Here is a 144,179-nt window from a genome sequence, read left to right on the forward strand (position 1 = left end):
ACTAAAGATTTATGTTTTGTAGCTTTTTAAATAGCTTATATAGCATTAAAATCATTAGCAGAAAATGACAATCTTATGTATCATTTAAGCACTTATTAACGTTTACTTGCAAAGATTTCAAATTTTGACTAATTTACCAATTTAATGGTCTTTTTTCTGTGTTGAAGCAGAAATGTAAACTATATCAATACCATAGATTAAGCTTCACCTGATTCTCCATATTTTGTCTTCATCATAAATGATGTAGCTGGAAACAAATCACAACAGCTTTAGTAAGATTTGACAAATTCAAGCATTAGGCTGGATTTTACAGATTTCAAATTATTGCTTATTACTGCCTGATTATCGAATGATGTATATAAGTTGACTTCGCATGGGAAGTTATTGCAATTCCAAACTCTAGAGACTTCCATGAGGAGATAAAGAAAAATAAACCTCAAAACAGTAGCCAATCAATTCCACTGGTTCCATGATACTTTCCCAAATGTTTAGTGAACATCATGATAAATATTTTACTGCTAATGTCAAGTGTCCTTAATCAAGGCTTACAGAAAAATGTATTAATAAAAAGATGATGTTAAATCACCTTAGAAATCTGTTAAGTGTCCTGAATCCCAGATTTCCATGTTTTAGGTACTTATAGTTATATATTACTTATTTTTTACAGGATCAGTTTATAAATGTTTACAAACTTTTCCATAAAGGGAAAATTTAATCTGTGTAAATAGTAGTTTTACAGTCCTTATGGATCATTGTGATGACTACTCAGATTTGTCACTATAACGCAAAAATAGCCAAGGAAAGTGCATATGCAAATGCAAATGATCTGGGTCCCAATAACAGTTTATTTTTATACATTGAATCTTAGAAATACATGTGATTTTTACTTTTTAATTTAAAATGTTATTCATTAAATTTTTTAGAAACATTTACAAAATTTGAAAACTAATTTAGCTCATGGGCCATACAAACAGGCAAGAGGTAGAATTTGGCTTACAGGCCATAGTTTATCAATCCTTTAAAGCATTAATTTTCTAGAACTCACAATAAGATGTACTAGCATGTACAACTATAAAAAGTAAAAAATTATTTACTTGGATTTTATGGATTTTTTTCCTTGTGAAGCAACAAAAATATTTTTAAAAACTATATAAACAACCAAACTTATGTGTATGTTTGTATGTGTTTACATTTTTGTGGTGTTATAGAATGAACCCAAGAATTGAGCTTCATCCATCTCTTTTTAATTTTCAATTTTGAGATAAAACCTCACTAAATTTCCTAGACTGGGCTTGAACTGGGAACCCTCCTGCTTTAGTTTTCCAGAGTGCTGGGATATAGACATGTGGCCATTATACTTGACAGTGTACAATCAAACTTTGAAAGAATGCTGCTAAGCCTCAAGAACAGCAAAGTTAACATTAGAATGACAGGATAACTTTGTTGTTTCTATTACTATAAATATGGAAAATCCAGATGTTGAATATTGGGTATTAGTTTGGATATGGGGTATTTGTTTGGTTAAAGACAGTTCAAAATAAATGAAAATGGCAATGATTTTGTTTGTAAAATTAAGTTTTTCTATAAAATGAGGCTAACTTGAACCTTTCCCTATAATTATTATGGCCATTAAATATGAAGTTGCATTGTTTAAAACAGAAAGAAGGAAAAAAGATCACTTATTGTCATACTTCAGATTGAAAGTATGATATTTGTTCTGATGTGTTTATCTGAGAAATAACCAGAGTTCATATAATTATACTATCTCTAAGTAGAATACACCATCATTACACTACAGTATATAAATCTTTACATTACCTGAACTGTACTTTTAAATTAGATCATTTTACTTTAATAAGAAATGTTATGGAGATGGAAATATTTCATGGCCAAATTTTCTACTTCAAATGTAATTTATTAAAATTAGGATATAATAAGTTAAAATAATTGCATAATTTAATCTTTTATATAAACTAATCTTTTTAACATTACTATTCATAGAATATACATGTTTTAAAAAATACACATTTCTCTTTTATGTGGATTTGTGCTCATGTATTTAAATCTTAATACAGCAAGTCTAATTAGAGATTCACTTTGAATAAACATTTAAAATTAATGTACAGAAATATATTTCTGGATTCTAAAAATTCCTTGCTCTATGAATTCTATCAGAATGTGTACTATCACTAGTAATGCAATGAAAGAAAACTTAACAAGGGATTTTACTGCTCAAGTTTGACTTTTTTTAGATTATAAAAATTGAAATTATTTGGAGAATATAAAAAGCACTAGTTGATTAACTTTTAAAGACTGAGCCAATAATTAAAACTATTTATAGAACATAAAATATTTGTAAAATATTTTTAATGTAACTGAACCAATTAGGTAACCAAATTCCAGTCACATTCAATTCATGAGTTTTGCATATAGGGATATAATTTTAAATCAATGCCTTGACCATAAGTCTCTTTTTATTTTGTGTTAAAATATATAAAAATTAATATAAATTATTTTTAAGGATGGTTGAACCGATTTGATTATAATATGATGTTTAGATTCAATTTAAATGTGTAATTTATTAGTGATATATCTAAATAGTAAAGCATTATTTGGATTAAGACTAAATGATTGATCTTACATCTCTTGACAGTATGTAATATCCCTCTAGTAACAAGATAAAGATTCATTAACAAACCTTTTTAAAGAATCTATCATGAAAATGGCACTCTGCTTCATATTTAAGTATAAAGGCATACTTTTTTTTTATTGTTTATTGGTACATTTTAGGCATACAATACAGTTACATTCATCACTGGGATCTTTTTTTTTTGTTTTTTTTTTGGTACCAGGGAATCGAAATTGGGTCCTTGTGCTTGTGAGGCAGGCTCCAGAACCACTGAGCTAAATCCCCGGCTCGATCATCGGAATCTTGTACCTTTACACGTTGTATTGTGATTCTTATTTTTCCCCGCATTCCCCTGCCCTCCTTTCACCCCCTCCTACCCTTCCCTATTTACAAAGACTTTTTTCTAATTTTTTCCTTTTCTCATTTTTTTTTGTTTTCTCTTTTTCCTTTCCCCTATCCTACACACTTCCCCTATACCTTTAGCCCTTTTCTTCCTATTTCATTTATCAAGTATACATTTTGATCCTTATTTACACTTTTAGTTTTTCACAACAGAGAAACTATTTGATATTTACATGTTTTTCCTATTCATTTTAACAGTATGGTCTCAATGTGCATCCATTTAGCTATAAATGTCTCTCATTTTTTGTTCTTTATGGCTAAGTGTTACTCCATTTTATAGAAAAACATCTTTATCCAGTGTCCAGTTGATGGGTGATTGAGCTGTTTCCAAGTTTTAGCTATTACAAACTGTGCTGCTATAAACATGGGTGAACATATATCTCTGTGGTATGATTCTTTTAATTCTTTTGGAAAGATACCCAGTAGAGGAATAGCTGGGTCAAATGGGACCTCTAATCCTAGTTGTTTGAGGTATCTCCATATTTATTTCCATAGTGGTTGCACCAGTCTGCACTCCCACCAACAATGGGAAGGGTTCCTTTCTCCCCCCAACTCCACAAGCATTTGTTATTGGTTGATTTCATGATAGCAGCCATTCTTACTGTGGTGAGGTGGAATCTCAGTGTCGGTTTCATCTGCATCTCTCTGATAACCAGTGATGTTGAACATTTTTTCATATGTTTATTTGCTGCTCTTCTTTTTCTGAGAAATGTCTGTTCATTTCAGATTCCCATTTTTTGACTGAGTCATTATATTTTGGAGGTCTGATTTTTTTGAGATCTCTATATATTCTAGAGAGTAGAATTTTTCTGATGAACAGGTGTTAATTTTTTCCCACATTGTAGGTTGTCTCTTAGCTCGCTTGGTAATTTCTCTTGCAGTGCAGAAGCTTTTAAAATTCATTTGGAACCAGAAGAGACCTATACTAGCAAAAACAATTTTAGTCAACACAGACATGACAGGACGTATCCCCATCCCCAACTTGAAACTATAATACAAAGCCACTGTGATAAACATAGCATGGTACTAGCAAAGAAACATAACCAAAGATCAGTGGAATAGGTCACAAGATGCAGAAACAACTCTAGACATACTCAGCTACCTCATCTTTGACAAAGGAGCCAACCAACCTCACTGAAGGAAAGATACCTTCTTTAATAAACGGTGTTGGAAAAGCTGGATTTCAACCAGCCAAAGATTAAAACTAGACCCCTTACCTTTCACTATGCACTACAGTAAAATCAAGTTGGATTAAAGATTTAAATATTAAGACAGAAACACTAAACTTGCTGGAAGATAAATTAGGTAGAACTCTTGAAGACATTGGCATAGGAAAATATTTTATGAACATATACTCAGTAGCATGGGAACTAGCACAAAGAATCAATAACTTGGATTTCATTAAATGCATACTTTTATTCTCATGATATTTAGAGACTTACTAGCAGTGGACAAGGCTGTATATCCACGTCAATAGGTATGATTTTGTCATCCAAAAGACATTTGGCAATGTCCAGAGATATTTTTGAGGTTCATGGCTTGCAGGAAAATATCTCTGGAAAATTAATTATCTATTGCTAGGTGACATTGTGTAAATCTTTTAGGAGAGTTTTTTTTTGTCTCAATGAGACTTGCTTTTCATACTGTTTTTGATAAAATGTAAGCCAAAATATTGTGAAATAAGCTGTCCTGAAGAGCTGGGATCTCCACACCTATAAGGATTTATATTTAAATTTACCAAAGCTCCTGATTTGCTACTTATAATGCAACATTATCTACAGCTTTATCCATAATAAAGCAACCCTGTGCTCCCTTCTTTTCAATTCACATGGTATGGATTTTTATCTTTGACAGAAATCCACTATTTTGATGCTTATTTGCCCACACCATTTCTAGATCCTTCCAAGTGCTTTAGAGGAGATCAGACACATTCAGGGTGGTATGGCACTAGACTCAAGTGCTTCAGAAGCCAGAGACTATTTTGGTTAATGACACAAGAGCTGAAAGTTCTGTTTAGAGTTATGTCTTATATTTCCAATTCTGGCTATTACAGACCTACAGTTTTAAGAGAATCATGCACATTTCATCCTGGCTCAAAGTTACTAAATTCTCCTTTCAAGAATAGTAACTTCCTTTTCTTTCAGGGCTCTTTTTCTCCCATAACTTCATACAATTGACTTTGTTAAATGAAATTCTCTGATTTATGCATCTTTGCCTAATCCAAAAATGAAATATTCTTTTATTTGTTTGAAAAGTTTTGTAATCTAGTTATTTAGATCATGTAGATACTTACTTATCCTTACTTTATAGATAACAAGAGAGTTTTAGAAAAGAAACATAAGCTATTTAAGATACTATATAATGTAACTATAGATCTAGGTCACTTGGTTTTGAATTTTTTAATTCATCAAATCTATTGGATGTATAATAGATAATGTGAAATAGGAAGAAAGATTCAAAAGGAAAGGAGAAAGGGAAATGGGAGGGTTAGAGGAAAAGAAAGAAGGGAAGGGAAAATACAAGAAAAGGAGAAAACCTGTTTTTGAAATTTTAGTATAAGAAATTCAAATATACAAAAATTCTGATAGTCTAATTTTTAATATTTTCACATATTTTTATGTACACATATTTTTGATGGGTTTTTTGAAAATAGAAATACTCTTTCTACTTAATAATCAAGAGTAATTCTTCATTTTTTCCTTTTTTATTTTTTTTTCATTTTTTCCTTTTAATCACTGACTTTCAGAGTAAGGATTTGATGAAATGATTTTCTCCAGTGATCTGTAAATAGTTTTTAAAAATTCATAGAAAACCATATGGTACTAATTGAAGGGCTTAAATGTAAGGATCTGAGTCTTTGGTTCTCTGATTTCGACAATGATTTGTATGTATGTAAGTTATTTGATCTAACCAGCTAAAACTGTGAATTTTATTTTATCATGCTCAAAGCATTTTGTGGTTGTAATTTTGTTAGTAATATTAAGACATTAAAATTGTTTTAGAAACAATTTTTAGTTGTTTTCTTTTATATTTTCTATTGTAGGTACGTAAGTACCCAAGAAAAACATCTAGTTACTTGGCATCAATTTCTATAACTAAAAACAAAGGTGGCTCTGTGTGTTTCAATATATTCTGAGAGTGATGTCATGAAAGTTAACATTCCATTTCCCAAAAGAGCACAACAAATAGTTTCAAAAATTATTAATGAGGTCCATGTTGAAATTATATTTTAGGCAAAATAAAATATTATTATAAGTTATTAGTTGTTTATTTTGTTTTGTGATTATTGTTTCCTAAGGCTTTTGATAAAAAAATCAAAATGTAGTTGCAAAAAGAAATAAATAAAAGTGTAAATCCAATAGCAACTTCTTTCCACATAATTTAAGTTTTATCAACTTTGCGGAAGGAAGGAGCAAACCATTCAAAAGCAGAAGGGCTAATGCTTTTCTTTATCAAAACTGAGTTTAGGTGCTTAACCTCTTGCTGATATTATGCCTTATCATGAGAATAGGATATGAGGATATTCTAAATATACCATCTGCCATCATATTAATTCTCATCCATAGACCAAGAAGGCAGTAGACAGTTTTTATGACTGCCTCATACAAGAAAACTTTACTTCTAATATGGGAGGCATAATAGTCAACTTTTCTGTGGCTTGGATACAATACCTAACAATTTAAAGGATTAACGATTTAATTTAACTTATGGCTCAGGGAATTCAGTCCATGGTCAGCAGGCTCCAAGGAAGGAACATCATGGTGGAAGGTCCTGGAGAGGGAAAGCTGCTCACCTCATGGTATCCAGGAAGCAGAGAGAATGCAGAGAGGATCCCGGGATAAGAACCCACCCTTCTAGGTCATGCCCCCAATGATCTAACTCCTCTGACCAGGCTCCAGTGATGAGTATGATGCCCTTAAGTTTCAATTCCCTTCTAAACACATGATACTTCTGGAGATAGTTTAGAATTAAACTACAAATGGTCATGGTTTTTAAAAGAAGATGCCAGATAATTTATCAATATTTTTTCCTGACAGTTATTAAGGCATCATAGTTTCATAGACTTGTTATAGTTGGACATCATGTCAGTCATCCTGTAGTCCAAAGTATCATTACACACATGAGTTAACGGACTGTGAGGCCCGTTATATGACTTCCTCAAGACCATACTGATAATTATAGACAGAATGAAAACCAGAGGTCAAGCCTATTACTACATTTGTACAACTTCTGGATGCTTTGATGATGTTAATACAACTACGATGAAGCTAGTGTTTTCTTTTGACTGAAAATGTTTTGAAGGCAAAAACACTGTGCATTTAGTGAAGTTATACAAAACTGACATCTATTATTCATATATTGAACTACATTTTCTTGAGGGGGAAAAAAGAGTTTAAATTTTAATTAATATAAGCAGTATGTTTAATTTTCCTGGATGGATGGAGTAAAACAAAAAGATGAGAAAAAAAATGTCTGATTAGACACTTCATTTCTTTTTTTAATTAAATTTTGCAAACTTACATGATAACAAGAAATGAAGGTACTAAATAAAAATTTCAAATATACATATAAATGACAGCAAAAAATGATATGAAATAAATAAAATTGATGTAACACAGACTAATAATCGAAATACATTATTAGTTTGATATGATCTTCAAACATTATGTTCTTTCTCATTTTCTTATCATATAATATTTTTGAAATAATGTAATTACAAATAAAACAAAGTTACATATTATAGTTGAGAAACTGTCATCAAAATTTTATGATTTATAAACTCCTTGGTTTTATTAATTGATAAATGTCATATGCTTCATTTCTTAAGGCTTTAACTTTGGTGTTTCCTGCTTCTTGAGATTGTAGCACTGTTAATATTGATCCCATTTCCAGAGATGTAACTAACCTCCTTGTGGGATGAAAAACTGGCTGCAAAAATTTCATAGAGAATCTCTGAGTTTCTATACAAGAATTTTTACATAAAATCAATTTGTATGTTAAATATACTGTATTGGTCCATTGCTGGAACAAAATACCTTACACCCACACTTGAAGGAAAAGACTTTTATTTTGGCTCATAGTTTCAGATATTTCAATCTATGTCTGGCTGTCTCCAAGGCAGAAATATCTTGGCCAAAAGGAATGGTGGAAGATATATGCTCATTTGTTCATTTCATGGGATAAAAGAATCAGAGAGCAGGGAAAGAGCCAAGGAATAAGGGGTCAAGGATCAGACCTCAGGCTTTGGGTCAGCAAAGCCACAAGTGACTCACTTTATCTAACTAGGCCCCACCCCTTAACAGACCATTTAACTGTGTTCTCATCATTGAGTTAACTCAGTGATGAGGTTAGTGCCTTCTCAATATAATCACCTCTTCTGCAGTCTCCCAATCCACTTAAATGGAGAATAAAAATGAACTGACACATATAACTAAGTGAAGCTTTTTATTTATACAGGAACTCATATAACACGAATCTACTTTTCTGCACATGGAAAGAAACATCTAATATCACTGAAATAATTTTGATTTAAATTTGCTTTGGGGGACTAACTATTCAGTGAAAGTCAACCATGTTATCGCCATTCTAAGAATCTCATATTTTACATACGAAAAGGGAGGCTAGGGAGGTTGTAGAGTGCAGATTTAAGGTTATAGACTCTGTATCAGGTAACCTGGGCTCCAATGTCATCTCTACTACTTCCTAGATTAGAGACCTAACATAAAATTACTTGACACTTCGGTGCTTCAATGTTGTCACCTGTAAAACAAGGACAGTTACCTATGTCATAAGATAGTATTGCTAAATCTGTTAGAATTAGTGTCTTATGCATAGTAATTATTGCATATTATAGTTATTTGTTTGAAAAAAATCCTTGTTGTTCTGACACTGGTGATATTATTTAGCCTATTTACCATGGTGTCTTTCTTTCTTTCTTTTTTTTTGTACTGGGGATTGAACTCAGGTCCTTGCGCTTGTGAAGCAGTGGCCAGAACCACTGAGCTAAACCCCTGGCCCTACCATGGTGTGTTTCTAATTGACCTCAGTGGGGAATCCCCATTTTGCTGGTCTTTGAGTATTGGCACTGTGTCTATTGTGTACACTATTGCTGACATAACTTGTAATCTCTTTTCTCAAAATGGGCCCGTACAGTGATTTATTCCACTTCCTACCATAATTTATACCTCCAGTCACTGATTGTACACCTGACCTCTCACCCTTGCTTCTGGTCTTTATAGCTTCTAGCACACTTCCCAGCTGTTCCTTGACTTTAGGCCATCCATCTTGCAGCTATTACCTCCTGGCTTCTCAGAAAGATACAAAACAACTCAATTTTCAGTTATCTTTGCCATTCCCTGTGTGTGTGTGTGTGTGTGTGTGTGTGTGTGTGTGTGTTTAAAGACACTTTCTATGTCATTAGACAAACTGTTTAGATTTGTCCTATCAATATCACCACTCAACTTTGAATTTTCTGTGCTGGTATAGGCACTTGGACAGATATTTTTTATTATTTTTCAGAAGAAAAAGAAAATGGGTATGTTTCTTTTGCTTCAAGATTTCACATACTTGACTGGATATATGTATCTATCTCTATCTCTCTATCTATCTTTCTATCTATCCATCCATCTATCTATCTAATCTATATGTTTATCTAAAGTGAGGGCCAGAAAGAATACCTCTATCAGAGTCTCAATAATCTTGCTTTTGCATTTTTCCCAGGTTCCTCCATGGCAGGTAGAATACTGTATTCATGACATATCCTATGTTGCATATTTTCTGTGGATTTTACTTCTAATTACATGCTCAATTCTCATAGTTAAAGCTTGGATGTCAGAGAACCAAATCTCTTTTCATCTCTACCAGTCAAAACCATGATTTTTTTCTTACTATTTTTCCTCTGCTTTAAATTTAAAGTGAGATTTTTTGAAAATAAAAAATAATCCTTTTTATATAGTTTCTGGTCCTCAGAAGGCAGAGAATTGCCAGGCAGCAGAAATGATCAGGAGGAAACTCCTTCAAAATATGGTTCCTTCTAGGGATTTAACTCAGTGATTCTGCCACCTGCCTCAAAAGTGCAAGGTCCTGAGTTCAATCCCTGGTACAAAAAAAACCCTAAAAAACAAAACAAAACAAAAAAAACACCAAAAAGTTTCCGTTATTCATGAATTGTACACAAGGGTGGATAAGAAACTTCAAGGTTAATTTTGACTACATGGGATAGTCATAAAACATAGTCATAAACCAGAGAGGGTATCTATCTGAATCAGTAACATTTTTCTGTCGGTATGTATATTTACATCAGACCCTAGGGGAGCCTAGATTCTTGCAAATTAAAACTGTTGCTTAATGTGTGTTTCATCTTTTATTTTCAGCAAAAAAGATTTTAATGTATATGGGTCTAATTCACTGATATCTTGGCCCCTTCTCCATCCCTGCTCCTGTTCCGTTAAGGGCATTGATCAATTTTCTATTATTTATATGGCTGACCAAGACATGAACTTGAGAATTATTCTTGACTACTTTCTTGCACTCACTCTGAAAAAAATCAATACTATTTCCTGTTATTTCCTACTTAAAATAGTATCTTAAATTTGTTTATTTCACTTGATTCCTTGTATTACAATCCTAGTTCTTACTCAAAAGCCTTCAGTGGTTGATTTCTAATTCCAATTAGGAAAATAATGCACTTTTACTTCCACACATATGTCCTGTTCATGTCATCCTTTCCCAGGACCATAGGCTTTTTCAAATTTTACAATGTATTGAATGTTTTTATATTTGGGGCCTATAGTTATGCAGTGAGCTCTATCTACAATGACCTTGTCCAATTTTTATCTGACTAACTCCAATCAACTCCAGTTTTTACCAACTGTGTCGCTACTCAGAACATCTCATTCTGACAATTCCCATCTAAATTAGGTTATAATGTTAACCTTTTTTGAAGTCCTCTTTACTTTATTTCATTGAATTACCAAATACATTTGTTAGTATATTTTTATGTGCATGACTACTAGTCTAAGGACTATCTCCCCAATGAAGTATGCAAACTCTCTGAAGATAAGATTCTTCTTTGGACCCCAAGCACCCTGAGACTGACACTTAAAATGCTCAACAAAAATATGTAGGATAAATGAATTAACCAATGAATTGATGCAGGAACTTTAAATAGAGGAGTAGTACTTGAAAAAGGCCCGTCTACTCTTGGGCAAGGGTTGACCAAGTTATGAAGGTATGTTTCCATTATTTATTGTTACCCAAGAATATACCATTGCTTACTGGAAAGTGAGTTTATATTCAGCCAGAATATGTCAGCATGGAATCCTTTGTGACTAGCTGACTCTTGTGTTGTGCCTTCTCATAAATATTTTGTGATTCATCTCTATAAGAAATAAATATTTTAATTCTAAAATAATCATTTAATAGTCAATTATCTAATTAGAAGGAAGTGAGCATTTCAGATAACTAGTTATATTATCATTTTATTAATTTGTTATGATTACACTTCATAGAGGATGGAGGAAATCAGTATCTTGAAAACCCCTTTAGAATAATAAAATGTACAAATACCCTGGAAAGGAACCTGGTGAATTATTATGAAAAAGCCTTTATAATGACTGACGTCAATTTGTCATTTTTCCTGTTTACCTCCCCCAAAAGGTACTGGAATAAATGTTCTAAACTGAACATTGCAGATCATTTAATCTTTCAATTACTTGAGGAAACCCTCAATAGAAAGACATGTGAGGAAGGTGGGTAAAGGGAAATAAATGCATATTTACATTGTGTCAGAGAAAATGGTAGTAGGCTTTTAGGAGAAGCCTTTAGCATTCATATTTCCTTATGGTATAAATCAGCATCTTTATAGCCATAAAATTTCTGAATGTGTTCTTGATGACTAAATACATTTCCTTATTTGTTTGAAACATTTTTCTGAATTTATGTGGTATGTTTTATTTTTTGTTTAGCAAGACAATATATTATACCTTAATAAATATAAGTACATAATAATGGATATTTCAGAGGAAGGTTCTATATTTTCATTTCTATATGCTACCTGTAATGTTCTAGTGGAATATCAAAATAAAGAATATAGAACTTCAGTCTAGGCATCCCATCAAGATTCTTTATGGAAAATTTTGGTCTCCTGTGTGTTAAAACTAGTGACTTTGGAGTGAGCCAGTAAGTCCTCTTTTTCTAGACTGAAGACTGCATAACAGCATGATGTACAATGTCAGTAGCTCTTTACCTGGGTTGATGGTTGCTTCTCTGGCTAGAATAGGCCTTCATTTCTTAAAGTATGAACTCTTAAAATACACATATTTTCTTCTCCTTTTTTCTGGGATCTTTTTAAAAAGTATATCTTTTATCTTTCTCTCCCTTACTTTCCTCCCCCTCTTTTCAGAACAAGTGGACTTCAAACCAACACTGATTAAGAGAGACAAGGAAGGAAACTACATCCTTGTAAAGGGAACAATCCAAGGGGAAGAGATAGCACTCATAAATATATATGCACTGAACACTAGTGCACCCAACTATATAAAAGAAATACTAACAGACTTGAAAAATCAAATAAGCACTAACAATATAGTAATAGGGGAGGGGCTAGGGATGTGGCTCAGTGGTTCTATTGCCTGCCTCACAAGTGCAAGGGCCTGAATTCAGTCCCCTGTACCAAAAAAAAAAGTAATGGGAGACCTCAATAACACAGTGTCACTAATAGATAGATCAACTAGACAAAAAATAAACAATAAAATACTAATACACAGTCAAACTCTTGAACAAATGAACTTAACAGATGTTTACCGAGTGTTCCACCCACAAAATCAGTATATAAATTCTTTTCAGCTGCACATGGGTCATTCTCTAAAATAGACCACATACTCACTCATAGAACATGTCTAAGTAAGCACAAAGGAATTGAAGTGATCCCTGCATATTATCAGACAATAGTGTAACGAAATTGGACATCAATAGCAAAAGAAACTGCAAGAATTTCATGAACACATGGAAATTGAACAGCACACTTCTGAATAACAAATGGGCCACACAGGAAATTAAAGAAGAAATTAGACATTTTCCACAATTAAATGACAGTGACAATACAAAATATCAGAATTTATGGGAATCAATGAAAGCAGTCTTATGACTTAATAGGCATATTAGGAAAACAGAACTAGCACAATTAAACAACCTGATGCTGAACATCAAGCTTCTAGAAAAAGAAGAGCAGGACAAACCCAAACCTCATACAAGAGAAGAAATTATAAAGATCAGAGCAGAAATCAATGCAATGGAGACTAAGAGAACAATACAAAAAAATCAATAAAGCCAACAGTTGGTTCTTTGAAAGAATAAACAAAATTGACAAACCCTTAGCCAAACTTATCAAAAAAGGGGAAAGAAAAGGCACAAATCCAGGCAATTAGGAATGACAAGGGAGAAATTACAAAGGACCCAGCAAAAATCCAGAGGATCATCAATACCTACATTGAGAACCCTTATGCCAACAAGATGGAAAATTCAGAAGAAATGGACAGATTCCTAGATTTGTGTGAATTAACAAAGTCGAATGAAAATGGTATAAAAATTCTAAAGAACCCAATATCAATCAATGAAATAAAAAATGTAATTAAAAACTTACCAACTAAGAAAAGCCCAGGCCCTGGTGGCTCCACTGCTGAATTCTACAAGACATATAGAGAGGAATGACTAACAGCAATGTTTAAACTCTTCAATTAAATTGAAAGGGAAGCAGTACTCCCAAATTCATTCATCTGGTCTCTACCTCAATCCAATAAAAGCCATTTATAAAAAAACAATAGCCAATGCCATACTAAATGGTCAAAAACTGAAATCCTTAACACTAAAATCAGGAACAAGGCAAGGGTGTCCACTTTCACTACTCCTGTTCAATATAGTTTTGGAAACATTAGCAAAAGAAATTAGATAAGAGAAATAAATAAAAGGGATAAAGATAGGAAATGAAGAAGTGAAATTATCATTTTTTGCAGTGGACATAATACTCTATATAGAAATCCCCAAGAATTCCACCAGAAGTCTTCTAGACTTAATAAGCAAATTCAGCAAAGTAGCTGGATAGAAGGTCAACACACAAAAATCAGTAGCTTTCCTGTATAGGAAAATGACTCACTGAGAGAGAAATGGGGCAATCAATTCCTTTCAAAATAGCACGTAAAAATTTGAAAAAAATCTAGGAATCTGCCTAACAAAAGACATCAAAGATCTCTAATCTGAAAACCACAACACTCTAAAAAAGGAGATTGAAGAGGATATCATATTTGGAAAGGCATCACTTACTCCTGGGTAGGAAGAATCAACATAGCAAAAATGCCATACTTCAAAAGCTGCTATATAGATTCAATGCAATCCAATTAAAGTCCCAACAGCATATTTCACAGATCTTAAGAAAACAATTTAATTTTTGAGTGTTGACTTTGTATCCAACTACTCTGCTAAAGGTGTCAATTAAGCCTAGAAGTCTTTTGGTGGAATGTTTTGCATCTTCAATGTACAGTATCATATCATCAGCAAATAATGACAGTTTAACTTCTTCCTTTCCTACCTTTATTGCTTTAATTTCTTTCTATTGTCTAATTGCTGTGGCTAAAGTTTCCAGAACTATATTGCAGAGGAGTGGTGATAGTGGGTATCCTTGTCTTGTTCCTAATTTTTAATGTGAAGGTTTTCAGTTTTTGGTTATTTAATATGATGTTGGCTGTTTGTTTTTCATAGATAGCCTTTATTTAGTTGAGATATAGAAGATCTATTCCAATTTTTGCAGGGTTTTTATCATGAATGTGTATTGAATTTTGTCAAATGCTTTTTTCTGCACTATTGAGAGGATTATATGGTTTTTGTCCTTGACTCTTTTAATATAGTGTATTACATTTATTGATTTATATATGTTGACCCTCAAAGATATTTAGCCTTCTTGTACACAAGTAACAGACTCACTAAGCAAGAAATTAGGGAAACAATTCCTTTCATGATAGCATCCAAAAAAATGAAGTTGTGGGAATCACTCTAACAAAAGAAGCAAAAGACCTCTACCCTGAAAACTACAGGACTCTGAAAAAAGAGATTGAAGAGGATATAAGAAAATAGAAAGATATCCCCTGCTCCTGGGTAGGAAGAATTAACTTAGTGAAAATGGCCACACTACCAAAACTGCTATACAGATGCAATGCAATGCCAATTGAAATACCAACACTATATTTTACAGAACTAGAAAAAATAATCCAAAAATTCATTTGGAACGATAAGAGACCTAGAATAGCAAAAGCCATCCTAGGCCACAGAGGCATGGCAGTGGGTATAACAATTACCAATTTGAAACCATACTACAAAGCCACTGTGATAAAAACAGCATGGTGCTGGTAAAGAAGCAGACCTGAGGATCAGTGGAATAGATTAAAAGATACAGAAACAACTCCAGATGTACTCAGTGACCTCATCTTTGACAAAGGAGCTAAACCTCCTCACTCCAGTAAAAATAGCCTCTTTAATAAATGGTGTTGGAAAAACTGGATTTCAACCTGCCAAAGATGAAAACTACACCCTTATCTTTCACCATGCACTAAAGGAAAATCCAAGTGGATTAGAGATCTAAATATTAAAACAGAAACACTAAACTTCCTGGAAGATAAGTTATGGAGAACTTGAAAACATTGGCACAGGAAAAGAATTTATGAAAAAATCCTCAGTAGCACTGGAACTAGAAAGAATCAACAACTGGGATCTCATCTTAAAAAAAGCTTCTGTACTGCAAAGGAAACCATCAACAGAACTAAAGACAACCTACAACATGGGAAAAAATTTTATCAGCTGCTCCTTAGACAAAGGACTATTATCTAGAATATATAAAGAACTCAAATAAATGAGCCAGCCCCAAATAAAGACATGATTCAAAAATGGGCATCTGAAATGAACAGACATTTCTCAGCCAAAGAAGTAAAAGCAGCAAGTAAATATGTGAAAAAATTTTCCACATCACTGATCATTTGAGAGATGCAGATGAAACCAACATTGAGATTCCACCTCACCACAGAGAAAATGGCTGCTATCAAAAAATCAACCAATAACAAATGTTGGTGGGGTTGTGTGGAGAAAGGAATCCTTCTCTATTGTTGGTGGGAGTGCAGACTGGTGCAACCACTCTGGAAATCAATATGGAGATACCTCAAAGAGCTGGGACTAGAGGTTCCATTTGAACCAGTCACCTCTCTGCTGGGTACCTTTCCAAAAGAATTAAAAGAATCACACCTCAGTGATATACGCACACCTATCTTTATAGCAGCACAGTTTGTAATGGCTAAAACTTGAAAACAGCCCATTTGCCCATCAGTTGGAGACTGGGTAAATAAGATGTGGTTTTTCTATAAAATGGAATACTACTCAGCCATAAAAAATGAGAAATTAGATTCATTCATAGGAAAATGGATACATATTGAGGATATACTCCTAAGTGAAATAAATACTGAACATGTATAAATACCAAATAATTTCTCTGGTGTGAAAAACAATAATGGTACATAAGGTCCTAATGGTAAAATTGACAATGTGACATAGGAAGAAAAGGGCTAAAGGTGTAGGGGAAATGGGAAGGGTAGAGGAAAGGAAATAAGGAAAAAGAAAAAATATGAGAAAATGAAAAAATGGAAGTAAAGTATTTGTAAATAGGGAAGGGAGGGGGTGCAGGGACAAGGGAAAAAATGAGAACCAAGAACTGTCATGTAAAGGTACAAGATCCCAAAGATAATGTAACTATATTATATACCTAAAATGTACCAATAAACTCAATGAGAAAAAAAAACAAAGAAAACAATCTAAAAATTCACTTGGAGCATAAAGAGACCTAAACTAGGAAAAGCCATTTTAGGCAAGGCAATAAAGACAAGGTAGGGAGTATCACAACCCTCAACTTGCAACTATATTACCATAATAAAAACAGCATGGTACTGGCAAAGAAAGAGACTTGAGGACCAGCAGAACACATTAGAAGATGCAGAAACAAGTCAAAACACACTCAGTCATCTCATCTTCTAAAAAGGAGCCAAACACACTCATTGGATGAAAGATAGCCTCTTTAATTAATGGTACTGGAAAAACTGGGTTTCAATTTGCCAACAAGTAAGACTAGACCCTTGTCTTTCACCATGCACTAAACTAAAATGAGAATGGATTAAAGATCTAAATATTAAAACGGAACCACTAAATCATCTGGAAGAGAGGTTAGGTAGAACTCTTGAAGACATTGGTGTAGGAAAAGATTTTATGAACAAAAACACAGTTGCCCATTAACTAGCACAATCACAAGTGGAATGTCTTCTTATTAAAAAACTTCTACACAGTAAGAGAAACCACCAACAGTTCAGAGACAACCCACAATGTGGGAAAAAAATGTTACGAGCTCTTCTTAAGATAAAAAATTTTACCAGCTGTTCCTACCATCTAGAATATATAAAGCACTTAAAAAAAAAAAACCTGACCTCCCAAATTAAGACCCAATCCAAAAATGGGCATCTGAAATGAACAGATATTTCTCAAAGAAGTAGAAATAGCAAATAAACACATGAAAAAATGTTCACCATCACTGGTCATTAGAGAAATGCAAATGAAAACAATGCTAAGATTCTACCTTACCCCAGAAAGAATGGCCGCTATCATAAAATCAATCTGTAAGAAATTCTGGAGGGTTTTGGGGAAAGAAGAACACTGCTCCACTGCTGGTGGGAGTGTAGACTGTTGCAACTACTGTGGAAATCAATATTGAGATACCTCAAAGTATTAGGATTAAAAGTCCTATTTGACCTAGCTATTCTCCTGCTGCATATCTTCCCTAAAGAATAAAAAGAATCGTACCACAGTGACATATGTACACTCATGTTAATAGCAGCACAATTTGTAATAGCTAATATTTGGAATCAGCCCAATTGCCCATCAATGGGAGAATAAATAAAGAAAATATGTCTTTTAAAAAAATAATATGGAATATTACTCAGACATAAAAAATGAGAAATTAGAGACATTTATAGCTAAATGAATGCACATTGAGGCAATACTCTTAATTGATATAATGTACAAATACCAAATAGTTTCTTTAGAGTGAGAAAACAAAAGTGTAAATAAGGACTAAAAGATATGATAGATAATGAGAAATAGGAAGAAAAGGGACAAAGAGGAAGGACACATGGGAGGGGTAGGGTAAAGGAAAGAAGGGAATGGAATTAATATGAGAAAATGAAAAATGATGGAAACAAAGTTTTTGTAGATAGGGAGGAAGGGAGGGAGGGTGTGAAGGGAGGGGAGGGGAATGGGGAATAAGAAACAAGATTGAGTATGTTATGGTACAAATTTCCAGCAATGAATGTCATTATATTTTATACATAAAGTGTACCAATAAAATTAATTTTAAAATTATTTGATAAAACCCCCATAAACAGATGGAAATTGACCAACATTCTTCCAAACAGCAGATGGATCCCAGAGGATATTAAAGAAGAAATTATATAGTTTCTACAATTAAATGATAATGCCATTACAACACACAGAAATCTATGGGACACAATGAAAGTAGTTCCGTGAGGAAATTCATAGCGGTAAATGCCCATACTAGGAAAACAGAAGGAACTCAAATAATCTAATGCTGAACCTCAAGCTCCTAGAAAAAGAAGAGCAAAACAAACCCAAACCTGGTTTAAGGAAGGAAATTATAAAGCTCAGAGCAGAAATCAACACAGTGGACTAAGAGAACGATGAAAAACAAACAAACAAAAAAACAAAACAAAACCAACAAGTGGAAGACATGAATTTTAGAAAGAATAAATAAAATCGATAAACCCTTAGCCAACCTTATAAAAACAGGAAAGAAAAGGCTCAAATCCATAAAATTAAAAATGAAAAAGGCGAAGTCACAACAGATTCAGCAGAAATCCAGAGGATCATCAATACCTATTTTGAGAGCTCATACTCTAGTAAAATGGAAAACAGAAGAAATGGACAGATTTCTAGATAAATATGAATTATCAAAGTTGAACAAAGAATATAAAAACTTCTAAACATCCCAATTACAGTCAGTGAAATTGAAAACATAATTAAAATTTACCAACAAAGAAAAGTTCAGTTTCTGATGGCTTCACTACTGAATTCTAAAACACATTTAGTGAAGAACTATTGTGACTATTCTTTAATCTCTTAAATGAAATTGAAAGGAAAACAATCCTTCCAAATTTGTTCGTGGAAGCAAGTATTACTTTGATTCCAAAACCAGGGAAAGATCCAATCAAAAAAGAGAACTACAGGCCAATATCCCTCCTGAACATAGGTGCAAAAATCTTCAATAAGATACTGGCATGCAGAATGCAGAGAGGGTAATCAAGAAGATCATACACTCTTACCAAGTTGGATTTATTCCAGGGATGGAAGGATGGTTCAATATATGTAAATCAATAAATATAATTAACTATATTAACAGAGCCAAGGACAAAAACCATATGATCATTTCAATAGATGCAGAAAAAGCATTCCACAAAATCCAAAACTGATTAATGACAAAAATCATGCAAAACATTGGAAGGACTTTTTCTCAACCTGATTAAGGCTATCTATGAAAAACCAACAGCCAACATCATATTAAATGGTCCAACACTGAAAACCTTCATGTTAAAATCACAAACAAGACAAGGATGCCTGCTGTCACCACTCCTGTTCAATATAGCTCTGGAAACATTAGCCACAGCAATTTCACAAAAGGAAGAAATCAAAAGAATTAATATAGGAAGGGAAGAAGTTAAACTGTCATTACTTGCTGATAATATGATACTCTACACAGAAACCCTAAAACTCCATTGAAAGACTTCTGGACTTATTTGACAGATTCAGTAGAGTAGCTAGATATAAGGTGAACACCCAAAAATCAATTGTCTTCCTGTACACAAAGTAAAAGACTCACTGAGAGAGAAAATAGGGAAATAATTCCTTTCACAATAGTCCCCCCCAAAAAGAAAAATCTAGAAATACTTTCAACAAAGGAAGTAAAAGACCTCTACAGTGAAAACTGAAACACTCTAAAAAAAGAGATCGAAGAGGATATAAGAAAATGGAAAGACACTCCTTGTTCATGGGTAGGAAGAAAAAACATATTAAAAATGGCCATACTTCCAAAACTGCTATATAGATTTAATTAAATCCCAGCAGTATATTTCAAAGAACTAGAGAAAACAATCCAAAAATTCACATGGAACCAGAAAAGACCTAGAATAGAAAAAGCCATCCTAGGCAACAGAGACATGACAGTGGGTATAACAATTCCAATTTGAAGGTATAGTACAGAGCCACTGTAATAAACATAACATGGTACTGGCAAAGAAACAGGCCTGAGGATCAGTAGAATAAATTATAAGATGCAGAAACAACTCCAAATATACTCAGCCATTTCACTTTTGGCAAAGGAGCCAACTATTATCTTCACTGGAGGAAAGATAGCCTACTTACTGAAAGGTGTAGGAAAAACTAGATTTAAATCTGCCAAAGATTAAAACTAGACCCCTATCTGTGATCATGCACTAAACTAAAATCAAAGTGGATTAAAGACCTAAACATTAAAACAGAAACACTAAACCGGCTGGAAGATAAGTTAGGTAGAACTTTTGAAGACATTGGTATAGAAAAAGACTTTATGAACAAATCCTCAGTAGTACAGCAACCAGCACAAAGAATCAACAATTGGGATGTAATCTTGTTAAAAAGCTTCTGCACTGCATGAGAAACAACAGAGCTAAAAGACAACCTACATTCTGAGAAAAAAAAAAAAAAAGCTGTACCTCAGACAAGGACTACTATCTAAAATATGTAAAGAATGTAAACAATCAGACCCCCCCCCATTTAAAGACCTAATTCAGAAATGGGCATTTGAAATGAACAGGTATTTCTCAGAGAAAGAAGTAAGAGCAGCAAATAAACATATGAAAAAATGTTCCACATCACTGGTCATTTGAGAGTTGCAGATGAAAACTACACTCAGATTACTCTTCACCCTAGAAGAAATGGGGTGATAAGAGAAATCAACCAATAACAAATTTTGGAGGAGTCATGGGGAGAAAGGACCCTCTTCTTCATTTGTTGGTGGGAATGCAGACTCTCTCAACCACTGTGGAAGTCAATACCTCAAACAACTAGGATTAGAAGTACCAATTGAGCCAGCTATTCCTCTACTGGGTATCTTCCCAAAAGACTGAAAAGAATCATACCACAGTGATATATGTGCACCCATATTTTATAATGGCTTAAAGAAGATGCACTTGTTTATTTTATAAAATGGAATACTACCCAATCATAAAGAACAAGAAACTAGAGGCATTTATAGCTAAATGGATGTACATTAAGGCCATACTGTTCAGTGAAATAAGTAGGACAAATGTGTAAGTACTGAATAGTTTTCTGGTGTGAGAAACTGAAAGTGTAAATAAGGATTAAAATGAATAATTGATGATGTGAAATAGGAAGAAAAGATCCAAATGGGTAGAGAAAGTGGGAGGTGTAAGGGAAAGGAGCACGGGGAAAGAAAAAATATGAGAAAAAGGAAAAATGGAAGCAAAGTCTTTATAAATAGGGAATGGTGGAGGAATTGAAGGGAGGCCAGGAAAATGGGGAAAAAACAAGAAATAAGATACATCATGTGAAGGTAAAAGTTCCCAACGATAAATGTAAATGCATCATATACCTAAAATGTATCAATAAAAAACTTAAGAAAAAATCATTTTATAAATGAATGCAAGAATTAATTTACATTGATCAAATCTGCCATGTAAGTGGTGAATTTCAGTTGGTTTAGTTGTATATTCATCATTTTCTAGAAGGTAGCATCATATAATGGTCAATGGTGGTTTCTAGAGTTATTGGGCATTGGTATGAATCCTCCTGCCCACACTGTCTGACTGTTCACTCTTGGGCAAGTTACTTAATGTTTTCAGAGTCTTGGCTTTCTTTTTTCCCAGAATAGGAGAATATATTATCTGTCTTCTGGTTATAAAGTATAAATGACATGCTTAAAATGTTCTAGTAAACTACCAGCCCTTAATAATCACTCATGCTAGCATTAAAACAATTTGTGAGAAGAATGGACCCATTCCTTAGCTGAAATAGAGACATGACAATTATATAGATATTTTTAAATATTTTGCTTCAATTATGTGAGTCATCTAATTAGAAGTACATTTAAACTTACATTATTAATATAATTTATTTCCTGAAAATTTACAGGACATTTATTTTATTTCTTTAACAAACTCCAATGAATTCAAACATAAAAATGAAATAATTCTAAAGTAAAGCTCAGCTTTTAATTTTACTCTTTTGTTTTCTAGGTGTGTAACCCTAGTAGGCAACTAAAAACTTTAAACTTCAGCTTTCACATTTGAAATTTAAAAATTAATGTGTTAGTAGTTGAATATTAACCTGTTCCTAATACATAACAGATCTCAATAAAATGCATGTAAATTATTTTATAATAGCCTTAGAAAACAGTATTTATGAAAGAATTACATAAATTTATATAAAATGGAGTGAAAATTTAGAGTGAAAATATATTTTACTGACTTCAAATTCAATCCTAGGTAAATAAATTATATATTTATATGCTGAAGAAGTTATCATTTTAAAAGGGGTTTTAATATAAAAAATATCTACATATTTGACATGAAATCTCTTCCTACTTATATGACTTTTGTGGCACAGCACAGAGCCTGTGGGTACCAATTTAAGAGATGTAGATAAAAGCAGCACTTATGAATTTTTAAAAATTCAACAATTTATATACAATCTTCTCCTTCCTCATGTCCTCACCAAAATTTATGACAGTACTAAGTAAAAAAACATAAAACTCTCAGGCAAACATATATTCAAGGTAGTTACTATCTAAGGATATCAAAGTATTTTATTATATTGGCTTTGCTAGACATTGTTAACATCTAATTAGATATGTTGAGGTTAGATATGACATAGAAGATAGTAAATGCTTCTGTTGAGGTTCTCTAATAATGTCTAGTACCATGTTGGGGTATCAAGTAACTCATGTCATCTCAGAGTACACCACAGAAATCAGCCTACCATTAAGAATTTTTAATCAGATCAGTTCTGGAATTCATGTGTCTGGAACTGCTCCTGTCCAAAAGCTAGGGGACCTGGGCAGCTGGGACAGTAGGCTTTGATGAGTATAAAGTCTTAATATCGTTAATACAGTTTCCAAGTCCCAAGCAATTAATTGTATTTCACACACACACACACACACACACACACACACACACGCACACACAAATTAGACCTACAAAAAGGCAGGTACGATTCATTTCTTTTCAGTATGTGCAAACTGACCTGTGTTCTTTATGAGCATATGGTTTTTCAAGTCTTAATGATTGTCTTGACTTTCAGATGACAGATCTAAAGAATTGCTGAAGAAAATTTTGAATCCATATTTGCTAATATTAAAATCAGTGTATTTTATGTTAAGGCTCATTGAATTCTATTTCTACCTCTCCTTCATCTAAAAAATATTTACAGGGTTTAATGTCCTTGAAAGTAATGTAGCTTTTGTTTGATATGTGAAAGGTGCATGCCTTTTGTAGACAACTTCAGATCTGATATAAAGTTAAAAGTCTAAATACTCTTAAGTGAAATAAATAGGACACACATGTGTAAATACCAAATAATTTATCTGGAGTGAAAAACTAAAAGTGTAAATAAGGTTCAAATTGTATAAGTGATGATGTGAAATAGGAAGAAAAGTCTAAAGAAGTAGGGGAAGTAGGAAAGGAAGGGGAAAGTAAAGAAAGGAAAAGAAAACAAATGCAAGGAAAGGAAAAAATAGAAACAAAGTCTTTGTAAATAGGGAAGGGTGGAGGGGGTAAAGGGAGGATGGGGGAATGGGGAAAAAATAAGAACAGAGATATATCATGTAAAGGTACAAGATCCCAATAATGAATGTAACTGTATATATACCTAAGAAGTATCAAGAAACTTAATGAAAAAAGAGTTAAAAGTCTAAATCTGCATAACTTCTCTCAGTAAGCTGTTTTGTTAAGCTTACGTTTTTCATCAATTTTTGGCAGCATCTATAATAATAGTTTTTATTATTACCAAAAGAAGTGAGGACTTCCTGCTTTTTATAAAATTATTTTTCCCTAATAATGCCCATATTATGAGAGATACCTCTTTTTAAAATTGTATCAATGAATTTGTATTCATTGACACATGAAAAGATCTATTAAAGCATAAACAATTTAAAAAGCTAAGGAAGACAACTGATGATGACAAATGGCAACCAAAAGAACTACTATATTTATTTAATAATAGGTGATATTTAGTTAGATTATACAGGCAGTTTTATTATTAGAATGATCTGTGATTGGATTCTATTTATTTCATTTCTTTTCAATGTCACTAAAACTTCCTGAGAATCACCTTTTCCTTCTTTGCATGGAGTAATAATGCCAACATCATACAGTCATTATAGAGGATATAAATGAGAGTATAGGAAAGTGACCTGGTACACCTTGTTTGTGCAGAGTGTATACTCAATAAATCTTTTTTCTCACAAACAAATATAAAAACTAGTGTGTTTCAGTATAATAAAAATAACTCACTAATTTAAATCCCTCATTCTAAATCTTTGGGATGCCTCTCTTTGTTGGAGATAGCAGTGCTGATTTAGTCTCCAGCACTTTCTGGGAGTTAATGGGATCCATCATGAGAAGATGGTGGTACAGTCTGGAGAATGTGCATGCATGTGTGTGTATATGTGTGTGTATTCTGGGGAGCGCACCCCTCAGAACCAAGCTGTTGTTTATCCTAGCAGTCTTTCAGAGATTCCAAAAGAGCATGGCTGCTTTGTTCTATTTAAATATCTTATAGAGGTAGACAATGATGGTATAGATGTGATCAGAGTATGAGTCAGCCATCTGTATGAGATATTCTGGACTTTCCAGAAGATCAGAACTAACATGACATAGCTGTTCACTCCAAAATCACTATGCTTGTGACAGAGCAGTACATTATAATACCAAAGGAAGGAAGTTCTTGCTGAGTTGTTTTCAGTCTTCTTTTGAGTAAACATATCCCTTCCTTTCCCACATCCTCACAAAAGATTTTTTCCTCCATAAATTATTTTACAATGATGATTCCAAAATCAAGATGTATTTCCTTCCTTTTGTTAAAGACTTCATTAATCTGCTAAGAGAGTTTTTACTCCAAACCGCAAGCTTTTAAAATGCACCAAATTATTTGAGTTAAACATTTACAATTTTATTTTCTTTTTGCTTTTTATGCATAAAACAAAACCACCAACCTGAAAGACTTTATTTCAATGCACAAACTGTGCTAAGAGAAGTTGGATACTTTTGGAAGATATTTTAGCTTTACTAGGCAAGAAAAGGGCATTTGGGTAAAAATATTATTAAATATCAGACTGATATTTAAGCCTAAAACTCAATTTCTATTTATTTGACCAACCCACACTGACATTGTAGAAACAACTCTCATTGCTTTATATTAGAGTTAAGTATTCTCATACATTTGTTAGTCCTCATCATGCCTGAAGGCGCAGTGCTTCTGTTTCTGCTGTGTTGTTGTTCACACAATACTACTTTCCAGTTCTTCCTTTTGTAGAATCTGTGTGATTACTGAAAAAATGATGCACAAACCATTGACTCTGAGAAGGTGCTGCAATAGAATTCCTTTGTTGAAATAAATTTATTCTAACCATAAATGGTCATTAAGAGTATTGAAAATTCCCTCAGAATTGGATATTGAGTTTTTTAATCCCTCTGACTTAATGGGTGTTCATTTTATAAATGTATATATGTCTCTAAAATTTTGAGACAGTTTGTTTAGCTGTATTACTCAAATTGACTTGAATTGTTTCTACTTAAGATAAAGGGTTTGTTTATCTTTTGCAAACTTTATAATTTACCCCTTAGCTACTCTAGTGCAAGTTTGGCTTTCTTATCTTCCACAGACTTCTTCTTCTTTGGTATTGGGGGATTGAACTCAGGCCCTTGTGCTTTCAAGGCAAGCAACAGAACCCCTGAGCCAAATCCCCAGCCCTCTGTCTTCATTTTTTGATAATGAGTTTTGATAAACCTCAGGCTTTTAGTGAGCTTTGATGGTATGGAGATAGACTGCTTATTTAACAGTGAGCTGAGGTTGGCCTTTCCAGCAAGAATGAGTGAAGGCTGGTGATGCCCACATCATAATTCTTTTCTAGGTTTGGCAATGGATGGAATATGGTTGCTGCTGCTGCTAATAATTAGAGTGATGTCAGGGTCTGCTCAGTTCAATGGCTACAACTGTGATGCCAACCTCCACAGTAGATTTCCTGGTAAGTCTGAACCTAATCTATTCTCTAATTGCTTATAGAAGGAGTGATTACATTTGAATAGTAAATCATTTAAATACATATGGACAATAGAATCTATGCTTTTACATTAAGTGGATATTAACAAATGGCAAATGACAAGAGACATTTTTCTGGAGTTGTAATTTATATCCATATTAACATGCAAAGTGTTCATCAAAGATAATATTACTATAATGGCTGCTCACACATCTGAAAATTATTGGCTAGAGGGTAGTAAAATTGGAATAGGCTAATTTCATTCAAAGATTTGTCTAGTTGATGAATTCTTTTCATAAATTAATTCAGACTTTATACATGAATATATTTATTTAGGAATAATTCTTAAGTAAATGATTGAATAAATATGTGTTACCCAAAAAAATACTATTTCAAAGAACTATTAGTCACAATCAAATTACACAACGGCTTCAGAATTAATTTCACAAATATATATTTATATTGTGACAGATACAATGTTTGATCCTATTTATTGATATGTCTCAAAGGTTCTTAATATCTATGCTGGTGAGAAGATACTCCACATTTCATTAAAGTATTTGTCATTTTACATTGGTTAGAATTATCAAATTATGGTTCAGTATTTACAAATTGAAAATAAGAGGGTGAGAATTTACTCTTCCCAAGTCTGCCATGCAAACTGTATACTTTAGGACTTGTTTTGCATTTTATAAACTTATCAGCCTCTTGTGTTTGGAGCATGGTAGGGTTATTGCACATCTTCACAGAACAATTGGTTTATAGTGAAAGTGAGATTTCTATATCAGAATAAAGTCTAAAGTATCTGAATGGCTCCTTGGATTTGGACCTAGCATCTATAAATTCAGTGTATGAAGTAAAATATAGAGGCTGTGGTGGGGAATGCCCAAAGATAGTCTATGAAGGATGCTAGGGCCAAGTTCTTAGTGGTTTTGAATATCATATATAGGTTTCTGGGGCCAGGGATTCAGCTCAGTGGTTCTGCTGCCTGCCTTGCAAGTGCTTGGTCCTAAGTTCAATCCCTGGTACCAAAAATAAATAAATAAATTTCTGAAGCATTTTTATTAGGGGAAATTTCAAACAAAAAGTCAAGTTGGTAAAAAGGTCATTCATACTGATCTTCTACATTTATCAGTTATCAATATTTATATAAATTTTATTTTTCTCTCCAATATGCTCATCTCTGAAATGTTTTAAAGGAACTTCATTATTCATACTTCAGTATGTGTATTTAGTGGAAAATAATTTTAAACATATAGTGTATATATCTAATAAATTTAGTAATTTCTAATGTCCTCTAATATTCAGCCAAGTTGCCTTTAATAGGTCATTTATTTTATAAAATTCTGATAATCTGGGTGTGGCCAACTGCAGCTCAGAAGTGTCACTTAGCAGGCTGATCTTGGCCTGTATATCCTATAATCTAATTATTCTTAGAGATTTAAATAAATACAGGCTCAAATGTTTTGTCAAAAATGATTTTTGTGTTACATTGTGTAATTAAAGAGTTTTGTCTATATTTCCTAGGCAATAAAGAGTCAAGGAGTGTTCTTAAATATATCTTGTTGATGATTTACTGTGGTCATATTTAGTTTTAAAAAACAGACATTGGAAAAAGTGAAAGTGAGTTAATTTAGAAGAGACCAGAAACAGACAGAAATATGGAAGGCCCTGGAGTGGGAGCAATAGAAGGGGATAACTTTGTTAAGTTTTTTTTTTGTGTGTGGTGGACTCAGCAGAATTTGAGAACTAATTCAACTGGGAGGTGAGAGAACAGAAAGATCAGAGTATGTTTTGAGCATGGATAACTAGATGTTGATACTGTTAAGTGACATAAAAATATAGGGTACGTGTATGTTTTGAAAGGAAGTTTGAATTTAGAAATAGTCCGAGGAAATTTTTAGGAAAGAATGTATAGTGGCAGCTTCTGTGAGATTGTAGGAAACATAGATGTGAATCAGAGAGAGGAGGTCACAAGTGGAAATAGCTGTGTGAGAGCTGAAACCCTGTGCAGCTTGTGAGCAAAGATTAGGAGACAGAAAATGAAAGGTTTCAAAAAAGACTACCATAACTTTTGTGGTAATGGAAAAAAGAAGAGTAATTTGAACCTGAAATTGAAATAAGAAGAGATTTTGCTTTCTTCCTCTCTGTGTGTGTACATGTCGGAGTAAAGGGAAAATATTGAGAGATTGGAGATATAATAAGCAAATAAATGATGTGATGAGAAAAGAAAGTAAAGAAGGGAGGAATACAGTTAGAGGAATCAACTTTGTGAAAGTGCTAGCATTCTTTTATTTAAGAGAGAAGAGATGGACAAAGGAAGAGAATGTGAAAGACTTGTTATTCCCCCTCCTTATACCTTGGAAGAAGGTAGTCTTCATTCAAATTAGGCCAGAGGTCTGACAGAGCCTGGAAAGGGTGGTCAAAATAAGACCTTGTTACAGGTGAACAAGAAGTCTTAGCAGGATAAGATTGCTTAGCAGAGAGGCTCTGACTGATATTGTGGTTATACATACTCATAAGTGTGAATAAAGCAGGTTGATCAGCCAGAAGAGGCCAAGACAGCAAAAAAGTACATATTATATGGTAAACAATTTTAATTATGTAAAAACATTCATTTACTTGTGAATACTTGTGACAAAATCACCTTGCAAAGTGGTTAAAAATGTGGACTCCACCACTTTCCCCAAGTATGTGGTATCAGAATCTCTGAATATGGTAACAGAAGTCTATTTAAATTGTAGAGGAGTCTGACGCACACTTATGTTAAACAATAAGTGTAATATATGGGGGGCTCTTTATTCCAATTAAAGGCAGAATAATGGATTAGGGAAATATAACTGAAAACAAAATCTTTTCCCAGACCCCAAATTCTCTCCACCAAGGGAGTGGAGAAAGAAAACAATTTATCCCTAAGTAAAGATGAAGCTCAGAATGTGACATGAATTCTGTGCAATCACTAAGAGATTGCAAAAGCAGAAAGAAAAATAAATCTCACCCCATTACATAGCTAAAGTGATACAGCCTGTTCCATGTGTATTTTCAAGATAAACAAGAACAGGTCCTCAACTAAGAGGACTCCACTGTGCCATTTGTCATGCATTTTGACTTTACCAGGTAATTGGAATGACCACCTGTATGAGCTTATTTGCTTTATCCAATGGAAAAATAAATCTCTTGTAACCTTTGAACAAAAGATAGTTTTGCCATTTGAAGCAAAATTCACACCAAATTAGGCTCCCACCTTCTCCAGGAACCTGGAGATAGAGATGTAATCTGCCTGTGATGTTTACATTTCAAAGAGCTCCCAGCTCCTTAAGAAAGACATTGTGGGTCCTAAAGTTTACAAAAGTCTTATCTAGTTTTCAAAAGGATTTATATGCATTTCAAAAAGAGAAGAAAGTGCTTTCAACTTCAGGTTCTCTAAAGTAAATGCTCTAAGAAAATGGAGAAAATTTTTATTTTGAACTGGGAGAATGCAGTCTCTCATGTGTATTTTTCTTTACAAACATTAGCAGTTTTAGTATTGTGTCTTAGGAAACAAATATCCAAACTTTCCAAATGTATGTACATATATATAGACCAGTCACATAAACATAATATTGTAATTCAAAATTTATACTTTTAACAAAAACACCTAAATTCCAAATAAAGCAGAATCAAGAGAGGCTTCAAGATTTTATGGTTACTGCTTTTTTTTTTCAAGTTTTTGCAGAAGAACAGAAAGACAAAATAAGGCCTAAAGGTTAATTGTCCATTTCCCTCTTGACATTTGGCTTCTTTCCATCTCATGATCATCCTTGATGTCATCAGGAGCTCCACAGGGCTGAGGGACCTAAGCAATGAGTTAGAATGAGAATGAGTCTGGCAAAGGAGAGGGACTATCTAAATGCAAAGCAGTGTTAATAATGATGACAGTAATCATCTTGCCCTATCTGACCTTTGCTGTTTCATGACATTAGAACTATTTTCTTTAATTTTCCCGGCATTTATTATTGGGCAGAGAACTACCATGGTTTAATTCATTTAAATTTAAAGAGATATCATCTAATTTTAAGAGTAGTTAACGCTTGGATACCCAAACTAATAACAAGGTATAGACCCATGCTCCACTGATGTAATAGTTGTGTTCTTTCCAGAATAAAATTAAAAAAGAGAATTGACTTTTAGAGTACCAAAGACTTCTATTTTGCCAGAAAAAGCTTTCAAATAAATGTAGTAGTTCTCCGTGATTGATAGATCCCTCCTGGAACTAACCCATGTGTTCAAAAGAAAGGAGTGTGTGAAGGTTAGGGTAAACTTTCAGGGTTCTGAAGAAGTCCTTGCTGGTAAAGGCACAACCAAAGAGCTAAGAGGGGTATGACATCAAGAATTTTATGGACTGACATTGTTCTACTGTGAATTGATGAATTATGGGAAACGCAGTATGAGTTATATGTTTCATAAGTTGTTATTTGATATTCTACCTAAAGTAACACTAATATGGGAAGAAACAATATCTTCCGATATTGAGTACTAGACACATCACTGAATATTTTTTTATTCCTAATAACATAAAATCCTTTTGAAACCTCACTTTACAGTGGGAAAACAGAGGATTAAAAGTTTTCTAATATTATAAAGCTGGCAACTGACAGAGACATAAAGCTAGGAGGTTTTCTATCAAATATCACAGCCTAAAATGAACTTTGAATAGCAAATTTTAAAAAATAATAAAGGGATGGGGAATTGCAAAAGAAATTGAGAATTTAAAAAGGAATTGAATCTGAAAAGTCACTTGGCAGGTGAATATTTTCAGGATTTTCAAGATCTGATTAACTAAAGAAATTTTTTCTAGTAACATCTATTAATGTTTCAACAAATACAAATATGTCACAGAAAATAAAATTAAGAATCACTAATTTGCTACATGATGAGAGATATGGATTTAGTTCCAATCTTCTGCATGTGGACGGCCAGTTTTCCCAGCATCATTTGCTAAAGAGGCTGTCTTTCCTCCGGTGAATGTTTTTGGCCTCTTTGTCAAAGATCATGTGGTTGAATGTGTATGGGGTTGTTTTGGCATCTTCTATTCTGTTCCATCGATCCACATGTCTGTTTTTGTGTTAATACTATACTGTTTTTTTTTTTAAATCACAGCAGCTTTGTAGTATAGATTTAAATTAGAAATTATGATGCTTTCTGTTTTGCTCTTGTTTGCAAAGATTGCTTTTGGTTCCATATGCATTTTAAAATTGTTTTTTCTTTTTCTAGTTCTGTGAGAAGTGCTATAGCTACTGTGATTGAGACTGTGTTAAATCTATATAGCAATTTTGTAAGTATGGCCATTTTTATAGTATTGGTTTAAAGGTCTAAATATTAAAAGAGAAGCAAGCTATTGGAAGATAAAAAAGGTAAAACTTTTGAAGTCATGGGTGTAAGCAAAGTAACTTCAATTGCAAAAGAAATAACAACAAGAGTCAGCAAACAGAAAATAAAATATCAAATCAAAAGCTTCTTCACAGTAAAAGAAACAAACAACAGAGTGAAGAGGCAACAAAAAAATGAGAAAAATATTTGCCAACTACATCTTGGACAGAAGACCGATATTAAAATATATAAAGAACTAAAAATATATAAACAACTAAAAAATTATACCCTACAAAGTAAAGACCCAATAAAATCATCAGCAACTCAAGTGAGTAAACACTTCTCAGAAAAACAAGTACAAATGGCCAATAAATCCATGCAAAAGTGTTCAACATCTCTGGTCATTAGAGAAATGCAAATTAAAAACAACACTAAAATTTCATTCTACTAATCATCAAGAAATCAAAGAATAACAAAAGCTGGTAAGGCTGTGGTGAGAAAGAAACTCTCTTACATTGCTTGAGGGAATGTAAACACTAGTATTGCCATTATGGAAATTATTATGGGGATTTCTCAAAACGCTAAAGTAGAAATTCCACTCAATCCAGCTATCTTCCTTTCATATTCCCAAAAGGGTTAAAGACATCATATTATAGAGATACATGCATGCCAATGTTTATAGCAGCACAATTCATAATAGCTAAATTTAGGAAGCAGCATGCACACATACACACACACACACACACACACACACATATTTGATGAGTGAATTGATGAGTGAGTTAAAATGAACTAATTTTAGATTAGTGTTTACTTAACCATTGTATTGCTCTGAGTCCAAAGATAAAGCCAAAATGAATATGGGGTTAATTATCTCAAGGAATATGTTCTGGTTTTCTGCGTAGATAAGACAGGCCAATTAGCATATGTTTTTTGCTTTCTGCATTGTCAAGAGGATGCTTAGTTACTTCCTGTACCTGTGGCTGTAGCTGCTAACCACATGAGGCAGAAGAACTGGCTCAAGCAATGGTTACTGATCACATTTTGATTAATTGACAGTGACAAAGTACAGCGGGGAAGAAGTGATGAACAAGTTCAGTGACTAAATAATTTAAGGTATATACCCTTCTTGATTTTAATAATGGCAATATTTATTGCATCAATTTTTCACATTATCTGTACCAACCTATGTGCTTTTTTCTGCCTGAAAAAGTTAAGCAAACTCTTCTAGTTCCTAAAAACATGGAGTTGCAAGTGTGTTTAAATGTCTGCAAAATTTGCCCCAGACTGCATATGAATTTCCTATAGCACTGAAAACAACAGCTTGTGTTTGCTAACGAGAAACAGATGTTGATTTGAAAAACTAAGGTGACAAGAAACCTGTTCAATATAAAGAGGGAATGTGAATTTCTAATCCACTTAAAATTCTTCATCAGCTGTTGGTATTTTGCGTAGATGAAATATCAACATCCCTTTAGGACTTTCTGTTTTAGTACCAAAATCTCAATCTTGTATAAAAACTTGGTGAGAGGAAATATAACTTTAAAAAATGAGTTAAAACAACAAACATAACATCTCTTCTGTAGGCAGTTCATAAACTTTCATAGTGCAAAATATTACTACTCTCATTTTAGAAACAGAAGCAGAAATTTTATACAAATACTATTCAAATCCACATAGATGACATAAACTAGTATTAGGCTATTATTGGAGTACAGGTGAAATTTTCTGTGATGTTCCAAAATTCTCTTCAATGTACAGAAAATGTTCTTTCTACCATATCTACTCTATTCTATAAGTTTTGCATCAATATGACTTTCAAGTACATACAAATCAGACCATGAATACAAGATTGTGATCACATTCACATGATCATCACACATGAACTATACAATTTCCACCTGCACACTGAGGGCAACCTACCCAACCTTTTGTTTCCTCTATTTTAAAGTCCCCAAGGTGGCATCTCACACATGGTTAGGAAGTAAATATTTCTGCAGTCCTTGATTACAGTGCCACAGGCACTATTTTTGCTAGAAGTGTTTCTTATGTGAACACAGCTCCATTGGCCTTTGGAAGTGGTAATTCTGCTTTTTCTCATTAACTGCCATGGGTTGTGAATGGGGCAGAGAGGAGAGTAGGAGAAAACTGATGCTCTTCTCAATTCCATTTTTCAGGTTTCTGCCAAACCCAGTAGACATACATTAGTGTCGTCTGCCAGAATTTCCTGAGCCTTCTTTTAAGGCAATTCAAAACCAGTTAGTTCCTCAGACAAGGGAGTCAGACATGATTTTTGTCTCTCTCCTCCTGTTCTTTTTAAATTTGAACTTTTCCCATTGTAAGCATGTAAATCATATCCATAGATACTCACCTAAACCTCCCAAGTGACATCTACCTTGGAGCTTCTGTCCAGTCAAAATACATAGCTGTGACTTGGCAGCTCAGTGGACTGGGAGATTGTAACTTTGGCATCACTTGAGAAGTCTGAGAAATGCAGAAACTTCACCTCATTTCAAATCCACTGAATCAGAATTTGCATTTTGACAAGCTTTTCTGGTGATCTATTTGCGTCATAAAGTATAAGAAGTATCAATTAGAGAACAGCACTCATGATGGTCCAGCTAGCTTTCTGTTATGAAACCATAGTGTTTATGTCATCCTCAGCTGGCCCTCATATACTTGTGGCTGTTAATGATAATAAGCATCAGCAAAAGTATTGCTGTTAAGAGGAAATGGTCAAAATATTCATTATTAAAAATTAGGTAAGATAGGTAGTCACCAAGATAAATGAATTTAAAAAAGTAAAATACCTATGTAAATTACAAAGATCCTTTAAGGTCATATTGTTTAATAGATGACATTTTTTCACATTGAAATTAGAAAATATCTGATATTAAGGATGTTGATGTTCATTGAAAACTCTTAAAATAGGCATCAGCTGAGATAGTTGGCAGGGTACAGGTAAGAAATATGAGAACTAAACAATTGAGAGGAATCATATCAATCAGACATATACATTATTTGTGAGTCCAGGAACTTGATATTAAGGAGTTTGAAATCATAAATGCTATTTGTGAAAGAATTGCAGTAGATGCAATTTTAATAACTATTTTCTGAGTATTTTTTGGAACTCTGAGAAAACCCAGACTTTCAATGAGTTCATAATCTAAGGGGAAAGCAAGTTTCTGCCCTCACATATAATAGAAGTGATATAGTAGAATCACAATTAAAGTAATATGGCATAGAACACTAGAGGATGATTACACTCCACTGGAAAAACTAGGGTAAGTCTTATAAAAGACAACTTTGATACTATTTTTCTATTCCTAGCTTATCTTTCTTTTTAGCTCTGAATGCTCTTGTGGGTCATTTCAGCTATTTTATGGTTTAATATCGGTGACTTCTGATTTTCAAATTTATATTTCTTAGCCGGGTGTGGTGGTACATGCCTGTAATCCCAGCACTTGGGAGGCAGGAGGATCGCTGTGAGTTCAAGACTAGTGAGTTCTGGGGCAGCCTCAACTACACAGTGAGACCCTGTCTCTTTTTTTATCCCACAGCTATTACACTCATATTTCATTAGTTTTCTACTCTAGTACCCAATATAGTGCTCATCCTTTCAAAAAACTGAGTTCATCATCTTTGTCCAAGTGTGTAAATGATTTTTAAATTATATTAATCAGTATCCTTATTACTCAATATAATTAGAAGACATTAAACTGTCTGATGCTAGTGAAAGGAAATGTAGGCCTCCGGGTTAAAAGTATTGACATGAAATGAAATTATTCAGTCTACCAAAGATTAGGAAAATTTAGGTTCATATGTACGGTGCTGGGTTCAAACAAGTTAAGTACAAAATTTAAAAAATTTACTTTTTGAGACAGAGTCTTGCTATGTAGTTTAGGCTGTCCTTGAACTTGCAGTGATCCTCATGCCTCAGCCTCCTGAGTGCTGGGATTACTGATATGCACCACCATATCAGTATTGTTAAATGATAAACCTGGCTGGAATTGTTAAATGAATAAAATTAGAACTATCAATCAGACATATATATCTATATATAGATATATAAAATATTGCTCTAAACATACTATCAGTTAAGTGTCTAAAGGCGAAGTTGTAGATTTTCCAGAAATGGGATTTTTACTAGGGTGAATAAGTTGAGTACCTTATTCACATCTATGGAATGGGGTCCATCTACTCTTTAGACTCATTTATATGGTTATCATGTTCCATGACCCCCCAAATCATGAAACACTTTTTATACATAATAAAATTAATGGTTAGCAGTATGGCAGGATATTTAAAATTTGCAAAAGTTTAGAAACCCTGAGACAGACTAACCCATTGCCTGATTGGTAGTAAGTAGAGTACAGACATTTTTTTAAACAATTTGTTTGACTGTTATGTTTTTTAAAAATATATTTTAAAAATTCTAGGAAAAGTTTTTCTTGGTTAACAAGAGAAATTAGAGAAAAAATACTTTTCACAATAGCATGAAGAAAAATGAAGTATTTAGGAATTAGCCTAATCAAGGAAATGAAAGACCTCTACAATTAAAACTACAGTACTCTGAGGAAGGAGATTGAAAAGAATATCAGAAAATGGAAAGATATCCCCTGTTTCTGGGTATGCAGATGCAACATAGTGAAAATGCCCATTCTTCCAAAAACTGTTATGTAAATTTAATGAAATCCCAATAAAAATATCAATAGCATTCCTTACACAATGGAGAAAACAATCCTAAAATTCAAACAGAGACCAAAAATAAAGCAAGAAGAGACCAAGATTAGCAAAAGCAATTTTGTGATGTGTAGGGAGCATCACAATCTCAGAGTTCAGTTTATATTACAAAGTTACAGTGATAAAAACAGCATCGTATATCCTAGGTATCAACCTGACGAAAGAAATCAAAGACCTATACTCTGAAAACTATAGGACTATGAAAAAAGATATCAAAGAGAATATCAGAAAAGGGAAAGCCTTCACTTGCTCCTGGGTAGGAAGAACTAATATAGTGAAAATGGCCATACTTCCAAAACCACTCTATAGGAGCATACTTCACAGACCTTGAGAAAAAAATTTATTTGGAATAAGGAGAGACATAGAATAGCAAAAGCCATTCTAGGCAACAAAGGCAAGGTCACAACCCCCAATTTGAGATCATACTACAAATCTACTGTGATAAAGACAGCATGGTACTAGCAAAGAAACAGACCAGAGAAACAGTGGAACAGATTAGAAGATGCAGAAACAACTCCAGACATACTCAGCAACCTCAACTTTGACAGAAGAGGCAGCACCCTCACTGGAGGAAAGATAGCCACTTTAATAGATGGTGATGGAAAAATTGGGTTTAAACTTGCTAAAGATTAAAACTAGACCTATATCTCTCACCATACACTAAACTAAAATCAAAATGAATTCAAGATCTAAATATTAAAACAGAAACACTAAACTGTCTGGAAGATAAGTTAGGTAGAACTCTTGAAGACATTGGCATAGGAAAAGCTTTATAAACAAATCCTCAGTAGCATGGGATCCAGCACAAAGAATCAACAACTGGGATCTCTTCTTATTAAAAAGCTTCTGTACTACAAGAGAAACTACCAACAGCATGAAGAGACAATCCATAATGTTGGGAAAAAATTTTACCAGCTCTTCCTAAGACAAAGATGTACTATCTAGAATATATAAGAATTTAAAAAGATCAGACCTCTCAAATTTAAAGGCCAAATCCAAAAATGGGCATCTGAAACGAACATTTCTTAAACAAACAAGTAAAAGCAGCAAAGAAACATATGAAAAAATACTCAAATTCAATGGTCTTTTGAGAAATGCAAATGAACGAATACTGAGATTCCACCTCACCCCAGAAAAAATGACTGCTATCATGAAAACAACCAATAATAAATGCTGGAGGGGCTCTGGGGAAAAAGGAACCCTTTTCCACTGTTGGGGGGAATTCAGACTGGTGCAACCACATGGAAATCATTATGGAGATACCTCAAAAGACTAGGATTAAAGGTCTCAATTGACCCAGCTATCCATCTGCTGGGTATGTTTCCAAAAGAATTTAAAAAATCATACCACAGTGATATACGTGCACCCGTGTTTGTACTGGCACAGTTTGTAATAGCTAAAACATGGAAACATCCCAATTAACCATCAACTAGAGACTGGATAAAGAAAACATGTTTTGTTTTGTTTTTAATAAAATGGAGTACTACTCATCTGTAAAGATTGAGAAATTAGAGGCATTCATAGCTAAATTAATGCATATTGAGGTGATACTCTTAAGTGAAATAAATAGGACACACATTTGTAAATATTGAATAGTTTGATGTAAGAAACTGAAAGTGGAAATAAGAATCAAAATGTATAAGAGATAATGTAAAATAGAAAGAAAAGGTGCAAAGGGGAAGGGGAAGTAGGAAAGGTAGTGGAAAGGAAAAAGGGGAATGGAATTAGTATGAGAAAATGAAAAAATGGAAACAAAGTCTTTGTAAATAGGTAGGGGAGAAGGGGTTGAAGGAAGGTCAGGGGAAGGGGGAAAATAAGAATCAAGATATATTATGTAAAGTTATTAATCTCCAATGATGAATGTCATTATATTGTATACCTAAAATGTACCAATAAAATTAATTTTAAAAAACCCAGCATGTTATTGGCAATAGCAAAATAAAACAAAACAGAAAAACCCAGACTACAGTATCATTGGAACAGAATAGAAGATAGAGAAACAATGCCAGCCACACCAAGTTGTGTAATTTTTGACAAAGGGGCCAAATTCCTTCACTGAAGAAAAGATACCCTCTTCAACAAATAGTGCTGGTCGACTAGAAGACAAAATAGGTAAAATTCCTGATGACACATGTATAAGCAAAGATTTTTTGAACAAAATCCTAGTTGCATAAGAAATAATTTCAAGAATCAGCAAATGGAATAGAATCAAATTAAAAAGCTTCTGCACAGCAAAAGAAGTCACTAACAGAGTGAAGAGACAACCTACAGGATGGGAAAAAATATTTACCAGGTACTCCTCAGGCAGAGGACTAGTATCTAGGATTTATAAAGAACTAAATAAAATCAGACCCTCCAAATTTATAGGCCAAGTGAAAACATGCATCTGAAGTGAATAGACATTTCTCAGATGAAGACATACAATTGACAAAAAATGCATAAAAATCCATGCAGCATCACTGCTCATTCAAGAAATGCAAATTAAAAGAATATTGAGATTTCATTTCACTCCAGAAAGAATGGCTGCCATCAAGAAATCAACAATAACAAATGCTGGTGAGGCTGTGGGGAGAAAGGAATCTTTTTCCATTTTTGGTGGGACTGTAAATTCATACAACCACTATGGAAATTAGCATGGAGATTTCTAAAGAAAATTAAAAGTAGAATTCCATTTGACCCAGCTATTCCCCTTTTAGGTATCTTCCCCAAAGAGTTAATGACATCATACCACAGTGACGTATGCATACCATATTTATAGTAGCACAATTCATAATAGTAAAATCTCAGAAACAGCTTATATGCCGATCAACAGATGAATGAATAATAAAATGCAATATATAAACAATGGAATATTCTCTGCCATAAAGATAAATGAGTCATTTGTAGGAAAATGGTAGCACCTTGAGATCATAAGTTAAGCGAAGTAATACAAACATAGGAGATTAAATATACGTGGTTACTCTTATATGAAAAATTCAATAGATATATATATTATATGGACATGTATAATGTATCTGAAAGTATACTTTAGTATAATTGTCTTATATGTTTTATATATTCTTTGGCCTATTAGTCTGGTTTTCAATCTGTACATATGATAGTTAACTTTATAAGGTCTTATAATGAATCTGATGCTGGAAAAATAAGGGGGGATTGGAGGGAGGGTGGAAAAAAGGAAGAGAAATTGAAATGCATTATGTATATGTACCAACTCCCTACAGTGAATATAATCCTTGTGTACTACAAACTTGTACTAATAAAAATCAAATAAATAAATAAATTTTAAAAAGTTCATCTTGGTTAAAATGTCAAAGGAAAACATTGGCATTTTGGTAATATAATTTCACTTAACCTATAAGCAGATGTGCTACTTTTATACTTTTATACCCTCAATATCTTTAAGCACAGCATATTAAAATTATTCCTAATAATATGTATTCCTTTTAATCATTGACTTGAACTCATTAGGTTGTTTAATACTCAGGTATCATACAGAAGAATGTTGCAATCCAGGCCAGTTGTGAACACTGAAATCCTCAAAATTTAGCAGGTTAAAGTGAATGTTTTTCAGTAACTCTGAAAAAATATGTCTTCTTTTGGGAGAAATTGTTCTTAGGTATCTTGAAATACTTTTTCCCCCTTCAAAGCCTCCCAAATGGTGAACATGAGCTAAATGGATGCTTTTAGTATCTACAACCAGGAAAAAAATATGTGTCTCTGAAGGATAGTGAAAAGTCTTTAGAAGGCTGAGTTAGAATGGATTTGAACAGATCTCTCTTACACTGTGAAAAGCCTTTAATTTGTTATCATATCTTCAAGTGGGATCAGTATATAGAGAATTCAGGCAGCACCAGGGGTTACGTGTCTCCACTTGTAAAACACAAAACAGAAGACAGCTTTACGTCTGCACACAGCAATCGTTTCCATTTGTTTAGATGTTCTAACATCAATTCATCCCTTCAAACAGGGATACGTAATTAAAGTCATTGTCTGGCTAAAGCTAAAGAAAATGATGCGTCTTTTAAAAAATTTATTAATATGCATTCATTTTGGCATATTTCCAATATATCAAGTAATGCAATGATATTTGTTTGCAGGGATAAAACAAATGCTTAGTAATCTCTCTAACAGTTGAGGATTTGATTTGGCATTGATTTGATGAGACCCTTTTATATATAGAAGTTACTATGATCTTACCTGTGCCTACCTCATCCCCTTTCATTTTTTCCTTTGCATTTCAATTCCTAATGAAAATAGAATTGTCTGGCTCCCAACCCAGCCTGAGCATATTTTATTATTCACATCACCCACTCTGTGTTATAAATTTTCTAGTTCTCTACTTAGCTAATGCCTCCAAACTAAAATCAAGGCCTTCTTCCCCCATGAGGCCATCCCTGGTCAGCTGATTTGGTCTAGATTAGCTTTCTCTGCCACGTCATAGGTCTCCCCACAGCCGTTCTGTCATGTGGGCCATGTTAATATGTCTAATAAACTGTAAAATACTTGAGAACAGGACTACACTTTTTCAATCCCTAGTATATTGTTCCAGCACATCCTGTAATTATAAAGTGTAAATACAGAGTGCATCAGTGAATATAACAGCTTCCCTGCCTTCTGGGAATGTCAGTTTATTGGACAAATATACAAAAGCACGTGTGATTTCAAAATAATATGACCGCAATAGACAAAGTAGCATTCTTTAGATTTGGGATCAGAGAAGTCTTTGGTGGAAAGAAATCAAATTTCAAGCCTGAGGCATGAGTAGGAATTGCTCAGGCAAGTCTTGTGCACAGAAGGAGCATTTAAAGCAGAAGAAAGCACTGATTTGAGATCTTAAGCTTAAAGCTGTGTCATGATTTTTAAATATTTACAGTACTTTATTGAGCAATAATTTCTATATAATAAGATGTACCACCTCTCAAAATACAGTATCAAAATTTAGTATTTGTATACATTTATGTGACCTCCACTCAGATCAAGACAGAGAACACTTTTATCTCTCCTCTAAATTTTTCCTGTGGCCTTCTCTAGAAAAATTTACTTCAGAAGGTAAGCAGTATTCTGACATCTATCTCTTACTGTGATTTTAGACAGTTGAAAGACACTTGGTTTAACAAATGTAAGGGGCAAGTGTGATAGTATTATAGGCAGCTAAATTAGATAGAAATTAATATACAGAAAGGGATTGGGCCCTCAAGGAGGTAAGCAGAAAAAATCAAGGCATCAAAGATTGTGGCTAGAGGTGCAAGATGGAGATGCAATAGCCAGGCCAGCATGACTCACTGAGGTCTAAACAGCAACTTGAGATTATACTTTAAGTTAGCACCACCTGGTCTGATGAGTCCAGACAGGCATCAGATGCCCAGGTGTGTGTCCAGAATATCTGGATCCATCCATTCAAAACTACCTTTGTGCTTTCCATGAATCCCTGCTATGCTACTTATTTCCCTGTAGGATCAATATTAGCTAAGAAGCTATACTTCTAAACCTATGGGTTGATGGCAGTTTGATTCATGTACCCACACTGTGACTTTGTTGTACAAACTACCTGCCACAAAAGGATTTGGTGGCTCTCCATTTTGGAGCCTTCCTGGAAATTCTGGAGCTATTCCTCCTCCCTATTCTTCCAATAAAACTCTTCTAACTTCCTCCTTTGGCCAGTGACTTCATTCCTCAATGTTCTGGGATACAAGTTTGGCATATTTGACGCCTAACAGGTGGGAAATTATGTTTTTTCTATATTAATAGAAAAGAGAGATGAGAATACAGAGGTAGCTAGGCCACAAAGTTCAAGATAGAGACTTTGGCATAGGTGAAATTAAAAATTGTTGAAGATCTTGGTAAGAAGCTGACATGATTGGATTAATGTATTAACAAGGAGGTTAAAAGTGGAAAATAAAAAGACCAGTGAAGAGGTTAATACAATATTCCAGGGTAAAGATGATGATGGCATGGGCCAAGAAATAACATGTAAGTGGAGAAAAAGTTGATATGTTTAAAATGCATTTTGAAGTTCATAGATATTTAATTAACATTTTTAAATTAACTTTCTCATTTTATTTTATTTGTTTATTTATTTATTTTTTTGGTACTGGGGATTGAACTCGGGTCCTTGCGCTTGCAAAGCAGCCCACTGAACCACTGAGGTAAATCCCCGGCCCCTAATTTTCTTATTTTAGAACATCATTTAGAAATTATGGTTGCATTAAAACAATTAATGTTGGTGAAAGCTATAGAGATAGTCCTTTAAATTTCAAAGTTATTTGTTATGTTTTATGTTGATAAAGTATGTTTTAATTAAGTCATTTCACTGTTTTATGTACAAAAGGAATATTATTTTTAATATTCTATAACACTAAGCCTATTCCTTGACTTTTGTACAGGAAAATATTTTCCATTTTTCTTTATACATAATTTTCATGATTTTAAAAATTACTACCCATCACAGAAATTTCTTATTGATCTATTGATATCTTTAAAATATGGCTCAGTTCTTAGCAAAAAAGCTGTATAGACAATAAATATTCCAAAGAGATATGCTATTGAATACTTCTATTCTTAAATTAAGACTGGGTTATTTAAGGAAATTTATTCTATGCTAAAAATCTTGAATTCCACTTACATATTTCTTAGGTGAACATCTTATTGTTTGCCAAAAATACATTTTATTTTGTCCAGTTTTCTTTTTTATGAACAATCAAGATAATTTTTCCAGATAGTATAATTAATTCTTTTTTGTTTCTGCATTTTGCAAATCTGATTCTTGTTTCAGATTTTTTGCTTCATTGGTGAGACAGGGTTAAAAAGTGGTGAGGTATTTTATTAGTTTCCCAGCACTTTCATAACAAAGTAACACAAAGAATGTGATTTAAAATAATAGAAACTTATTATCTCCTGGGTTAATTTAGAACAATTAAAACTTACTGTCTTAGAGATTTGGAGTCCAGAAATGAAGGCAGGCAGGGCCAAGCTTCCTCTGAGAGTCTGGGAGAACTTTGTCTTACCCCTTACTGCTGGTGGTGTGCCACGACAGTCTTGGGGTTCTTTGGTTCTGGGTGCATCACTCCAATCCTGTGTCTTCACCAGTGCTCTTGTGTGCTTGTCTCTTCACAGCATATTCCTTTTATAATACATTGGTCACATTTGAGTGGTGCCCACTCTGCTCCAGTATGAATTTTTCTTTTAACTAAATCTATAACAATTTCATTTCCAAATAAAGTCTTAAAGGAGAGAAATTAGGATTTCACCATATCTTTTTTTTTTTGTAAATTACCCACACTGATAAAGGAAAATCTCTGCCACTGGGGTGTTGCCTAGCAGCCAAATTCTCCATGTTCAGCATATATTTTCTTCATTATCTCTAGAAAATAATAGACACAAGAGAAGCTTGTTTGCATGAGAGTGCTCACTTCTACAGATCTAGGAGAACCTTTATCACTGATAAATCATACAGTCATGGAAAAACCTTGCAAATGATGTTTAACATTTATGTGCCTAGTTCATTCTTTTCGTGAGGCATGGATAGTCATTTGCAAAAATTTCTTTCAGAGTCTGCTACATATGTTAGTTTATAATACCAGCACATTATTTTTCATTCCCTTTCTCTAACGTGATTTAATATGTGCTCTATAGAATGAGATTCTGCTGGATGGCTTTTTTGTATACATCATCAATGAGTTAACATATACAAAAGTGCTTAACAATTTGATTTAGGGTGAATTTTGAAAACTGCTTCTTCCTTATAGTTGTGAAAATGTATCATTTACTGAGGTTTCCTCTAGACAAATCTGAATAATTCATTTACTCTGGTTCTGAGTTTCCTCAGCAACCTGTTATTTTCTACTTAATTCTATCATTCAACAGGACTTGACTGACGTATAATCCACTGAACAGCAGACACAAAGAAATAAAGGTGAACTATAATTTCTACATTCAAAAATGTCTCTCTAAATTACTAAGTCAAAGGCTGTTTTTCCTGGCCACTTTTCCTAATAATTTACACATATGATTATCATGTATTCAAATCTAGAAAATAATTTAGGCTAAACATATGATAAATGTATCAAGGAAAGTAAAAGTTTTTCATGTACTCTCTACTGTGCTTTTTGTGACCAACATTTGTGTCTTATTTTCATTTCAGCTGAGAGAGACATCAATGTCTACTGTGGGGTGCAGACCATTACGATGAAGATTAATTTTTGCACAGTCCTCTTCTCCGGTTATTCTGAAACAGATCTGGCCCTGAACGGAAGGCATGGGGATTCCCACTGCAGGGGATTCATCAATAACAACACCTTTCCAGCAGTGGTCATTTTCATCATCAATCTGAGCACCTTGGAGGGCTGTGGAAACAACTTAGTGGTAAGATTACTGTGGAATTGTGTTTTCATCTAGAGTCATAAATATATTTCAAAATATGAAGCCCAACCTATCTTTCAAGGAAAAAATTCCAGTAAAACTGGACAAGTTTTTGTCTTTTCCTTGTTTCAGGCCATACTATCCTCTGTGCTCCTGAACAACATTCTTTGTGTGAGTCACACTGACTCGAGCTTCTCTGCAGTTTATCACTTGCCATATTCTTTGGGTTTTTTACAGAATTATCTGATCTTACACGCAGTTCTAATGAGTTTGGCTGTGAACCACTTGGCAATTTTGCTTCAGTGACTTCATTCAGAAAGGAAGGTTAAAGATAACATGGAGAACTTGGAACTTCTTTCATGTTTGCCAATGACATCCACATCAGTGTTTTATATAGAAAAAAGTTGTCCATATTTCTGCTGTGAAGTTCTTCATTGTGTAGGACTGTCCTTTGCATTTTAAAATGTTTATTATAATCAGTCTTACCTATGAAATTCTAATAGTACATTCTCTCCAGTCTTTTAAAAAATTTAAACAGAGCTGTGAACATTTCCACTCTGAATGAGAACTATTAGTGACTATTCACTTATTTATTAATTCACTGAACCAAAAATAGAATTGAATAAGGAATTGATTCTCTGGGAATTTAAAGTAAATTCACATGATTACTTCAAGAGGGATGTTATTTGCACTGAAATTCACATAGTACTATATTTTATTTTGCTTGTTTATGTACAATCTTACTAGAAAATAATAGCAAACACAAAGAGATCTATGTGCATGACCACTTAGCACAGTGAAGGAGAAATTGGCTTCTATACCATTTATTAGTTACTATTTAGGACTAAAAGAGAAGACTTGCTGATTCGAAGGACATAGTTTCTAAGATCTGTTGGGAGCTAGAAGACAGGGAACGAGATTTACTTGAATTTCTGTCTTTATTTTTTCCCCAAAGGGCAGGTAGAATATTGTGCCCATGACCATTTTCATGCCCGAAGGTTGGGTATTGTTGATTCTTTTTATTAAAAATGTTTATTTATCTCTCTGAGTTGTGTGTAGAAAAGTTATGAAGTGGGCCTAAGGGAGAGGGAGGCAAGTTGATTATTGCATGCCTTGTTTCTTTGCAGAGGGAGGGAGTCAGTGTGGATCAGAGGTATTTCTCCTCCTCCTACAGTTCCCCAAAGCATTTTCTTGATGGATTTAAGTAAGCTTGCTTTGTTGCTGAGAAAATAATCCAGGAAAAAGCCAAGAAAAAGTGATTTTTTTCTCTCTGGGTGTATGCACTTTACCTTTTTAATGAAGCTGAATTACTCTAATATAGAAATTACTCTGTGTGTGTGTGTGTGTGTGTGTGTGTGTGTGTGTGTGTGTTCACAGATAGGATTGCTGTGCTTAGCTAGCAAGTCAGGCAAACAGTAAGAGGATGGAAAAATTTTCTTGTTTTTAATGTTTTTCCTCAGATGTCACCAGCTTTGAATCTGCTCCAAGGACATTCCTGCATGAGAAAAGCAGACTACTAGGTCACTGATTTAGAATACAAGTGTGATCATTTTCAAGGATACTTGCTCTATTTGTAATTTAGCTAAATAATCGCCTCAGCTTTGCCCATGTGCTCTTAGATTCATGAGTAGTTTTTTCTGCTGTTGAAAATTAAGTATTACAGGGATCAGCAATATCTGCTGAAAGTATTTATTGAACATTATATTGTTTATTATATTTAGTATGATGGGAAAAGATACCATGTACCTTCTCCATTTCATGAGTCAGGAACATTTATTGATTATTCCTTTTATGGTAGTTCATCAATTTTAGTAGGATCAAAAAAATCCAATGAAAGCTAAACAGTTTCAAAGAAAGATAAACATAGATAACATTTTCCCCTAACTTCCAAGAGTTCATAATTCCCCTGAAACTCACCTATGAAATATTTTACCCAGGAAGAGAATGAGAACCTCCACGATTTACATAAGATGACCTGAGAAGACCAATTCTCAGGCAAATTTGTGACTCATTTTTTGTTCAAAACTCATTTTTGAAGTCATGATGCCAGCGCTGTGTTGAAGATGTGAAAGTGAACTAAGACAAGACATTCTCTGCCCATGGAGAACCCTGATGCTGGCTGAAAGAACTACCAAGGGACCAGATGGCTCCTGTGCCATACATTTTGCTTTCATATGTGAATCATTCCATGATGGAGGCCCTGGGGGAAGCTAACCAGGGAAGATGAGCTTCTATGAAAGAGTAACAGGTATTACGGTGAAATAAGGAGAGAGGTAGCTGATGAAGGATGCAAAATGTGCCTGGGGCTAGGAGCACTGATGTCAAGGGTAGTGACCCGGAGATATCGAACAGTGTGGAACAGTGGTGAGAGTAATAGGAATCTGTTAAGCCATGACAGTAATCTTGACATTATTGATAAGTATTTTGGATTTACTTATTGTAATTCTCTGAAGATATTGTCTTTCTTTTACTTGTGAAATATGTGTATGTCTTTAAAATATTGTTTCATTTAATTATAGACATATAATTACTTAAAAACAACATCATGTGTGTATAATTCCAAAACTGCCATGTTATAATGGAATCAGAACCAAAAGGTGATCTGTATAATGCTATATTTACATATAAAGTGCCTGGATTTTTATATAGCCATTTAATCATTGAGCTTGATCTATTATTCTAACAGGTATCCACAATTCCTGGAGTAAGTTCTTATGGAAATACAACTTCAGTACAAATAGGAAATATTTCAGGATACATTGATACTCCAGACCCACCAACAATCATCAGTTATTTACCTGGGCTTCTTTACAAATTTAGCTGTAGTTATCCACTGGAATACCTGGTTAATAACACCCAACTTGCTTCGTAAGTTCATGTTTTATTCTTGCTTTCTCTCATATCCTTATTTTTGAGTCCTTTTTGTTTTTAAGGCATTTATAATAATAGCAGGATTTGTTGAAAATAGCTGAACTCAAACAATGTACTAGAAACCATATTACTTTTGGCGCTATATATGTATGCATTTATGTATGTATGTATGTATGTATGCATGTCTACCCTCTATGTGTAATTCTACCTACCTATATGTCTGTGTTGGCTTTTATTTTTCCTTTGCCCTAAAATTGGGATGCTCAAGTAGTTCTGAAGGCTTTCTTTCTAGTGTGCAGGGAATTTTGATGACTACATTGCTGGCCCTGCCTATTTCTTCCTGCTTTATGCTCTCATGTTGGACTTCACTACTCCAGACTCCAGGAAGTCTCCAAGACTTCTGCAGATGTGTATGGATGGGTGCCTGATACTCTTGGAAAGTAACCCAGGAGCTCTAGACATGGACTGAGGTCATTGTTTATAGTCATATTTTCACTTACTATTTCCAAAGTACAAACATACTTCAAGACATGGCTATATCCACATCATAATACAGTCACTTGAATTTGTCAGATATTTTTCACAAAATGGGGTGAGTGTATGGAAACCTTCCCTTTCCAATGTTAGGATTCGCTATTATGAAGTCCTAGTTATTATTGAATCTTGCTTTCAAGGTAACATGGAGGATCTATTCTGTTTCTGTTCAAAAAATGGATATAGCTGATCATAACAGCAAAGCAATAACTACTTCGGTTGAAAGCAAAATGATGGGGAAAATGTGAAAATAAAATTTAATTTTTTATTATTTATCTATTTGGTGATTTTAAATAATATACCTACTATAGGTCTAGTAAAAAGTATGCCAGGTTTTTATTGCCTGAAATATAACATTTAGAAATAACTACAAATTTAACTTAAAATCTCATCAGTGCTTTCCCTCTTGTCAATCTGTTTTAGGTCCTCAGCTGCTATTTCTGTGAGAGAGAACAATGGAACATTTGTCAGCACTTTGAACCTGCTCCTGTACAATGTGAGTAGATGGGTGAAAGATGTTATTTTCCCTTTCATTGTTGTGAGGATCCATTTATGGGGATGGCTTTCATATAAAAATCTACTGAAAGTCATGTTAACCCTGTTATACTTTGGTAACATTTATCCATCTTTCCTACCACTTTCATGTATCTTAGTCATAAAGTTAACTATAGACTCCATTAAATTTTTGAAAAGTTGATACATGATTTAAATTTTATATCAGGAAAGTGATTCAGTAATAATTACTCCAAGTGTCTATTTACGTTTACTTATGTATATTTATGTATAGTTTTTGTGTACAGCTGTGGATGGGGTCAGATTTGGGGAATAACATCTTTGTGATATAAAGCTATGGAAAGTCCAAATGATACTTCATTTGGAGGTTTCCTTGGTGATGAATATGTTAATGTTTTCAATATGAGTTTGGCTAATGATAGTTTTTTTGTTGTTGTTTGTTTGATTTTTGTTTTTTGTTTTTTTGGCACCAAGGTTTGAACTTGGGACTTTGCGCTTGCAAAGCAGGCAGCAGAACCACTGAGCTAAATCCCCAGCCCTAGGCTAATGACAATTTATTCACAACTGAAATCATTTGGATTGACAGCAGAGCATTGTTTAAACTTTTGTCATGTAAATATCAACGGTGGAGCAAAATGTGAAAAATACATAGATTACTATTTATAACTGTAACATTAATCCCCCAAATGATATTTTCATGTTGATTAAAATTTTTTATTCATCCATTTTAAATGCCTCATTTAAATATCATTTTTTCAATCTATCAACCAACATTTTTGTAAATTATGAATCTGATTTTTGCATTATTATTCATGTCATCATGGCATTGAGTTATAATTCATGCAACTGATTTAAAAGTCAGTGCTTTATACTTTGAATATAATGAGCTATAAATATTGTAGTAGGACATTTTCCAAAGACATTTAAAAAATCATGTTTATAAGTTTTGTAGTCTGACACCACAGAGTTCTAAACAACAAATTAAAATATGTTGGAATGAAGATTTCCTTTCTGTCATTTCTAAACTTTCTCCTGCAAAGAGAAGCTGCCAAGTTACTTGGTTGTATAATAATCAGCAAATATGTGTGAATATTTTTCCCAAAACAGCCAGATATTTCTTATTGTTGTGAAAGTATTTAGATAAATAACTTAAAATAATAATATGTAAATAACTTAAAATTAGAAAGATTGCAAACTCTATCCATTAACTTATATTTGAAACTTTCTGAGGGAGAACTGAGGTAAACCATTTAGAGTCAGTATTATTTATGGTAATTGAGACAAAGGTGAGATTCCCATGTCAACATGGGATTTAATGATGCTTTATTTTCTGTGAAATTAAACCATTTTCTTTCTGGAAAAGAAGAAAAATGAAAATTCAAAATTGCAGCATTGAGGACATTTGTTGTTAAAGTCTTCATTTACCATTAGAAATGGGATTGTAGCCTGGTTGTTGACACTGACATACCCTCACAGAGTTCTTTGAACTCTGATGCTAAATAAAAGCTTATAATTTAATACTGATTTTAATATTTTGATTCTGTTGTAAAGGTAACCAATTTTTAAATATCAGACCCTAAGTGAAATAGGTGGTGCTAGCATTCTTCTCATTTTAATCAGTTTGCAAAAAATGTATTATTGGTGATTGAATTAAGGAGCTAAATCAAAATTTAAAAGCTCCTTACTAACAAGGCATAATAAAATTAAAAAAAAATTTGCTACAGAGTGGCTTTAAATTTTAAAAAAGTTAACATATTTAATTTTTAGAGTAATTTTAGGTTTATAAAAATCATAAAAAAGTGTAGTGTTCTTATATACCTTCTTATACCTGTGCATATTTTCATCTATTATTTGTATTGTATTTATGTGAAATAAGTGTTACAATTGATGAACCAGTGTTGATATATTATTGTTAACTAAAGAGCATAGCTTGTATTTAGTTCATTCTCTTGTACTTTCTATGAACCTAAACAATCATAATAACATACATCCATCATTATTGTGCAACACAGAATTTTGAGTGCTCCAAATTAGTTTTTAATGTGGTGCTATCATACTACTTTTCAAGACATTAAAAATTACTAATTCGCACTACAAACAATTTGGTAAAGTTTGACAAATTTATTACAAATATATTATCATTTCTTTGAACAACAACATTTAGTTACCCAAATGTAATTTTATTGTGGTATTTACAATTAAATACTATTTTACACCATTAGGGGCTACATTTTCTCTTATTTTTTCCATTAGGTTTATTGGTACATTTTAGGTATACAGTACAGTTACATTCATTAGGAGGATCTTGTACCTTTACATGATGTTATCTTGGTTCTTATTTTTCCCCATTCCCCTGCCCTCCTTTTATCCCTCCACCTATATTTTTCTCTTTTGCATGCAGAGGAGTGAAGTGAAGTTTTATTAAATTTTGCAGACTTATTTTCTGATTTGTCATTTGGAAGAGAAATGTCCTTGATTTAAATGTAGCATAATATTTTATTTTATTTATATGAGGATACAATAAATGTACTCAGAAAAATTATATTGATTAAAAACAGTAATTTTATCAATGAAAGTTTCATATATTAAAATCATTCTAAGTTGAATTGTGACCTAATTTCTGTGTAATGTAAAAATAACAGTTTCATCCTCTGTGAAAATGGAAATTGAAGGTGCCTTTGCGTTTTTGAATTATATCTAAATGCTGTGTTTAGCCTCTTCTGAGCTGGTACAGAAGTAGCAGATCTGCAAAGTGGTTGTGGAAATTATGCATATATTTTAAAAATTGGAGAAATAAAGGTGTAGGGAAGGTGGGATGGGTAGGGGAAGGTCAAAAAGGGAAAAGAAAAAAATGTGAGATAATGAAAAGATGGAAATAAAGTGTTTGTAGATCGGGAGGGGAGGAGGGGGTGAAGGGAGGGCAGGGGTAAGGGGAAAAAATGAGAATCAAGACTTGTCATGTAGAGGTACAAGATCCCAACAATGAATGTAACTGTACTGTATCCCTAAAATGTACCAATAAACTCAATTAAAGCTGAAAAATAAAAAAAAATTGGAGAAAAACTAAAATAAAATTGATCTTAGGATCTATACAGCACTGACAAGAGTAAAGGAAGCTATGCCAGAATTACCTCTTAGAAAGAATCTCAGGAGGAAAACATTGATGACTAATGATGAAACACAATTGGGTCATATATCATTTTCAAATGACTTAGCTATGTATTACTCATAAGGAAAGGAGATATTCTTCTGGGTAATATCAATACAAATATGAAAGAGCAGCTAGTTAGTAAAATTTAGTTTTCTTGGGGACATTGGGAAAAGGAACAAAGAAGACTTTAAAATATTACACATTGTTAGAATAACATCATTCATAACAGAAAAATAGAACATAGTTAGAAATACAGAAAATAATAGAAAAGGGTAAAAGTTTCTATGTATAGCATATAATCCATTATTTATCTGGTTATATTTGAAAATGAAATTCTCCACATAATATAATTTTTTTCAGAAGTAAAGTAGCCAAACTGTTATTGTTTTAATTTTAAAAATTCAAAATACTTTTATTTCTTTCCAGCCTTCTAAATAAAGTAGTCTCCAAATCTTGCCTGTGTCTTTGGTGACTTTAAAACTTCTTAATGACCATTATTAATGTTGTTTTCTTACAAAACTTTAGAGGCACAAAATTTGGGCAGTGGGGAAACAAACTTCTAGTGAGGCAAACAACTTGCCTTCTTAAATTTTGAGCATTTTTCTTTTTGTATTCTATATTATTTTCTGCATTTTTCTTCACTTTCAGATTATAACGCTCATTTAATCTTGCTAGTTTAAAGTACTGTAGATTGGGAGTGCTGTATTTAAACTCTTTAGAATTGGTCTAAATGAAGGGCCAGGAGATTAAAATGAAGCCCATTTTATAAGTGACCGCCAAGGAATTTTGTGCCAAACTCTGTGGCATGTGTTTTGGCAATTCTGAGAATGTGTTCAACTTTTTTTTTCTTAAGATTTCAATTACATTTTGGTAATTTCAAGTTACTAGATAATGACTTTGGGTGAGTGAAAAATCACTAAAAGTGTAAGACTTAACACTCCAACAGTAAAGAGTTCAAATTGAAATCAATTTTATTTAAACAATCTGAATATTAGCACTAATATAATTTAATAAATGAGATATTAATTTAAATAAACTGAACACTGGCTACTGAATATTAAGCAAACTGAATATTAGCCACTAACCATTGAAAATAAATTAAATTGTGACTATTAACAAGTATGTAAAGGAAAATATTTATCAACAAATCAATTTGCTACAAGGATATGGTTTAAGAGAAGTTAGGCTAGAAACCAGAGGATTAAATAAAATCTTTTGGGAGTTAATTATGTATATTTATGTCGATTTACCTGCTCTTTTTTTTGGTAAACACTGTAGTAGGTGGTAAATATGGTTTTTTTTTGGAAGGCAATGATAGATTAATTGTTTATTATTTCATCACTAGGATTCAACCTACAGTGAACAGTTAATTATTCCAAGTATAGGATTACCTTTGAAAACCAAAGTATTTGCAGCTGTACAAGCTACTAATCTGGATGGCAGGTATTTTCAAATTATTATATTTTGCTGACTCAGACATTTAAATCTCCTAAGTCATAAAGTTAGAGCATTCATTTTTAAATTCAATTTGAAAAACACTCTCATTACTGCACCTTTTAGGCATACTGATAAAAAGAAAAACAAAAATTTACAAAATTTAAGGGCTGGCACTCATTTTATGTCACTAATTGGAGAATAACAAGTCTTCCAATAGTGAAGACATGGGGAGATTTTTTTGAGATGCCCAGAATGTTCTATCTCTTGATCAGAAAGACGATTAATCGTATATACTAGTCATTTTTAACACTTTTGATTTGTGCATTTTTCTGTATGTATATTACTATTTAGTAAAAAAATAAATAATAGTTTTCATAAGGAAGTGGACCAAAATTATATCTATGAATATTCAGAAACGTATCTGGAAAGAACAAAATCAATTTAGTTTTCTATAATCCTTAAAAAATTTAGAGTGACCAAAACAGAAGTGAAATGCAAAAGTTGAAGGTCCAATCTTGCTTTATAAAATATGTGTAAATTGTTTTGGGGGGTCTTATATGTTACCATTAAACTTTGCATGGTGAGGAGATTTATATATTCTAGAATTTGGGTTCTGTTTTACCTTCTCTTTCTCTGTAATCAATGTTGTATGTGACTCTTTAAAAATGCCTTAGTAAACACAGGATTTTTTCATATTCTTGGCATTCACAACCAGAGCTGAAGGAAGCCATGTATAAACCTAGGTCCCGTCTGGCCTTAGGGAGGAAAGCTGTGTATTTGCCTCACGGCTTTCTTTTTCCTCACAAAGTGCCTAATGAGGACTCCCACCCTCACTGAGGCCAGTGTGTAATTTGCACACTTCCCCTGTGCTAGAGACAGCAACTTCTGGAAACAAAGGAACATCATTTATAATGAAGCATACAAGCACTTATGCAGCCTATTTTGTGGTATTTTTTTTCTTCAGACTTTGACCATTTATTTACCTTTTACACAATTTTAGTTGTGGCATTAGCCTTAGCCCCCACATGTGGGGATGAGAATTAGTTGCACATCTTTAAACATGTCCTTTTTAGGAAAAAAAAATAATAAATGAGAAGCTTCTGCAAATAAGTAATAAAAATAAACATCATGTGATAACAAGTTTGTCAACATTTACATCCTCTGGACTAATAACCAATATTCAAAAGGGGACTGAGTTTAGATTCTGTTTATCTCTCTCCGCAGATGGAATGTCTTAATGGATTATTGCTACACAACCCCATCAGGGAATCCAAATGATGATATTCGATATGATCTCTTCCTTAGGTAAGTGTCTAAATCTTGTATTGATACCAAAGACCTAGTTGTAGACAACTGAAATGGAAAATCTAGATTAGATAAATTATAAGGCATTACTGTGGGTTTCAAATTTAAAGTTTTACATTTTGAATCTTTAGTTCTTGTACAGTTAAGAAAGTTTTCAACACAAAATGCTGGTAAGGTTTTTGTTGAATGAGAGCTCTAACTCTGTTATGTTCACTAAGATGTTTTATTCATGTTTAGAAGATATCAAACTATTTCACTATCTTAGGAAAGAATAGTTAGGGCATTATTAGTAGTAAGAGAAAGGTGGTGGGAAGGCACTATTTATCTGCAGCTAGCCCATCTCATCATCTGTTCAAAGGAGAGTAAAATTAAAGTACTCGTCTCTATAATTTAGACCCCCAAATGCTTTTGATCATTTATCAGTATTTAATATGAAAGTATAATTTAGCCTCCAACTGCTTTTTTTAAAAAATCAGAGCCATAACTTCAAGTTCATTCTCCAACAGACAGTGATAGAGTGAATGTAATCTACATTTGGGGAAAGGGGACATTGATCATAAAACCATTCAATCATTCTAGTTCCCTTTCAGCATTTTTATCTGACAGTAGAAAAGACTTGAAAGCCAAGCAATGTCTAATAATCATACGTGCAAAATGTAGTTGGCTCATATCATTGCAGCTTATTGACACAGGTTGGGAACAATATAATGGGAAGCCAAAGGAATGTGTTTTATCAGCTAGTCAAAGTTAAGATGATGTTCAAAGGATGTGGTCAAAATGGAAATATATATTCTATTGCTGGAAGTGTTCATCTAGGCAAATATGGGGGGAAATGTGAGTACATATCACATTTTAAAACATTTCATATTGTTTCATCTCATTTTTATAATTTGAGAAGTATATTTTAGAATATTTATGATGTTCTAGTCTATTGGTGTTATTTAATATAGTAAAACATGGGAACACATTGTACATTCAGCAGTTAGAAAAAAAGTGAGGAACCAGTATAATGAGATTCTCACAGATGGCAGAATCCTGTAGTTATTTATTTAATGGAAAAATGGTCTATTTTTATTTTGTATTCTCTCTTTTTGTCTTTTTTGTTCTTATAGCCTTAAAAATATATATCTATTTAATATTTAAGTATATTAAACTACAAAAGGAAAGAATCAGTATATACAATTGTATATACAATGGGCCTCCATTTATATGATAGAAAAGACAGTAAGAAAAAAACACCAAAATGTTCTCGATGGTTGTCTACGTATGGTAAAATTATGTATCATTGTGTTTTGACATTTTTTTCTGTTTGACAAAATTTCTACAATGATCAAATATTGTGAATCTGTAACGTGATCTTCAGACTTCTAATATGAATATGATGGTGGCTTAATTCTGAAACTTTTCTGTTTTCTTAGAGGAAAATTTGAAAATTAGAACATAAAACAAACAAATGAAACAATGACCCCCACCCAAAGTCCTGCAAAATATCATTTTCTTTTTCTGAATCTAGGCAGAAAACATATCCAAATTATGAGACAGTGTTGATAAAAGCAATCAAGAGAAGGAAAACATGGTACAGGAGGCAGTGTGGGAAAAAATGGTAGAAATGGAAGAAAACTGGATGCTGAGAGGTCCTAGTGGTGACAGATTCCATAAGGCACAGCTGCAAGGAAAGGGTGGCTCTTTGAGTGGAAGTTGCTAGGAGCAGGGATGGGATCAGCCACCAGGGCTGGAGAATATGCAAAATGGAGGGGTAGCTTGTGTCCCAAAAGTTCAGAAAGGTAGAGAATATTGCTGTACAGTTGGTACACAGCTATCCAGTTTGTCTTTCACTGTGAAACAGAAGGAGCCCTGGATTTGAGGGAAATCTTGAGAAAGTTCATTACCATCCCCCAGTTGCCATGGGAGTTTCCTGAAATTTACAGATTTAGGGAAATTAAAAATTTTCAAATATGAATATTGAACAAATACAGTCATTCCCTGCAGTGTTTCAATTAAGTAAAGAAAAATATTGCAAATGAAAGAAAAAATAATTTTAAAGATGAACTAAATTCACCAGGAAAAGTACATTGTCATAAAACAGATGAATTTGTACTTGAATATTTCAATACTAATTTTAAGATTAAAAAAAGAAAGACATAATTAGCTACAATTGAAGAAAGTATGAACACAGCAGGAAGCACAGCATGAGACATGGAAGACAAAAATAAGAAGTACAAATATAAAGGAAAAGTTAAAAGGGATAAAAATCAAAATGATAGAGAAAGGGTAGGTGAACAAAATTTAATATATTTATAATATGCATAATTAAAATCTTAAATGAAAGCACAGTAATAAAAATTAATAAGATAATTTCCTATATTTCTTTATTTTATTATTATTATTATTTTTTGATATGGGGATTGAACATGGGTCCTTGCGCTTGCAAAGCAGGCCACTGAACTGCTGAGCTAAATCCCTGGCCCTGTAATTTCCTATATTTAAAGAAAAAAATCTTACCTTCACATGGTGAAAAGGTACTTTGGATAAAATGAAGATTTCAGAAAGTTGAAAGTAGAGGAAATTAGAAAAGACAGAAATGCAATAAAAACTGGAGAATTAACCTCTCTGGAAACTGAACTCTGGTGGTCAACCATTAAGTACACACAAGATCTAAATGATATGATCATAAAGTGCTTGTAGATGGGCAGGGAAAGAGGCGGTGAAGGGAGGGCAGGGGTAAGGGGAAAAAATGAGAATCAAGACTTGTCATGTAGAGGTACAAGATCTCAACAATGAATGTAACTGTACTGTATCCCTAAAATGTACCAATAAATTCAATTAAAGCTGAAAAAAAATAAATAAAAAAATAAATGATACGATCAATAATTTATATATTGAGAAATAGAAATTTATAATAATGTCAGAAAACAAAATGCCTTTACCACTTTGAAATTTAAAAACACCTAACATTTGTATAAAAAATTGAATATAAATCAAAACCTGTGATCAAGTAATTAACCCTACTTTCACTTAATTTGAAAAAATAGGACAATTATAAACTAATGTAATAAAGAAAAACAGATAAGCCATAAAATACAGAAAGACAAGTGGGAAATAAACATGGAAATGAGGAGGATATGATCTTTCTTTATGTCACAGAAAAAACTCTACAATTATTAAAGGAATGTGATATTGTGCAAGAATATATACATGAATAAAAGAATAGTAAGTCAAGAAATAGATCTCAAAACATGCAAAAATGTAGTATCTGATAGACTATAGAACCACGAATCAGTGGGATAAGCAGATTTTTAATTAGAGCACTGGATAATTTATAAGAGATAAAAGAGTGTGGGCTGTATATGTCACTCAATATAAAATAATAAACTCTAACTTTATTACTAATTTAAATGTAAAAAGTACAGTATTAGAAATGGAATGAAAGAATTTGAAAAATGCCTTTAAAACTTTAAAGCCAAATGACAAAGTAAAAAGACTTAGAATTGACATAGTAAAGCAGGCACTACTCTTCCTACTATATGAGAACCTGTAAGAATCAGAGAGAAGGCCAGTAGCAGAGAAGGCCTGACAGTATTTGAACCAAACACTTTTCAGGAAGGCAACAAATGGCTCCAAAGTGGAAGAAAAGAGACACAAACTCATTCACACTAAGACAAATGTAAACTGAAATATATGGTGATGGTTTCTTTTTATTATCAAATATGAAACAAACCAAAATTTTATCAATACATTTTGTTGATGAAACTCTGAAAAATAAGGATTGTTTTTACAAACTGCTGGCAAAGTCTAAAATGGCAAAATTTATAGCAAGCAATGAGGCAATTGCTATTAAACGATCTCAGAGGCATATTTTTGACATTTTGCACACATTAAAACATATATTCTGTTCAAAATTTTTCTTTTTGTTTTAAAAGACTGATTAGATAAATGAAAGTATACATAAAACAGAAAATTGACTAAATAAACCCTAGCACATTGCTCTGTAAAAAGAATGAGAAGACTGTCTAGATGTTAACATAGAGTGATAGGATATGTTGCCAACATTTTAAGAAAATATCATTTGTTTAAGGAGGAGGGAACATCTTCATATTCATATGAATTCATGATATGCATAAGAATATCTTCTTATGTTTCTATTTTCATGTGTCATGGGAAAATGAAAAAATAAGATAATCAGTTTTGAAAGATGTGGACAAAGATGGGAGGGAAACTTTTCACCGTATATATTTTATATTATTTGAGTTTGTTGAATCCTATGAGAGTTCAGTGGTACCTAGATTCGGAGTTGTGTTTGTGAACAATTTGATTCCCAAACAGAAGTACTTGGCAAAATTTTCTTTTTGTTTGTGTACTCTGCATCAGGTGACAAACATGAAGTAGGCCATCTTTTCCAGAATCATGGAATGAATTAAGTTCATGACTGAGTACCACTGTATGATTCTCCTAAATTTGATGGGGATATTTTATTCATAAACTAATCTGATAAATTGTATCATCCAGGTTACTCCTCTCATAACTCATATCTATTGAATTAACTTATGCTATTATGAAATATCTGTAAGACATGGTTCTCTTAGTTCAAAATGTAATCAAGTGTCCTTAATACTATGGAATATTTTGAAAGACTCAGTAGACTGGTACTTTCCAATGACGTGCTGTTTTCACATTCCCTAAAATGCAGCTGTGACAAAGATCCTCAGACCACTGTCATTGAAAATGGCAGAAGTCAGCGAGGCCGGTTTTCATTTGAGGTGTTCCGATTTGTGAAGCACAAAAATCAGAAGATGTCCACCGTTTTCCTGCACTGTGTCACCAAGCTCTGCAGAGCTGATGACTGCCCCTTCCTTATGCCAGTATGTTTTAAAACCACTTTATTCTAAATTGTTGAATTGGCCTAAGCTGACAGGTTATCAAAGGTCAAGAGCTAATTTCTATGTAGGTTAAATGGTTTAAAAGAGAATGTATTGCTTCATGTAGTAAAGATCTATTGAATGCCTATCTTTTTCCAACCATTATATGGGGGATATAGAGATGAAATAATCATAAATTCTGAATTCAATTAGCCTGTATTTTACTGTCATGTCTTATGGTACATATAAGAAAAATGTATGTATTGTAGTAGGAGGCAGCGTTCACCATCATGAGAAAGATGGAGAAGGGAGATTGAAACAATTGATGGAATGAGCCCTAGCTGTGACTTTGAAGATGGATATATCCCATAGGGGTAAAGTCAGGAGTGTGAGACACACTCCATATCAAGGATGTTCAGTGTCTACAGCTACATAAAATGGTGTGAGCAGAGCAGAGGAGGATGGGAAACCCAGGGGTTGGACTGAGCCAGTGCTAGAAGTTAAGATTGTTGCCAGATGACCCAGGAATATTTTGGATTAAAAGTAAAAACTCTAGGGGCTGGGGATTTAGCTCAGTGGTTCTGCAGCCTTCCTTGTAAGTGCAAAGACCCACGTTTGATCCCAGTACAAAAAAAAAAAAAAAAAAAAAAAAAAAGGAAAAATCTAGGAGAGGTATGGATCTTTAGCCACTATCAAATAATAGATCCAGTTAGTAATGAATAAAAAAAAAAGTTCTAAAATTCTGTTCTGACATTCCCCCAGGGTTACATCAATATTAGCAAAAACAATGCAAGCCTTTTTATTTGAAGTAGCTTTAATATATTTATATTTTTGCTCTGCTCATGCATAAAGAGGAAGCTTTTTCTTCACACTCACAGATCTCTTTCATCTTAACTAGCTCTATCAGATGGAGGTAAATGGAGGATCCACATTACTGTGAGTGTGCTGACCGATATTTTGGGGAAGAATTTATTAAAGGCTTGAGAGAAATAAAAGTAGAAAAATTTGATAAACACAGCTCTTTTTAGAAGAGCTATTGAGCTATGTAAATTAACGAAGCAGTACACAATTATAGCAGGAGGAAATAAGAAATGTGGCCCAAGCCGGGATAAGAAACACTGTAGCATTTATATGCTAAGTAATTAAATAAATGCACAGAAGGAAATGAATAAAATTGAACATGTGGTGTCTCTTCCAAAAGAATCTGCTTTCCAAATGGCTATAAAGAAACAATTTTGTGCTACTGTGGAATTTCATTTGTTTTCATTAACACCTCAGATTTGTGGCCACAGAGAAAGGAGAGATGCAGAAAAGAGGACCACTTGGAGCCCCCAAAGCACTTCTGGAAACGCAGTCCTCTCTGCTGGTCCCATCATTACTCGGAGCGGTAGGAGTGCTCTTTGTTTTATATGTAGTAATAGATGGTTCCAAAATGGCTCATCACTTGGCTTCTAAAGAGAACTGAAAGTTGTTCCTAAACAGTGAGACAAGACAAACTGCTAAACAACTTAAATCTCACATTAGTTTCCTGTTTGCTCAACTTTTACACAAAGGATATACATTTCCCTTTACACACACACGCGCACACACACACACACACGCACGCACACACACACACACCCTGGGCTGTTACACATTGCTCTCCTCTTCCTGTCCTACTCTCTTCCTTGACCAGTCACCCACATGGGCTGTGCCCACTGACTCTTTCTCCACCTGGTTTCTGGATGGCTCTGTCAGCACAGGGATGGCCAGAAATGTGAAGTCCGTGCTGTGCCTGCATTCTGAAACTACGATTTCTGAGTTCTTCCCTTAATCCATTGCCCGGGGAACTTGACTTTCTCTGGTGAATTCCCCACATCTTTTTAAGTAATTCCAATAAACATTTCTGAACTTGCCCAGTGTGAGTGCCATTTGTTTTCTTCCAGAACCCTATACTGCCTGTCTCTATCCAGTGAACTCATTTATGTAGCAAATGGACACAACTATTTATACCTATATATTCTCCTATATATAATATGTGTGCATACACATGCCCATACTTACCCACACACACTACAAAGGGTGATTTAAGTCAGTGTGCACCCACAAACATCCAGAGGTGTTTGTGTAAACTCTGAAATGGAACTTGGAAAAGCTAGTTTTAGGTCTACCTTTTGTTCTAACAAGGCATGAGATAAGGGTTTTTAGTTCACTACTCTGGGCAAGGGATTCTTCATGTTTAAAATGGGGGATTTTTGCAAAGTCTGATTCAAGATTCTTTCTAATTCTGTGTTTTGAATTTGTCTACAAAACAGAAGACATATTCTGGTTTAGAGTATATACTAATAATATTTTCTCCACTTTATTTTAGCTGTAAGGCTCTTCTTATTATCTTCATTTTAATTTTCTTCACTTTTTTACCTATGCTGCTTGTAAAAAGCAAGTTTTCCCAAAATAGGCAAATGATAAGCTAAACAGTAGTTTTGCCTAAACAGTAAAGATGATTGCTTTAATTACTTACCTCCTTATATTTATGTAGACGTAGCATTGTTTTAAAAGATACTAATAGGCCCTTAAAATAATACCAAAATTTATTAAATATGAAATTTAAAAATTAGTCCCCAGTCCCTATAGATTTACTCTTAAGGTTTGAAATGACCTTATGGGGTTTTTTGTAAATCCCAATTCTTAACTCTTTGGAGCTGTAAGAAATTTCTTGTAGAATTACATGGGATAGAAATTAAATTCTTTTTTTTTTTCTTTTTATACTGGGGATTGAACTAGGGACCTTTTGCTTCTGAGGCAGGTGGCAGCATCACTGAGCTAAATCCCTGGCCCAAAATTCAGTTCTTATTGCCAGTAATTAGGAATGCTTTCTTAGGGGGCACATCTAGAGTCAGTTTGTTTTAAAACCTTGAAAAAGACATCTTTTGTCCATCTTAGGTAAATGTCTTTTCTTTCTTAATAACCTCCTTGCCTTCTTCTTTTTTTTTTTTTTTTTTTTTTTTTTTTTTTTTTTTTTGCTACCGGGGATAGAACTTGGATCCTTGAGCTTGCGAAGCAGGCCACTGAACCACTGAGCTAAATCCCAGGCCCTTCTTGCCTTCTTCTTACCTGGGCCAAACCAAATTTAAATATTACAAGTTCTGAGTAATTATTGTAAGATATTTTTTTCTTAAAAAGGACAAAACATTTCTAAGAGTCTCAGATCTCATAGAAGATTATTAACTAGAAATCTTTAACTCTAGCATAGCTAGCCAGTTTTCTAGGTCTATAGTTTTCACCCATCTCATATCCAGTGGCCCAAAATATCTGTGCTAAAACCTCAAAGAGCTGTTTCTTTCTTTATCATTTCTGACCTGAAGGAGTCACTTATTCCTTAGCACACTTGAGCTGTCTCTGCATCACATCAGGTCTCTCCACCAGTAAAGGCCCTGACCCATCAAGTTTCAGCCTTCTGGACTGCCTTGGGTTGCTCACTCTCTCTGGATTTATTGTTGTGTTAAGTAGCAGTAGGGTATTCACTTTTTGGTGATCATGGTGGCCTCATTGCTTAGAGGTTCACATATAACCATATTTACATTGTAGAACTATAATGTACATACATTTACTTTAATTCCACATGAACACATAACTCAGAACTCATACCAGGTCTACCCACAGGTAAGTCTATGTGAGTGTAACATTCAGCTTATTGACGAGGCTACCCTCTTTCTTTTGCATATATATATATGTATATATAATTAGTTAGTTAGTTTAGATCAGCTAGAACTTATCTCTCCATGCCCTGTGGCTGATTTTATATAGACAAGTCCATACCAGGCTTGATTTTCTGTCTTTGAAGTTCTCTGACACTTAAAAGTTTCGTTCTTTTTGTTCATTAAAACACTCCTTATCCATATACATCTAGCTTAGCTCATTTAATAAATTGTCACACCTCCTGATTTGCTTTTATTTTAATGAAGTCAAAATCTATTTTGGTTATTTCTCATCAACTATTTCAATCCTTTTGTTGACTTAGGAAATAGTCAAATTTTTCAAAACACAAAATCCTCAAAATTACTAGTGTTATTTAAAGTTCCCAAATGTTAAAACTGCTGAGGTGGAAAATGCCTATAAGCTGCAATTCTGGCATAAACACTTGGAAATAATAAATTCTAGTTGTTTTGTTAATATAAATTTCTTTATAGAAGCCCAAGCCAAATCTTGTCAAGTGGTATCATTCAGTTTTGTCGGTAGTTAATAATTCCTGTGAACATATTTATTTAGCCCATGCTTGAGACAGGTACTTTACCAAGAACTGGGCCACACATTTTCCCTTCAGGGACTTTAGAGTTCAGAAATAAAGTATTACTAAACATAACACATTGTAAAGTAGAAAGTTTAGAGGTAAACTTTTTTACATGATGAGTAAAGATTTTTTGTAAAGTTTTTCAGAGATAAGAAAGGAGATATTTGTTCTGCATATGTTTGCACAGATGTTTATATTTCCCATTTATTCTAACTTTTTATATGGAAAAAAAAGCAAAGAATGACAATTTCTGCTGTATCTGGTTTTGAAACAGCTGTGGCTTTGCCACTCTTGCCTTCCTCTGTGTATCCTCAGGTAGCAACATATTCTTTGAAGTGCTCACCAAGTTTGCTATTGAATTTGTTCTAATTTCAGAAGGCTCCGTGTGCTTCTCTGAGCATATATGTGTATCTCAAGAGCAAGTGGATGTAAGGGAAAACAGAATTGTGTGGTGACAAAAGTTTCCTGGAAAATGTCTACCTCTTCGTTTCTGAACCAGACAGTGCTTTTTGTTACAATGATACAAAAACTGGAGAACATAAGAAACATTAACCTGATAAATTATTTCACAGAACTAGAAAAAAGAATCCAAAAATTCATTTGGAACCACAAGAGACCTAGAATAGCAAAAGCCATTATAGGCAACAGTCACATGGCACCAGGTGTAACAATTCCCAATTTGAAACTATACTACAAAGCCACTGTGATAAAATCAGCATGGTACTGGCAAAGAAATAGGCCTGAGGATCAATGGAACAGACTGGAAGACACAAAATCAAATGCAGATGTACTCAGCTACCTCATCTTCGACAAAGGAGCTCAACTGTTTTATTGTTTGTTCACTTGCCAGTGGTAGGATACTTTCATTTTTTTCATTTCTGCAAATAGAAGGTAATGTGCTCATTTGGCACACACGGGAAGATTTTGTCCATAGCTAAGAGCTCATGGATGATATCTCACATACTGTTCTACGGAAATTGGTGGTAATACGGGGAGCTGAGGAGGAGGTCTACCTTTTATTAACCTCAAAATAGAGGAAGTAGTGAGAGATTCAATACGTACTTTTGTCTTATTTGAAAAACTTTGTAAAAAGAAGTCTTCCATTCTTCAGTATGTTTTATAAAACAATTTAAGTGTGACTTCTAAAAAAAAAAGAACTTTACAAAGAGAAATTTAAGTGCTGTATATTAATTACACTTTTATGTTCTGGTAAGGCAACTTATCTTGCAAAAGAACATGCAGATCTTTTTAATGAACTGATCACTGTGTATTCATCTCTTCTATTTCCAAGAGAAGGAAGTGTCTTTATAAAGTATGTTGGTTGGAGGTTAGGCTTTTCCTGAAACTGTCCTATAACAAAGATTTGTGGAGTTTTTCTCCTACTTAATACACTGCAACAGTCTAATAAATGAATGCTCTTTTAATTTTTTATTGAGTTTATTGGTACGTTAGGTATACAGTACAGTTACATTCATTATTGGGATCTTGTACCTTTACACGACAGGTCTTGGTTCTCGTTTTTTCCCCTTGTCCCTACCCTCCCTGCACCCTCTTCCTCTCCCTGTTTACAACACTTTATTTCCATTTTTTCATTTTCTCATTCTTTTTTTCTTTTCCCTTATTTCCTTTCCCCTACCCTTCCTACTTTTCATACACCTTTAGCCCTTTTCTCCTATTTCACATTGTCAATTAATGCTGTATTAATTTTGAACACTGTACTTTAAGATCAGATGGAAAAACCATCGTTTTTGTCAAGATTCATAACTCTGAAAAGAAATGACATCAGAGATTTTATTAATGTCTCATTAGGTTCTCTCATTATTACTTTAAATACCAATCCTGGAATTCTTAGCTTGAGGTAGTCATCTCCATGGTGCAGTATATATGATTTTAGAAAAAGGATTCTAAAATGGAATTTGGATCTAAGCATATGTTTACATTTCCAGAGGTTGTGACAGATAGAAGTTTCACCTGTAAAATGGGATTAGCAATAATGATTATTGTGAGAATTCAATGTGATAACATGTGAGAACACTTTTATAATATGCAGCAGCACACATACATTAATTACAATACTATTTACACTCCAGAAATAAACAGTGAACTGCACAAATTTTATGGTTCAAATAACTAACAGTCACAGGCACATACAAACCGACGTGTTAACACAAATATGAAATCAATAGTTGTATAAGCTCAAGGGTTAGTAGTGACATGATTTCAATTTGGACAAGAATTGGGAAAACAAGGGAATGTATTTAATGGTCAATTATTATGTTTGCCAAAGAAAGTGAAAAATCAACAGTTTTGATCTTTGACTAACAGATGCTAATAAAACTACTGAAGCTCAAGAATTATTTTTCCCTTTTATTAAGTTATCAAGTGTGAATTTATCTTTCTGGAAATTGAATGATGTTTTTGAAGATTATGTTGAGCAAATGGGCAACACTTAAAATAGAGTGGCAAGAAATAGTGAATATTTCTCTGTAACAAATAACAAATGGGAGGTTATAGGGCCATAAAAAATGTAGTACCTGTTAATAGCTACTGTTTCCACTAATCTGACCGGTGAGATAATGATGAATCAAAGTTAGAAGGAGAGAATATAGCATAATATATTTGGCAATTCCATTTGGATACTCAGGGAAGTGTCAGGATGTGGGCATGGAAATCACTATGAAATGTGGGACAGAAAAATGGGAAAGCAGAAGGGGTTAAAAGGGGCCTTCAGTTATGCCTTCTCTTTGGAGTTTGTGGGTAGAGATCAAGAGAAACATAGGTAAAACGTTATTATAGACTCAGTAAACAAAGATAAATATTGGAGAGACTTGTTATTTCTCTTTTCCTGTTTTTACTCCTTAGATGAGACTCCAACCAACAATTCACACCTTGGTAAGAAAATTAACATTTATTACAAATGAAATTTCTGTTTGAAAAGTTTTTGGTGATCAGTTATGAACTGTAATCAATGAAATGTAATGAACTCTAGCTTTAAAAGTCATATTGTAAATAACATATCAATGATGATTTTTGAAGTCATGCAATCTATTGGCTAATGATTATAGCATCATATAATTTGTTGTTTTGCGGCTTCATTTGTTTGTTTGTTTTTTATACAATCCTTTGCAGTGTTTGTGATTATTTGCAGGTTCTCTGAGTGTACCTCCTTTCCAGTTGAACACCATCACCAGTGCACTGATATCGGGAATGGTTATTCTGGGAGTCACGAGCTTTTCTCTTCTCCTGTGCTCATTGGCCCTTCTACACAGGAAGGGATCCACCAGTTTGGTGTTGAATGGCATAAGAAGCCCAGTCTTTGAGTGATTGTGCCATGTTCTGCTCTTGGGAGAAGGCTTAACTCACTATGTATCACTGCAGTCAATGTTCTGTCTGAGTTGAATGCCAGCCATCACTTGATATTTGTAGGTTTGATAGATTTCACAGTATATCTCATCAGAATGATGATAGTAAAAATCATTTTTCTAATTTTGTTATTGTCAGTTGTATATGTGGCCAACTCTATTTTCATGACATCAATGGGCATTTTGACAATAAGTAAAAAATATTCAGGACTTAGATCTTACAGGATCAGTCATGTTTTAGTTTATTTCATTTTTTTTAGATTACTGGTTTAAGAGACAAAAAGTTGACTTAGAAAAAAATGTGAAATTTGTTTTATTTTTTTCCCTAAGCCTTGAAGATCAATGTAATGGCTTTAGGTTTGCATATGTGGTCATATCATGAAAGCTGAATTTTCTTTTACTACATATATTCCACCTAGGGTATTATACTGATTAGACCATCCAATTTAACATACATGACAATTAGGTATTTGTTCTCTGAGTTACTGTGTTTAGGCGTGTTTTTCATGCCTGACAATATACCCTAAAAAACAAATAGAAAAACCAAAATCCTGGGAAATGTATATCTACCAGGGACACCCAAACACAAATAGTAAATAGGAAAAACAGTTGCTACTTTCCAAAGGACACTCTTTCCCTAGATCATATTAATCTGGTGTGACTGCAACTGGTTCTCCCCTTTTGATTCATGTCAGAACATCAGCATATGTTTATAACACTTGGAGGGAAGCCGTTCAGCTGCTGCTGTAGCTATAGTTCCAGCAATGAAACAATTGTGATATTCCCCCCTCCTCCACCTCTTCCTTCTCTGAGTTTCTGGCTATTGAACCCAGGGCGTCACTCATGCTAGGCAAGTACTCTACCCCTGAGTTACACTCCAATTCTGCAAAAATTATCCCTAATCCTAATCATTGCATGAGAAAACAAACCATGCTTATGGGAAGAGGACATTGTCTCCACTCCTTAAGTGTTCATATAAGGGGTTTATAACAACTCGGGTTCCTGTTTTTTCCTAGAATAAAGAAGAGACTTGTATTAAATGTAACGTGCAGAAGTTTACTGGTATCTACTTGAACAAAATGCTCTTTTGCCCCAATTTTTGATGTCAAGCAAAATAGTCTAGAGAAATTTTCCTTCTAAGGCATTTTCTGGTAGGTGCCACAATTGCCACATGATAAACAGAATTTTCTTGTAACTATAAACTCTAAGAGCATTCAGTTTTTTTATAAATTTTGCAGAATTTTTTAAAGTTGAATTTTAAGCAGCCTATGTTTTTATGAAAATAATCAACCTCTGTGTTAAGACTATCCACAGAACTGAACAAATAAAAACACTTCAATGATAAACACCAAAACTTAGCATATATGGCTACCAGAAGAGCCATGTTAACTGTAAAATATTGCTGTGATGAGTAATTTTTTTCAACACTTGTGCCTCATTATTTAGGACCTATTTTACTACACTGCATGCAAATCATTGTGCAGTTTTAGATTTGCTTCAAATGGAGTATCAACATAGTAAATTAATAAATAAATCATCAAGTCAAAAACACATTTTTTTCCCAATTTGCCTGAATATTTCAGAAGCAAGTGTTTGTGTTATGATGATTAGCTATATAATTGCCTCATCTTTTCTATTTTAAGCTACAGGCACAAAGTGAAAAAAGATGTGGAAAGTCTTTAGGTAATTTCTTCAACATCAAAAATGTTTAGATCCCTTAAAAAAACAATCTCTTCTTCCCTGTGTTACTTCAAAATAACTTTGACGTGAAAATTCTGATCTTTGTCAGTGCTAAGCTGATGAAAAGATTGCGCTACCAATGTGACCCTGTGTATACATGTCTAGTACTGAAATATTCTGGTGAATCTATTTCAGGCACCATAAATGAATTGCCATTGATCTGAGGATTAAGTTTTGTGAATAGAACATTGTATCATTGAAGTTGGTCTGTAGTTTGATTTTCATACTTTTGGGATGGCTACTGTTTCAGCTATTGACCTTTTAAATTCTGTATTTCATTTTATAGAACTGAATAATGGGCATATATCATTCTGGGAGCAACTTAAGCCTCCTATTGTTCTTTGCCACCCTTTCTTCATTTTTTGGAGTTACAAGTAAATAATCCAGGTTTGTTTCATAAAACTTTGTTCTTACAAACCTGCTGTTATCTGTAGTATTTAGTTACACTGAGTTTTCTGGTTATTATAGTGTGAAAACCTTACAAAACATGTGCAAATGTCTCTTCAGTTTTAATACCTCAAACTGTGTTTTGCACTTCAGGGGTAAGGTCTGATGACATGTAAAAGATGATTGTTTAATAAAATAATTATAAATGAATATCTTGAATATATTGGCTTGGTTTTTAAAAACACATATTTCTCCTTTTCACTCTTAGCATCCTATTCTTATTTTCACAAGTGCTGAGAAAGATTTAGTCTAACAAGTTGCTGGGGCCAGGGGTGTAGCTCAGTGGCACAGCACCTGCCAGGCAAGTGTTAAGCCCTGAGTTCTATTCCTGGTATAAATAAATAAATTAATAAATGATAAAAATAGAATAAAATAATCTGCCTAATGGAACAAGGAAGGTTAGTGATCTGTGCAAGGAGATTGGAGCGGTGCCCTCTCAATACTGAGGTGGTTCTTGTGTCTGAACGCACATTAGGTAGTTTGGGGAACTTAGCAGAAATGAGTCCAACGGATGGAGACCTACATTCATTCACTTTTACTCCATATTTATATTAAAGAGAATTGGATAATATAGATCAATTACTTTTAAGAAGAAGGGCCTTCAATTGTTTACAAGTTGGGATATCTTTTAAATTAAAGAATATACATTTGTAATTCAGAAAACAAATTTTAAAAATATTTGAGTAGCAAACAAAATGGATGTATTAGTGGCCTGGTGTATTAGAGTTCTTCAGAGAAAAAAATTAACAGGATATGTGTGTGTATAAATGTGCATATATACAAATTATATGTTATATATAATAATTATATAAACATTATAATAAAATTGTATAATTATATAGATTATATACATACAATAAAGAATTGGCTCAGGTAACTCTGGAGGCTGCACAAGACCTGCAATTCAGAAGCTGCAAGTATAGTTCCAATCTGAACTCTGGTAGGCTCAGGGCTGGCAGGAAGATATGATATTCCAGTTGAAACCCGAAAGCAGAAAATAAAAAAAACAAACAAACCCTCAAAATATACCCAATGACCAAGGCTGGAAAGCAATGAGGAAAGAAGGCTAAATTTTTTTTTGTTGTTATTCTGTGCAGACCTTTGACAGATTGTATCACACTACTAAAAAGCAAAACTTCCTACTAAGTTAGGCAACATTAGGGAACGAATAAATGAAAGTGTTATGAATTTGACAGCACAGTTGAAGTATTTTTATAATATTTAATATCTTTTATTATTTAATAATAAATGATTTTGGAGTGGAGGGTCCTCTTTTACATTAGCTGAAAAATAGTGATCAAATGAAAGAACAGGCCACAAATATGTGAACCCTGATGAGCTCTCCCAAATTACTTTGGGGCAGACAAAAGATCCACATCCTATAGGGTTAACATTGGGTGTGCTGATCACCAATGACATCAGCAGTGTCAACAGGCCAGAGCAGTGAAGAGCATAGCACTGGGCAGCAGAGAGATGATGGAGGCCAGTGAGAGAGGGTTGTGCTGGGGACTGAGCGGTGAGAGCTCTTCTTAGAAGGAACCGGCTCACTGGCAGGAGGTAGAACTGAAATCATTGATAAGTGTACTTCTCATGATGTCGTTCTGTCTCCTTCAGAGGCTCAGTGTAAGTGGAAACTGAGTTAAAAAGTTATTTTTCATGTTTGTGAAATATCTTACTTGATAGTTTATTGGCATGCAGCATCACTCTGCAAATTTGAATAACAGAGAACTAAAATAGCCCGATTAATGTCACTTGTTGCTCAGATAACAAGGAATGAATCAGTTTTGAGGGCTTCTGCTCATTTATACTAGACATAATATTTAGAAATTTCTGTCAGTGATTTTCATTTATAAAATATTTTGTATTCTAGTCATAGTGAAATTGAGAATTTAGATTGCTATTTTGTATAGTCCAATCCTCCAATTTCTTTTGCCCCAAGTATCTGAGTATTTCCTTTTTCTCTTTAATCACCAACATAATTACCTCAATACTCTGTTTCCTTTTCCTTTTTGTTAATGTACAAAAGAGCAGTGCTACATGGAGTTTGAGTGAAATGCACTGCGACCCAAATTTCAAGGTTAGTTTTCATCAGGGCATAGCTGCGATAGCATTGCCCAGAGCAGAATCTATTATGCAGTTATCCTGCTGGTTGGACTAATCAAGTAACACTGGAAATTTGGGGGCAGTTATTGTTTGACAATTTCATGCAACTCTAACTCAAAGTTATGCAGTTTCTGAAGCTATTTCTCCTCCTGTAAATAGTTTGTAATTTATTTTTAATAGTTGTGAACAATTGCAACAAATGAAAAATTACCTTCAGGAAATATACTTGTTTTTAGTTAAGTATGTACTACTTGGGAATATAATTAATTTGTTATTTAAAAGCTATTGTCCTTCTACCATGTAGCTAAAGTAAGACGGCAGTGACTAATGTAGAATGCACATGTTAAAGAAACAGAACCCAGTAATCCCTCTGGAATCGATTAAAGTGGAACTTAGATGCCTTTCTGGTATCTCATCTCACTTTCTAAACACAGTGTGGAGTGAAGGAAATTCACTCTCATTCGGTAAAAGATTTATCAAAATTTTAATGCTTTCATGATTCACTATCATTTGATAAAGGATTTATTGAAATTTTAATGCTTGCTTTCCAGTTCATCAATGGATACATAAAGAGTTTCTTTTATTTCAGAAATACATCATCCTAATGCTTTGTTGCAGTGTACCATAGATGATTTGTGCCTGTAGGACTGGATCAGGATCTCATTTAATGTCACCATAAACATTATGATTAAATCAATAGAATAGTATGCTTATTTAATTAATAACCTGCTACAAGATGTTCTAGGTTAAGGAAGTGTGCATACATCTGGCCTTCCATTTACAGTTATATCAAGAAATCTTGATCACTACTGCAGTGCCTTCCCAATCCATATATTCACTCCCTTAGGATGGAATTTCCACCAACTCACATAAATTCTCCTCAACCTTCGTTTGGTTTCTTTTCTGTGCATAAGATTCAACGTAGTTGGTGTTAAGAGTTAAGGTTAGGCTTAGAGTTCTGCCTGAATTGTTGAGATAATTTCATTAACATATTTATTTTCATGTCCTAAATATTTTTCTATTTAATATAATAAACACATAGCCCAAGAACACACATTTTTAAACTTTTTTGAGAGATAATGATAATACAGTGGCTTAATTTATTTTAATTTTGGACAATTTTTACATTTTATTCAATATGCAAACGGTATGCTACGCATTTCATTGGCAGAGTACTAAGCAGATATCAGCACCCTGGTTCTTACTGACAGCAGCGTATGTGTCATCTGACTCACTGTTTTTCATTTGTGCTTTTGTTTTTCCCACACTACCAGCATTCATTATGGTCACACAACCGGGCAAGTGCAGAAAACGAGTTTATGCTCTGGGAAATGGCTGAAAAGCATCATCATCTTCATTATGTCAACAATGAAAATTATATTTGTCCGTGCTATCTGGAGTTGATGGCTGTAATGTTTGAAAACAACATGAGGCATTTTCATTCTTATCCTGAGGAAAAAAATTTATACTAGTGGTAGCTTATATTTATTTTTTATTTTCAAATAATTTGTTTTCTCCTTGCCCTTTAGAGCTGAGAAAAGTTGCATATAATGAATGCGATTTGTACATAAAGGCAATTTCCAGAATAAGTATAACACCACTCACTGCCTGCTGATTCTTGAGAGAAATGGCATATGAAAAAAATACAGAAACTCTTCAGATTATGCCCTTCAGTTGAACACTACCCATTTTTTAAAGAAAGCAAGTGATTATTTCCTATGCATTTTCACCTCACTTCATCTTCCTGTCAGAACAATAATAATTGCTTTGTCAACTCTCCATATCCCCTTTATTAACTATTAAATATCTCTCAAAATGAGTGGCCAGGACTCCACTGTAAATATAACTGTGATACAACTCCATTGTAACATTACTATAATTCCTGCAAGTCTGAAGAGAGCGGCAAGATCTTCCTTCAAAATGGCAATCAGTGAAAGTAACTTTATACACCCAGGAGTTTTGAAATAAAGCTCTGATATCGTGTGTGGTTTTCTAAATTGTCAAATGTACAACTTGAAAAGGATTATATTTTGCCTCATCTTAAAATAACTATTTCCCCCCATCAGATGGGCTGAAGAGAATAACAGAGCCACGGGTAGCACATCAATGTGTTTATCTATTGCTCTGTAGTCAAAATTACTTCGCTCAATATTTAAACTCTGTGATAGCTTTAAATGGAAGCAGGAAGCAAAGAATAATGTGCTGCTTTAAATGTAGATGAAAAATAAGATGTTGAGACTAAATTTTAAAAACACAGCAAAATATATTCACTCCACTTCCACATTTAAATAATGTTTACATTAAATAATTGTTCCAAAGGAACTGTCAAAATGAAGCAGTCAGTCATAGCTTCCCCTACCTCAGCTTTGACAAGTATAAAAGTCTAAGCCTTCCAGTGAAGCTATGGAAATTATTTTTTTAAAAGTCATTTGCAAAATATGAGCAAAATCATTTCTGTCTGATTATTGGCAGAAAAATGAACAACTCCAAGAATATTGATGAGGTGAAGCTTTCTAGATTATATTGTTTACTCAGGATTATCCCAGAAATCTAAACTGGGTAGGACTTTTGCATAAATTTCAAAGTGAGAGAAATTTTTGTTGTAAACTTTTATTTTACTTGTCATCTATATAAGTGCTTTCTAAGCATGGAGAAAATGTGGAATTCACTATGAAATGAATAAGCTATGCAAATTCATTCTTGGAACTTTTGGAGCTCTTGACATACTAGATAATAAGAAATTGAGTACCTCCCCAAAAAGTATGTTGCTCATTTCTATAACTGTTACCATATCATATGAGGTCACCATATGACATTGGTTTGCAGTAAAAAGGAATAAATCAAAACATTTGTAATAACTCTAGCACTATTGTCCTAAAAGTTTCAGAAAGGGCATCCTCAGTATATTCTGGAAACTGGTATGAAATGTAACTTCTGAAGAACAAGTACAGGTATAGTCAATAAGAAACAGAATGAACCAACATGAACCCCTGCTTAACAGGCACTCCAGTAATTCTGCTGTATGCTAGAATTTGAGAACAACTGACCTAGAATAAGACTGAATTCACTTCCAAAAAACTAAAAGGAAATCATCATAGACATATAACATTATCCAAATACTTCCAAAAAGAGAGAAGAATGCACGTGACCCACTATCTAGGACTGGAAATGTACCTCTATCTTAGTCATTTTCTTGTCTCTCTGGAACACAATACCTGAAAGCCACATGAATAAAAGGAAAGATCAATTTTGGCTCAGTTTGGAGAGATTTCCATTCATAGTGGGCTGGCTCGAAGGCAGAGTAGCAAGGAAGAGGGTCCTAGCAGAGAATACTTGTTTATGGTAAGGCAAGTAGGATGCACACAGAGGGTCCAGGGGAAGAAGAAAAGAGACACACTCTTCCAGCCACCCCCTCAAGGACCTACTCCCTCAGACCCATTTTACCTCCCAATATCACATTTAGCTAAAACTCACAGGTGAACCATCCACCAGTGAATATTATGCCCCCATGATGCAGTGAACTCCTAAAAGCTCCACCTATGAGCAGATGAGGCTTTGGTCAAGCATCAGTCTATAAACTATTACATTTCACTCAGGATCCCAAAAGACCTATGAACATCTCTTTAGGCAAAATGCATTTAGTCCATCTCTGAAAAGTTGCCAAAATCCTAACAGTTTCAGCATTGCTGAAAAGTCCACCTTCAAAGTCTTCTCTGAAATTTTAGGCTAACTGTTATTTGTGAGCCCTTGTAAGAATGAAAAGAAAGTTAAACGCTTCTAACATACAATGGCACAGGATAAAAGCAATGAAACCAAAGCCAGACTAACATCCAGCAGGGCAAATATTAAATCCTATAGTTCCATGTCCAGCACCTCCAGCAGGAGGCAGAACCCCTGAGATAAATCCCTGGCCCCATAATTCCTTCATTATGTATGTTACAGTGTTATAAATGCAATATAGGTAATGGACCTAATTCAAAAACTAAAATGAAAAGCTCCAAGGTCAAATTCAGAAAACTGCTTCAATAGCTGCCTAGATTGCATCGCATGAAAGCAGAACAGGACAGTTATGGCTCTTCCTCTTCAGGTACTGCCTGGGTTTTCATTTGCATTTCCTGGGACAGCCTTAGTGCTCTTAGTAGAATAGCACCAATAAAAAGAGCAAATGGTTTAATAAATGAGAATATAAATAATAAGAAGAAGGCCGAGGATTTAGCTCTGTGGTGCTGCCACCTGCGTAAGTGCAAGGTCCTGAGTTCCATCCTGGAACAATAACAACAACAAAAGAAGGCAGAAGGACCACATTTACAAGGTTTTGTTCTTCTTCAGTACAGTTATTTGTTGGAAAGAGCATTTATATATCAAATTACCGCCAAGATCTCTATGGTCTAAATGTTTGCATCTCCCTAAAATTCATACATTAAAATCTAACCCTGAGTGCAACAGCATTAATAGTGTAATGTTTAGAAAGCAATTAGGAGGTGATTGACATCTTCTTGGTCAAAGGTGTCACCACTGTTGGAAAATTTTTCCTTTAAGTCTTTTGAATATCATCCTTATAAAAGAGGCCTGAGGGGGCTTGTAGGACTCTTCCATCCAGTAGGGATGTAGACAGAAGGCACTGTGTAGGAACACATGGGCTCTCACTGGGCATCTGCGCCTTCTTGCTGTTAGTCTTTCCAGCCTCTAGGACTGTTAGAAATACATGTCAGTATTTATAAGCCATGCTGTTTATGGTGTTTTTGTTACAGCAGCTCAAAGAGGCTAAGGTAAAGATTATACTTTGAAAACATGAGCTTCAGTTTTGAGCATCAAGTTAGGATGTTTACACTCCTATCTATCTATCGGAGGAAATGCCACCTAGCCCTGCCTCAGGCTGCCTAACTGTAAGTTACTGCATAGCCAGTTTTGTCTATGTATTATGGGGACACTCTCCCTGAGGGTGATATGAGGGACTTCAGTTTGTCTTGCTGCCTCTAAGACTCACCGCCACTGGATCTCTGGGGATTCTCTGACAGTTGTATGGCCATCAAGTCTGACCTTTTCTCATTCCTGTCAACTTTCATGGCTGAACTTCAGTTTTGATCTTTGATTTCAGTTTTCTGACAACCTACAGAACCTTTTTCTCTGTTTCTGTTCCTATTGCTTGCTAGCCAGGGCCAGAAATAAACTAGAATCATGAGATACAGTGTTTATTGTCTTAATGTGTCATTAATACTGGGCAATTCCTGTTCTGGGTCTTTTCCATTTTTCATTTTTGTAATTCTATACTATTCTGATCTTTCTAAGTGTGTCTGAGATTTGGTTCTGAATTTTAGTTTATTGGCCACCCCAAAGAATCCATGTTTGTGGGTTATAATCCATGCATATTTTCAGCTTATTTGTCTTATAATATAGTCTGCTGAGCAGTCTCAGAATATATACCAGCTTGGATTATGTGAATAAAGACATGGAATCTTTTGAAGATCAAATGCCACTTCAAACTTCCCTGGACAGCAACTTAAGAGATCCTAGCCGTTAAAATCATAAAATTTCTAAGAAGATGAGTAAATATTAATTAAATGTTTAATCTTTATTATAGCTAGGATATTAATTTTAAGTAGTTTTAATTCATAGGATAGTACAATTTTATTTATGGACAGCATGCATACTTTATAGCATAGAGTGCCCTCTTGTATAATCAATGTGCATAATATATTTATGCTCATTTTATTGAACTCTGAGCATAATTTTACTATTTAATATATGGATGAATTTTATGGTTGTTTTTATGATATTGTTGGCCTATGCTAGGCTTATTTTCATGCCAAGTCTCTTGTCAAGAACACAGCTCTCAATTTTAACATTGTTTCTATGGGAAAATACATAAATGCCTTGTCTTTCATGAACATCTGCTTGTCTATAATTTCAGCGTAGGTAATGGACAAAAACCCAGGTTATCTTCTCGTTAGAACGTCATTTCTACCTGTGTTTCTCTTCTGGGAAAATGATTTCTCTTTTAATTATGTGGTTATGTTATGAGTCTTCTATAATAAGTTAACACACTTTCTCAAGATGCAAAATTCTCAGAAAACTAGAGTTATTAAAAACTGCGTATGCTTTTCATGTGTATTTTTGGAAGGAGTGCATTTAGAAATGAGTTGCAACCAAAAAATTCTAAGATAAAGAATAATATCAACTAAAAAGAAAGCTATTGAAATAGAAGATAAAATTGACCGTGCCCACAGATGTTTGTACTTTAAGGGACCATTTTTCTATCAGTATATTTCAATTAATAACCTTGTTCAGAGATCTAGATTTATATCTGGTGCATGATGTCTGTCTCAAATCCCTTTTGCTGCTCCTGTCAAACAATATGGAGTCTGAGAGATATAGGTGCTGTGGATTCTTTCCTCACAACATTACACACCCAGTGTTTAGCATTAAAAACAGTGCATGCAATGTGCAAATTATTAGGAATTAATGATATGTAAGGAAGAATTTTTTGCCCCATTGAGTTTATTGGTACATTTTAGGTATACAGTACAGTTACATTCACCACTGGGATCTTGTACCTTTACATGACAGGTCTTGGTTCTCATTTTTTTCCCATACCCCTGTCCTCCCTTCACCCCCTCCTCCCTTACCTATTTATAAAAACTTTATTTCCATTTTTCAATTTTCTCATATCTTTTTCTTTTCCCTATTTCCCCTCTCCTCTCCTTCCCACTTCCCCCACACCTTTAGCCCTTTTCTTCCTATTTCACATTGTCAATTATACCATTAAGATCTTATTTACAATTATAGTTTTTCACACCAGAGAAACTATTTGGTATTTACACATGTGACTTATTTATTTCACTTAAGAGTATAAGCTTATTATGCATCCATTTTCCTATGAATGACTCTAATTTCTCAGCTTTTATGGCTGAGTAGTATTCCATTTTATAGAAAAAACACATCTTTATCCAGTCTCCAACTGATGGGCAAATGGGCTATTTTCAAGTTTCAGCTATTACAAACTGTGCCGCTATAAACATGGATGTGCGCATATCACTGAGGTATGGTTCTTTTAATTCTTTTGGAAAGATACCCAGCAGATGGATGGCTGGGTCAAATGGAACCTTTGATCCCAGCTCTTTGAGGTATCTCCATATTGATTTCCGTAGTGGTTGCATCAGTCTGCACTCCCACCAACAATGGAGAAGGGTTCCTTTCTCCCTACAACCCCACCAACATTTGTTATTGGTTGATTTCTTGATAGCAGCCATTCTCTCTGGGGTGAGGTGGAATCTCAGTGTTCTTTTCATCTTCATCTCTCAAATGACCAGTGATGTGGAGCATTTTTTTCATATGTTTACTTGCTGCTTTTACTTCTTTGTCTGAGAAATGTCTATTCATTTCAGATGCCCATTTTTGAATCAGGTCTTTGTATTTGGGGGGGCTGATTTTTTTGAGTTCTTTATATATTTTAGATAATATTCCTTTGTCTGAGGTGCAGCTGGTAAAAATATTTTAAGAAGAATTTTGAACAAAAAGTTGTTAGAAATACATTCACTTTGGCAAGTCAAAATCTCTCTAAACCTCCATTAAAGTGCATATTGTAGTTTATTAATTTTTGTAAGAAATACAAATAACATTTTTCTACTTCATGTGTCAAGCCACTGTAATTTATTAACATTTTAATAAAAATAGTATAATTACATGTGGAAACATATGCATTGCAACTAAGTTTTTTATACTTGGATAGAGAATAATTGTTAGGCCTAACCATGAGGTCTTAAGTTAAACCAGTGATAAATGAAATTAGGTATTTTAAAAGTCTTTTCTTTAGGCTTTATATAATAAATTATACATATTAGAATAACACGATCTCATAAACAGCAAATGCCTAAGCATCTTTTGTTTGTTATTGAAAGCTTTTAATTTTCTGCCAGTTGATTATTATATATTGTAAGATGCACATCCTCAGAACTCTCTTTATTCTTATGAAAAGTCATATAAATTTAGAAACTGTTTCACTTCATCCATGCAATGTTAATTTAAATCCAGAGTAAGCAAAATATTTCATATGCATATAGTGAATCTCTTACATTCCATTTTAAGATTGTCAAGTACTCTGGTTTTAATCCTGTTTGACCGATTTAAATTGCAATTTAAGTGGTTATATTCTACTATTAGATTTTAATTACCTTCAATTCTATCAGAAAAGGGTTTCACAACCCTTTGTATCAAATTTATTTCCTGCTTAACCAAAGAGACAATATTCTTTTTTTTGTCTTTTATTTTCTCTTTTTAAATTAATTTGTATTGGTACATTTATGGTATATAGTATAATGACAGTCATTGTTGGAAATTTGTACTTTTATATAATCAGTCTTGGTTCTTATTTTTTCTCCATCCTTCTGCCCTCTCTTCAAAGCCCCCCTCCCTTCCTATCTACAAAGACAAGGGACAAAGGAGAAGGGGAAATGGGAGGGGTAGGGGAAAGGAAAGAAGAGACAGTATTCTTGAAATGGACTTTGTCCCTGCTAGTGTTTGCCCTGAAAACAAATAGTTTTAACACAGTCTGTTGTTTATTTCTTCTCCTGCTCTTGGACAAGTTATGAATAAAATAAATTTACGCCTATATGAGGGAAAGATAAGATGAGAAACATGACAATGATTTTATTGGAAAAAGGCACATCATTTATTTAATAGTGGTATCTAATTGGTCTTATGAGTTGAACTAGGAGTAACTGCATTCTCATGATAGTGTGACTGTGCATCTTTATGCCCTTCTTTCCACCATTCATTTAAAAAACAATCTCTCTCAAGACTATGTAAATGTAGAATCAAATAAAATTCACAGGGAAAAGGAAATCCTACTTGTACTATGATTTAGCTCACAACATAGATTAAAATATAGAATTTATATAGAAAGTGGAAATTTATACTTACATAAAAATACATTTTAGAATATGTAGCAAATGGGAGCCTCATTCTTATCCTTGATTTAAGCTAGTATCAAGGCATTTCAGGACAATTAATTAATTGCTTTGTGTCACTACAAGCCCATGTGGTACCTCAAAGCAGTGACCTTCTAAGTCATCCCAGTAGCCTGGAAGAATTAAGTTGGGGTTCAAAATGTATGATGATTTATGCAAAAATGCTTAAATCAAGAATATTGAAACTGAATTTTTTTTTGCTGCATACAGTAGTTTTGGGAATGCAAACGTCATATGAAAGAGTGATAGGAGAAAAATAAATGCTATCAATTAAGGCTTAAGGATGTTTGATTTAACAAGAGTTAAAGTGACTATCATGATGCTCTAGCATTGTGGCAGAAAAGCTTCCCACGATTAAAATTTAGTATGTCAAGTGATTGTCATGTTTTTAAAAAATGGAATCTGTTGTCATTATGATCAAATCTGACAGGATCCTGGCTTATTATTTAAAATAAAGTACTATCTATCCTAAATCAAATAGTGAATAACCTAAAAATGTCAAGTCAAAATTTTTAATAAGACCTTTATATCTTACATAAAAAAATCACGAAGGGCTGAGGATTTAGCTCAGTGGTGCGGCCACCTGCCTCAAGGTCTTGAGTTCAATCCCCAGTACCAAAAAAAAAAAAAAAAAAAAAAAAAAAACCACGAAGATATAAACAAAGAAATTGCTTCTATGACCATCACAAACCAGTATCATTAAAGTGGTTGACAACTTCAGATTCAGACAAGGCGTGGCTCTGACACTTAACAGCTACATGATCTTGGACACACTACTTAATAGCCCGTAAGCCTCTGTTTCTTTATATATAATGTGGGAGAGGCTGCATACAACTGCTTTGAGGGTTAAATAAGATCATCTGCTTCATATTCTCAACATAGCCCCCCTAATATTTAGCATTTCTTCGATATGTTGCTGGTGATGAGGAGGAGATAATGATGATGAAATCCATGACAATTTCTTTTTTCATATTTAAATAGTAGACATCACGAGTGGGCCTCTACAATTCCTCACATTTGTACTTTATTTTTAGCCTTGCCTTTCTGCTATAAATAACATCCTATTCAGTGTATAAGATACAAGATAAAATCTTGTAAACATTAGCACACTATATAATCATCAGACATTTATACTGTTTTATTGAAACTTACCAGAACCATAGCAATTAATTAGATGATATCTCTGTCTAATTAATATGCAACTCAATCCATTGTTAATAATGCTCACAGAGATAGCTATTTTCTAATATTTTTTCATATGTCACTAACATTTTGTACTCCATCACTTCAAAAAAATTTCCTCCTCTAAATTTGTCCTGAGTTTTCTTGCCTTATGCAGGTAGTTAACTCAAGTTAAGTGCAAAGATACAGAATGGAAATTTTTTCGCATGCCTCTTCTTTCTACCAAATGGTCTACTTCCTTTTCATTATTCTTACCATCCTAAACTTTACCTTATGTTTTATTTTCAGTTTTTTAGCTTCTCAGATCTCCCAGAGTGGGAGGCTACATCTTCCTTGCCTGTTTTTCATTTTCTGTAGAATATCCATGTTCACCTTCTGCTTTAGTTTGTCTTTCATAACATGAACTGAAAGACCTCGAGGGCCAGGATTGCCTGGCCGTTTTTATTTAACCCACTGCAATGCTAACCAAAATAACTTTCACAAGGAAAATGATAACTCAGGAGAAAAATGTTTGTTTTTATTTTCTCCTATAGATGCTTTTGCTAAACCTGAGCTCCAGAAAAAAAAAAAATGAGGAACGAAAGATAAGAGAACAGACAGATTTTTTAAAAAAATGCCCAAGTGCACAATGATCAGCGATTCACTTTCATGTTCCCCTCTCTTTCTTGTGTACTTCTCTTAGGCTGTATTCTTTCGATGTCTATTTTAACAAGAATGCAGTAAGATAAAAATGTTAGGTGAAAGTGGAGGGAGAAACTCAAAACTGCTACTGTCGACTCAAAGCTTTGTTCTATAGTGTTTATCTAAGACCCTGTCAAATCTCCACTGTTACTCAGCAACAAGGGCAAAGTAAATCTGTAACTCCTTAATTTATTTATTTATTTATTGCCATCTGACAACAACCTGTATTTACTTGACCTTGTCAGCTTGATATCCAGAGTAAGGTGAAAATCTATCACTGAGCATAATGGCATTTTTGTCAATGAAAATTCTCATTTTTGGCATACTGTTTCTACCTGAGTATTTTATGGTTCTTTTTAACCCTAAATTACTTTTGTGAGTAAGATGTTCAAAATTGAAGAACAGAGTCAGAAAATATTTTTCTTGTCCTTTAGCATCACCAACATGTAGGATTATCAATGTATATTCCAACTATCAATCAAGCAACATTGCAAGATCTGCTTTAGGCTTCTTAATTCGTTATGTAAGTCACAGGGCTCTACATGAACTATGTGGATGATGTAATTGGAGTGATCATTTGGGGAACACAGTGTTGATTGCTGCAGACAAAATTCTGATAAAAGATTTGCCATTCCTTAGTTGAATAATTAACTAAATAAAGAGTACTTTTCCTTAAAAAAATTAGCATCCAGCTAGCTCTATTTGTTTTTCTAAATAAATGAATAAATAAAGAAAACTAGCTATCTTTTACTGAAAAGAATTCATGATCTTTATCCTGTTTTGGATCCTGATTTCATCGTAAAAATAAAACTAGGTGGATTGAAGAAAAACAGAAGTATATTCAAGCTCAAATTAGCAATTATTCTGAGCAAGACAAATACATTTGTTTTTGGCTGATTATCTCATTGATGAACCAAATCAGAGTAGAGACATTTTAGGAACCAAAAGGAACAGAATCATATTTTGACATTTTTTTATGGTCTGGTCTCCTTGGTTCCTGAAATGACCCTATGATGATGCTTTTGTTCTCTTTACACCAGTTGAATCTTACTTTGCCTCAGATCGAGGAGAAGGATGTATTGAATGCTTTTGTTTCTGTAATCAGCTCTTCTACTTTCATTTAGAGGTGCATCAAACACAGTTTACAAGGATATATTCAACTCACACAGGTTTTTCTTTTAAAGTTTTCTACTTGACAGAACAGCAACCATAGCATAGCTACATTGCTCTTTGTGCTATATCCACTGTTTCAGACAGATACTGCCTGGAAAACTGCTGCAAGCTGTAAAATGAATAAAATATCAATGCTGAGCTACAACTTGCACAACAGATGTAACCACGTTTTTCTGGAAACTGTGCCCACCCACAGAAGCTATGTGAGAAATTGGCCCTAAGCTCTTTCAGCCTCATAAACAGGGCTTTAGTGAACACACTGGTAAATACTTCAACAACTAGCAGACAGACTAAGCATTCTGTGTTCTAATGTACACAGTTCTTCTGACATTCTCTGGTAGGGAATGATAAACCATATGGCTGATACTAGGGCTTCATGATAGCAATACCACTTATTCCTGTACTAAAATCTGAAATATGTTGTGTCAAGATTTTACTATTGCTCTATATGTCTACCTTATTGAAATATACTAGAGCTTGGCAAATTTAGGGATAAAGACATTTTGGGCCAGATAAGTTTGATTGTATTGATACACACCTATGTTAGTTTTTTTTAGGTTGCAAAATCAACAGGGTACATAGAGTTCTTCAGATAATACCAATTTTTGGTTAGGATTCAAGAAACATTTTTAAAAGTTTCAGCACCTGAGTAATCAGGACACGTGGAGAACTGGAACCCACTAAAAATTCAAGTTGCTCTCGTGGTCTGATGACAATTTTATTAATGAATTTACCACCATCTTAGCTTCACTCTTTGCAATTCTTTATTTTTGTTTCTACTTTTGCTTGGGATTCAGGCTGTCTCCTGACTGTTGTTTACCCATGTGTCATAGCTTTTGTTTATTGTAGACTCTCCATTCTCTCTTCTTCTGGGCTACTGTATCTCCCGAATCTTTGTTTTCTCTTCAAGTTTTTCAGGCAAAGAGATATAATCGGGACAGATAATCATGGTCTCACATAGAGCACCTACAACAAATATATGCCTAACTCTAGGCTACATAGGCTGTGTTCCTTTGGTTTGGGGTGCCTCAACTGTAACAAAGATGTTGGGGTTACATATTACAAAACAAAATAGCATTTGAATTGGAATTGAGATTTAAGAAGCCACTTATTTAACTTATTGACTTTTGAGTAGGCAATTCCAAAAAGTTCTGAGTGATGTCGAGGAAAGATAATACCTAAAAAGTAAAGGAGGACAAGAAGAAACAAGAGACTCTAAGAAGTTTAAAAAGTGATATTGGTACTCTTTTGTGTTTAATTTGAAATTGAAAATAATATGACTTTCCAAGAACTCCTTTTTTTAAGCTTCTGAAGAAATAGAAGTGTTAAATTAAGCTTCAAAACCAGCACATGATTTTCAAAATTAGAAATGTGCTTCCATGAACCCGAGAATAAATCTTAGCTTATTTGGTTCTCTTATCACTTCAGAAGAAGCCGGATGTAAGTACTTCAGAACATTATAATTTAATAGTTAAGAAAAGAATACAAGGTCCACTGACCCAAATCTCTTATTTAGAGTTGAATAAGGCTAGGAGAATGGTCAAAGATATCACAGTACTTAGCGTCTCGCACCACATTATAAGTAACAAACTTAAAGGTCTAGGGAAACATTTTACCTTTTAGAATTCAAGCTTTGACTAGTATACTATCAGCCACACTTGTGTATATATCCTGGGGAATACTTTCTGTTTCAAGTGATTACTCCATCACTTAAAACCCCCAGTCAACAGATCAAGGAAAAAACCATAGAATTCATTCAAGATATTGGCAAGTGACTGAAATAATCATTTTTCTCTTGATCTGAGTACTCAAATTCATTTATTCTTCCATGTTGTCTAAATAATACTAAAAACAATTTAATGTTTAAAACCATTTTATATTTTTCAAGTGATTTAATCTTAACATTAACCATTGCAGTAATTTAATTTGTAATCATTCTTTTTATCTGTCTTATTTCAATGGCTATATTTGAGGCCTTGGACAGGAATATGCAAGGTCTTAGGCCAGAAATCAGGAGCATTAGATGCAAATATCTCACCTTCTGATACTCTTTATTACAGATATGGTTATTTATGTGCTCCCAATTATACTCTTATAATTTTATATTCCACAGAGAATATATCTGATACATCACAGTAAGCCAGCCATTTATAGCATGAGAATTTAAATCAGGCTGAGGATCTTAAGGTATAAATCATGTCTACTGACGTACTTTACCAGTATCCAGCTTACATGACAGATGTCTTGCATTCTTGGATTCACTTTTTAAAAATCCTGATGGCATTTAAGCTTTCTATTAGATTCCTGGTTATTAAGAAAAGAAAACCAATCTTCTTATCTCATTTTTGGGTACCATGGTAGAGTAAGAGTAAAATTATTTTCCACATAACTTCCTGACACCTCAAGTGGGGCAGGGGAGAATAAGACTTTAATAGAAAGAAAATAAGTAATAGTGGGCTCATGTTGCCAAGAAAAAAAGAAAAGTAAAAAAATGTAAGCTTGTTAGTAAATAAAAGAAAAACAAACCCATCAAATGACCACTCCAGCCAACAAGAGAGTTTAAAGTGCTTCATAGAGCTATACTATGCAGGCAACAGTAATTACTAGATTAAAATACATTGTTGGTATCCAGAATATCAGAACAATCCCTAGTCTCAACTTTGGTCTATTTATGCTCATATTTTCTGTAAGTTATGGCCAACAATCACCGAATATGTTTTACTGCCAAACTTTTATGCAATTGGTAATGATCCTTCCAAAATAGTTTCTGTGACCAATGAAGCTTTCATCCATAAACCATAGACTCAGGAAGGAAATAGGGAAAGACCAAGGAATTTTGCATTTGCATTTGAAGTCATTTGTATACGGATCCATAATTCCTAATGGTGTATCCTGTCATTCTCTAAATGTCACTCTTAAATGCTACAGTAACGCATATTGTTCTGCATAATACCAAGCCATTAAAAAACAAAACAAAGAGAAACCTGTTTTTCTTGCCACTCTTGGAATGTGATTACATCAACTACTGCAGTAAAGAACAAAGATATAGGGTTAGAAAGTATCAAGACTAGGGGGTAACTCTATCGTTACCCCTATTCTTATGCTTATATAATTCTCAGTTCAGTAGATGTAGCACTTCTCATCAGTGTGTAGATCAGTAATGGTTATCAAGGAAGTCAAAGATGTGTTAATTTTTCATGATGCCCAATTGTAGGGAATTTATAAGGCAAGGAAGCAGAGAGTGTCTTGATTAATTGGATCATCAGGTAAGAAAGTACTGCTCCCAAAGCAGGGTTGGTGAATAGGAATCTAACTCTAGGAAGATGTGACTTTGCTTTCAGGATTAATCAAAGTAAATATATGCCAAAGAGTGGATCGGGGTAATGGTTGTAATAATAATACTAGAAACAGTGAAATCTGGCATATTTAAAACTGTTACTAGGTGCCAAGTGCTTTGCTAAACACGTTTCTGTGAACAAGCTCAGTTAATTATTACAGCAATTCTGTAGCTAAATGACAAAGGGACTCAATTTGGAAACTCACAATGTGGGGCAGGAACTTCTTAAATCCGCTTTACCTGTGAATATAAACCTAGGTTGGCTTCATCTGTACTGCAGGTGGAGTCAGCTGGCTTTACCTGAGAAATCAGGAGATTATTATGGACCTGAATAGCACTCAATGACAATTATGCTGCTCTTGACATTGTGAGGATTTGACTTTTTACTCAGTACAGTCCTTTGGAAAACAATTTTTCCTCTTATTAAATGTGTTATTATCTAATTGTTGTTATGACATTGTGATCCAGTGGGACTTCTCCAAGGGTCTTTGAAATGAGAGAAGTCTAATTGCCCTCCCTGCTCTTAGATTTAAATTTCAAAGTCAACAGACTTGAGATAAGTGCAGAACTGCCAAAGAGGTGGAATAGTTCCCAGGCCTGCAAGACTTGATGCTGCAGCAACATGGTAAGATATATTAATACACATTTAAAAAAATAAACAAATCTGTTCAAATAGCACTAACAGCCTCCAGAACACAATGAAAGGAGAGTTAAGGAGGTGGAGTAAATGGAGACTAGACTCATGCCGGCATTATCGGTGAATAGAGAAGATCTGTGGCTAATGACACTGAGCATCCCTGCCAATTCGTTGAGACCCTACTTACAAGGAGATGATAGCTTCATCTGAGCATACAATTTTTCATTAGTTTTCCCACATGATAATCTTTTGATTGCGGTGAGACTTCCCTGTATTTTGTCTTCAGAGAGATAATGTGCTGGCTAGAACTGAGGAAATTGAATGAAGCAGATTTCATTCTAAAATTAATCAGTTGTAACTTGGATTTTGTTTTTTATTTTGTGATTTTAGTTGATATGAGACTGCATTAGACAGACAGATATCTGTGTGTTGGCAAATAAAGCTTCTTAGTCTTTAAGGCCAAGGACTTGGCGCTACAGCAGAGAAAAATTAAGTTAATGTCATCCTGCAAGCATCATGGGAGAATAAATTGGCTTGTCACACAAGATTCCTGCCCTTATGCAGAACTCTGGGTCTTTGAATGTTTATTTTAAAACTGAGAGGTAAGTATTCCTAAAGGGTCTGGTACTTTGCCCCGTACTGAAGATACAAGATTAAGACACAGGTCTAGCTCTCAACGAGCCAGATTTTAGTGCGGTCACAAGCAAATAAAGCCCTTTCAGTCCATATCTTTTATCTGACAGCAAGTTTAAACATTCAGGGGGATTTAGATGCAGTAGATGCTATGTGATACCATGTGGAAAAATTGCTAAAATAAGAGAAAAACTTCTCGGTGTAATGAAAAAAGCCTGGCTGACAGGTTTGTGTTATGGCTGCAGTTTGTAAAGTTTCATAGGATTTAAGGTTTACCACTGGCCTGCTCCCTTAGACCTGAATTTTCAGGACTTGTCAGGTTTCCTGAGCTACCCTCAGCTAGGCCTGAGACATCATCCCTACCTTTTTCTTTGCCATAACTGAGCAGTAGCCCTACTTTCTATATTCCAGACAGAGTAAAACCACAGGATTTTTTTTTCTACTGGAGAAGAGGTCAGGTAATATTCTAAATATACAATAAAATAATATGACTTTTGCTATGTGAAAATAAAAAACATTCATTCTTTCTGTTAATGATTCCATTCATCAATTTATCCATTTGTTCCATCCATATTTTTAAAATGTTGCTATGTGCAAGGCTTCCCAGTTCTTTCTCTTTACGGCTTTGTTCTAGAAAAATATATAGTTTCATACAACATATATAGTTTCTTACAAAATATCCACACAAAGTTCCTTGTGGAAACAGCAGGTTTAGGGACACTGTGGAGCAGATGGCAAGGAGGCAAATCTTAAAAGATAAAATATGCTTTGTTACAGGCAGAGACAAAAAGGTCTCAGAAAAAGGTAACTGGAGATACAGGAAAGAATGCATATTTGTAACTCCTGTACTAGCTCTGCCAATTTTCATCTATATGATTTAGGAAAGGTCTGTTTATCTCCTTAAAGCTCCCATTTCTCCTAGGGGCAAAGTAAGATAAAAATACTCATCTTCATAGGATTGTCAGGATTATGTGTAATAATACATGTTATGTCCACTGTAAGCTTTAAGTTCTGGGTAATAGCGGGATTTTATTTACATACTACTAGTAAAAGGAAACCTCAGGAAAGTCATCAGATGTGTTTTAGGAGTTGTGAGTGTTTGGGTCATGAATATGGTTTAGGCATTTATGCCTTTTGTATTGAATGATGTAGGAAAAGGAACTAACCTTTTATCTTTTTTTTTGCAGTTACTCAGCCAGAAAATGGGAATGTCATTTTTCACTTACCAGTGTTACAGTGATGCTGTGATTACTAAAATTAGATTATATTTTAAAATGCAATATGCTTTTGGGAGTAAAGAGCTGTTGTAAGTAACCTCAACTAAGTGTATGTTTTAGCAAAGAAAGAATATTGTAGAAAGGTTTCTTTGAAATGTGCTACAGTTCTTATGGGAAAACAGAAAATGACAAAGCTTTGAAATGGTAGCATGCTGAATAAGTGCATTAAAATTTTATATATATTAGGTGACTGTCTTTTTTAAAAAAATTGACTGTCTGCTTTGGTATTTAAAATTGCAGTATTGTAGTACTTGATTCTAGTTAATTACCAACAGAGCCATTTGGAGGTTTGGGCATGAATTTAAATTTAGTAAACAATACTGGCCTAATTTGAGAATGACTGCTCCTGATGCAAATGTCTGAAAGAAGCCTCTATAAAACCCAGCATCATATACAGGAATTATGTCTTCACAATGTAAATACAGCCTAGAATTGCAGTAAAGAAATAAATACAATGACTTTGGAACAGTCATTTGTAAATGATCATATACTTCCTAATACTTCATCCTTTTGTTTTTCAAAAGGTAACTTTAAATTCTGCTTAATCTGTATTGCTGGCAGTTTGGGATATTGTGTAACACCTAAAGGAGAAGTATTTTCTTCAATTTTGCCATCACGACTAACATCTTGTTATATAAAAATTGCCACTAGCGATGCTAATTTGAACAGCTTCTGAGCCAACATCAACATTGCTGACACCAAGGCATTATGTATACCAAATCTAATCACTCCAGCAATACGATGCATCAGTAAATCTGTGAGCATTAACATAGAGTTGCATCAACTTAGCACTGCCTCATGCTAAAATATATCATCACAGAAACAGACTGATCATAAACAGAACAGTTCAAGCTTAAATATATAGCATGTGGTTTTCTATTACTTGTAAACTTTCCTAATATGATGTCTCTTTTGCAGTCTTTCCTATCCCAAAGATTTAAAAAATATTATGTTGTTATAAAATCAGAAGTGTCCATTTTGAAAGAGGTATGCTTTTGACTGTCTTTCATGACAAAAGTCAAATACCCTTACTTGAGAAAATACTGTTGACCCAGTTTCAAATTTATAAACAAATTAATGAAGTGGTACAATAATTATTGTCCAGAATGATTATTTGCATTTAAAAGAAAATATTATGTATATATATGTAGCTCAAAATTCTCTTGAGACATCTAAACTAAGATTTATACTTGAGTGTTCAGAAACATAAAAACATTCATACCAGCAACCACTCCTTAGTCTTGTATTAATAGGTAGTGTAAATATAATCACTTAGAATTTCTGAAAATCCATATTTTTTGGCTTGCTTAAGTTGTCAATGGATGAGAAGAAGGACATGTACTAGTACAGAAATAGACAACTATAATGAAACAAAAGAAAAATAGGTTGCAATTGTGGTGTTGCAAAGTATTTACTAGTTTTCTGGTTCTTGGATCAAAGGGGAATTTCAATAAAAATAACTTCAATAGATGTTTGTTTAAAGTAGGCAACATTTCTTTTAAAAATCTTATAGTTCAGAGGCCACTGAGTGCATTTTTTAGGAGAAAGTCATCTTTTAAGGGATTTTCTGCTTTGTTTGGAACCTGTCAGCAGACAAAAGTCATTACTCTCACGGTAGAACATTGGTATCTCAGGACTCTTCTAGTTTTGCGTTTTTGGGGGTAACTAGAGTGTTTGTGTTATTGCCGAAACTTTAGGAATGAATAGCCCTTATTGGATCCAAGTCTTGTAATGAAACTAACCTGAGCTTTCCTATTCCCTGATCACATTGATATAGTGCTTTGTTAAAGACGTTTTGAACAGAATATACTGTCTAATGAGCAGAACCATCTGAAAATGATCTCAAAGGCTCAGTCTGGGTTGACTGGACAATAAAGCCTTGGGGACATGAGGTCTCTTTCCTTTCTCCTGGAAGGAAAGGTCTAGAGGAGGAAGAGGAGGTCTAGACTCAAACTCAGTTTTCCATGCTGCCAATTACTTCTGTACTTTGCCAGGATCCTACACACCACAGGCTTTTAGGTTGGGGGTGGCCAACTTTCTGTAAACAACTGATACATATATCATATCTGAACTGTTGGTACCGATAATCTGTGTAATCCTACTTTTTGGTTTGATGTTTAAAGAAATTTATTTAGAAATATCGAGCATTGACCATTTCATTAAATTAAGAAGGAGTTGCTTAAACCGGCAGAGATTCTTTAAATATCATGCCCCCCTGTTGTACTTAAAAACATGTTTACAAATTATTAACTATTGGAATGAGAACTAGGAATAGAGATGCTTAATGGCTAGGAAATAAGATCCAAGATTATGTAAATATCAGAGATAAAGAAGATGAAACCGTGGTCATATAAGTCCGGTCTGGAGCTGATACCAGAGACACCTATGTAAACGATCTTTACAGAGTAACCTGTATCTGCCAGTTTGTTGATGTCCCTCACTTTGCTGCCTGGAGAGACTCAAAGTATTCTTCCTATGATTTTTCACTTCTCTAAACATTTAAAATTCTGTGTTGAAGATGTTACATTAGATTAAATTAAAATCCAACTCTTTGAGAACTGCTTGTTTTCTAGTTGTCTGTCATGTAGATATGAAGTACATAAGCTAATAAACTTGTTTTTCTCTTGTTAAACTGTCTTTTGTAACTGGGATCCATTCCGTCTAAGAATGTGTTAGTGTTATTTTTTTTTTTTTGATATCACATAAAAGAGAAAGATCCAAAAATCTATTACCAGATGCCAGAACGTTGTGTAATCCCATTTTTACAAGACTACTGTCTTGTTTTTGATGTATAAGAAGAGAGACCCTCTCTACCTGTAAGATGTCAATTCGACGGTATAACACAGGTTGTGTTAAGAAATTTGTCCCAACACTGCCCCCAAGTGATGGTCTTCACAAAACATTTAAGCATAATGATTCCCTGGATTCCTGGAGCACTCGGTTAACCATAAAATATATTATTTGGTTGCTGATTAAGTGATTTTGTTGATTAAATTCTAGAAGAGAAAAATACTTTATAACATGAAATCTGTAGTTAAATAATGTTTTAGACAATTTTTAATGGGGGAAAATATTGAGGATGGAAAGGGCTTTTTCATATAAAAAGCAAGCCCGCTGCAATCACAAAACAGGACATACCAGTCATTCTAGTTTTACTAACCAACAAAGCGAAGGACACATTAGAAGAAAGAAGAGATTTTTGAAGGATTGGCTCAAAAGTACAGAGGAACATTTAAACATCTCCATATAGTAGCTTGTGTAGTTGTGGAAAAGGATGAATTTCAGATTTGGGTCATTTGTCCTCTTAAAAGTCAAATTCTGTGGCAGAATTTTCTTCTGAAATACATGCATGATTTCCACTGACATTCTTTTACAACCCATTCACTCTTGATAGAAAATTCATATGGAGTAAGGCCCAATATAACTAGTTGTAGAGATATTAAAAATTAATGTGTGATGTTTCCATTAAAATACCAATGCATATTTGCAAATTATTCAAAATTTGAAATTCAATGACTTCAGAAATTGAGTCCTTTTATGTAAGTGACCACCACTCTTATTTGTAGATGGTTACATTAATGATGAATCTCCCTCCTTAAGCAAAGATGGGAATGGCACAGGAGACTAGGAGACATAGTTCAAAGATGTCTTGACGTTAATGATATTTATATAATTTTATATACACTAGCTCCCTATTTAGTATATATTTTTCCCCCATTTCACGATCTGCTGAAAAAGAGTAAAACAATGGGGACAGTGAACCCTAAATCCAATGTGGTCCTTATAAAATTTAATTGTTCAAAGTGGGAAATAAAGAAAATATTCAAAGCTTTGTTTACATATTTGGTGAAATAAAGTAAATAAAGCAGGAAATTTGAGAGGATTATTTGAATTATTCTGGAGGATTTACAATTGTCTCATGAAGCAGCTTTGTAAATGGTCAGCATAGTTCAGACTAAAGCATCCACCTTTATCTCCCATGAACAATAAATGCTAAATGATCCATGGTTCAAATTGGTTTTTTTTTTCCACAATCCAAATTCACTGAAATATTTAATTACCAAAGCTCCACTTAATTTTGTGCTGGCAGGAGGCAAAAGAGGGAGATGAAGCTTTTGAGAACAAAAATCCATCTGCCACCATTAACAGCCCTTGTGTTTCAAAAGCACTCAGTGACAACATGTTTTTACTTCTCTCTCCTAGTTTTATATTTTACTTCTTTGGGAAGAAGGACATTCAAAAATCACACAATATCAAAAATGATACAATAAAACTTAAATTGCCTGGGGTATGTAAGAAGATAAAGAGAAAATGTTGTAAGTTCCATGAAGGGCCTTCCAACCTTGACCACATCCTGTGTGTCAAATAGGAATGCACAGATTTTGGTGATATTTAGCTTTGTAGTAATAACAGCTGAAAATGTTAACATCAATAACTTACTGCTGCAATCTGAAAAAAAAATCTCTTTGAGACAATATTACTTTGGCTGTTATTCAAATGAGCAGGAACAAATGAGGCATTTATGCAGTAATTTTTTTCTTACTCAAATCAAGCTAAATCTCATTAAGAATTGATTCTACCAAAATGAGCTTCTGCAATTAAAAGTAACTTAGATTAGAGATAATCTATTTGACAAAAAGAATATGTTCTACTTGCACTTATTTATTGTGTGAAACAAAAGTCAATTTTGTGTTAAGTTTTTTTCACACAAACTGAAACAATTTAGAATCTATCTAAGAAGGACTTTTTTTCTGTCAAGATGTTCTATTAACAAACAAGGAAGTATGTAAATGATGATGTAAATCCATTTGATTAATAAAAAATGAATTATCTCCCTTCTTATGATGCTCACTTATATGTTTTTTTCTTTCAGTATAATTCTAATTTGCCTGTCAATTATCTTCAAGTCACTTAGAGAAACTTTAATATGATACTTCAAATCAAATACAGGGACAGAGTGACTTAGTGGATTAAATCAAGGACAGAAAATGAAGTAATTACAGTACTAATCTTAGCTTTGTCTAATTATCTATGACCTCTTGGTAGTTACATTGGACTTGGGTAGCATTTGTGGGCATTTTTATAGCATTTTTTACTACGTATTAGTTATGCACAACATTGAATTTCATTTTGATATACCCTTACGTGCATGCAGCATATTTTGATCATTTGCACCCTTTTTACTCCACATTGTTCTTCTCTTCTCTCTGCCCTGACTCCCTTCCTCTTCTCTAATAATCCCTCTTTTACTTTCATGTTGTCTCTTTTTCCCTCCTAGATTTCACATATGGGAGAAAACATGCAGTATTAATCTCTCTGAATTGAGCTTATTTCACTTAACATGATGATCTCCATTTCTACCCATTTTCCTGCAAATAAAATAATTTTGTTCTTCTTCATGCATGAGCTGACAGCCATCAAAGTGGTTTCTATAGCTCAGTTATTGTGAACTGCACTGCATGCACATGCCTACAGAAAGCTTACTTTATGTTTGAGATAGAATGAAGAATAATGTAGTAATGCAATCTCCATCATAATAGTAAGAAGTTTTCAAAAAGCTAGAAAAAAATGATTCTCAAATTCACATGCAAATATAAAGTGCTAAAGCAATCCTGGGCAAAATGTGCAAGGCTGGAGGTATTACAGTACTTGAATTCAAATTATGCTACAAAGCCATAGTAACAAAAGCAGTATGTTACCTGGCAAAAACAGACACTGGGTCACTGGAATAGAATGAAGGACAGAGAAATCCACGCAGCTACAAACCTGATTTAAAAGGTATGATCAACAATATGGTGAATGCTGCTGCTGAGGGCCATTCAGTGAAAAGGCAAGCTCATAAAACCTGTACAGCGTGTCTTAATCCACCTTCTTCACGAGATCTGGCTCTGCGTAACTTCAGGCTTTCCCCCACAGTCAAAATAACTCGAAAGGTAAATATTTTCCATGGATTCAGGGCAATGAAGCAGCTATGACAGAGTCACTAAAGTCTCTCACGAAAAAGGACTTCCAGAATTGCTTCAGTTAAGTGTGTTTAAAGGGAGGGGGATTAATTTTAATGAGTTATTATTGTAATAAATTTTTAAAACTTTAAGCATTCACTGTATTTTTCAATCACACCTCTACATTGAGATTCTATTTCCCCCAGTTAGAATGGCTACCATTAAGAATACAAAAATAAGGCGATGGTGATTTAGCTTAGCCTGTCAGCCTGCCTGCCTGCCTGCCTACCTGCCTTCCTGGAAAGCTCAAGGTCCTGAGTTCGATGCTGGTACCATTCCCCACCCCCCAAAATAAATGAACAACTAAATAAAAATAAAACAAGCAAATAAACAAAATAGTAGAGTTACCATTTGATCCAGTTCTCATTATTTGAATTTTTTAAAAAGGATTATTCTATCTGCTGCTGCATGGAAAAAATCAATATCCCTTTATGAGTAAAAATATCTCAGATTAATTAAACTGTGTTGTAACCTTTGTTGAAACCAGTATAATTTATATGTACAGGTTTATTTTTATGAGTTTCCTTTAATGTCTATACTTATGGTTATGCTAATGATATCAACTTTATGACTAATAAATCATCAAACTTTGTTCATTTTTAAAATCGTTGTGCCTATTATTGGGTTTTGGATTTCTTTAAAAATGTTAGAATCAGGGCTGGGATCTAGCTCAGTGATTCCAGTGCCTGCTTTGCAAGCGCAAGGACCAGAGTTCAGTCCCCGGTACCAAAAAACAACAACAACAACAACAACAAAACAACAACAAAAACAAAACAAAAAAAACACACAAAAATTTTAGAATCAACTCATGAACATCTACAGAAAAGCCTGTTGGAATTATGTTTGTGACTGTGTTGACTCTATAGATCAATTTAGCAAAACTAAACATTCTAACAATATTAAATTGCCTTATCCCTGAACATAATATACCTCTAGTTACATTTATATCTCCTTTACTTTGTCTCAGCAGTGTTTTGAAGTTTTCACTGCAGAGGTTTTAAATGTCTTTAATTGAATGACCCCTAAATATTTTTTGAGGATATTGTTTTTAAATCTTAAATTACAGACATCATTACTGTTCTATAAGATATAACTGACTGGCCTTTTATATTATAAACCTTCTAAATTGTTTATTAAAAATAGTTGACAATTAAATTGTCTATTAATAGAACTTTTTTTAGTTCTTGGTTTTCAATATGTGTTCTGTTTTTTTTTTTCTTGCTTCATTCCAGAGGTAGGACCCCAAATCCATAAGAGTGATGCCTTTAGCTTTGTTCCTGATCTGAAGGGAAAGCACTTAGTCTTCTCTATTACAGTGTTAGTTGATTTAATTAAATTTTTTTTTTTTTTTTTGTACTGGGGATCAAACTGGTCCTTGTGCTTGTGAGGCAGGTGGCAGAACCACTAAGTTAAATCCCCAGCCCAGCTAAATTCCTGGCCCTAGTTGATTTTTTAAAGAAGATGTTCTTTATATAAAGAATTCTCTATAAAGTTTGTTCCTACTTTTACATTTTGAAGGTTTTATTATCTTTTTTCAGGATTTTGTATTTAATCAAATCTGTTTATCATTTGAAATGATCATCTATGTATTTATTTCCTAAGTTTGGTAAATTATATTGAATGATTTTTTTAATGTATTATGTCAAGTTTACATTCTTTGTCATGGTATATTACCCTTTATGGTGGCAACACATTTTTTTGGTTTTATTTTATTTTTTTAAATTGAATTTATTGGAACATTCTAGGCAGATGGTACAGTTACATTCATTACTGGGATCTTGCACCTTTACATGCCAGGTCTTGGTTCTCATTTTCTCCCCTGTCCCCACCCTCCCTTCATCCTCCCCTCCCCTTCCCCCTTCAAACACTTTAATTCCATTTTTACATTTTCTTATATTTTTTTCCTTTTCCCTTACTCCCCCTTCTGTATCCTTCTCACTGTCCCCACACCTTCGGTCCTTTTCTTCCTATTTGCTAAGTGTCCCATTAGGATCTTGAGAACTATTTTAGTTTTTCACACCAGAGATACCGGCAACACATTTTGGGCAAAGCATCTCTGGCAGTTTCATTGTGAGGACACTACAGAATGTACTTACCCAAAACATCAGCATACAATTTCAACTTATGAATTGCTTATTTCTAGAATGTTCCATTTAATTTCTCATCTTACGGACTTTCCCTTCGAGGTTTACAGTATTGTACTTCTTGTCAGCTGATGTCTAAAAACAGTGACCTCATCCCTGCTGCATAGTTTACAAGTATACAGGCAGAAGACATCTATGGGTTATCTGATCATAAGTAGAAACAAACGTCCTTTACTTAATATTTTAAAATAATACATTATTCTCAGACAAGCATCCAAGGATATATTTAAAAATTCTGTTCACTTTTTTCTATTAGCCCAGATCTAAGTTCTTATTTTTCTTTCTTACTTTCATTGAATTTGTTTATTTCTCAAGAGTTTGGTGATTCTTGACTCTATGTTCATATAACTCAAAGTCATAACAGAATCCCATATCACAGTCAAAATGAGATAATTAGAGGACTGTTAGTGTACAGAACTGGGAGCAGAAAAACAGAATTTTTGGATTCTTTTTCAAGAAGCAATTCTGTCTCTATAGTTGTATTTGTAAGATATTAAATATGAAAACTGTGTGTTTCATTTTCTGTCACATGTCCTGAAGATGAATTGATGGGGGGGGCAGAAAAAGAAAATTTCTTATTGTATTCAGTGATCTAGTTTTAATTTTTCCAGAATCCAGATATGCCTGGATGTTTATTAATTTTATGCCAATTATTTATTTCTTGTTAGCTGATTTAATCTGGGTACTGCTATCTGATCGACTCAGGGAACCCTTATTTTTCCTTTAGTTAATATGAGCCTTATGATTTGCCACAGGCAGAATATTAATTATTATTGTCAATATGGTAAATGATGAGAAAAAATGAAAACTGATTCCAGAAGATTTATGAAATGGGAATAGGGCAAGTTAAATTTTAAATATTACATTGATTTAGGCCCTCTTACCTGTTTTCATTGTTCAATGGTATTAAAATTAAATATGTCTTTTAGTTTTTTCACATTATTTTCCATGCTCTTTAAGGGTGAAATGATATCTAAACATTTGTATGATACGCCCCCCTCCCCTTTTGTTTCCTTTAAATTTCCCAGAGTATAGTTATTCAACTTCTGTGGGTCCCACTTGTCCAGAAGGATGCAATGATCCCCTAGCATCCCTAGGAGATTCCTGAAATCGGACAAGCTGTGGATACTTGTATAATGTCTTTTTCTCCTATTTATTAGCATAGATCTCAACAACCTCAGCATATAACTTTTTCCTTATTATGAAGTCCAGATCTTTCATCTTTTAACTTAACACTTGCCCTTTACAGGTCTTCTTTGGCGTATTCAAGTTCAGTATTCCTCTGCTTTGAGGCTATTACGAGGTAACATGCTGTCAATTGAACAGGAGCATTGCAGAGATACTATAACAGTGAATATGGTAACTGAGATTGCATGTAACCTGGGTATGCTGGGTGAAAAGGATGATCAATTCACAGCTCAGGGGACTAGGGTGGTGTGAGTATTTTTGTGCTACTTAGAACATCACACAATTTAAAATTTATGAATTGTTTATTTATGAACTTTTCATTTAATGTTTTTGGGCCTTGGGTGAACATGAGTCACTGAAATCACAGAGAGTAAAACCACAGATAGGAAGGAAAGACTGTAAATAGGAATGAAGGGTACTATCACCCCAGGTCACCAACTCAACTCAACTTTAATTGGGTATTTTACATCCTGTGTGCTATGGTCCAGGGCTCTTTCTGATTAAAGCTTTACGCTTTATGTTCTCAAGAACTTTGTCCTAAAAATGATTTAATTTATAATCTTAGGAAAGTTTATATCTCATCTATTTAAAGAATACTATTTTATCACTTCTTATAGAACAAAAGTGTTAAAGTGGTTAATGATTACCACATTCATCATTACTAATGGAACAAAGGACTTGCTATTTCCTGTTCAGGAATTGACGGTGGATAATAATTACATAGCTTATTCCATACAAAATAATTAAAACTTGGGATAGAAGCTGCTTATAAACTATTTAATAGCTTACACAAATTTGAAAAGGAATTAGTTTCTTAACATAAGAAAGACATAGCACACTCAAGTTTAGCAGTTATTAATTAGCTGTATTTACACAAAAAACTTATGTGAGTAAAAGCCATGAATGTAATGCTGCTTTCTTTTAAAGTTTTATTTATATTGTTTATATGAATAGGATATGGTAATGAGATGAAATACATTAAACAAGACAGAGCCAAATTTTATAGTTTAGTTAGGGTAAGGAAAACACTAGAGCTTTTAAAATAAGACTTCCAATGAATGTTTATGGAACTGGATTCAGACAAGGCTGTTAAGAAACTGCATGCCTCTAATTCACCAAAGGAAAAATAAATAATTTCATACATCATGGTGAAAAAGTAGCAGGCCTAAATGTACACTCAAATTATTTACTACTCATGAATATAATAAGAAAGTAGTATTTATTGAGTTTTCTGATGCCTAATTTGGTCTCAGTTTGTTGGGTAAGTAGGGAATTGGGGACTCTGCTAGCAGAAAAAGAAGTATGGTTTCTGTTGATTATTAGTAATTATGTAAGATGTGCAACCAATCCACATGCATTACCCATCACTACATCCTCCCTCTCTAAGCCATTTTTATCTTTTCCTATTTTTTCCACATTATTGAACAATGGAAACAAAAGCATCTGTCTGAAAAACATACATTTCAAAAAAGTCTATATAAGTAATGAAACGAAGCATACTGTGTGATTTGTTCCTTGTTTTTCTTCTCATTTTGTTTGGATTGTCTGTCTTATCTTGCTGTTGGCCTCAGTGCTAGATTTTTGGTTGCTTTGTGCAAATATTGCTGTGTTTGTGTGGGTCTGAGTGTCCTGCAAAAAGAGAAAGTGGGAGGGAGGAAGAGGAGGGAAGGAAGGTGTGTAGGAAAGTGATTGCAAGATCAAAAACTTTTCATTGAAGAGATACATAATGCCAAACTCTGGGACAATTTTACAGTCACCAGCATGCTCCACCATCAGTCATGCCTTACCAAAGAGAAAATTTTCCTTGTGAGAACCCACTGTCTCATACAAAGACAATACAATTTCCCACCACAGTCCCTGGTTCCTAGACCCCATAGATCCTTACTGGTGTGTTGGTGGGTAAAGCTGAGAACCTGACTTTTATAGTTGCCCTTTTTGAGGACCACCTTACAGAATGCCTTCGATTTAAATCTAAGAACTGCACAGTGTAAATCAGATGCAGGCAGGTTCCTCATCTACATATTTTCTTTGTTGTTAGAATTTGGCTTCTATAGTTTTCCAATAAATCAAACAGGTTTGTTACAGAGTTGAGCAAGTACTTTGGGAATTTCTTCCTTTTAAGGTTTTTGGTATGTAGAAATTTTTTTCTTTATTTCGTCATAATGTTCCTATAAGTGACCACCAGATGCACTTCCACCCCTGCCAGGAATTAGAAGAAAAAAAAATTGATTCATTAAATGGCTCAACGAGCCATTTGGCTCTGGGCTCAAGGCTATACAGTGCCTTTTGCCGGAAAAAAGGGAGTGAACAGCAGGCTTAGGCCAGTGGTTGAAACTTCAGGAGATAATATCATAACAAGGATGAAGCGGGTATGAAATGATGAGTTGGAGGAAAATGCTCCAAGCTTTTAAGCTACATTAAATAGGAAGCATACATATTACTGGTGCAATTTAGAAAAAAGTCTATCATTGTAATTTTCTACCATGAATACATTATGGCACATTCTGTTTATAAAGCACATATAGACCATTTTCTTCCTTTGTTTTCCTTCTTTGAATTCCATTAAGCGAAAAGTACTCATCTCTGGTTATGTTATGTTGTTTACATGAGTGTTATCTATAGGATCAGGCCATACTCTAACACTCTAAATAAAAACACAAGACTGTTAAATCCCTTCTTTTCCTGTGTATTACTGTTTCTCTAGAGGGTCTTGCTTATATCTCTGCTTACTTAGCAGCTTGGTTCTCTCTGAAGCATATGTTATTCATAAACACACGTAACATTTAATTTTTTTTTTTTTTGCTTCTCCTACTTTGCCCTCCGCTATCACGGGTCTTCTGTATTTCAGTGCACAAGACTCTGAGGCTCTTCACACATTTTCTGACTACTTATGTACCTGATGTGCTCCTCCACTAAGCCAACAGTTCCGAGGAATTCACAAAGACCATTCTTTTTCTTCATTTTGTCTTTAAACTCCTGCAAGATCTCATCTCCCTGACTTGCTGAAGCTTTAGTTCTTTATTAGGCCTTCAATACTCTTGGCTACCATCTCAAGTTTTTGGTCAACCTTCCCCAATTTACTTTTTTGTTTCATTAATCTTGATGTATAAGCTCCCTTGATAGCTATATTATTGATAATTTCCTTTTTTCTTCTTTTCCATTAAGTTTATTGGTACATTTTAGGTATATAATATGGTTGCATTTATCATTAGGATCTTGTACCTTTACATGATGCATCTTAGTTCTTATTTTTTCTCCATTCCTCTGCCCTTCCTTCACCCCCCATCACCCTTTCCTGTTTTATGTTTTTTCTTTTCCCTTCTTTTCTTTCCTCTACCCCTCCCACTTCCCCATTTTCTAGCTAAAGCAATCTTCAGAAGTCTTCTCTGTAAGGAAGATAAAGAAAAAAGAAAGAACCAATGTTTGCAATCACTTTGTGTCAGATACAGTGTAAGTTCTTTGCTATTTAATGTGGTAGCAGAAATATATAAAATATACTATGCCAAGTGACAGAAGCATAAACTTCATAAAAGTGTGCAATAATAGAAAGAGTGATTTATATTAAGGCTGGTGGCTGGAAACTCCTTATATATAAGTTAAATGTTAACTTGGTGACACAAGAAAATGGCTCCGGACAATGACATGATAAGTAGAATATGACAACGTGTTCTGGTGGCTTCTCTTACTGTCCCCCAGACTGTGTGAATACAGCACCATTAGACAGAGGCTCTTCAGCTTTTTTTGAAATACACAGGGAAGTGGATCTGGCCTATCCATATTTTATTTACTCACTTCATTCCCACCATATTGGGATTCTGGGATCTCAAAAATACTATGTAGTTTTCAATCTGGGAGACATTACACATGCCTTGTCTCGATTTCTTCACTGACCCCTCTCTAGGAAGAGGTGGATGCTCCAAGGAGTGGAGCTCGTGTGTCAAGCAAATTACATTGGAAACATTTCAAATGAACCCTGTTCATCAAGTACAAGAAATTCTTATCTGACAACTTGGCACATAGTCTCATTTCCTAAAGCCTTCTTTGTTAGCTTAAATCCCTCTGTCTCCCTCAGAAATAATAGCAGTAAAAAAGGCTGAGTTTATTTAGGAAGAGGGGTTGCTTACAGCTGTGGCATCAGTGTGGGGCCTCTAGCTTATCTCTGACTTTGTATGCCTGAAAATTTTTCTTGTTCACCTTATCAGAGAGCATTATGCATGAAACTATCTTTGGACTTCGAATTTCTGATCTCTGATTACTGTTATCACATTTTGTGAAACTGTTAGCTGCTATAAAATAAACAGGAGTTAATAACATTTAATATAACCAATATTTGTATAGAGCTATGAGCTCTCTGCTTTTGCCACAGTGTGAATTTTAGAGATCATTTTATTGCTGGGATATTTTTAAGCTGTGCTTGCTTCAGTTGTGGCTATATTCTCTCTGTGTTCTCACATGTTCTTTTTTCTCCACTCATGTTTTAAAAAGCTGGTACTGTTTAGGATGCAGGTTGAGAGAAGAAAAGAATGATTAACATTGTGCAAAGCACCCCCACCCTTTTGGAGTTGGCTGAGTGGGAGTCTGTAGGTCAAACAAAACTGACTGGAGCGAGGAAGGGGATGGCTCATGACTCCTGTGGAAATTTTGGATTGTCAGGAGTGCTCTCTGGAACTCAAGAAAAGGTGAAAGAAAATGGGCTCATCTAGATTACGAGAGATAGAAATCCTGCAAGGCAGGCTCTGTAGACTTGCCTTAAGCTGAGACAGAGTCAAAGCATCACTGAATCCATAGTCCTTTGTACAACTCTCACCTTCCTGCTTTGTCTTTCCTAACAACATATTAAATAACAGTATAGACTCAGTAAAGGAGGAAGTTTTTTTTAAGGATTTACCATTTTCTATCTGTATGTATGTTGGAGAGTTGGGTGCAATGTTTTGCAAGACATCATGGAATTAAAAAAACTTGTTAATGAAATAGTGTACAATGACTTTTTTTTTTTTTTTTTGGTACCGGGGATTGAACTCGGGTCCTTGCTCTTGCTGAGCTAAATCCCCGGCCCCTACAATGACATTTTCTAAGAAGGTTAAGAAAAGTCATCTGAAGACCAGGAAGAATATCCGGGTCCTTTATACAGCATTCTGAAAAAAGATTCATTGTATTTAAGAGAAAGACAGAATAAATCTGCTCAGTGATACCTGAAAGGGAAGGTAGACTAATGAGAAATGCTAATAATGAGACACTATTATGAAATAGATTGGGAAGCACACGGAAGGGGCAAAGGAAAATCCCTCTTACAAGTCGACAAGTTTTAGTAGAAAATGAATTATCAAAAATGCCCAAAACTGATGCTGTATTTGATGAAAATGCTGTCTTAACTTGAATCCATTTCTTATCCTCCATCAGCTCCACCATCCTATTTCTTATCTGCTCATAAATTCATTTTGGTGTGTCTAATAATTAAAAATATTATAATCAACTAGCACAAGGAGTACTGATCCATCAGAAATCTTGAAAGCATACAAATATAATGTGTACATAAGAGAGAGCTACTGTGTATCGAATAAGTCTATTTGCCAGAAAACAACAATCTAAATTTTCTGTTTCCAACTGAAGCTACGAATGATAAATTGAAATAAAAAAGAAAGGACCAAAATATATATTTTAATAACATGAGCTCTTTGTTCTTTGGATAAACAGATCACAATAAAATGAACTATTTTATATTATTGCTTACTACCCTATGTGATAATAAAAATCAAATAGATGTGTTAAAAATACATATTCTTGAAATGAAATTAAAGTTCAAAAGATGCTTCATGAAAAATATCTGATAATCTTCGTAGAAGCCACCATTGTGAATATTTGAGGAATGAACATGTAGTTTGATGGAGACAAAACACGGATGACTTATGTGGTTACAAAACAGAGTGGCAACAGCAGTTCAATTTATATTCATCAAAAAATGCTCATTTTCATAAATTGAATTTGGGTTTTCTGTGGACCATTTGCTTCCTGAATTGGCCTCTACTACTCACTTTGTTCTTCACTGGAAGAAATCCATTTTATAATAATCTTTCAAATAATTTTAATAAGTAAAAAAATGTCATGTAGCTTTATACAAGTATTAAATCATACATTCCTCTCTCTGAATTAAAGTTCTCTTTTGTTTAAATCAGCTTTTTGTTAACTCTGTCTTTATACTATGAAATCATGGTTTCCAGCATTTTAAAAATATAAAGTTATGAAGAAACTGCAGAAGTTACTAAGCTGAGGAGTTCTTAAATTTGGCTTGTTAAAAATCACAAATGCCAAATCTACCGAAGAAGACTCTAGAGATGATCTGATGCTTTAACATGACTAATTTACTAATATACACTATGGGAATGTGGCTAATAAAAAAGCAATAAAAAACATATAAAAGTACTACTTGTATTTACCATTATGGAAGAAAGTTAATTTTCTATATATAGCCTAGAATGAGGACAACATTATATCTGGTGAGTGCAATAGCTAATAGAAAATCTTGATATGGATCACTCAAGCTACCTAAATCAATTCTCTCCTTTGTAGAATGGGGAAATCAGATGATAATATCTTGTTATTGGGTTAATGTGAAGTTTTGAAAAAAGGATATATTTAATGTGCCCAGCACACAGTAGGTCTACTTTACTGGTTTATTAGTCATCTTTCCATTACTACAAGGAATTACCTTTGTAATTAATAACCTTTGGCTATTAACCTATTAAGAAAAAAGATTCACTTAGCTCAAAGTTTGGAGGTTCAAATCTAAGATCACTGTAAGAGTGAAGGTTAGAGTGTGTAACATCTTGAGCCTGGTGGAAATGTGTGTGTGTGGGGGGTTGAATCTGTTCGGGTGAAGTACTACAATTCCCTTTAGAGGTACCCCAATGACCTAAGGACTTCCCACTAAGCCCCACTTATTAAAAGTTTACAGTATCTCCAAATCCTGCCACCCTGGAGAGTAAGCTTTACCTAATGACTTTTTAAGGACACTATTCCAAATCATATTAGCTAGTTTGGCTTGAATTTGTGTATAGTATGTCTTATGATTTTCTTCACCTTTTTATACCACAGTGCCTTACAAATAGTAGGTGATTAATAATTTATTGGTTGATTAAAAAGGCACATGGAAATCACCATTGCTTCTTAATATAAGAAAAGAAATGTCCTTAAAATCTCACTTTAAGAGAGAGCTTTATAAATTCCATTTATTCCATATGTGAATGTTCTGCTTTCCTGAGTCTGATTAGGATACAAGTTGTAAGGGCAAGGCTCATTTTTTTGGTAATTACAGCTTTAAATGCACCCAGAAGGCTATTACACATCAGCCATATCCAATGCATATAATAAATAATTAATTGAACAAATAAATAAATAAAAATTACAGCTCATAAAAGCTCCTCATTAACTTACCCAGTACTAGTTTAGCTCTTGCAATTAATTTTAAACTCTCTTGTTTCTCCTTTATTAAGTAAGCTGAAATGAAATAGAAATGATATAATTGTTTCTGCCTTCTCATTTGGAGAGTACTCATGAATGCTCTGTTCTCAAAGCACACAGAAAATGAGACTAGATGACCCTTATTTGACACACAAATAACACAGAATTCTGAACAATAATAGTATAGCACTTTTTCCAGTGAATATATATACCTATTCCAGTGTAGCAGAAAATGTAATTCCTAGGAATGTGGAAAATAAAGATACTTGTTTTGTCATTACAGGATTATTCCATGAGAATTGGGATTCACTTCCCTTTTGTAATTGTTATGTGAACTTCCTCAACATCCAGTGCCCCTCCTCTCTTTTGGTGAGGAGAAATACATATGAATATGTTGTGATAGGTTCATATCATAGATATGCCTTGTATCTGCCATCCCCGAAATCTTGGTATTTTATAGCAAAAGGTGGAAATCAACTATGAGTTGCCAGTATGCCTTCCAGGAAAAATTGGGGGTGAATGATTCTGTCTGTTCTGCAAAGGTCAACTGGTGAGTATTCTTTGGAGGTCAACGATATAATCTTTAGAAAAAGGGACATGAGGTGGTTTGGGTTAAGGGAATTTTGTAGATCACAAAGTATGTGCTGGAAACAGTGAACAGTGTTTGGCAGGGATCGCTTTCCTCAGTATTAGTTTGGTGAGCTATCCTCTCAGAAGTTGTGGGACTGCAGGTGGAGGATGCACTCTCCTCCAGCCTTGACTCTGTTAATTATCTGTGCAGAAATACCTCTTCCAAGGATACAGTTTTGAGTTCCTGAGAGCTTCATAAACAATTCAATGATTATTATTTTTTTAATCCAAAATCAGTAGAGTGAATAATGGCCCACATAATTCATCTGGAGGGATCTTGACTTGATTAAAATAATCATCCAGGCTCATATGAATGCTTTGTGCATAACTGGCAGAGTGGCAATGCAGTACAAAGAGAACTGGACTAGATATCAGAGCTGCTGATCTAGGATGGAATATTCTGCAATGAGCTTTGTGACCTTTGAAAAATTAATGTTTTCCAAGTCTTACTTTCTATATTTATATAATAAGAGAGTTAGATAGCATAAGGTCCAGTACAACCCAAGTTTCAACCTAATTCTTAAATTTGTATGAAATTGCTGAAATCCCCTATATGATGTATTTTGCATCATTGTCCATGGGAAAAATACAGGATACACTTTGTTCTTTGATCTTCCCATCTGTCAGAGACCTTAAAAAAATCCTGTCACTCTCTCCCTTTTATCCTGTCATTATCTAGGTCACACAGTGCATAGAGAACAACATCGTCATTTAGGGAATTACTATTAGTTACACTCACCCTCTCTGTAAGCTGGTTTGATAGGGAGGGGTTTTGCCTTTAAGTGAACGGTACCAATATGTTAGGTTGGAAAAAACTGCAAGTTCATGTAAATACTGTGGTCCTCAGTAAGGGAAATCCTGAGGGTCAAACTGTCACGGGTAGGTCGATTTTTCAATATGTGAGATGGCTGTGAACATAGCTTTCCCTGGTGGTGACTGCCTGAGCCAGCCTGACACTGTTTCTCCTCCTGGTTGACAGTTGTAGAGTGCAGCGGAACAATCATTTCCTTGGTTATCCTCCAAGGTAAGCAAGGTCAGTTTTAAACAGCTTGCTGTCAGAGAGCCTCATATTTTACTCTAGTCTCCTGACCTCACAAATCTTGAAGCTGGTGCTGAAGTCACTGAGTCCTCTGCAGCCTGATTCCCCACAGCACTCTCTCTCTGCTTACAAAAAAAAAATGCCTCTTTGTGGTCTGGCAAACCCACACAGAATTATTAGGAAACAAAATTGTAATTAATCAATGTGGTTTTAATTCAACTATAATACCATATTTGCTTTCACCAAGGTTCTTTTCTTTTGCAGTCCCAAATTAAGCACCCACAAAAAGAAATCTGCCTTTAAAGTTTTATCCTCTATATTAAACCACACAGTTGACATTGAGCATTGTCAGATGATTGTTGTAGGAGAGGGTAAATTAAACAGTTGATTACTTATTAGCATTTCATTTAGAACATTACCATATCAAATTGATTTAATTCTCTTTACAGTATAAATATTTTATTTTTTTAAACTTCTATTAAGTTTCTTGCTAACATTTTGGTCTTCACATCAGAAAAACAAGAACAAGATCAACAGAAATGTCTGCTCATCTCACTTTAAAGCAAGGAGGAGCCTAGAGATGAATGGCTCATGAGATCTTAGAGGCCCTAAGAAAGAAAGCATCCCTAAAACAATACAATTTGAGTTTCTATTTTCTCAGGTGATAGAGTTGCTCCCAACAAAAATAGTATTTGGCATTTTATTTAAAGTAAACAAGCTAAATAATGGTATTGGTTGCAGACAGAAAGTTGTTAATGTGCAGAAGTTTTCTTGAAGGTATTTATGTTTAGGATAACATTCTTTTGAGGTGTGCCTGTGGACCTCATCTTGTCTATATAGGTTATTGACATCTTGGATCACCAGCAGAAAAGTAGACAATTCATTGAGACAATCCTGGGAAAGGAATTAAAATATCTGGTTTCTACTTTGGCTTCTGCTTCTAGAATGTAATAAAACAATAGTACTAAAAGGACCTGCGTTTCTTAAGTTTAAATTTTTTGAAATTAGTTAGTAGCCAGAGCTTGGACTAGGAAGAAGAGGATAGGCAATTTCTTGTGCAGTTCTTTGTTTACCTGATGTGGTTTGTTCTTTTTATTGCATTTAGAATCTGCATCCAGAGTTCTCAGAAGCCCCTGAAAGATGGAGTTTTACGAAGATAGCAATTTTTTTCTGGTTCCAGGAATTGAACTGGGGATCTTGCGCTTGCCAGGCAGGTGCCGCACCACTGAGCTACATCCTGACCCCTGAATCATTTTCAAATCCTTGCACGGAAGTAGCATCGTGGCATTCCACATCTAATACTATAAGTTATTTCCCAGTGTCTCTTTGGCATGCAGCCATGTAGTAAAAATATAGGTAAACTATAGATACTTTATAAGATGGTCCCCTGTACCTTCATCCTTTCTACAATGATTTGGAGGAATCCCTTAAAATATATTACTTATGTCAATTATCTATGATGAATGTTTTACTATAGCATTCTAGATAAAATTCAAAGTACTACTCAAGGTACCTTAAATCCTTCCTTCTCAGACCTCATACTGCCTCTGCAATGTCATCTCTTTTACCTGTCTCTCTCATGCAATATTTTCTTATTATAATAAACTGTTTTACCTTGGCTGCTATATCTCTCAAGTTTCTTTGTGAGTTGATTTGTTTTTCCTACACCCTGTAAAGCCTTTTCACTTATTTAGTGACTAACTTTTATTCATTTTCAAGAATTCAGGCATTCCTTCTGCTACTATCTTTCCACTACCCCTCAACTCCATCTGAAATTTTTGTTCCTTCTGTATATCCTTTGCCCACTACTTTGTAAGCTGCATGCACACAGAAATTGTATCTATTATTTATCAATATCTAGTGTTTAGCTGTGTCTGATCCACAGGAGACTTCAGTCACAGTTTGTAGAATGAATAAATGGTATAACCTGAGTACCCAGATGTGAGGGCCCCAAGAATGGTGTCTTTGAAGTTGACCACTCTTTGGGAACCAGAATGGATACCTCACTCCTTGAATATTGTATCCTTTTTTTGTGTTTGCTGCCTTTTTCCTCTTCATTTTTATTTAAAGAAAAAAATTTTAAGTTCTGCCTTTCTTAAACTGTCCTAAAAGATATATGGAGGAGCTTTTTTCTGCACTTCAGTTTGAGGAAAGAAAGGACACACTCCACCTTCTGGGAAGAGTGAGACTGAAATCTCACAGACAGAATCTGAAATGGAAGAATCCCAAAAGGAAAGCAAAGACTTCCATGGAGAGTGGAATATGGCTGGGTCTGTTATTTTCCTTTAGAAAACCTCAATGTTTGAGTTTTCACTTTAGTGAGGAAATACTGTCCCTTCTTATCTCCTCGTATCAGCCCCAATTTACTCTCTTTGCCTTTGTGTTGTCCTCTGGTTCCCCAAGAACCACCACTTAGTTGCTGCAACATTTTCTGGCTTCCTCTGCCTGCTGCGGTTGGGAGCTTTTTCTGGGCAGAAGTCACTTAAATAGGCCACTTTCTCCTACACACGCCAAGTGTTTATGGATGATAAAGCATAACACACCACACTTCACTATCACAGGTTTCACTGAAAAGCTTAGTGACTTAATACTGCAATCAGTTTTTCTCTCTCATGTTTCCACAGTTTTACTGATTTTGCTGTTTTCACTGGGCCATTACCTTGCTGGTCTTGCTTGAAGTTTCATGTAGTTGCAGCCAGATGATGCTTATTTATTCATCAGCAAGATAGAGGAATTATAGGGATGCTTGTCTGAGATGAGGGAATGGCTAGACAACCTTCCTTCTTCACGTAGCCTTATGACTTTTCTGTGCCTGAGCCCTGTGTGTTACGTGGACCAAGGGAGCTGACTTCTTATGTAACAGCACATTGAGCTCCTCCAACCAAATACTGGGAAGCATAAACTTAAGCCATCACTCTTTTTAAAGTTTAGGTCCAGAATGGTCACAGGGTCACTTCTGCTGCATGCTTTTATTAATGCAAATCATAAGGCTTCCCAGATTAGTGTGGGAGTGTACTATAAAAGTTCATGAATGCCAAAAGGCCTGGCTCAGTGGGGTTGGTTTTTGAGATGAGCTAAGTAGCTACCATAAGACACTTGGATTTAAAAAATAAATATGCATATACTTGAGACACAGTCTACTACAGAGCTCAGGCTAGCCTAGAACTTGTGATCCTCTTGCCTCAGCTTCCCAAATGCATAACAATTAATAGATATTTTAAAATAATTTTCAGCACTGAGATTGTATGCATTTCTTCTTTTATCATTAAACTCTTTTCCTTTCAGCTATCTCCTCAAATTCTCTCTCACTTTCTCTCATCATTCTCTCAATTACTTTCACTGTTTTTTCTCTTTACTTCTAACCCAAATGATAGGCACGCTTCCACACCCAGGCCTTGCCAATGTCCTGTTACTCTTTCATTGTCTTTTCCTCCTAGAGTTGAATTTAAACTTATTACAGTTCTTTCATGATTTCTCATTGACTCTTACAGCTCCATCTGCCTCCACTCCTTCTGTGCATCCTGAACTTTAGAACATTTAGAACATTATCACTTGCTTGAGCATAATGTACACTTTCACATTTTTTGCTGTTAATCCTGGTATTTCTTTGGACAGGAAGGAAATAATAGGTTTCTGAAGCATTTGGTGTTTTGCATTCTTCTCTTAGAGTAAGTTATGGCAATATTTCTGCTGGTCTACAGTATAATATATCGACTTGAATGGATTAAGGAATGTCCAGCAGATTAGTGAGTGTAGTTCTGGGTATATCTATGGATGATTGACAGGTAGATCAGAGAGGAAGAACCATCTTAGTTAGAGGTGGCCCAACCAATAGGCCTGTATCCAGGGTGAAATAAAAAGGGAAGTTAGAGGGGCCAGGGATTTAGCTCAGTGGTTCTACCTTGCAAGCATAAGGACACAAGTTCGATCCCTAGTACCAAAAAAAGGCGGGGGATTAGAAGGAAATGTTTCTGTTTTTGAAGAGCTTCAGTCTTCACTGTTGCCTTTGCACAACACTTTCCGGTTTTCTTCAACCTTCCAAATGCAGTTGTGCATCAGCAACCTCCTTTCCTGTGAACTTCCAGGCCTTGAACCTTGGTCTGGGGTTTTGTCCTTGGTTCATATTTTTTGTTTTGCACCTTATATCTTCTTAGGCTGAACAGGTACTACACCCTCTGGCTCTCTGTTGTGCAGTCATTGTGGACACTAATTTTGTAAGCCTACCTAATAAATCCCTGTGCAAAATTATACGTACATTTTCTAATTTTTCCTTTAGAGAACCCTAGCCAATACACCTAGTATGAAGTCTCCTTCAGGGTGCTATTATTTATTTATATCATTATTAATTCATAATTAGTTTGAAGCAAAGTTTATTGTACCATAAGCACTTTGGTGTGTCTGCCTTTCTGGTAACAAATTCATAATGTCTAAAATGTAGCAGTTAGAGTCATTGTCAAGTAGCAGGCTAAATTATTCCATTCTGAAGTGGCTGGCTAAATTAGTCCATTCTTATTTTCTTTTTCCAACAGTTGCCTCTGTGTAGCTGACTGTCACACATTTCTCTATAATCCCTCAACTGTGTAATCATATTTAATATTAGAATTTTTTACTGTGTATCCTAAATTCACCTCAAAAGTAGCATTTCTAAAATAAAGTCGGTCTCTTTCCATCTCAAATTCATTTTCTTTCAATAAAACCATCGTTGTTCCAGGCCAAGACTGACCTTTGTTCCTTTCGTTCATATCACATCTGATGTTCTTCCACATTTCTCAGTCTTAGATTCTGTTCCTTTGCTCCTTTTGATATTCCTCAGATATCGACTTTTGTAGATACATTCTTCTTGCCACGCTCCTACAGCTGAGCCTCCTTTCATGCCCATGCGATCCCTCGCTCTTCTGTCTTCTTTTCCTTGCTCATTGGCTTCCCCCTCTAATCCCTCCGTGTCATTGCCAGAACAATCTTTCTAAAATGATTCTTTCACAGTGCTGCCCTCGTGCTTCTAGAAATGTTATTTGCTGCCAAATCAAATTTACCTTTCTACCTGGTTCTCTCTGTCTTCCACAATCCAAACTCCACTCTATCAATCTTTTGCTTTCTACTCCTACGTAACAATCACCTGCATCTCAAATGATCTCTTGTCCCCATTGATCCTGGCTCACATGAACACTTATTCAATCTCAGCTGCAAGATTAATCTGCCTGGAAGTTTCTCTTTCTTGCCTCATCCCCCTTCTCTCCTCTCAGCATCCTTTAGATTTTTCTAGGTTGTGCTCATAGTGTAATCCATCCTCATTCTCCCCCACCCCCTGTTCTCTCACTGTAGCTTTCATTACTCTTTTTTCTCTGAGCCCTAAGTATAAATACACGTTTAGAACCATTTTTACTAATTATTTTTATTTGTGATTAACCAACGTATGTGGTAGAAACAATGACTCCTCTTCCCTGGTGGCTGTTACAATGTCACAGTGGCCCCTGCGATATCGACCTTGTAATAGCCATGTATAAATGGTAGGAACCTGTGGTGTGGCGTTTTCCGAGCTATCATGTGCAAGCCAGTGGGATGATATTTTCATGGGATAATTGAAGGAAGCAAGGAAAAAGGAAGTTTCTTAATGTCTCTAGTTCTTAGAAATATGCCTTACTTTGGCCCTTGCAGCAGAACTGAATATTGGAAAATAATAACAATTAGTAATTGCATACCATTTAATTCCTTATAAAACACTTTCACCGATATTTAATGATTAATAATTTTGTAGTCCTTCCAGAATTGCAATGTACTTTATATTTTATAGCACAATGTGAAAGACGGAATAACTGGAGTAGGGGAGAGAGGATTTGGATTTACGAAAGTATTTAGTAGTGGGTTACTTTTTTTTTTGGTCTCAAGAATGATTTCTTGAACTGATGACATATATTTATATATGGGGTTAGTTTTCTAATACTTCCGCAATGAAGAGATTTCTAGATATACAAGGAATAAGTAAGAACATTAGCCTCAGCTGCTGATGATAGCAAAAGACTAAAGACCCTGTACTGCTCTATCAAGCCATGCTGTAGTGGAATTTCAAACTTCTGATCCTCAAGCCAGTTAATACGGTTTAATATTTTTTCTGTTATTAGAATGGAAGAGATGATACAAACATTGAGAGAAAAACAACAAAAGTGAAGGTGAAAAAGAAAAGAAAAATTGGAAATGAAAACTACATCAGTGGAAAAAAAAAATGGAGCCGAGGCTTGCAGGAATGTCAATGGTTATTTTTAAGATTATATCGCCACCTAGTAAATCAACACAGAAATACATCTGGAAGAAAAAAAGAAAGAAAGAAAATAGCTTCAGACTAGGGCTGAGCTCTGACGCTCTCATGAGCAATTCTTGCTGGTATCTTTCTAAACATCTGTACACAGAAGATAAGGAAGCTACCTCAGCAAGCACAGTACTGTGTCTCAGCGCACAGGCTTCCGTTCATCCAGGGTTATGTAATGGAAAAGTCAGCACACGTGAGAACGGAAAATGTGTTCAAAACTTCTCTCTATCATTCTGTTATCTATGGCTGGAAAATGATTAGTTAAAATTCTGCATATTATTAAGTGCCTCTTCTAAATAATTAAACTCTGTCAGTGACAGTATTTTGCATTTTTTACTTTATAATCAAAGAAGCTATCTAGTTATGGTCTTTCTGAGAAAATATGTAATCATGGAATTAAAAAAAACCACGAAAAGCCCTACTTTAAAAAAAAATCCATGTTTTTAGTTTTCTGTTATCTTAAATAATCTATTTCATCTGTTGTAATTGTTTGCAGTGAATCACTCAGTGCCTGATCTTCTACACTTTGTTTTTTTTGTTTTTTGTTTTTTTTGGTTTTTTGTTTTTTGGTTTTTTTTAAATTTTTTTTTTGTACTGCAGATGAAACTCCGGTCCTTGCGCTTGCTAGGCAGGCAGTGGAATCACTGAGCTAAATCCCCGGACCGTGGTTTTTTTTTTTTTTTTTTATAAAGAGTTTGTTAGCTTGATTAAAGACTGCATAGGATTAGTATTAATAACAAAAATATATAGTTAGAAATGGTAGAACCTGATTTCATGGTGCTATTCACGATCAAAATGATTTATTCAAACATTCAAAAAAAGGAGACATGTTCTGAGATCAGGAAGCCATCATTTGAAAAATTTAAATGTGTTAATTTTAAAAGTTATTAAATTTTTAATAATTAAATAATTATTAAATTTAATAATTAAATAATTAAAGTAATGGAAAGTTATTAACATTTAATATTAATTAAAATTCAAGTACTCAAACTTAAAAAAATGTACCCACATTCTTTTTTTTCTATATTTTCCTTCCCTCCTTTTAGAAACCTATGTCCACTTCAATTTCCAAGGAGTATCTCAGCGTTATTTTAAGAATTTCTTAGAATGTTTTTTTTTTTTTTTTATTGAGTTTATTGGTACATTTAGGGATACAGTACAGTTACATTCATTGTTGGGATCTTGTACCTCTACATGACAAGTCTTGATTCTCATTTTTTCCCCTTACCTCTGCCCTCCCTTCACCCCCTCCTCCCCTCCCCATCTACAAACACTTTATTTTCATCTTTTCATTCTCTCACATTTTTTTCTTTTCCCTTTTTGTTCTTCCCCTACGTATCACACCTTCCCTACATCTTTAGCTCCTTTCCTCCCATTTCTAAATGTCAGTAATCTTATTAGAATCTTATGCATTGTTGCAGACTGAACGTCTATTTTGACTGAAGTGTTTAGAGTAGAAAAAGAAGGGAAATTTGTATTGTGTGACCTTTTTCCATGTGGACTGTCAATCATAAAGCTATCGATTTGCTTTGTCCAAACATGGCAGAGTCTTTTGCTTATCCCTTAATAGCTACTTTTCTTTTCTCATTAAGGTAGTAGACCTTTGTGCTGGGCACATAATCATGCACCACATTGTCTCCTAGTTTTCTCAACTACTTGTGACCTTGGGCATATGTTGTGTTTAACTCTTAGTTCCTGACCATATTGAGAGCATGTATGCTTTTCTCCAATTGATTTTTCCCCCTTTCTGCTGGATATGATGGAGCACTCCCTGTGGACCAAGAGACAGAAGCCAAGTTTTAAAGAGGGATAGAGCAATCACAAAGAAGGAGCCTGACTTCTCAGTGACACCAATGTGGCATAATAGCCCTAGAATGCCTATGCTGGCCTTCAGTGCTGGAAGAAGCCAAGTCCTGTCTTAATTAAGCTTATCTATTTTGACTCTCTTTATTACAATTGTCTCAACTATATTAAAACTAATGATAACAGAAATAATATATTGACGTCTCTCAAGAGGCTAGTATTTTACCAAAGAATTTTTTCAAAATTCAAGGGAAGGAAAATATATGGACCCAGACATCAGGGGTTTCATAATATGGTCCTGATTTTAGTACTCTTTCGTTTAAGTGGCTTTGGGAAAGAAATTGAAGTTTTTTGGGTTTCAGATTCTTGGTCTGGTAAAATAGTGGACTTGAACTTGATGAAGAATTGAAAAATTATTTGTAAGTTCAAGAAACAACCATGTATACTTAAAACAGTTGGAAGCAGAGATGAAGCTATGAAAAAGCCAGGAAATAAAGTCCACTTCTGAGTGAAAAGGGCCATAATATTTCCAAGGGAATTTTCTTAAGCATTTGAGTACTTACATCGAAGAACTGCCAGTTGATTTTTGACCCAATGAACAAGGTAGTGGAAAATAACTGACTGAGTAAGTTGCATATTTAAAAGCTTGAATGTAGGAAATGGTAAGGTAGACTCTGTGAGAAGTTCAGACTGGCAGAATGTATATTCATGGGCTTATAGGTGTGGGGGCTGGTGAAAAGGAGAGCCACATGAAGAAGGAGCTCATAATATAAGCTGGGTCTGGATGGTTCCCCTCCACGATGTTACCTGAAGATAAGAAGTAGAATGAACAGGAAGAAATGGGAGGTGAAATAAGGTTGAAACGATGAAAACTATTCAAACTACTTTTACCAAGTCAGCAAATATGATTTCATTTAATCCCTGCTAAAATCTTGTGAGGCTGGAATCACTATTACCATTTTACTTTGAAATGCAGTACATTCAACAACAAAATAATATTTCTAAGGTTGTGGAGCTAATAAAGAAACAGAGCCAAAATTGGAACTCAAGTTTTTAAAATACAAAGCCCTACTGTCACTCTTACCAACAGGTCTGATCAATGCAATATTAGAGAAGGTAGGAGGTAAATGGAATCAAGACATTATTAGAATTCTAATTATGGATTCCTGACTCACAGCCCAGTATTCTAGCCCTATTACATTTTAACTACCATTTTTTGGATGCGAAGGCACTGTCCTCTACATTTTGTTGTGGCCATCAACTTTAGCTATCTCCTTCAAAGCCATATAATTAATTAATTTGGCACACAGCCCTACTCAAACTTTTTATTGGAAATGATTGAAAATCTTGCATAATTTTGAATACCTTGTACAGACAATGTATCATGGTGATTATGGACCATTGAATTCTTTTTAGTTAATTGTTTTGCTCTTTAGTATTTAGACTAAACAGAAAGGGATAAGCTAGTTATGAAGCTGGAAACTTAGTGAGCCATATTCTAAAACCCCAGAGCCTCTGAATTTTTGGGTTTTAATATTTAAAATTTCTGTTATGGGAGAAGTAATAAGGAATGATGAATCGGAAAGAAGGGAGCATCCATAATGCTGAAGGTGATTGCAAGCACAGTGGACAGTAAGAATAAGCTTAGATGTCCTATAAAACCAGGGAATGGTAAACAGCAGTGCTCTACAAGGAAAAGTAGCTTTGCTTTATCACAACATGATCTATATAAAATGTTTGATCTTTTCAGTTCACTGGGAAAGTAAATTCTTAATATAATTCCTAATAACATAAATATATTGGAAATATGATTAGGTGAAATGTTTTCAAAACCATTGAAATTCAAGCAGGCAAATGATATGTAAAAGTTAACTCTTTGCCTTTAAATTTTCTAATAAACTTGGTAACAGGCTGTTAAAATTTATGAGCTTGATGTTGGTTAATCATCCTTACTGTTTCTGTTCTGGACCACAGTAAACGTGTGCAAACCAAATCAACCGGCGCAGGAGCCTTTTATAAGAACCTCCTTAAAATAATTTTTTTAGCTTATTCACTCCCACATTTTTGAGTTCTCTGAATTATAGAATTCTCCAGATGAGCCAATACCCCATTTTGTTTGCCAAAATATAAAGATGAAAAGAAAAATGAGCTCTCTCACAATACCCTCTGGGACTAATTACCCCTATCTGACTAGACTGTTGTTAGAACTAAATTATAGTCATGAATAAGTTAGATCTTAATTAAAGTCATGTATGGGGTCCAAAAGGCAATGTCATACAGGCAAAAAAGCTGTTTTGTAATAAGTAGAAATTAGTATTATAATGCTTTGTAAGAAATCGGGTATCTGGTTAGAGATCTCTCTGTTGAAATATATAAGAAATCCCAGGCTTAAAAAATTAGCAACTTTTCTTTCATTATACATGGTCCTTCCAAATTTTCAGTTGGGAATCCATATTCATTGTAAGGTTTCTAGTAATATAAATACAATAATGGTCTCAAAATTAGCTTATCTTTGTTTATTTTGTTTTACCTGCATAATTCTGGCAGCTTTTATTTCATGTTTTAAACTTAATAGTTCCCCGTATCCTCTGTGGGTGGAAAACAATGAAGCATGAGAAATTTCAGACAGATTACATAAATAAAAGATTTCCTGGTAGTAGAAGACATCAAGCGTTAAAAAAATAGCCCTTTGGTAGATAACAATATATTCGTCTCTTGACACTTTTATATTTAAAAAAAGGTTTATTCTGGAAAGTGAGGGGATCAGGTACAGCAATATTTCTTAACCTAAGCCTTTCTACTGAGCAATGAAAACGTTCTAAATTCGGCATATGTCGCCTAGAGGAAGTGAGGCGTGAACACAAACCCCCGCACAAGTGGCAGTTACCTAGTTAGGGCTCAGCTGAGGAGTCACAGGGCGTCTGTGTCAGAAGGGAATCTACACTGAGTTCAGCTTTAGCTATGGATTAAAAATCCTTAAAGAGACGTCAAAGAAGGAGCACTTTACAGGACTGTGGGAGCATAGTAGACGACAAGCCACACAAAGGAAAAAGATTCCAGAGGGATCTTGAGAGTTTTCACTTAAGTCCGAGTTTCTAACCTTTCCCTCAGAAGAAGGTTAAAGGGGCATTTTCACATGTGACTAGGACCTATAAGTGTGTGACATCTTCTTAGATATAAAGTGAGTGTTGATAGAGGTAATTATTTCTTTTTTATAATTGGAGAAATTGCTTGACATGATGGCTCACACCTGTAACCCCAGCTCTTGGAGGCTGAGTCAGGAGGATTGCTGTAGTTCAAGGCCAGCCTGGGTTACACTGTGAGTTCAAGGCCAGCTCGAACTACACAAGGAGACCCTGTCTCAGAAAAACAAATGGAAAGAAATTTGAGAAATTGAAACATAGAAATTCAATGACTTATTCAAGGTCAAAGATGGAAAAATGGATGGGCTAGATATCAAATGCATTTCTTTTTACTCTATCACTAGTCTTTTTTATATACATCTTATGATATAGTTAAAGGGCTCAATGTCTTATTTCTTTGGGAAGTGAGGTAAAAGAGGAAGTGCAACAATTATTTTTCCTGTAGACAATTTTCAAAATTGGCAGAATAGGACTCTTTGTTGTTGGTTTGGAGAGTAAAGGCCTCCTCTTTACCAAATCTACAAGGCCCCTCATAGAATCTGAGACTGACAAGTAGCTTGAATAGACTACTATAGAACAGAGCACAGGTTTTTCAATTCTCTTTCAATCCATAGATTCATATACTAGTTGGGTTAGATAGAGCATTAAATGTCATTTACATCAGTGCTTTTATTTATGCATAAGAAAATTGTAGCCTAAAGAGGTAAAGATACTTTTAAGATATTTATGGTAAATAGGGAAATCTTAGGGACAATATATTGAATGCAAAGAAAATGTCAGAATAAAATAAAGCCATAAAAGTCAATACCAGTATTATTTAATGAGACTTGAGGAGAAAATTAGAAATGTATACATATTTGAACTTTAACGTGAGGTATGTTTATATCACCATGACACAATCACAAAATGTTACTTAGTATGTTAAGAAGTGATAGATACAGATGAATTGAGGTTGGTCTGAGAATGTTCAATCCACAACAATAATACAATTGTTTAGTTAGCAAATTTCTTGATTTATTTTATTTTATTTTACTTTTTGGTAGCAGGAATTGAACTCAGGGCCTTACATTCGCTAGGCAGTCATTGTGCCACTGAGCAATATACCCAGCAAATTTCTTGATTTTCACAGCACTTTTTGTTTTTTGTTTTTGGTACCAGGGATTGAATTCAGGTCCTTGCTCTTGTGAGGTGGGCATCGGAACCACTAAGCTAAATCCCCAACCCCTTCATGGCATTTTCTTAAAGATGTAGTGGCCTTAAAGAGTATAGAAACTTGTAGATGAATCTGCATTTCTATGTAAATAATTTGTGCTCCTAGGAAAGAGGTCTGTGTATAGGAAGAAACCAGGTCTACTAAGGCTAATGATAACCTTTTTCATATTCAAAACCCCAAATCTCTGAAAGTAAAGGTTTCCCCTACGTTTTGAAAACACATTTAGTGGGTATTATGGTTTGGACATGAAGTGCTACTCCCGAGTCTGATCTTCGGAGGTAGGGTTTTGGGGAGGTGAGCAGATCTGGCTGGGCGCTCTATAGCTGACTTGCCTTAGGAGGTAGGGTTTGGTGGGAGGCGAGTCAATGGAAGTGGGTCCTTAGAAGGCCTGTCTCTCTCCTGGTCTTCACTTTGCTCTGTTTACTGTCTGCCATGGCATGAGAAGCTTTTTCTATACCATGTCTTCCTACCGTGCTGCTTCTGTCTTAGAGCTTGATTATCATGAACTGAAATTTCAGAAACTGTGACCCGAAGCAAACCTTTCTTCCTTAAACTTGTGGGTGTCAGGTATTATATAACTCAGTGATGAGGAAAGTGACTAAGGCACTGTGGGAAAACCTTAAGTAAACTGGTGCATATTTCTTTAGAGTCTTTATTTGACCTTATCAAACATTTTTAGGTTTTATTGAAAAGAGTTGGGATGTTTGATTACAAAAATTGGACAAAACCTAGAAGGGGTTTTATGCAATACATTGTATAAAATATACAACTTATTTAAAATCAGAAAAATTTTGAATTCTGAGATACGTTTGACTTTTAGTGACGGCACTCTAAACTTGTGTTAGTTTGCAGAGCTTCTTCATTTTTCTACAAACTCATTTTACTTTAGGCCTCAGGTTTGCAGCCTTGGACCTACTATGTTATTTCTGATGTGATTTCTTCGTTTAGCCTGAAATGTATGATTATTGAGAGTGCTTTTCCTTCTTTCTCCTCTGAACATAAAATTTCTAACCGATGTTTATAGCGGCACAGTTTGTAATAGCTAAAACATGGAAACAGCCCATTTGTCCATCAGTTGGAAACTGGATAAAGAAGATGTGGTTTTTCTATAAAATGGAATACTACTCAGCCATAAAGAATGAGACATGAGAGTCATTCATAGGAAAATGGATACATTTTGAGGATATATACTTCTAAGTGAAATAAATACGTCACACATGTGTAAATACTTAATAGTTTCTCTGGTGTGAAAAACTATAATAGTACACAAGATCCTAATGATCTTGATTATCCTAATGGAATAATTAACAATGTGAAATAGGAAGAAAAGGGCTAAAGGTGTAGGGAAAGTGGGAAGGGTAGGGGAAAGGGAATAAGGGAAAAGAAAAAAATATGAGAAAATGAAAAAATGGAAATAAAGTGTTTGTAAATGGGGGGGAGGGGGTGGTGAAGGGAGGGCAGGGACAAGGGGAAAAAATGAGAACCAAGAATAGAAGTATACCTAGGTAGACAGTACAGTTACATTCATTACTGGGATCTTGTACCTTTACATGACAGGTCTTGGTTCTCATTTTTTCCCCTTGTCCCTGCCCTCCCTTCCCTATTTACAAATACTTTATTTCCATTTTTTCATTTTCTCATATTTTTTTCTTTAGTCTCCTTTGGTACTTTAAGTTTGAAAAGCAGTAAAAACAGCTCAACTGGTCAGAAAAGGCAAAAACAGCAAGAGTGATGGGGTATGTCTAGAGAACTCAAGGGCACTTAAGGTGGGGGTTTGCTTATAGCAGCATGAGGCTAATGGCCCCTCTATCACTGAGATGGCCATCATGGCTTCAACTCATTGAGAGCCAGTGAGAAACACCCTCTGCTGTCCAGTATTTCAAAGCCTTTTATGGCTTTATTTGTGTAGAAGTGCATCAGGTAAATGGAGTGTTTATAATTTTAGGTGTTCTACTAGCCATTAAAGCAAATATATTTACAATCCTTGTAATTATATTTTGGTAAAAGTTGTCCTGGATAGATCAGCAGAGCTCCTCCCTGAGTAATATTTTTCCGTCCATATTTTCTCCAATGGTGCAGAACAGCTTATACTGTAGTCCAAACATTTTCCTAATGATACTTTTATTTCTGGCATGACCTTCTTCTATTTCAAGTCTGGAAGAAAAAGAAAAAAGAATATACAAAAAGAAAGCATAACAGATAAGTACAATGCACTCTAGGAACTTATTGATTTATTTATTGACCAACAGCCACTTTAAAAAGTAATCTATAATCCAAAAAGACTAATGAAAGAAGGAAGGCATAATAAGCGTGATGTTGGATATTCTTGCACAGATTTTTTCCACTGTTTGAGAATTTATGTAGAACAGGGCTGTAGATGATGTTTAACAGAAGTATTGTCTTACAGGTTTCTGTTTAGAAACAATATGAGCTTTCTCTTGGGAGTATTTTAAAACTTATCTAATTAGGATACTTTTGGGCAAATTGAGTTTCAGGCAAATTGAAAGGTACCTAAATTCTTCAGAATACCAGTGTCCTCATATGTTGATCTGCCAACTGAAACCCTATAGAAGAGAAACAATTAAGTCTATAAATAAAGAAAATAAGTAAATGCTTAGTTGTAAAGGAGAATATTCTATACTTATGTGAGATCTTTGACTTACTTTGCAGAATCTGATGTAAAATATTTGAGAAGTCATTTCTATTACAGTTTATAAACATTTTTGACCAGAATGAACTTCCATGTTTTTCTCAAAAACAGCTTTGTAGGTTACAAAGTCATTACAAGATACAGTTTCTCTTTATCTTGCAACTGTTTGTAAATGCTTTGACTAAATGGTGACTGTCTGCATCATGTATTTTGCAACAGTCGATGCCTAATCTTTTGAACCCCAGAGATTCTGGAGTTAAATGAAAAACAGAAATATAACTGATATGTTTTGTAGAACTGTTGGATTATTTAAAACCAGTGGAACTCTATGTTTTTCATCCTCTAGATACTCATTTTGCAGTAGGAAATTGGGTCTTCTTTCTACCGTGTAGTATAACATGTCCATTCATCAGTGTCTCACCAGCTCCTGATAGCAGAGATCATGCCTCAACTTTGCTAACTATGTTGATTCTTCCCTAATTCCCAGGACCATACACATCTGTTTATAATGTCTAATCAAAACATTTCAGTATATTAATTTTAAGTGATAAAATATCCTCTTCCTTTTAAGTTAGAAACAGTAAAATATGTGATTGGATCGACCAATATACAACTTTCCATATTGAGGGCACATGAGGAGTTAATGAATTTAGTACACAAAAGAGCAGCAAGAAGTGGAGCCAAAATATGGAGAAAGAACCATTGAACTTTTTGACCTATCTATGCCTGAATTTCATGGTTATAGAACAAATGCGTTTTTACTCAAGCTAGTTTACGGTAGGGTTAATTTGCATGTAAGTTACAGCAACCTAATGAATAATGAATAGAGTTTGCATGTTTAAAAATGCAAAGTGGCTCAATAGAAGTTGATCATTTGTTTCTTCATAGAAATCTTGTCTGCTTTTTTTAGACGTTGACATTAGGGAAAGGATGATACATTGTATATAAATATACAGACTATTCAGTATAATTGAAAAGGTGAAATGAAAAGTTTTAGCTATATTCATCAATGAGCATAACTATTAACATAGCAGTAGAAAATTTACATATTCTGCCATTATGACGTACAAAAGATTTGGTATAAAATGTGCCATAAAGAATAATATTCAAGTACAGTGATGGCATATTTCCTCAGTGAAACAAATATTACTGATAGCCGCTTAGCTAAACATTGGCTTTTATTTTCACCCATGAAAATATATTTTACTTTTCTCACCCATTTAATTTTATGTCCACTTAAAATTTCACTTATTTTTTCATTTTAATTTTCATTCTTTGCTATGAAGTCTTTCTTGATGCCACAGCTTCTTCAGATTTCAGGGTAGTATCAAAAGTTTTAAGTTGCTTACTTTCTGAAAGAAGATTTTTATTTGCCTTCTGCTTGAAAACATATGCTGCCAGGAAAAAGTCAGGCTGCTGCCCTGTGTTTTGCTCTGTTTCAACACACACAGACACTTCTCTCTGATTGCCACAGTCAAAGCAAATATAAAATAAGCCTTCATTGTTAATGGATGGCTTTGGTCGTGTCAAAACTTTTTAAAATGTTCTCTGTTGGAAAAAAGATTATTTTGCCTATTCAACTGCCCTCCATTTCCTTTTTTTGAAGCTAGAATATGCTTACCCCCTTTCAAATTTATTTTATTTGAATATATATTTTAGATATGAATGCACAGTTTTAAAAATTTGATGCATTTTTATTTCTTTTCGTTTTTCATTTCCTGTTTAAATGTTTGTTCTTTTTTTTCATTATGTTCATTGGAACATTTCAGGTATTCATTATGATGACATTCATCTTTGGGGATTTGTACCTTTACATGACATATATTGGTTCTTACTTTTTTTCCCAATTCCCCTGCCCTCCCTTCAACCATTCCATCAGCATTTTTTATTTCTTACATATTGAAAATCAGGTAAAGATTTGTCAACTAAATTTTCACAGATTGCAAACTTACTTGAGGACTTTAAATTTATTTCCAATTCTCATCAATTACTGTATCAATATAACTTTTTTGTGTTTTCATCAAAATAAAATAACTTTTGATGAATGCAGTACGATTCAGAGTTGCTCCAGTACAAAATTATTTGACATTTTTTTATACTAGTAAGCCTGCTTTGAATTTTAGGGTATATTAAAAGATGTTTATCATATCTAATATCTAATGGAGGTAATCATACAATGGTTTTCAAATCAATTCAGAGGCTTCATTTTATAAGCACAAGATTATGGTAATTTATTATTAATGTTATCTTCTGGATGCTGTAGCTTTAGTTGCTCTGCGTATTTGCAGTTGTACATTTTCCTATCCATGGTCAGTGTTCAACAAATAGCTAACATCCTTCCTTAGATTAGATTTATGCATTTGTTTTTGGTTCAAGGTATCTTGCTCCTGCTGGCAAACACAGATGCTCCTTAACTCCTCTCCAACCTGAATGTGCACAGACTATAATTATGACAGGAACTAACATTATCCAAAATGCATTTCTGTTTATGCCTGTGGACCAAGGTCAGAACAATTAATCTGAAAGATGGTAGCACAGTGGATTATACCAAACAGTATTTTCTCCAGGAATATGATAGCATATATCAAAATGAGGCAAAATATTCATGCAAATCCTCTGCTGGCCTCTCTGTTAAAATGGGTTTATTGTCAGTAAATATGAAGTTTACAAAATAGGTTGCTGAGAATGCAGATGTTTCTAGTGGTGAGTATTTCATGCATATGTTAAAATAACAGTGTGAAGGTCAATTTTATGTTAGCTTGACTGTGTGCCAAGGAGCTCCAAGTCCCACACTTATTGTAAACATCCAGAATAGCAGGTATGGTGATGTTGAAAAGTATCATGTTTAGTGTCCCCTCCCCACTGTTTTCCTAAAAAATTTGTGACACTGATACAACACTGTTGGATAATTAAAGTTCTCTTGCTAAAGTCTTGTCTTCTGGGTTAGTGAAGAAATAAAGACTTAGGCCATTAGGATTCAAATACTAAATATTTTTCTAAATAAATCTTGCAACTCTAATCAGAAAGGGTAACTAACCTGTTCCTTAGAAATCAGGAAAATTGTGTGGAACTTCACTTATTTTGAGACATTAGCATTCTGGAAACTAAATCAGTAATGGAAAACAGCCATATTAAAACAGCTTTTCTTTAATTTGTAGCTTTCTGAGAACCATGGACAACCAAAAATGTGTTGGAGAGAATCATGGAAAAGGCATTGTGACAGGTGCTTAGCACTTTTCAAATGTGCTAAGATTGAAAAGCTATTACTGCTGGCCATTGAAGTGGGGAGCACTGCTTGAGATCTCTGACAGCCCCTGGACATCTCTTCTTTCCTGTGAAATAATACTCATTGCTTGCCCAATTGTATGTATGGGGCAGGGGTGCAGAGTGTGCGTCTGCATCAGAGTCCTCCAGACCCCTTCTACTGACCATATGTATAGGTTGGCAAAATCAACCGACAGAATGATAATGATTTAACAGCACTGGAAGTGAATGCTGTCTTTTTCTTCCACAAAATCATAGAAACAATCAGTAGTAGAAAATGCCCGGTCACTCCTGCTCTCATCAGTTACTTCATCCTAAGGAATATGGGAGTCAGGGCTGTAGAGAAATAGGCAGGAAACTCCTGTGACCTGATCGCTCTATTGTGACAGCAGGCTGCAACGTATTTTAAATAATTGATTCTAATATCCTAGTAGAGTTTTAAAAATATTTTTATCATCACTCTAATCACCATGTTTTTCAAGATTGCTTTAATTTTATTTTCAGCTTTAAATCTTTATTTAAAATTGTGTCATCAGGAAAAAAAAGTGTCTGTATGAAAGAACAGAAGAATTTGATCCAGTGAGTGATTGTTGCAATGGGACAATTTCATGCAATTAACTGTAAACATTTAGCAGCTCGATACCTGATGGGAGGGAGAAAGTGGAAAAAATTAGTCAGGTGGAGAGCAAGAAAATTACTCCCATCTGATTAGAAAGGGATAATCATGGTGATTTCATGCAGACCAGCAGCAGCATGGCATTAATTTCTCTTTCATTTTTACTTACTTGGTATGAGGATGGGGTAGGGAGTCCTGAAGATTGTGGGAGGACCACCTGGTGGAAATTACCTAGAAAAATAAGGCAACAGAATACATTTCAGGTTAATATATAGCTAGCTACTCAAGCTTCTTCTTAAAGAGGAGATCAAAAACTGGAAATAAACTTGTCAGATTTCTTTTTCCATTGAGCTCCTTGGAGCTTTCAGAACTGCCAACATATCCTGATTGAATTAGAGTTCTACCAACACCTAAGGGAAACCAAGAGCCACTTACTGCCATGGTGAAAGTGCTTGGATGTTATCTATAAAAGATGCCTGCAGGAAAACACTTTTTTCCTTTAAATCTTAGATTATAAATATGTACCTTAAATTGTATAATGTTAAAGATTAGTAATTAGTGATATTTAGTGTGTTTTCTTATTTATGTAATTATTTTTTGCAAGATTGAGTTGAAATAATTCAAGCAAGTAACTAAATATTATTTAATTGTGCCTAAGTTTGAATCATGAAACCATAGCCAAAGTATGGCTAAATTGTACACTTATTCTAGCAAATCTGAAATGAAAACAAAAAAGCATGGTTTTTGTGATAGTACTGTTCTGTATCTTGACTTTGGAGATGGTTACATGAATCAGCAACTGTAATAAAATTGCACTGAACTGAATGCACACACCCATGTGTTTAGAACTAGTGAAATCAGAATGAACTCAGTGGATTGTACCAATGTCAGTGTTCTAATTGTAATATTGCACTACACTTGTACAGGATATTGCTATAGGGGAAATCTGTACAAAGGGGACTCTATAGAGTTTCCTGTAGTGTCTCTTACAATTTCATGAGAGTCTATAAGTAGGTTAAAACTAAAAGTAAAAAATTGAATCTAATAAATATATTACTCTTTTAAACATTGTAAATCTACCACTTTTGAAGTTATTTGATGCCAGGGATTTAGCTCAGTGGTTCCTGCACCTGCTTTACAAGCACAGGGACCCAAGTTTGATTCTGGTACTTAAAAAAAAAAAAAAAAAAAAAAAAAAGTTGAAAAAAATCAGAGTCCTCAATTTTTCTGCAGCACATAGCAATAAGCTTTTACTTATATGCCATCAACTCATGGTTCTAAAATAAAAATCTTGAATTATTTTATGCTAATGCACTGTGGTCATAAAATCTCCAACCTGTAAAAAATATAAAATATTTTAAAAAAAAAGAAAAATAATACTTTAATTAAATATTAGTTTAAATTCTAAAATACTAAAGTATCACTTTTGTTTTGTTTTGTTTTTTTGAGACAGGGTCTCATTATGTAGTTGAGATTGACCTGGAACTCACTATGTAGCCCAGGCTGGTCTCGAACTCACAGTGGATCCTCCTGCCTCAGCCTCCTGAGTGCTGGGATTACAGGCGTGCGCCCCGACGCCAGGTGATGAAACTCAGTTTTAAAATAAACAGATAAATCATATAATAATATTTAAAAGGATTTATCTAAATGCCGGTGTAAATTTATCTAAATTCCAGTGTTGTTAGCAGATGGATGGTGGAAGAGAGTACAAAAGGGTATTACACTGTGTAACAAATACAAAGAGAGAACTTCTGTGGTTGGTGGAACAGAGTCTGAGACTTAAGGTTGGTTAAGAGACTACCTCCAACAAGATGGAGCATATGGTTTATATGAAAGTGATTTCCTTAAAAAGTGAATACAATTTTGAGGGCGATATTTCCTATTGTATGTATTCGGCAAACTGAATTGCTGGCCCCCAAATTAAGCTTTGGATATTTGTGAACATAGCCTATGTCTCTTTACAATGCAGACATGTTGTGTGAAATGTGTTGTTAAGCAATCTCATTGTTGTGAAGGCATCATATGCTCAAGTACTTCCACAGACCTAGTTGGTGTAGATCAACTTCTCGACATAGCCCCTTGATAATAAAGGGATTTGTTAGACATGAGATGCATGAGGCTGCTCCTGGCACAACGCAAGATACAGCTTTACAATATGCCTTTTTTAATATGGAGAGGGAGTAGGAGATCATGCTCCAGAATAATGATAACAATATATTGTAGTAAATACAAAAACCAATAGCATAGTTATTTATGACCACGCTTGAGTATTATACATAATTGCATGTGATATGCTTTTATGTGACTGGCAACATAGTAGGCTTGTTCATACCAGCATCACCATAAGCACATGAGAAATTACAATGGATACAACATCGTTAGGCAGCTCTATTATAATCTTATAAGACCGATGTGGTATATGTAGTTTATCATTGACAAATATTGTCATACAATGTACTAAATTAGCTTCATGGCTGTCAAACGAGATGTACAGCAGGGTCATAATTGTACTAATATCGTTTCCACATTCTCTGATGTTTACTCTTACCTGAGTCTTCCAGTTTGCATTCATCAAACTTTTATTTCTGCTCTTAAAAGTGATATTAATGATAGCCTGTCCGCATCCATTCCTCTCCAACCCGGTTCACTTTGACCTACCACTAAGGAAATCTGATCTGTGAAATTCTTGTTACTGATCTTTGTTAAGAACACAGTTTTTTTTTCTTTTATTGAGCATGGTATATGTAGTTCTAAGAGATCACATTTTGTTTATATTTTCCTTGTCATGAAACATCTACTGAATCCTTATGCTATGGTAATAATGCAAAGTTTATGAAGAGAATGTTTCCTGGTTTAAAATCTTACCAAATCTTAGGAAATTCTTGAATGTAATTGTTGATTTGAAATAATTTGTTTAAAAGGATTAGACTTGCAACATAAAGCGCATTATTTCTGTGACTGTTATGGACATTATATTTGTTTAAAAACAGTTAGGCAGTAAATGTCTTGCTAAATAAAGCAGGTACCTAAAAACCAAAGTTTAGGAGATGGTAAGGGAAATACTTTTTTAATGATAGCTGCTTCAGATAGGGAATGTTATCTCCAGAGTCTGCTTTCTGATGAGGTTTAAGGGAAGGGGCATGAGCTTAATTGTTGGTAGCAAGAGTGGAACAAGGACCCCAGGAAATAACTCAGATTGTCTCAGTTTTAGTTTACTCAGCTACAAATGAAAAAGTGCTATTATCATTTACTGAATGACCAATAACACTGTCGAACCCACAGTAATAAAGCTAACACGGTACTTAATGTCTAGATGTTTTAGTACTAAATGTTTCTACGTTTCATTTGGTACTTCCAAGTATGAGACTCCTCATTTTGAGTGGGAAAACACTGAGTGTTGCACAGGGCCAGTTCAAAGAAAGTTTAGGTGGTGGAAAAGAAAGTGAAACCGGGTCTTTTTGACTTTTGATTGCAAAGATCTTATCGGGAATAGAACACTATCTTGAAAGAACCACTTTATGTAAACTTCAGGTTTTCCAAAATCCAAATACCCTGTTAGCAGCTCTCAATCCTTGAATCTGGGATCCTGAAAGGGGAGGCTTATAGTCACTGCAAGACAATTCACAGTTTGTATGTGTCCAAAGTAAAATTCATAGACTACACAATGTTATACACACCCATGCACTATAGCAGTAGTAAATATATAATATATTATAAAAATGAAGTTAATTATAATACACATGTTTATTATTTTTCTAATCAGTTTTTAAAATTACTTTTAATACCACTATGTTTTGATGTGGTTGGGGCCCACTGCAAAACTGTAGGATTGTTATTCTCATAGGCCTCTCTGTGCATAAGGTTCCATGGTAATTCACCAATTTTGCCACAGTAAGTTCCCAAATTCAAAGTTTGTAAATCAACATTTTATCAAAGGGACACTGAAAAAAAATCCTTCACTGTACTTTCATTTATTCTACTAAAAAGTTATGGATGCAAAAATATAATTAAATCATTTGATTGTAAATAACAAATAAATAATGGTGACAAGCAAGATAGAAGTTATTTTGGGACTGGTATATTTCCTCATGGTGTTAGACAGTGTTACGTTTGCTTTGTTTTGTGCATTCTCACTGTGAGCATTCTTTGCCTGCTGACTCTCAGAGGCTCATGCCCTATCACAGACGGTAGAGGAGGGAAAAGGGTTAAAAGTACCCATGTCACTCCTTAAGAACATTTCTAGGAAGCGCTTCTCCCTGTGTTCCTTTGATCAAAACTGAGCCACATGATTGAAGGAAGGCTGCAAGCCTAAATTGGGTGGGGGAGACAAGGGTAGAATGGACATAAAAAAAAATACTAGTCTCTGTTAAACATACTAGTTTCTACTCATACATGTGTCTTTTATTTCTGGCACTGAGGCTAGAAAGCATTTCTACTTTACTTTGTATTTTTTAGATTTTTTCCCTCATTCATAATGACAGTAAGTCTCAAGAGGATGGCGATAAAATCACTACTTTTGAAACATAAAGGGCCTCAATTCTCACACTGCCCATGTTAGTCTGTTAGGTCTGTCATTATAAACTACCACAAAATAGGTGCCTTCGGTAATGTAAGCTTATTTTATTTTTTATTTTTTTTTACATTTTTAGAGGCTATAAGTGCAAAATGAAGGAATCAGAAGGGTTTGGTTTCTTCTGAGGCAGCTCTCATTGACTTGAAGATTATTGTCTTCTCTCTGTTTTCTCACATCATCTCTCTGTGTATCTGTGTTCTAATCTTTCTTTCCCAGAAATATTAAGCTACAAATGACAAATAGGATATATATGTATATATATTTTTATATTTAAACTTTACTTTTTAATGTGTGTACATATTGTGAAATGATCAACACAGTCAATCTTAGAAGCATATCTACCAACTTATTTACAATTCTCTCTGTACATGTGTCTGTTACTCTCCCACCTGCTTCTTCTTTTTGTGATGAAGATACTTAATATCTACTCTTTGGGAAAATTTCAGGTGTACAATACAGCGTTGTTAAGATAGTCATCATACTATACATTAGAGCTCCATAATTTACTAATAGTACATAATTTTAGCTTTAATTAACATCTCCCCATTTCTTTCCTTGCTACCTTTTTGTACTCTGCTGCTATGAATATGAACATTTCAGATTTCATATATAAGTGAGACAATGCAGCGTTTGCAATTTATGTCTAGCTGTTCCATTTAACATAAAGTTCTCCATTTTATGTCATCACAAATGTCAAAATTTTCTTCTTTCTTCAGGCTTAATTACATATATATATCTCACTTTTTCTTTATACATTTTTTCATTGACAAACATTTAGTGTTTTTCCATATCTTGGCTGTTGTGAATAATGATGTAATGGGCACGGGACTATAAATTCCTGTTAAAAATTTAGTTTTCATTTCCCAGAATTGGAATAGTTGAATCACATGGTAGTATTTTAATTTCTCTAGGAAGCCCACACTATTTTCCATAACAGATGCACTATTATGTTTTCCTAAGAATGCTGTGCAAGGAGGCTGTTTTCTGTGCATCTTAATTAATACTTAGCATTTTATCTTTTTGATAGCAGCCATTCTTACAGGTGTGAGGTGATATCTCATTGTGGTTTTTGTTCTATATTTCTCTGATGAATAGGAACATTGAGCACCTTTTCATGTACCAGTATCTGTTGGCTGTCTAATAAGTCTTAGGAGAAATGTTTATTCAGGTCCTTTGCCAATTTTGAAATCAGGTTATTTGATTTTTTTGTTGTGAAATTGCATGCATTCCTTATATAGTTCAGTTATCATCTCCTTGTCAGATATGTAATTTCCAAGTGTTTTCTCTCACTTCATCGGTTATTTTATTATCTTCTTGACTTTTACTTTGTTATTTTGAGCATTTTAGCTTGAGGCAATCCCATTTTCTACGTTTGCCTTTGCTATTTGTGATTTTGGTGTCAACATCCAAAAAAATCATTTGTAAGACCAATGTTAAGAAGATTTTTCACTATTTTTTTCTGAAAGTTTTACATTTTCATTCATTATCTTTAATTCTTAAGCTACTTTTAGTTTTGTGTGTAGAGTGAGATAAGAGCCAACTTCATTCTTCAGCAGTGGGTATGCAGTGTTTCAGATAGCACTTACTGAACAGATTATTGTTTCTCCATCGTGTGGTGTTCAATTTTAATTAATTGTAATTCATTAATGTTTATTTAATTTAATATTAATTCACTTTAATTTAAATTAATGTAATGACTTTAATTAATTTTAGTTAGCCATTTTGAATTGTCAACTTCACAAAGTCCTGGAGAGGTGATTGGTCATGGGGCACTGTACTTTTCAGTGGGTCAGTGCATGGATGTTCATAGCAACTGTGCTGCTGAAGGTGGGTGCCAGTGGGAGGAGGCAGGTCGCCAGGTGTGCCCTTGGAGAGTATTTCTTTTGCTTGCACTCTTCCTCTGAGCTGTGCTCTGGTCCCCACCAAGTGAGTACTTTTGTTCCACCACATACTGCTGCCATAGTGTTCCTGGATGGCTAAACATTGACTGAATCCTTTGAACTCTGAGCCAAAATAATTAAATTTCAGACATCAGGTATTATGTCTTAGTGGTTAGAAAGCTGACAAATACTTGTTCAATACTATTCTGTGTATTTTCATTGAAGAATGTGATCTGTTTGTGTTTAAGGTAAATATTGATAAAAAAGGATTTATTATTCTTATTTTAACTTAATTTTTGTTTGCCTTGTATTTCTTTTGTTCTTTTTTGTTTCTTTCTGTTTTATAATTTATTAAGACTTTTTTAAAAAGTTACTTGTCTAGTGCACGTGGTGGTACAAAGTTGTAATCCTGTGCGACATAGGAGGCTGAAGCAGAGAATTGATTTTGAGGCCAAATTGAGCAACTTAGTGAGCAAGAGCCCATCTCAAAGGGACAAAAAGTAAGTGAATAGTTTTTGACACTTTTCTCTTTTCTTTTGTGTAAATTTTATAGTATTTTCTTGGTAGTTACAACTAGTCTTCTATAATGTGTTTTATTATTATGCTAGCATATGTAAAGCTTTAAGAATTTAACTTCATTTGTATAAAACTATACAATTTTATATCCTTTTCCTCTAATGCTTATTGATGTCATGATTTACATTTATTTATAGTATGTATCCATTGACATAATTTTGTTATTTTTAATATTGTAGCTTTTATATTAGAATTAAACATGACCTACCTGCTATCATTATACTAATAGAGTACTCTGTTTTTGTATATGTGTTAATCTTTATGAATATGCTTTATATCTTTATGTTCTCATGCTGCTATTTAACATTATTTTATTTTAACCTGAATAACTCTTCAGCATTTCTTGGAAAGCAGACCTAGTTAGGATATGAATACTCTCATCTTTATTTACCTGAAAGTCTTTTTCTCTCCTTTACTTTTGTGTTTGTTTTGTAGTAGTGGGGACGGAACCAGGGAGTTTGCACTGAGCTACATCTCCAGATGGTTTTTAAATTTTTTTATTTTTACATTTTGAGACTGGATCTTGCTGAGTTACTAAATTGTTCAGGTAGGGCTCAATCTTGTGCTGAGACAGCTATATTTGAAGCCAGGTCAACAGACAGTGTCAGAGTAATCACTGGTACTAGAAGTGCTACTTAACTCCTTCCAGGGAGTAGCTGAGTTCTGAACTCCATCACCTGTTCGCTCTGTGCTGAGGTTTAGGTGGGAATTGTATTGGGTACTGAAGCTCCCACTCAGAACCACCTCTTTGTTTTCTGTAGTCCTCAGGAGACTGATGAATGGCAGGCTTGTTTGTCCTTCATGGCAGGCGCTCTTATGAGCTGGAAAAGTTTGACACTACTTACGCCTTTTCAGGGCTAATACTCTTTTCTTATAAGGACACCAGTCATATTGGGTTATAGCACACCCTAAGTACTTCCTTTTATTTTAATCACCTCTAAATATGCTCTCTCTAAATACAGTCATATTGATAGGTACTGGGTTTACAATTTAAACATATGAATTTTCAGGGAACACAGCCCATTTTACTATTCTTTTTTCTTTGTCAGAGAATTGAATTTACACACAAGTGACTTCTTAAAAAATTTATATTCTATTTTTTCTGTTACTTTCCTGGCTTTTGGGGGAGCAGGGGTAGTATTTTGTGTCTCTACTCACTCTTCTTATCCTCTGCTTTTATCTACTCACAATTTTTAAAGATAATTTCATTCAACCACCTCCTCGGACTTCAGTCTCCACGAATGCTTTAGACATCTAAACTTAAAATGGACAAAACACAACCCTTGATTTCTTTCACTTCAAAATAAAATCCCTCTCTACCTTAGCAAATGGCACACTGGTTCTGGCATTACTCTGAACCAAAACTTTGGTGTCATCCCTTGCACTGTTTGTTTCCTCATGTCCCATGTGCAATGTCCTATTGGTTTTACCTTGAAATATAAATTCCAGTATCTGAGTTTCATTTCTCACTACTCAATTGTTATATCCTACTTCTAGCCCACATTATCTGTTTCACAGAAACTATAGCCATTTCTTCCTAGCTAGTCTCCATGTTCTTTATTTGTACTTTAAATTTCTACATGTGCTTTAAAATGATCTGTTAAGATCATATACCTAAATTGTGATTATGGAGTATAAATATGTGTAAAAAGCATTGATCTTTACACTCAATTTTCCCTTTCTTTAATGTAAAATGTTAATTTAGTTTCAAAAGATGCGTACAGACATAGTTCAGTTACTTTTTTTTTTTCTCAGCTCAGAGGTCTTCAATGGTTGATCATTGCACTTCCAATGTACCATAAGTTGTATATGTGTACTCTTGCCTTTTAACTTCATTTATTCCTCTTTGTCACTTATACCAAGTCATGCACATTACCTTCCTGGCATTGCTTATAGTACGCTCTGTGATTGTTCCCCCTAAAATGTTGCGTTTTGGAAACGTGAACTCAAGTGTAGCAATGTGAGAGGTAGTAGGACCTTTAAATGGTAGAGCAGAGAGTGAGGTCCTTAGGTCATTTTAATGTAGGTAGTACAACCGGGGCTATGGGATTAGCCCTCTCCACTCACACGAAATTAGGCCATGTATGAGGGCCAATGCCCTTGACCTTTGTCCAAAGAGCTACCACCAGGAGGCAGAAATAAGCAATAAAAAAAAAAATCCTGAAAAATTCCAAAGTCCCAAACCAAAGTTCATGTATGCCAGACATGCCGGCATGACCTACAGTGACCTTTCTTCACTCAGAGCTCATTGAAGGCTCAGACATATGCACTGCATTTCATACATCCAATTATTACAGAGTGAGTTATGGGAAAGGACATGCGCAGTTGATACAAGTGACATGACTCAACACCGTCAATCACATTGTCAGTCATGCTGTTAAAGTCCCAATGGGAGATGCCCTAGATCTGGTGCAACATTTTAAATTCTTAGGCCCAAAATGTGTAGTGCTCATGCCATTTTCACTTCTGCTGAGAGCAGCCTGCTCACTCTGAGCATACGGTTGCTGCTTTGCTCCTGCCATCTTCTTTTCTGCAGGTACAAGCGCACTCACTGTGAGACTAACTTTATTCTCTACATTTCAGCAAACTTTGCTGCTTTTTATTTACTATCATGTGTCAATTCTTTGTTGTGCACGAGAACCTAGAGACCTGCCCTAGCACCACATCACCCACATAAACAATAGGAATAATTTCTCTGGAAAGGGATTAAGGTAGCTCTCAAAGGACTTCTGAGCTCTCCTGAAAGTGAGTTGTTATAAATTGAATCTAACTTCTGAATCACTCTTGCTTGCTGCACTTCCTCTTACATGCAGTCTCACTAGTTCATCCACCGTGGGGGCACAGAGGCAAGAAAGGCCCTTTCCAGAGCCTACACCCATTTTCATTCTCAATTTTCATCCAAAACTGTGCAAAATAAACATCTTTTCTTTATAAAATTAGCCTGCTTTGTATATTTAGTTACAGTAATGGAAAGTAGGCTAAGATAAAAAATGTGTAATGAGGAATAGGACCGTTATTAGATGTGGTTCAGGTGTAAAACACTTTTCATGGGTGCAAGGTCCTGTATATTCAATCCCACACCAATATACAGAGAGAGATGGGGGTGATGGAGACTAGGACACTGTTATCAAAGTTTTATGAGTGCTTTTGGTGAAAACCCAGAAGAAATGGGGATTGGGGAACTACTTTTCAGTGGAAATTAGTATTCTATTGCAAATAGGAAAAAAAATGTTATTCTTGCTGTGAAGTAGCCAAGAACTTGGCTGTACTGTATCTTTCGCCTAGACTCTTGTAGAAAACAAAGTTTAAGATGAATGACCTAGGGCATTTGGTGGAAGAAATTCTGAAATAACAAACATTCAAGCTGTGGATTGGGTATTATTGGTCCATTTTTTATTCAGATTTACAGTGAGACTCAGGAAGAAAAGAAAACAGAGTAGAATGATTCAGATAATTCATATCCTGGCAATGAAAAGGCCATGAAAAAGCACCTAAGGTGTGACTAATGAGGGTGTAGCTGAACAAGTACTTGGAAAAGACACAGGAAATATCAAGTACAGGAAAGATAATTGTCAGAACAATTGGAAAAAAGTCTTAAAAGCATCTTGGAGAAATTTTAAGCTGCCTCTCCCATCATCAGCTTGGAGACAAACCAGGGCAATATTGTTGCACGTAACTCTAAGGGGATCTTCCGCTGTCAGCTGTCTGCAGGCTCAGTGCCCAGCATGGCATCAGGGTCCATTTCCCTGAGTTCAGTAGACAAAGTACTCAACAGCTACATGTGGCTCAAGCAGACACAAAGCATTGCCTATGCCTGTGTCAGACCTTCATAGCATTGTACACAATGCTGGGTTTGCAGCTATGCAGAAGGAGTTATGAGGCAAAAGCAGCTTCCACTAAGATTTCAGAGAAAATCATGAGAAAACTTACAGAAGTTTACTGCAAAGTTGGAGCCCCTATAGAGAAAACTCAGTGAGGTGATGCCTAGTAAGTTTAAGTAACCAGAAATGTGCCTGCCCTGTTCAGGAAAGCTACCAATGCTAGTACATAGCCCAAGAAAGCAGCCTTGTGGGCTGTAACCAGCAGAGTTGTAGGAGTGGGTTGATTGAGATGTTGAGGCCGACCCCTCATTGCAGTGTAAAAGAAATCCTGGACTTGAAGCTTTAGGACTTCCTGTTTGCCCGGCTGGTTTTCAGTTTTACTTTGGGCTGATTTCCACTTGTGTATTTTTTCCTTTAGGAATAGTAAAGTCTTCCACGTATCTGTTTCACTATTGTACCTTTGAAATTATGTAGCTTTATTTTTTAAACAGACACTTATAGTTGAGTGTCTGTCTTGAATTCCAGAGGGAATTTTGAATGTAGATTTTTGAATGATTCTGGGACAGTTAGAAATGGAAGGAATAGGGGCCGGGGATTTAGCTCAGCAGTTCAGTGGCCTGCCTTGCAAGTGTAAGGACCCGAGTTCAATCCCCAGTACCAAAAAAAAAAAAAAAAAAAAAAAAGGAAGGAATAAATGCAGCTAAAAGTATCCTTACTTTAAGTAAATAAGTATATCCCCAAACATGACCTGTAATACATTTTTGACAATTTTAGCCTGATTTTATTATACTGTGAAAAGCCTCCTTATGCATAAAATGACACTCTAAAGGTTTTTATTAAACAAAAGAGAGTTTTATAATGTGAAGAGTCTCTAAATTTCAATACTTCAATAATTGGGAAAATTTTTAATTTGTTGGACTCTTTTTTATATGTAAATAGGCTTATTCTACAAATAATAACAATGAAATAATCACAATGTAATGAAATGAAATAATTATGAGAGAATGTATTGTAAAATGCAATACATTTTAAAAACTAGAAATTAACCTCCAAATAAAAATTTGTAGAAATATTTGTAGGCCTATAGTTTAAGCCACAATGACTGAAAAAGAGTAAAGTTATTTTAATTCTAAAATAAGAAAATCATGTTTGAAAGGAAATTTATAGAAACTCTTCCAACTGGAAATTGATTAGTATTCTGATTAATGTAATTGGTAAGTCCTTGCAATTAACATCAATTCTATAATCATTTTTATTTTTTCTTTAAGTTTTAATTTTGGTTCAATTGATTACTAAGACACTTAGCCTAGGCATCATTTTCTGAAAAATTTCTACTTTATTGAGAAATTAAAGGTGAGATGTTCACCTTTCTAGTTTCTATTTTAAAATCTTTTAAAATGTTAACTGGGACTTGTGGAAAAGTCACCAACAAGGTCTCAAATAGAAGTACCTGTTTATGTGTCCCATCTATCTCTACTCTGACTAGCTATATTATACTTTTTGTTTTTTTGGCTTAAATCGTAAGGACAAGACCACGTCTTTCTACTTCTGCAGATAATCACCTTCTATCTTTCTGAGAGTTTTTCCCCCGTAAGGCGCTGCCTCACACAATGCCAGAACAAGATCCTCAGATGTTCTGATTTGGATTTTTCTTGATTGCTCTCTTCTATTCTATTGCTGAAGGTGCTTATAAAACATGAGCATTGCTTTGCCACACTTTCTGGACTAGTGGTGCCGCTTCTGCCTGTCCAAAGGTCAGTCTTGGCTTCTGCTTTCATCTGTTGCCCACGTATTTGTGTTCCGGATGTCAGACTCAGAGCTGCCCTGTTGTTATCAACAAAGACTACCTATCTCCTGTCTTGACACTTGGCAAAGAGCAGAATTCCACTGCTGTCACTCACTTCCCCAATTCTCCTGTGTGGCTGACAGATTGTGACCCCACCAAAGATACCCCAGCCCTTTCCAATTCTGGAATTAAAGTCCTGCCTCCCTCTCATCAGTTCAGATTCCTGCTGTACAATCTATCCCAGAGTTGACTACTACTTTTGATGACTGACAGTGTGAATTATCTTTCATTTCAGAATATAATTGTACCTTCACCTACGTGGTTGTAGATTTGACACACGCCTCTGATAAGGCCATAAAAAATTAACTGAAGATTGGTAATGTCCCCAAAATGTAATTATTCAGTCTTTTGTGCAATCACTTTGTTACTTATATTAAAACCAGATAGGTAGATTTTGAAAGTTTTAAAGTTTGAGCTAAATGACTGCTCAGGCTAAATACAGTTAGTAAATCTTAACAACGAAACTCATTTAGTTAAAGGCTGAATAGCGAAGAAAGCAACATTTTATATTGTACTCAACATTCTTTATAATTCAACTACAGATAGTAACACATATTTACAGATTGTAGCTTTTTACTGGCATTTACAGCACACAAATTATAATTTAGTGGTCACATTGGATATGTCTTCAATAGCAACAAAACATAATTTGCAAATATCTGTAAGTAAAATATATAAGCATAAGAAAAAACAGGTCTGTCTGAATATGGTCACATTCATTTCATTTTCTATATAGGTAGCTACCTCTTATAAGAGATAGTGGTCTTGAATGTAAAGCAAATCTTACATTCAAGCGCTCACTGCTCTTTCATCATTAAATACTTCTTGAAAATTTGCAAAGTATCTGGATAAGGATATATAATAAGAATTACTGGGCTTAATTCTGTCCTTAGATGTTCACATTTACAATGACCTTAACTGTTTTGCTCAGAACATCTATTATATGTGTCATTCATATATAAACGAGGCTAAGTGGTGATACAGAGTATTAGCATATTGGTACCTTGAATTCAGATTCACCCTATGATCTTTTACAAGAAAGTGGAAAGAAACTGATATTCATTTAGGTACCACAAAAATAGTCTTTTATCCTAGTAAGAGAATTTTTCCCAGTAAACTTTAAAATTATAACATTCAAGTGTAAACACAGGAACTGTACAAAAACTAATGTATTCTAATGTCCTTTGTATCCTAAATAACATCATTGTGAGTCCTCACTAAAAGAAGAAAATGTAAAAATAAGATGGTTTTCTTTATTTCAGGAGAACAAAAACATAAAATATTAAGATCTGGGCAGTAAAAGTAAAAAATTTCAAGTCATAGGCCAGAGTGCCACATGGGCAGATACACAAAATGTCAGGAAGGCAGAGGTTTCAGAGCTACATTCTAGCAACTCCTGTGCCAGAATGGGAGTTTACAGTGCTCTGCAGACAGTGTTGGCCTGAGCACATTCATGTAGTGATCCTGGCTGGCTAATGCAGTTATCTCCAATCAGTGTAGGACCCCTGGGATGCTTAAAGCAGAGCAGTAACACAGCATGTAAGGCAATGTGAATAAGAGACATAACAGGGTGGTGAGATTTTCTGATTTGTCTGAAATGGCCTTAGCATAAGTATTTATGTTGTTTCTTTAGTACATTCTTTAGTCATTATACAGATCATTTCATAGGGTGGTGTACCCATATTTCAGCTGCTATGCATTAATGACTTACAGCTAACCATTTCAGCCTTCCCTATCCAACACACACACACACACACACACACACACACACACACACACACCATGCATATACGCAGAATTACCTTCAGACTTTAAGAAGTGGTCTTTCAGGAGCAATCCAGAGTTAATGGCCACAGAAATGAATGTAAAAGTCCCTCTCTCTACCTCAAGAAGGGGATCACTTTAGAGAGCACCATATGCTTTAGAGTCTCCTGTGGATCAGGCTACACCCAGACTTCACTGATGTCCCATCTTTGCTTTGTTCTTCTGCCTTTTGCTATTCCACTTCTTCAACCTTTTGTGGTGATATCTGAAGAGTACTCCCTGAATAAATCACATGTATGTGAATACTTGGCCCAGGTAGTCCCTTCTTCATGCTTTGATTTGCATAATGAATTTGTCTTAGGCATCAAATTCTAGTGCAGGCAACATGGACAGAAGTATGCAGAGTGGATGCAAGTAGGTTGGGAAAAATGAGATTGCAGGAGAGCATTGGGAATACAGACAGAAATAGGAAGAGACTGAGAGCCAGACCATGAATGACAAGCCAGGCCTCTGAGACATTTCACAGCTGTGCTACACAGAACAAGCATAAGGCTCTGTGTGAGTGTATAAGAGCTATTGTTCCAGTGGATTTAGGTTTATCTGTTAAAGTAAATTTATTTCATGTGCTCCTAAAAGGTATTTTATTTATATTGATATTAGCATTTCTTAGATAGTGAAGTCACTTCTTAGCTTTTGTTAATAAGATAAATTAGCAGTTTGATTATCCTCATTCTTTAGGTAGTCTGATATACTGGATCTGTGCAAATTTTCAGAGGTTATAGTCTATATCTGACCCTGGGTTCTACATTTGCAGGACTAGTTTTGCTCAGTTTGTCAATATGAAGCCATTAATTACAGAACTGACTTAGTGGAACTGTGGGAAGAATGGGTTTTATTGGAGGACCAAGAGGTGAAGAAGTATTAGAAGAGACCAGTTTGACATGTTTATTGGAAAGATAGTGAAATGAATTATAAAGTGTTGTAGTGTCTAAAGAACATATATGTATATATATATATATAATATACATATATATTATATATATATATGTGTGTGTGTGGCAAGAACTGAGGTATATCTCTACATGAATAATAAAAATTAGTTAACATATGCCCCACACTGGGTAAAATTTTCAATTTTCACAAGAACCCTTTATTTTATAGATATAGTGAAGGTACAGAAGGGATGTATAATGGACTCAATATGGTTACTAGGGGTGGATTTCAATTCCAGGTGTCTCCTTGTAGAGCTCATACTCATTGGAGAATAGGGCACTGCCTCCTTTAAGTGTAGGAATGAAGAAATAATCCCATAGAGAGGGGGTGATGGGGAGGAAAGGGAGACTATAGCAAGAAGATCACAGTCATACGAAATAAGGAGAAGGTTGGGACCAGTACACTGGAGGAAGAGGCCCACCCTAAGAACAAGAACAAACAATTTGACTACATGAAGGGACCTTGTTGGCCTTTCTGACAGTTTCCCTCTGATTTTACCTTCATATTTTCTTCAATGTAATCATAGATAGTAGGGAGTGGAGAGAAACTTCATTGGACGTTTACGAAGAGAAGTGTGAAGTATATACATGAAGTAGTCACCTCATTGCTTTCATTTGCAATCACAGACCTTGAAAAAGATATCACATAACCAGACACATCCTAAATTTAGAGTGTTGGTTACCTCTCACTATAGAGCTTGGTGGGCTCCATTCATGTATGCTATATTACTTTCTTAATTAGTGATCCAAGAATTTTATTGTTTATGGTGCTTGAACTCCTTTACACAGCTGACTTTCATGAAAATAGAGGAGCCCATTCCCTAAGAATTCTATTAAGGACATATGGGAATTCAAACAAGATCTTAAGGTGGCCAACAGGTAAATTGAAGCTTTTCATGTGCCTTGTTAAAACAAAATACCACAATTGAAAAAGAATGAACCTTTAAAATCAATTGTCTGAGGCATCACCTCAGGACGTTTTATTTCCATACAGATTAAGCATGTCTTTTCATTTTCTTGGAAATGAATCTGCTTGTAAAAGTGTTTTATATATAGTTTAAGAGTTACTTGTATGGTGCCACTGGAAAATGTGTGCTGCTTTGTAAGCCTTCTCTGAATATTTCCTTTTTGCTCTGTGTCAGAGCATGTCTTTGGCATGTAGTCAATTAGTGCCTGAGATGTTCAAATACATACACATTATGAATTTGTCTAAAATTTGACAAATCATGCAGTTCTCCCTTCTGTTACTCATATTTTAAGTTGTAACTAAACATCCTTGACCTAAGCTCTTTTACAAATTATTCTGAATGCCAAGATATTTTTGATGCTATTTCTAAGCCCCCCCAATAATTATTTTGAAAAGGAAATGAAACATACTAAAGGTTTGGCTCACTTGTCTAAATGATCAACCATATTTAACACTAGTGTCAAATTTTCTTAAAGATGTGAAAACTATTTGACTTTTTCATCTAAAAATAATTTTCAGCAAAACTGGTTAATCACCATATGCTTGTGAACCTAGCCATAGAAATAACGTCATCTGCAGTCTCATCTCCTTTCTTTTTCTACCACCAGTAATATACTCTCCTTATTTTTCAGGGGCCAATCATGACTGTTAATTTCCTTCCCTTTTACCTTTTATTAATTTTATGTCAGTGAGTTTTCTATGTCTGATTACCCTCTTTCACCCAATGGTTCTATTTTTCTGACTTGGTTTTATATTTTTACATCTCTTTACTGACTTATTGCAATGTACACATAGGCGATAATGGAGCAAAATGTTTAAAGGTAATTTTTGTCCAACTATAAAATTAACTGGTGTCAGTGAAAGATATTCATGCAAAAACACCATATTTGAAGGTACAAGAGGTTTCTTACATACATTATGGGAATGGACAAAGTGTGTTTAT

The 144,179-nt window shown here is 34.3% G+C and overlaps 1 protein-coding gene and 1 long non-coding RNA gene across 2 annotated transcripts in view; both read left to right on the forward strand.

The window, feature by feature from the left end:
- The first annotated feature begins 26,317 nt into the window (after positions 1-26,317).
- Positions 26,318-67,149, forward strand: Zpld1 (zona pellucida like domain containing 1). Its single transcript, XM_010614578.1, has 10 exons — positions 26,318-26,423; positions 44,671-44,891; positions 47,575-47,756; positions 48,717-48,789; positions 53,303-53,400; positions 54,619-54,699; positions 59,387-59,558; positions 60,834-60,942; positions 66,688-66,717; positions 66,974-67,149. The coding sequence occupies exons 1-10, from the start codon at positions 26,318-26,320 to the stop codon at positions 67,147-67,149; spliced, it is 1,248 nt and encodes a 415-aa protein (XP_010612880.1).
- Positions 67,150-133,630: 66,481 nt separating this feature from the next.
- LOC117283271 overlaps positions 133,631-144,179 on the forward strand; it is a 21,385-nt gene continuing 10,836 nt past the window's right edge. The window contains exon 1 of the long non-coding RNA XR_004514262.1: positions 133,631-133,770. This is a non-coding gene — a long non-coding RNA (uncharacterized LOC117283271). The remainder of the gene's footprint in view (positions 133,771-144,179) is intronic.

This window comes from Fukomys damarensis, unplaced genomic scaffold (genome assembly GCF_012274545.1).
Source record: "Fukomys damarensis isolate Sample0158 unplaced genomic scaffold, DMR_v1.0_HiC HiC_scaffold_24, whole genome shotgun sequence".
Lineage (NCBI taxonomy): Eukaryota > Metazoa > Chordata > Mammalia > Rodentia > Bathyergidae > Fukomys > Fukomys damarensis.

What these genes read in the sequence shown, in the direction of transcription:
- Zpld1 (XM_010614578.1), top strand. Translation starts at nt 26,318, where the DNA reads ATGGATGGAATATGGTTGCTGCTGCTGCTAATAATTAGAGTGATGTCA. An exon ending in AATAACACCCAACTTGCTTC is followed by an intron (nt 47,757 to 48,716) that starts GTAAGTTCATGT and finishes AATCTGTTTTAG; the next exon opens with GTCCTCAGCTGCTATTTCTG. An exon ending in ACTGCCCCTTCCTTATGCCA is followed by an intron (nt 59,559 to 60,833) that starts GTATGTTTTAAA and finishes TTAACACCTCAG; the next exon opens with ATTTGTGGCCACAGAGAAAG.